Source organism: Anolis carolinensis, chromosome 2 (assembly GCF_035594765.1).
Source record: "Anolis carolinensis isolate JA03-04 chromosome 2, rAnoCar3.1.pri, whole genome shotgun sequence".
NCBI classification, from domain to species: domain Eukaryota; kingdom Metazoa; phylum Chordata; class Lepidosauria; order Squamata; family Dactyloidae; genus Anolis; species Anolis carolinensis.
The window spans coordinates 20,950,787-21,079,178 of record NC_085842.1 but is presented as its reverse complement, the minus strand read 5'-3'; the positions used below and the strand labels follow the sequence as shown (position 1 = coordinate 21,079,178).

General features: G+C 42.8%; 7 protein-coding genes across 10 annotated transcripts; 6 read left to right on the top strand and 1 right to left on the bottom strand.

The window, feature by feature from the left end:
* Window positions 1-6,243: 6,243 nt before the first annotated feature.
* LOC100564442 (zinc finger protein ZFP2) lies at window positions 6,244-21,015 on the top strand. 2 transcript variants are annotated; one of them, XM_016991818.2, is made up of 4 exons: window positions 6,244-6,359; window positions 12,103-12,906; window positions 14,707-14,833; window positions 16,905-21,015. In XM_016991818.2, exons 2-4 carry the CDS (start codon window positions 12,247-12,249, stop codon window positions 18,245-18,247), a joined length of 2,130 nt encoding a protein of 709 aa, XP_016847307.2. In that variant the 5' UTR covers window positions 6,244-6,359; window positions 12,103-12,246; the 3' UTR covers window positions 18,248-21,015. The 2 variants fall into 2 exon arrangements, with proteins under 2 accessions (XP_016847307.2, XP_003218086.3); XM_003218038.3 differs by lacking the exon at window positions 6,244-6,359 and having other exon boundaries at window positions 10,961-12,906.
* A 1,877-nt stretch (window positions 21,016-22,892) lies between these two features.
* LOC100564245 (zinc finger protein with KRAB and SCAN domains 8) lies at window positions 22,893-36,621 on the top strand. Of its 2 annotated transcripts, none has more exons than XM_008105772.3 (4): window positions 22,893-23,093; window positions 26,836-27,755; window positions 30,775-30,895; window positions 33,708-36,621. In XM_008105772.3, the coding sequence occupies exons 2-4, from the start codon at window positions 27,036-27,038 to the stop codon at window positions 34,625-34,627; spliced, it is 1,761 nt and encodes a 586-aa protein (XP_008103979.2). In that variant the 5' UTR covers window positions 22,893-23,093; window positions 26,836-27,035; the 3' UTR covers window positions 34,628-36,621. The 2 variants fall into 2 exon arrangements, with proteins under 2 accessions (XP_008103979.2, XP_008103978.2); XM_008105771.3 differs by having other exon boundaries at window positions 33,705-36,621.
* A 14,861-nt stretch (window positions 36,622-51,482) lies between these two features.
* On the top strand, window positions 51,483-55,048 carry tigd1 (tigger transposable element derived 1). Its single transcript, XM_008105768.3, has 2 exons — window positions 51,483-51,597; window positions 53,069-55,048. The coding sequence occupies exon 2, from the start codon at window positions 53,235-53,237 to the stop codon at window positions 54,942-54,944; it is 1,710 nt and encodes a 569-aa protein (XP_008103975.1). The 5' UTR covers window positions 51,483-51,597; window positions 53,069-53,234; the 3' UTR covers window positions 54,945-55,048.
* LOC103278084 (zinc finger protein OZF) lies at window positions 51,484-59,952 on the top strand. Its single transcript, XM_008105769.3, has 2 exons — window positions 51,484-51,597; window positions 55,870-59,952. Exons 1-2 carry the CDS (start codon window positions 51,564-51,566, stop codon window positions 57,531-57,533), a joined length of 1,698 nt encoding a protein of 565 aa, XP_008103976.2. The 5' UTR covers window positions 51,484-51,563; the 3' UTR covers window positions 57,534-59,952.
* Window positions 59,953-62,598: 2,646 nt separating this feature from the next.
* On the top strand, window positions 62,599-75,913 carry LOC103278082 (oocyte zinc finger protein XlCOF6). Of its 2 annotated transcripts, none has more exons than XM_062973350.1 (6): window positions 62,599-63,088; window positions 67,224-67,651; window positions 69,017-69,110; window positions 70,400-70,485; window positions 71,483-71,603; window positions 72,312-75,913. In XM_062973350.1, exons 2-6 carry the CDS (start codon window positions 67,244-67,246, stop codon window positions 74,093-74,095), a joined length of 2,493 nt encoding a protein of 830 aa, XP_062829420.1. In that variant the 5' UTR covers window positions 62,599-63,088; window positions 67,224-67,243; the 3' UTR covers window positions 74,096-75,913. The 2 variants fall into 2 exon arrangements, with proteins under 2 accessions (XP_062829420.1, XP_008103974.1); XM_008105767.3 differs by having other exon boundaries at window positions 67,135-67,651.
* Window positions 75,914-77,613: 1,700 nt separating this feature from the next.
* LOC103278081 (zinc finger and SCAN domain-containing protein 31) lies at window positions 77,614-92,964 on the top strand. The gene is made up of 6 exons (XM_062973473.1): window positions 77,614-77,787; window positions 82,370-82,819; window positions 84,786-84,879; window positions 86,585-86,670; window positions 87,134-87,254; window positions 89,978-92,964. The coding sequence occupies exons 2-6, from the start codon at window positions 82,406-82,408 to the stop codon at window positions 90,850-90,852; spliced, it is 1,590 nt and encodes a 529-aa protein (XP_062829543.1). The 5' UTR covers window positions 77,614-77,787; window positions 82,370-82,405; the 3' UTR covers window positions 90,853-92,964.
* Window positions 92,965-95,790: 2,826 nt separating this feature from the next.
* LOC100555042 (zinc finger protein 394) lies at window positions 95,791-116,913 on the bottom strand. The gene is made up of 4 exons (XM_003229626.3): window positions 116,758-116,913; window positions 109,162-110,446; window positions 103,117-103,243; window positions 95,791-100,189 (listed from the first exon to the last, which is right to left on the bottom strand). The coding sequence occupies exons 2-4, from the start codon at window positions 109,942-109,944 to the stop codon at window positions 99,222-99,224; spliced, it is 1,878 nt and encodes a 625-aa protein (XP_003229674.2). The 5' UTR covers window positions 109,945-110,446; window positions 116,758-116,913; the 3' UTR covers window positions 95,791-99,221.
* Window positions 116,914-128,392: the final 11,479 nt, after the last annotated feature.

The following is a 128,392-nucleotide window of genomic DNA, read 5'->3' as shown; positions in this document are numbered from 1 at the left end:
CTTGTGCCAAAAAGGTTAGCAACTTGCACCTGGTCCCATCAAAGCGTTCAGGAGTCAAAACATGCCCTTTCACAGCATGAGCAGCTTGGCTAGCGGTAAAAGCCGTTTGTAATTGGTCAAATTTGGCTCTTAACTCATCCATCGTCTTCCTGACGGGTTTATTGCTGCAATAAACTTTTGATGGCGTTGGGCAATCTGTCAAGGACAGAACGCCACAAGGTTCAAAATAACAGAGTTTATTTAATTACAGAACTCAAAAATGCCCGTAAAAACACAAGGGCCAGGCAATTTTAGCCTTTAGGAGCAAAAAAGGGACAAGGAAAAAACGTACAAAAGATAAACCGGATTAAACCGAAGTTTAATCCGGGTAAAAACAAACTGCTTGCTTCAGCCTGAGGGTAAACAAAACAAAAGCCAAGGAACAAAAGAATGCAACTAATTGGCAGCAGATTCCTCTCTGCTGCCAACACGGTGCTTAGAGGAACTTGCGTCGCTCCCACACACACAGCAGACAGGATTTCCAACACGAACAGATCAGCCAAGGATTGTAGCAGAAGAGTAGACCCAGTTCCTTTCCGTGGTTCAAAGCCAGAAGTAGACGTTTGTAGTTTCCAAGTCCAGAAGGGGGAAGACAAGCCGTGGTCAGTTCAATCCGAGTTTTCAAAGCAGGAGATGGCGTCCGTCAAGAAGACGACGGAAGGTCAAGCTAATAAGAGTAAGCACAGGTTTGCACAAACAAATGCCCACACAATTCCTCCCGCCGTCTGACCCTGAATTCCAAAAACAACTTACGTCTCAGCACAGGAAAACACACCAGTCTTCAGGAAAGCGTCCCACACAGATCCCAAGCGTTTGTCCAGATTACCTTGCCCAACGCAATTTGCAATTGCTCCCAAGCCCCATTTTATGCCAGTTACAAATCCTCATCACTGTCAGCTGTCCTCCTTAACCCGGGCGTTTCCTCATCACTTTCCTCATCAGAGCTGGAACACCTCTGACTACGCCCCACAGCATCTCCAGCTGTGGATCCCGTCCCATCCCTCCAGCTAAGCCATGGGTCTAGTCCTGAAAGTCCCCATTCATCTTCTATCCCATCATGACCAGTGGCACCCAATTCCTCCCTTACCCGAGTCCAATCCATCTCATCCTCCTCCGAGCTAACCAGCCCCTCCTCCATTCTCTCCGTAAACCCCTCAAAAGACTCTTCGTCAGATGGTGCTGCAAAAATGTCTCGCAGTCTTTTTCTTTCTCGCTCCTCGAGAGTATCTGACTCTCGAGGAGTCTTACGCCCACGTCTGTCAGTAACAGAGCCATGAGGCTCAATCATAACATTCAAACTGCGATGACAATTCCCCAAAGCCCTACAAAAATGCATGAAAGACAGCATTGGGGCTCTGTGGTTTGTGTAATCCCCATCCAAGTCTCCAACTTGTTCCAGGATTTCCTATCTAATCATCTGTACTATGAAACCGATTTTTTCAATACTGGGTTGAAATGGCATGAAATGGCCTGTGTAGATAGTGCCATGGAGATTCTTGGAGAGATGTTGCCTCTAGAAATCTCAAATACGACTGGAGGAAGAGGTAACAACTGAGTCACACTAAATGACCTATGTCAAACATGGACAAACTTTGGTCCTCCAGGTGTTTTGGACTTCAACTCCCGCAATTCCTAACAGCCATTTGACATCATTGCTGGCTAGTCTCTGCTGTTGCGGGAAACTTCAATAAACTGTCTTTGGGTTATTTTGAAAATGTTGTCCATTTATTGATTTGGACAAGAGGGACATGATGGAGAGAAATGGGGTGGGGCAAGGGATAATTTCCACCTAATGCCAAGGAAGGTGTCCCAATCCAAAATCAGTAATGGACTGGATGAGGGCAAACAAATTGAAACTTAATCCAGGTATAACAGAGGTGCTCCTGGTCAGTCGGAAGGCAGGTCAGAGAATAGGGATTGAGCCAGTGCTGGATGGGGTCACACTCCCCCTGAAGACATAGGTCCACTTCTATGATTCTGTGGCCCATTCTACACTGCCATATAATCCAGATTATCTGCTTTGAATTGGATTATATAAATTTACACTGCCATATAATCCAGTTCAAAGCAGATAATCTGGATTTTATATGGTCGTGTAGAAGGGGCCTATGATTTATGATTCCAAAACAATAATCTAAAGTTTTTCTGTTATTCCCCCCACCCATGTTGCAGTAGTGGCAACAACCCTCCTTTATGAAATGGGAAGTGGGGAGGGGGAAGTGGTTTTCCTCCTTCAACTCCCCTCCTGTAAAATGGACCATCCTTCACTCTCTAGTGCCCTCTTGTGCCCTCCGCCCAGATAATAGATCAGTAATATTATAGTAAAGGAGCCCCGGTGGCAAAGTGTGTTAAAGCATTGACCTGCTGAACTTGCAGACCGAAAGGTTCCAGGTTCAAACCCCGGAAGCACCATGTGCGGGTGCTGTTAGCTCCAGCTTCTGCCAACCTAGCAGTTCGAAAACAGGCCAATGTGAGTAGATCAATAGGTACCGCTCCAGCTGGAAGGTAACGGCGCTCCATGTAGTCATGCCAGTGGCCACATGACCTTGGAGGTGTCTATGGACAACGCTGGCTCTTCAGCTTAGAAATGAAGATGAGCACCAACCCTCAGAGTCAGACATGACTGGACTTAACGTCAGGGGAAACCTTTACCTTTTTAATGTTATAATAATTATTGGATCAGAGTAGCAAATTCTGTCTTAAGTTATGGTTCTAAGTAAGGAGCTTTCCATAGGGTGTTTTCAAAAAAATATACATCCTTAACAGCTGGCAACTGTAACAGCAACAATAATAAAATCTATACACCCTTAGGTAAAGGTTTTCCCCTGACATTAGGTCTAGTCTATTATATTTTGTTATATTGTATTGTTCTGGGCATGGCCCCATATAAACCGCCCCAAGTCCCCGTTGGGGAGATGGTGGCGGGGTATAAATAAAGTTTATTATTATTTATTATTAGTCATGTCCAACTCTGGTAGTTGGTGCTCATCTCCATTTCCAAGCCAAAGAGCTGGTGTTGTCCTTAGACAACTCCTAGGTCATGTCGTCAGCATGACTGCATGGAGCGCCGTTACCTTCCTGCCAAAGCAGTACCTATTGATCTACACACATTTGCATGTTTTCAAACTATTAGGTTGGCAGAAGCTGGGCCTAACAGCGGGAGCTCATCCTGCTCCACGGATGCAAACCACTGACCTTTTGGTCAGCAAGTTCAGCAGCTCTGTGGTTTAACCCACTGCACTATCGCAGATGCACTTAACCTCTTATAATTCTGTTTCACACACAGTAGAGTCTTGTTCAACCAACCTCCGCTCATCTGACCTTCTGTATTACCTGCCCAGATCCACTGCTGTTTCTCGCACAGTGGGCCTCTCCACGTGCCAAGTGCTCGCCAGGAAGGGCAAGACGCGGCCGAAGCAGACTTTTCCCATCGGGCACAGCATCTGGCCTGCACTGGCTGCATCTCCCCCCTCCGAGCAGTGTACAGTGCAATGTAAATTGGTAGAAATTTGGTAACCACAATTCCTAACAGTCTCAGGACCTTTCCTTTTCCCCCTAAGCTGCTTAAGCAGAAAGGGAAGAGGAAGAGGACTGAGGTTGTTAGGAATTGTGGAAGTTGAAGTCTAAAATACCTGGAGGGAGGGCCCAAGTTTGCCCATGACTGTTCTAACCTGTGACTCCATCCTGACACTTCACCCTTTGTAATTCCAATTCAGGAAGCAGCCAGGCTTTGAAGCTGTAAGGCCATTCAATGCTAATCAAGGTGTCCAATTGCAGGTGTTGTCCCATGCGTGGTGTATTCATATCCTAAGCACTCAAATACCCCAGGTATTGAGTATCCCACTTCCCAGGGCAGTGGGAAAGCAGATGAGATTAAAACTATGCTCTCAAAGTAGGACTTAACCTCAAGAAAAACTGTGAGTTAATCTGCTTTATTATAACACATCTCTCCATATCTGACTCCTGACAGTACCAGAGGCCCCAAAGGCGAATAGGGAAATGCCACCCTCCAGGAGAGTAATGTGAATATGACCAAATCGCTTTTATTTATATAATGACATGATGTTTTGATCCAACATAAATGGGCTGGCAGAACACTGGATAAGTGAAAATGTTGGATAATAAGAAGGGATTAAGGAAAAGCCTATTAAATGTCAAATTGCATTATGATTTTACAAATTAAGCACCAAAATATCATGTTTTGCAACAAATTGACAGAAAAAGCAGTTTAATACATGATAACATTATGTAGTAATTACTGTATTTACAAATTTAGCACCAAGTAATCGCAATGTATTGAAAACATTGACTACAAAAACATTGGCCTCTAACAAATTGACTACAAATAAAGATATAATTGCATAAAATGAACTTACAGTAACATTGTTGGAAGTTAAATCTGTAAAAAGTTCAGTCCTTGCTGCCTAGTGAAACAGCGGTGGATCGGGGCGGGAGGCAGACTGCGTTGGATAATCCAGAACGTTGGATAAATGAATGTTGGATAAGTGAGACTCTACTGTATTTGCGTAGACATCAATAATGCCATATCTTGGAGATGGGACCCAAGTCTAAACACGGCATTCATGTATGTTTCAAATATGCAGCCTAAAAGTACAGCAGACTTACTTATCCAACATAAACAGGCCGGCAGAACGTTGGATAAGCAAATATGTTGGATAATAAGGAGGGATTAAGGAAAAGCCTATTAAACATCAAATTAGGTTATGATTTTACAAATCAAGCATCAAAACATGTTATATAACAAGTTTGACAGAAAAAATAGTTCAATACGTAGTAATGCTATGTAGCAATTACTGTATTTACAAATTTAGCACCAAAATATCACGATGTATTGAAAACATTGACTACAAAAATGCGTTGGATAATCCAGAACGTTGGATAAGTGAGACTCTACTGTACGGGGCGTAGGCGGGAGAGCAAGCCAGCTGCAATTAACTGCAATGAATCACTCTAACCAGGAGGTCATGTGTTCGAGGCCCGCTCGGAGCCTATGTTTGTCTTGTCTTTGTTCTATGTTAAAAGGCATTGAATGTTTGCCTATATGTGTAATGTGATCCGCCCTGAGTCCCCTTCGGGATGAGAAGGGCGGAATATAAATGCTGTAAATAAATAAATAAATACTGTAACTTTATGTAGATACATCCATTGAACCATCAGAAAGCACAGGTATGGCATTTCAGGGTGTCAGATTGTGGAATTCCAGATAAGGAATGTGTATGCATCCTGTACATCAGGGGTCCTCAAACTTTTTAAGCCGAGGGCCGGTCCACAATCCTTCAGACTGTTGAGGGGCCGGATTATCATTTGAAAAAAAAAATACAAACAAATTCCGATGCACACTGCATATGTCTTATTTTTAGTGCAAAAACAACAAGAACAAGAACAATGAAAGAACAATACAATATTTAAAAATAAAAACAATGTTAACCAACATACATTTATCAGGATTTCAATGGGAAGTGTGGTCCTGCTTCTGGCCAATGAGATAGTCAAGTTAATTAGGGTTGTTGTTGTTGTTGTTGTTGTTGTGTTCCTTCAAGTCATTTCAGACTTTGGGTGAGCCTAAGTCTAAAATTTATTTATTTATTTATTATTTACTGCACTTATTTACTATATTTGTATCACACCCTTCTCACCCCAAAGGGGACTCAGAGTGGCTTACAAATTATATGTACATACAATATATTATATTATTAGCATAGCACAATATTAGCATTATATATTACTATATTGAACTATACCACTATGCTGTAACATTATTAGTAATATTATATGTAATATAGAATATATAATTAATATTATTATATGGTATTATTATTAGTTTTATATTGTATTACATTATAATATTATTATCAATATTATATGTATATACAATATATTATATTATAAAACTGAGGGCAGGGGCCAGGTAAATGACCTCGGAGGGCCGCATCCGGCCCCCGGGCCTTAGTTTGGGCACCCCTGCTGTACATTAAAAGCAGCTACAATATTGGGGGAAATAACGTTTTTTAAAACCTCAAATCTTTATTGGTGTGCTCATTGCAGATGCATGGTCTCTTGTGGCTCCATCCCTGGCAAGCTCGGCCTTTCTTTCATGAATAGTTGCCCCAGGCAAGGCAAAACAAAGCCCTTGAATGGGCAAAGCAAAAAGCCTTGGAGGACTGGGTTCCTAGAGAGGGGAGGACTAAATCTGGGCCAAGCAAGGAGAGGAGGAGAAGGAGGAAGGAGAGCAAGGAGAGGAGCCAAGCCTGCAGCTCCCTGGGAAGTGCCATGGCTCTGTGAGCTGATCTGACCCATTGGTGAGTTGCAAACATGGGGGGGCAGGGAGGGCATCTAAAGTGAATTGCAAAGCATGGAAGGAGATGGGGAGAGACTGCCACTCTCTGAGCAGAGGCTGAGGGTGATGGCTTACCTGTCTTAGAGGAAACTGGAGAGGGATCCTTGTCTTTTTATGGCTAGCATTTCAGCAGGTGTTGCTCCTCATGCAGTATGTTGAGAACTAGCAATACTATACCCAGCATTTTTGCAAACTGTTGCATCATTGGTATTTCCCTCTGGTGCATCTGCATCACTTTATCCTGCTATGGGTGACTCAATGCTGGGAGTTGTAATATGGGGAGGCACCAAAACCCTTTTGGCAGAGAAGGCTAAGGACCTTGGGAAAAAAAACTTTATTATCAATTTCACCTTTTGGTGCCTCAAATGTTAGCCCTGATTCCAAAAAGGGCACCAGTTGTATCCCATCAGCTCTAGTTTGTGAGATATGGAACTTATGCCATCTACCACTCTTCATTCTGCTTGCCCATAAAAATGGATATATTTTAAGCATATTAAAAAAAACTAAAGAAAAAATGTGCTACACGTAAATCTAAAAAAAGTACAGTAGAGTCTCATTAATCCAAGCCTCGCTTATCCAAGCTTCTGGATTATCCAAGCCATTTTTGTAGTCAATGTTTTCAATGTTTGATATTCTGGGATGTAGGGCTGTGTGGAAGAGTTTCACTTGTGGTGAAATTATTTTGCATGGATTTGTTTCATGTCAAGGGAGAGACCACATGGGCCATTTAGGGCCCTTCCACACAGCCATATAACCCAGAATATCAGGGCTAGAAATCCCACAATGTCTGCTTTGAACTGGAATATATGGCTGTGTGGAAGGGCCCTTAGTCTAACCCTCTGCCATGCAGGATACGCACAATCAAAACACCCCTGACAGATGGCCATCCAGCCTCTGTTTAAAAGCCTGTTTAAAAGGATGATAATATGTTTTGTTGAAGGTTTTCATGGTCGGAATCATTGGGTTGCTGTGAGTTTTCTGGGCTGTATGGCCATGTTCCAGAAGCATTCTCTCCTGACATTTTGCCCACATCTGTGGCAGGCATCCTCAGAGGTTGTGAGGTTTGTTGGAAACTAGCTAATCAAGCTGTGCAATTACAACATTCACACCTGCCTCAAGCAAACAAGAGTTCTTTCCCCCACCATGGGCAATCCACAGATATATACAGTAGAGTCTCACTTATCCAACGTTCTGGATTATCCCAACGCATTTTTGTAGTCAATGTTTTAAATACATCATGATATTTTGGTGCTAAATTCGTAAATACAGTAATTACTACATACGTAGCATTACTGTGTATTGAACTACTTTTTCTGTAAAAATGTGTTGTGTAACATGATGTTTTGGTCCTTAATTTGTAAAATCATAACCTAATTTGATGTTTAATAGGCTTTTCCTTAATCTCTCCTTATTATCCAACATATTCGCTTATCCAATGTTCTACCGGACCGTTTACGTTGGATAAGCGAGACTCTATTGTAAACCCCACTTGCCTAGTTTCCAACAGACCTCACAACCTCTGATGGTGCCTGCCATAGATGTGGGCAAAACATCAGGAGAGAATGCTTCTGCAACATGGCCATACAGCCCGGAAAACTCACAGCAACCCAGGATGATGATACAGTGTCAGGATTGTTTGCAAGAAAACAAGCATTTCTCTAGATTAATTCAAACTGTGCGGAATTTTTGAGTGGCAGGAACCTCTGTGTCATTTGAAATTTGGATAACCTGAAAAGGAGAAAGAACAATAATAGGTGATAGAAGATGGGATTGTAGCAATCACTGCTTGTTACTATTAGGGAAATTCCTCTAAATAGCAGAGTATTTAAAAATACAAAACAGAATACTTAACAGAGCAATTTAGCTCACAGCATGCAGAATTAGTAGTGGTGAGATTGTAAAGGGATTCTTGCTTAAGAGGGCAAAGATGCAGAGTTCAAGCCTTCTGAGACTTTTCCAGGCTGTCTGGCCATGTTCCAGAAGCATTCTCTCCTGACCTTTCGCCCACATCTATGGCAAGCATCCTCAGAGGTTGTGAGGTCTGTTGGAAACTAGGCAAATGGTGTTTATATATCTGTGGAATGTCCAGGGTGGGAGAAAGAACTCTTGTCGGTTGGAAACAAGTGTGGATATTGTAATTAATCCCACACAGCCATATAACCCAGAGTATCAAGACAGAAAATCCATGTTCCAGAGCATTCTCTCCTGACATTTCGCCCACATCTATGGCAAGCATCCTCAGAGGTTGTGAGGTCTGTTGGAAACTAAACAAGTGGTGTTTATATATCTGTGGAATGTCCAGCGTGGGAGAAATGACTCTTGTCTGTTGGAAACAAGTTTTTATTTTGTGTCAAAAACATTGCATAACAAATAAATTTAAAAGTGATAAAATAAAAGAATCACAAGCAGCTAAATAGTTTTAGAGGAAAAGCAGGCAACAACAACCGCATTTTCCATACATGAGGCAGGACATTGTGGGCAAGCATACAGATGCGGAGTTGTTTGTTCTTCTCCACAGCCACACAAGGTGGGCGATTCCTCCAGGTAGTGCCATCTTGCCAGGTTGTCTTTTGATCTGCCCACTCCGCTTCTCAGTCTGTTTAGGGACTTCCAAGTGGCCCATTCTTGGTTTGCCCCGGAAGGAAGACCCTCGTGGGGGGCCATCCAGTTGGAATTGCCAGGTTTTGGTACCCAGAGGGATACTCCTGCTGTTGCTGGAGGAACATCAAGAGGAGTGGTGGTTCTCATGAAGCTTTTCCTTGATTTGAGTCTACTGGGAGGGGGCTGATAGTCATGCAGTGGGTGGCTTTCACAATGTTCGACCTTTTTTCTCTCACCGTTGGCAGCAACTTCCCGTCACTCATCAGGAGGGGCAATGCCAGCTAACTTGTAGAGTTTATCAACAGGTGTAGGTTTAAGGCATCCTGTGATTATTCTGCATGTTTCATTCAGTGCTATGTCCACCTGCTTCGCATGGGCAGACTTGTGCCAGACAGGACAGGCGTACTCAGCAGTTGAGTAAGACAAGGCCAGGGCTGATGTTCTTATGAATGATGTACGTTGATGTTGGGAAAAAGTGTGAATATTGTAATCAATCCCACACAGCCAGACAACCCAGAATATCAAGACAGGAAATCCCATGATATCTGCTTTGAACTTTTTTTCACGTCAGGAGCGACCTGAGAAACTGCAAGTTGTTTCTGGTGTAAGAGGATTGGTCATCCGCAAGGATGTTGCCCAGGGGACACACGCATGTTTCGATGTTTTTACCATCCTTGTGGGAGGCTTTTCTGCATGGTGCTGGAGTTGATAGAGGGAGCTCATCCGCGCGCTCTCCAGGTTGGATTTGAACTGGCAACCTTCAGGTCAGCACAAGGGTTTAACCCACTGTGCCACTGGGGGCTTCTTTGAACTGGGTTATCTGAGTCCACGTTGCCATATATTCCAGTTCAAAGCAGATAATGTGGGATTTTATTCAGCTGTGTGGAAGGGGACTGGATGAAAAGAAGATGAAAAAAGGAATTAATGACCACAAGGTCTTAAAACAAAAAGAAACCTGCATCCTGTAGGCTTCCATTCGACATCATCAATTAGGATGGGAGGAGAAAGGTAGAGAGTGAGAGAAAACAACTACAGTAGAGTCTCACTTATCCAACACTCTCTTATCCAACGTTCTGGATTATCCATCGCATTTGTAGTCAATGTTTTCAATACATCGTGATATTTTGGTGCTAAATTCATAAATACAGTAATTACTACATAGCATTACTGCGTATTGAACTACTTTTTCTGTCATATTTGCTGTATAACATGATGTTTTGGTGCTTAATTTGTAAAATCATAACCTAATTTGATGTTTAATAGGCTTTTCCTTAATCCTTTCTTATTATCCAACATATTTGCTTATCCAACGTTCTGCCAGCCTGTTTATGTTGGATAAGTGAAATTCTACTGTACTACTACTACAACTACTACAGGCATTCAGGAATTGGGGAGTGGGGGATTCCCTCAGCATTGCTTAATGTTATCTAGCTGCTTCTCATTGAGGGCTGCAGACTTGAACAGTTTGAGGATGAATCCCAATTGTGTTGAATTGCGTGGTTGTGTGACACACAGTGCCTGGTGAAATTCCATTTTCTACTCAGCAATAAAAAGTAAAAAAACGCTCCCCATTTTCACTGGGCAACACACATTTCGGTGCCTCAAACTTTAGACCTGTTTCTGGGAATATTTGACGTGCTTATTCCAAAAACGGCACCAGTCTATGTCCCCTATCAGCTCTAGTTTTTGAGATCCTGAACAGGGCATCTACCAGCTGTCATTGGCTCCCCTATAGAAAACCATGATAACCATCTCTGAGAAACTAGAATTGATGCAGTCTGTCCAATGCAATTTTCTGGATCAGTGACCCAAAGAAACAGGTCCTGTATCCCTAACCTCCTCAAAAGCGGAGGGCCTGATGTATTTACATTCCCTGGAAATGTTCCTCAGTTCAATGTGTTGTCGAAGGCTTTCATGACCAGGATCACAGGATTGTTGTATGTTTTCCGGGCTGTATGGCCTTGTTCCAGAAGTATTCTATCCTGACGTTTCACCCACATCTATGGCAGGCATCCTCAGAGGTTGTGAGGTATGGAGAAACTAAGCAAGGAAGGTTTATATATATCTGTGGAAAGTCCAAGGTGAGAGATGCTCTTGTCAGTTGGAGGCCAGTGTGAATGTTGTAGTTAATCACCTTAATTAGCATTGAATAGTTTTATCTCTTGGCTTCTTCCTACCTGGGGGCATCCTTTGTTCAGAGTCGTTAGCTGCCCCTGGTTGATTCATGTCTGGAACTCCTCAGTTTTCAGGGTGTTGCTTCTTATTTACTGTTCTGATTTTTGAGTTTTTAAATACTGGTAGCCAGATTTTGTTCATATTCATTGTTTCCTCCTTTCTGATGAAGGTGTCCACATGCTTGTGGATTTCAATGGCTTCTCAGTGTGACCTGGCATGATAGTTGTTGGAGTGGTCAAGCATTTCTGTGTTCTCAGATAATACTGTGTCCAGGTTGGTTCATCAAGTGCTCTGCTATGGCTGATTTCTCTGGTTAAGTTAGTCTGCAGTGCCTTTCATGTTCTTTGACTCGTGCTTGGGCAATGCTGCGTTTGGTGGTCCCTAAGTAGACTTGTCCACAGCTGCATGGTATCCGGTAGACTCCTGCAGAGGAGAGAGGATCCCTCTTGTCTTTCGCTGATCGTAGCATTTGTTGGATTTTCTTTGTGGGTCTGTAGATAGTTTATAGGTTGTGTGTCTTCATCAGCTTCCCTATGTGGTCAGTGGTTCCCTTGATGTATGGTAAGAACACCTTTCCTCTGGGTGGATCTTTGTCTTTCCTCTCATGGCTTGTTCTTGGCCTTGCAGCTCTTCTGATGTCTGTGGTGGAGTCTCCATTGGCCTGGAGAGCCCAGTTTAGGTGGTTTAGTTCACCTTGGAGGAGGTGAGGTTCACAGATTCTTTGTGCACGGTCTGTCAGGGCTTTGATTGTGCTTCTTTTTTGACTTGAGTTTTTATGAAGGTATCTATCTGTGTGTGTAGATTTTCTGTAAACTGTGTGGCCCAATTGTTGATTGGGTTTGCGGATGACCAGAACATCTAGAAATGGCAGTTTTCCTTCCTTTTCATTCCTCAGTTCTTTAACTCCCCTTCCTATTTTTTTCTCTTAGGTGGGATCTGTTTTACCTTCATCCAATCATCACAAGGTTTGCTTTGTCCTTCTGGCCGTGCCTTGCAAACCCAAAGCCACCTTGCCGGTGCCATATTTGCGAAGCGGCTCAACAAAAGGGCTGGGCTGATTTTGGACCCTCTCCATGAGACGAGAGATGGCAGAAAATATGGAAGGAGAGTTTTCAGCTTCGGGTCCCCAGCTCCAGGCTTTGTTAGAGCAGGGATTGGTAGTGAAATTCGAAGAGGACATATTGGACCCCAAACCTGAGCAGGTGTGGGAAGCCCAGTGGCAAGCCTTTCTCAAGGCAATGGAGCCTTCTCCATCCCACACAAGCAAACCACAGGTGCCAGAAACAGCTGTGTCTGAGGATGATAAGTCCGAAAAGTCCTCTTCCATGGGACCCAAAGAGGCTAGAGACAGGTATCTCCGGAGCTTCAGTGAAAAGATTCAGCTTACACAAGGCTTGTTGCATCTGAGAGAGAAATCGATCGATGAGGAAACAGAACCCCCAAGCGCAGGGGTCTCTCGCCGCCGCTTCAGGCAGTTCAGCTATCCTGAAGCCATGGACCCGCTCCTTGTTTATGTCCAGCTCTGGAAGCTTTGCTGTCAATGGCTGAAGCCCGAGAAGCACACCAAGGTGGAGATCCTGGAGCTGGTGATCCTGGAGCAATTCATAGCCATCCTGCCCCAGGAGATACAAGACCGGATGAAGGAGCACAGCCCCGAGACCTGTGCCCAAGCGGTGGTTCTGGTGAAGGAATTTCTGCGAACGCAGCATGAACGTGGTAGTTCGGAAGAGCAGGTGAGTCTGGTTTCTAGTTCCTAGTGTATCCATGTCTGGAGGCAAGGAGTAAGATCCCAGGAAGCTGAGCTATCCTGTATGTTGTAGAGCAGTGGTCCATGAACTCTGGTTTATCATGTATTTTGTTCTTCAGCTCCCAGAATCATTAGTCAAGACAGTAGACTTCTGGGAATTTATGTCAAAACCATCTGGAGAACTAGACTTTGAGGAAAATTAAGCATTAATAATAATAATAATGCCCTACTGTCTCCTCCAAGATGGGGTTTCAAAGTAACTTATAAATTAAAAATGTTACTGTTTACAGTATGACTTCTCATTTACATTGGGAATTTGTTCCTGCACTTACTTTGGAAACAGGAAAACGTGGATAAGAGGGGCAGCTTCTCAGAATGCCCTCTCTCCTGTTGTCATTTGTGAAGATGTGGAAACTTTAAAAAACCTTTCCTATGAGGGTGTTCAGGGGGGGAATTAATAGATTTGATGGTTGAATTATAAATTTTATGGTAAATGAAATGATACTTGTTCAGGCCTTGGTGGTGGGGTGGTTGTAAAATGTTCACTGTTTTGTGTTCTGTTTCACTGTAAGTTAGTAATGCATATAAATATATATATGTACCTTTCCTGAAGATTTCAGTGTTCAGACTGTCTTGAACATGATGTGTTTTCCTTATCTGGAAAACTCAAAATGCTGGGGGGAAAAAACAGAGCTTTTTGCCACCTGGAGCCCAATTCCAATTTTGGGGAAAGGGGGCTAGTCACATATCCAGCAGCTGCTGACCTTTTTTTCTCAAGAAGCTCGGAAGAAAGCAAACTCAGAGAGGATTGCAAAAAGCAGATGTCCTGGACACTTCCATTTTCATCTTCCACTCAACCAATAATGGCATGCAGAGGGTGGAGGCCCTGGAAATGGCTATTTATTTATTTATTTATTTCCATCATTTATATGCCGCCCTTCTCACCCAAAGGGACTCAGGGCGGCTCACAATACAGTAGAAAAATAAAACATAGCAATTAAAACCATCAATTTAAAACAATCCAATAAATACATTTAAAACAGTATAATAAAATACTATGAAGACAAAGTGGGAGTGACTACAACTGTCTTCCAACTGTATCCAGTCCAGAGACAATGAAAAAATGCCCTTTTTCATGTACTTTGTTAAAAGAGTGCAATGTGTATTGATAACCCTTGAGGATCACTTATATGTTCATTAGATGCTGAACATGTAACTAGCCTCCTTTACCCCAATTCCCCATTCACTATGTACTTGTATATGCATATTCTGGTATACTAAAATCTGGAAAGAAAACCCAGAATACTTCCATCCCAAGTATTTCACATAAGGGGAATTCAACCTGTGATATCTTTGTCCTCTGTTTTCATTTTCTGTTGCCCAAACATTTGGGCAACAGAAAATATATTGAGATTTCAAACTCATAAAAAGGTAAAGGCTTCCCCTGACGTTAAGTCCAGTCATGTCTGACTCTGGGGGTTGGTGCTCATCTCCATTTCTAAGCCAAAGAGCCGGCGTTGTCCGTAGACACCTCCAAGGTCATGTGGCTGGCATGACTGCATGGAGCGCTGTTACCTTCCCGACAGAGCAGTACCTATTGATCTACTCACATTGGCATGTTTTCAAACTGCTAGGTTGGCAGAAGCTGGAGCTAACAGCGGGCGCTCACTCCGCTCCTGGGATTTGAGCCTGCGACCTTTCGGCCTGCAAGTTCAGCAGCTCAGTGCTTTAACACACTTTGCCACCGGGGCTCCATTTCAAACTCATATGATCCTTGTTTTTTCAGGGTCCTGGACTCTGCCAGGAGGTGGATGTGAGTTTCTCAAGTGGCAGGAAGAACATTTTGGAGAATCCGCAAACGAAGATCTGGAATATAGTGAAGGAAGGGGGTGAAGGAAGTGCCAGCTTGGTGGGTGAGTATTGACTTGGTTGGGTCCCCAGAGTACAATTTGCTACTTCACCTAAAGCAGTAAAGTACAATCGTCCCTCTATTTTTGGTGGGTCTAATATGTGCAGATTTGATTCTATGGTCATAGAATAATAGAATTAGAAAAGACAACAAGGGCCATCCAGTCCAACCTGCCAGTCCACTTAAAAGGCCCCAGTCCCTCCCATGATATCACTCCTCACACACCTGCTTTCCTCTCCTTATTTCTAAGCCACTGAGATAACTGAGTCTGAGTTTTACACTTTGCCTGTGTTATACTTTGCTTGCAAAGTTCAAGACACCTTGATCCGGAAAAGCATTCATCTCCCACATTCTTTTCAGACTGGAACTCCAGCAGATTCCCATGAGAACTGATATCGCTTTCTCCAGTCACCTGGGAACTGTCTGGAGATTCCATAACAACTCTCTTTAGCCGCTTCCATCTTCCTCAGACTCCATCCCAGCATCCCCTTCCTTATCCTCCGAGCACTCAGATTGTGACCAGGCTACAACACTAACCCAGATCTTGAGAGTCCTAATCCAACACTTTTGTACCTTGTAGAGCAGTGTGGTTTCAGCAAGTGAGGGTAGAATTCAAAGCTACACTTGCTGAAATTCCACAAAACTCATTGAAGGTACAAGAACATCGTGCTCTTAGGAGCCCCTGATGGCGTAGTGGACTAAAGCCTTGTGACTTGAAGGTTGGGTTGCTGACCTGAAAGCTGCCAGGTTCAAATCCCACCTGGGGAGAGTGTGGATGAGCTCCCTCTGACAGCTCCAGCTCCATGAGGGGACATGAGAGAAGCCTCCCACAAGGCCGCTCTATATGAGAGCCATGCCTGAGTTAGGGCCTTTTACCCTAGCACTCAAGACCTGGCTTTTGATCTGTGTTAATTTTATCAATATTTGTATGTATGTTTTTATCCCTTACAATTTTATCTTGTAAATCACCTAGAGCATCTTGGATGGAGGGTGATTAATAAGTAATTAAATGATGATGATGAGGAGGAGGATGGTAAAACATCAAAAAACATCCGGGCGTCCCCTGGGCAACGTCCTTGCAGATGGCCAATTCTCTCACTCCAGAAGCGACTCAAGTTGCTCCTGACACGAAAAAAAAAATCGTGCTCTTTTCTTTATGTGAATGTCCTAAAATACGTCAATATTATATATGTCATCCGTCAATACTATGGTATGACCCCTGTATCTGTGAGACCGGTAACTGCAGTTTCATTTATTCACATCCTACAAAAAAGTGCTCTCTAGGCATTTTTTAATTCCTCCAGTGTGACTCTATAATATTCATGGGCTGAAATATTATTTTATTTCAATGAAGTTTCCTATTATCCATGGTTTTATATATACACTAACTGTGCCCGGCCACGTGTTGCTGTGGCGAAGTATGGTGGTATGGGAAATAAAGTATCTTATATTATCTGCTTAGAACTGGATTATATGAGGCCCCTTCTACACAGCTGTATAAAATGCACACTGAAGTGGATTATATGGCAGTGTGGAATCAAGATAATTCAGTTCAAAGCAAATAATATAAGATTATAAATGAGTTATATAGCTGTGTGGAAGGGCCTTGAGTCTGCACTGTCATATAATCCAGTTAAAATCAGATAATTTGTATTTTATAGGCAGTGTGGAAGAGGCCTAAGTGAGGCCTAACTCTGCCTGTCCCCTGGGCTGAGTGGGTTGCTAGGAGACCAAGTGGGTGGAGCTTAGCCTTCTAACTGGCAGCAATTGGATAAAAACAATTATTCATCTCCCTCTAATTAGGACTTTATTTTTCTTTTCTTTTTGTTGTATGAACGTAGAGGCATGGATGAGGGGTTGTGCTGCCAAGTTTAGTGTTTCTGGGATGTGTAGTTTTGTTGTTTTGTCCTAGGCCGAAATTTCATTACCCTTTTATATATATAGATATGAAGTCCAAAAATGTTTTCCCCATAGATGATGATGATGATGATAATAATAATGTTTCCAGAAACTTAACATTTCCATCTCGCACAAGGTTTGTCGTATATGTTAGCAATTTTTTCTTCTTCCTCCAGGTCAACGCTGTTTGTTGAAGGAAAAAAGTCACATACAAGAAGGTCCCGAGCAAGAAGACTGTGAGATACTAGGAGAGAACATCATAGAGAAAGAAGTCATTTACTGCAAGCAAGCTAAAGCTGCTTATGGTTTATGTGGAGCAAGAGGGCACTCTGAAAGCAATCAGAAGGCAGGAGTTGATTTGTCTGTTCCTAGCAGAGTAAGCTATCGAGAATTAAATGAAATCCTAACCAAGGAAAAAATGGGGAGCCTGAGTAAAAACAAAGAAAGTTTGGTGATCCTCAATAGAACCCGTGCAGAAGAGAAACCATTCAAATGCTCAGACTGTGGCAAATCCTTCCGAATGAAGAGCAATCTTGTTAGGCACCGCCAATCCCAAACAGGGGAGAAACTGTACGGATGCTTAGATTGCGGCAAATCCTTCAGCTCCAAGAACTGCCTCTTTCGGCATCATAATATCCACCACGGAGAAAAACCACATGAGTACTCATACGACGGGAAACATTTCCAGATGAAGTACAACCTCAAACAACACAACCGGATCCACACTGAGGAGAAGCCATTTGAGTGCTCGGACTGTGGCATGTCGTTCACCAATAATTCAGACCTCGTGAAGCACAACTGTATCCACACCAGAAAGAAGCTGTTTGAGTGCTCAGATTGTGGAAAGTCGTTCACCAGGAACTCGGACCTGGTGAGGCATAACTGGATCCACACCGGGAAGAAGCCATATGAGTGCTCGGACTGCGGCAAGTCATTCACCAAGAACTGGGACCTGAAGAGGCATAAAAGGATCCACACCAGGAAGAAGTCATTTGAGTGCCCTCTGTGCAGCAAGTCGTTCACCAAGAACTGGGACCTGGTGAGGCACAAAAGGATGCACACCAGGAAGAAATCATTCAAGTGCACAGACTGCGGCAAGTCGTTCACCAAGAACTCGGACCTGGTGAGGCATAACTGGATCCACACCGGGAAGAAGCCATTTGAGTGCTCGGACTGCGGCAAGTCATTCACCAAGAACTCAGACCTCTTGAGGCACAACCTGATCCACACCAGGAAGAAGCCATTTGAGTGCTCCGATTGCGGCAAGTCATTCATCAAGAACTCAGACCTCTTGAGGCACAACCTGATCCACACCAGGAAGAAGCCATATGAGTGTTCGAACTGCAGCAAGTCATTCACCTATAACTCAGACCTGGTGCGGCACCAACGGACCCACACAGGACGGAAACGGTTTAAATGTTCAGAATGCGGAAAGACCTTCCGTGCGAAATGCGGCCTGTTATCCCATGTCAAGAGCCACAAGTTGCTTGAGAATTCCAGTTGTTTGAGTTCCAGTTAACTAAGAGTATGCTGTATCATCCTAAAACTACATGGCTGCATTCTAGCTACTCTTCCTCTTCTTCATTCACACAGTCGTTTCTGACTCTTCGTGACTTCATGGACCAGTCCATGCCAGAGCTCCCTGTCGGCCGTCGCCACCCCCAGTTCCTTCAAGTTCATGCCAGTCACTACAAGGATACCGTCCATCCACCTTGCCCTTGGTTGGCCTCTCCTCCTTTTTCCTTCCATTTTCCCCAGAATCATGATCTTTCCCAAGCTTTCCTGTCTTCTCATGATGTAGCCAAAATACTTCATCTTTGCCTCTAGTATCCTTCCCTCCAGGGAACGGTCGGGCACTATTTCCTGGAGGATGGACTGGTTGGATCTTCTTGCGGTCCAAGGCACTCTCAGGATTTTCCTCCAGCACCAGAGTTCGAAAGAGTCTCTCTTCCTTCACTCAGCCTTCCTTATGGTCCAGCTCTCGCATCCATAGGTTACTATGGGAAATACCATTGCTTTGACTATGCGGACCTTCGTTGCCAGTGTGATGTCTCTGCTCTTCACTATTTTGTCAAGGTTGACCATTGCTCTCCTCCCAAGAAGTAAACGTCTTCTGATTTCCTGGCTGCAGTCTGCATCTGCAGTGATCTTCGCGCCTAGAAATATAAAGTCTGTCACTGCCTCCACATTTTCTCCTTCTATTTGCCAGTTATCAATAAGTGTAGTTGCCATGATCTTGGTTTTCTTGACGTTTAACTACAACCCACCTTTTGCACTTCCTTCTTTCACCTTGGCGATAAGGCTCCTCAGCTCCTCCTCACGTTCGGCCATCAGAGTGGTACCGTCTGCATATCTAAGGTTGTTAATGTTTCTTCCAGCAATTTTAACTCCGACCTTGGATTCCTCAAGCCCCGCACGTCACATGATGTGTTCTGCATACAAGTTGAATAGGGAGGGTGAAAGTATGCAGCCCTGCCGCACTCCTTTCCCAATCTTGAACCATTCTGTTGTTCCGTGGTCTGTTCTGACTGTGGCCACTTGGTCTTTATACAGATTTCTCAGGAGACAGACAAGGTGACTTGGTATCCCCATACCACCAAGAACATGCTATAGTTTATTATGATCCACACAGTCGAAGGCTTTAGAATAGTCAATGAAGCAGAAGTAGATGTTTTTCTGAAACTCCCTGGCTTCCTCCATTATCCAGCAGATATTGGCAATTTGGTCTCTGGTTCCTCTGCCTTTTCTGAACCCAGCTTGGACATCTGGCAGCTCTCGCTCCATGTATTGCTTGAGTCTGCCTTGCAGGATCGTGAGCATTACCTTACTGGCATGGGAAATAAGTGCCACTGTATGGAAGTTTGAGCATTCTTTAGCGTTTCCCTTTTTGGGTATGGGGATATAAATTGATTTTTTCCAATCTGATGGTCATTCTTGTGTTTTCCATATTTGCTGGCATATGGCATGCATCACCTTGACAGCATCATCTTCCAAGATTTTAAACAACTCAGCTGGGATCCCGTCGTCTCCTGCTGCCTTGTTGTTAGCAATGCTTCTTAAGGCCCATTCAACCTCACTCCTCAGGATGTCTGGTTCTAGTTCACTCATCACACAATCAAAGCTATCCTCTATATTATTATCCTTCCTAGACAGATCTTCTGTATTTTCTCGCCACCTTTTCTTGATCTCTTCAGCTTCTGTTAGGTCTCTGCCATCTTTGTTTTTGATCATGCCCATTTTTGCCTGAAATTTGCCTCTGATGTTTCTGATTTTCTGGAAGAGGCTTCTTGTCTGTCCTATTCTATTGTCTTCCTCTATTTCCTTGCATTGCGTGTTTAAAAATAGTTCCTTGTCTCTCCTGGCTAACCTCTGGAATTGTGCATTTAATTGGGTATAGCTCCCGCTATCACTGTTTCCTTTCGCCTTCCTTCTTTCTTGGGCTACTTCCAGTGTCTCAGCAGACAACCATCTTGCCTTCTTGATTTTCTTTTTCTTTGGGATGTACTTTGTTGCCGCCTCCTGAACAATGTTGTGAACTTCTGTCCATAGTTCTTCTGGGACTCTATTTATCTAATATCTAATTGGTCTGTGTATTTTCCCCCATTCTCTTTAGTTTGATTCTAAATTGTGCAATAAGAAGTTCATGATCTGAACTACAGTCAGCTCCAGGTCTTGTTTTCACTGACTGGATAGATGTCCGTCACTTTTGGCTGCAAAGGATGTAGTCAATCTGATTTCGGTGTTGACCATCTGGTGAAGTCCATGTGTAAAGCCGTCTTTTAGGTTGTTGGAAGAGAGTATTTGTTATGCACAGTGAGTTTTCCTGGCAAAATTCTATCAGCCTACGTCCTGATTCATTTTGTTGTCCCAGACCATGCTTGCCTGTGATCCCGGTTGTCATTTGACTGCCCACTTTAGCATCCCAATCTCCTGTAATGAATTGCATAAAAGGAACGTTCAGTAACAACATTGTTGGAAATTAAATGCATAAAAAGTTCAGTCCTTGCTGCCTAGAGAAACAGCTGTGGATCCGGGCAGGAGGCAGACTGCATTGGATAATCCAGAACATTGAACAGCGAATGTTGGATAAGTGAGACTCTATTGTAGTTTCTGTTTGTGGATTTATTCCTATGTTTTGATTCCTGGTTTTTCGATATACCTTGTCACTTTCGGGCAGAACTTTGAAATTTGAAATATTGCTTTTTGAAAGCCCCTTTTCTATTGCTTTTTGAAGATTGCCTTTTACCTTTTTATAACTGCTTTCTTTAATAAACTGTTTAGTTAATACTACTGGACTCTTGTAGTGCTGGGTGCAAAGGTGATTTCAGGCCAGAGTGCAACAATTGTGTTGGCGCAGATGTGGAAAAATTGTTTTCTGTATGCATACGTGGTGGGAATGTGACAAAGTAGAAAAACAAAGAAGGAATGGGAAGCATTAATAGGGCATAAGGTAAAGGTAAAGGTTTTCCCCTGACGTTAAGTCCAGTCATGACCGACTCTGGGGGTTGGTGCTCATCTCCATTTCTAAGCCGAAGAGCCGGCGAAGAGCCGACGTTGTCCGTAGACACCTCCAAGATCATGTGGTCGGCATGACTGTTTATCTACTCACATTTGCATGTTTTCTAACTGCTAGGTTGGCAGGAGACTGCTAGGGTATAAACTGGTGTTGAATAAAAAAGAATTCTTCATACAGAAACTAGACAAGAATGAAAACATTAAGGATTGGGTGGAAATTATAAAATATATGGCAGTCACCACCCAAGCAACTGTGGCCTTGGGTTGGAAAGAGCATAGAAAGTGGGAAGTTAAAAAATGGTTTGAATTTAGAGTGGACTTCATGCTCCAAGATTACATCCTTGAAAGGAGAAACAAATACATATCAGTCTGACTTAAGAAGAACTGGGATCTGAAATGGGGAAGATTGATAGATAAGTCAAAGGAAAAGGAAAACATACAACAACCCTGTGATCCCGGCCATGAAAGCCTTCAACAACACATTGAAAAGGAAAATGTATAAAGAACTGAACCGTACTCTCTTCACAAATGATCAATTAAAATAATATTTGCATGAAGGAAATACTGTTCACTGAGGGGAAAAACATGTTAACGGCTCCAATATCACTTCTGTTCCAACTATTGTTCAAGTGTAATTATTGTCAGAGTAATTTACGCAGCAAAGCAGCAGTTGGATGGAGTCAGAGGAACGTAGCACAAAGAGACATCAGAGACGATGGTAAAACTATATACAAGTTTTACTGAAAGCAGTAATAAAGACAAACAGACTTGCAGACAAACACAGGACTTGACTTCTCAGCAGACAGCAGAACAGAACAGAACTGATGTAATCAGTAATGCACACACACTTGTGTCTGGACACTCCCCAGTTCCAGCCACACATCAAGGTCATCACAGCTTCTCAGCAATTAACTCTTTACAGATTATAGTACACTCTGGATGAAGCAATCAGTATGCAATACACACCAAGACACAAATTGTATTTAAACACTATCAATACACAAATCCCACATTAACAATTATTTCATTCTGCCGTAGTTCAGATATTCCTGCAGTTCTTTCCTCCGCATCCCTATTCCCAAGCAGAGTGGGGTTATTCCTCTTGTGGTATTTAGATAAAAAAAGGATTTCAAAGTATACAAGAACAAAGTTGTTTTTATTCTGTCCCTCAGTTTGTTTTTCCCCCTGTTTGGCCAGTGTGAATCAACCAGGGGCAGCTAACGACTCTGAACAAAGGATGCTCCCAGGCAGGAAGAAGCCAGGAGACGAAGCTATTCAATGCTAATTAAGGTGATTAACTACAACATTCGCACTGGCCTCCAACTGACAAAGAGTTCTTCTCTCACCCTGGACTTTCCACAGATAGATAGATAGATAGATAGATAGATAGATATAAATAAATAAAAAACCTTCCTTGCTTAGTTTCTCCATACCTCACAACCTCTGAGGATGCCTGCCATAGATGTGGGCGAAACGTCCTTTCTTCCTCTGTCTTCATTCTTCAAAAAAATGTTTAAAGACTCCTTGTAAGAGCCATCTACACTGTAGAATAAATGCAGTTTGACACAGCTTCCAACTCTGGGCTCGCCCAAAAGGGGTTAAGTCCAGTGAATGCAACTGAATTTGAGTCCTAGAAAGGGAGGAAGGAAGGCTGGGAAGAGGGAAGAGCCTCTTTCCAGGGAAGTAAGAAAGCAACGAAGAGGAGCAGAAATCTCTTCTACCTCCTCTTTTCTTCCTGGGAGAAAATCCGGATTTTTTAAAATTTCCTCTCCTCTCTTAGCCTTGGAGACCCCTCTGGGGTTTTGGAGTTTTTGATTTTTCGCAAGGGAGCAAAGCTGGTGCAAAGAAAGGTGAGCTCATAAAAGGGTTCCTGGGAGCATGTTTGGGGAAAGTAGGAAATGTCCATTGAGAGGCAGGCTGCCATGGCTCAAGGCTATGGAGCTGTGGGAGTTGTAGTTTGGCAAGATCTCGCCAAACTACAACTCCCAGGTTGGGAGAAATGCACTGAGCAAGAGAGAAAGGGTGCACCTACACTGCAGAATGAATGCAGTTTGACTCCCCCACTTTTAACTGCTAAGGTTCAGTACTAAAGCCTCCTGGGAGTTGTAGTTTTGGCAAGCTCTTGAGCAGTGGTTCTCTACCAGCTCAATTATACTGCCATATAATTCAGTTTGAACTGTATTGTAATGGTCAGTGTAGACTCATATAAGGAGCCCCGGTGGCCCAGCGGATTATTATTATTATTATTATTATTATTATTATTATGACACAGCAAACAAGATAGATATGCTGGATTTCATATCACAAAATCACAAGTCGAACACTTCCCAAGTGTCTAGGACTGTGTGATGTATTTTCGGATGATGCGCGCAGATCCCAGTAGGGTGGCCTTTTGCAGCTGGCAGATCATAATTTTGTCAATGTCTATTGTTTCCAAATGCCGGCTGAGATCTTTTGGCACGGCACCCAGTGTGCCCATCACCACCGGGACCACCTGTACTGGTGTCTGCCAGAGTCTTTGAAGTTCAGTCTTGAAGTCCTGATAGCGGCTGAGTTTTTCCTGTTGTTTTTCGTCAATGCGACTGTCACCTGGGATGGCAACATCAATGATCCAAATCTTTATCTTTTCCACAACTGTGATGTCTGGTAAGTTGTGTTCCAGAACTTTGTCAGTCTGGATTCGGAAGTCCCACAGTATCTTTGCGTGCTCATTTTCCAATACTTTTGCAGGTTTGTGATCCCACCAGTTCTTTACTGCAGGGAGGTGGTACTTGAGGCATAAGTTCCAATGAATCATTTGGGCCACATAGTTGTGCCTCTGTTTGTAGTCTGTCTGTGCGATTTTCTTACAGCAGCTGAGGAGATGATCAATGGTTTCGTCGGTTTCCTTGCACAGTCTGCATTTTGGGTCATCAGCTGATTTTTCGATCTTGGCCTTAATTGCATTTGTTCTGATGGCTTGCTCCTGGGCTGCAAGGATCAGGCCTTCTGTCTCCTTCTTCAGGGTCCCATTCGTGAGCCAGAGCCAGGTCTTCTCCTTATCAGCTTTTCCTTCAATTTTGTCAAGGAACTTTCCATGCAATGTTTCATTGTGCCAAGCTCTAGTTTGTAGTGCGGTTTTCTTGTACTGTTTTTTTGTCTGCTGTGCTTTGAGGAGTTTCTGATTTTTGACTTCAATCAAAGCAGGTTCTTCACTTTGCTTTACATATTCTGCCAGGGCATGTTCTTCTTCTTTGACTGCTTGTTTGACTTGCAAGAGTCCTCTGCCCCCTGATCTTCTAGGCAGATATAGCCGGTCAACATCACTGCGAGGGTGCAGTGAATGATGAATGGTCATGAGTTTTCTTGTTTTTCTGTCCAAATTGTGATGTATTTTCGGGATCTGTGTGCATCATCCAAAAATACATCACACTGTCCTAAACACTTGGGAAGTGTTTGACTTGTGATTTTGGGATACGAAATCCAGTGTGTGTGTGTGTATATACACACATATGTATATATATCTCGTTTGCTGTGTCGTGCTCTGTCTTTGTGTCAATAAAGTGTGGTTTCCAACATGAATATCAAAAACATTCAATTGTCAAAGATGACATACAACAAAGTTAAACATAGTAAACATGATAAACAACATCATAAGACAGAACCAAACAATTCTATAAAAACAGACACAAAATTACAAATCCAATTCAATATACTCCATCAAGGGAACAAGTACTGTGCCAGTAAACAGGACTTCAAGGTAGACATGTTCAATTATGTTCAATTTAAGGGGTAGTAAAAACTTGTGCATGAGAGTATCATAGGGCCAGGGAGTTGATAAAGTGCAGAGCAGAGTCTTAGTTTTTGGCCTACAACTCCCAGAAATCCCAGCCAGTTTGAAGTCGAGATCAAAGATTTGGGGGTCTCTCCTAGCAGAGGAAATGAATGGCAAGGGAAAGATTATAAAGCATAATGTTTTTCTTGGCTAACCTTTAGCCTATATATGTAAATGTTTCTCAGCTCAAAAAGGAGTCTCTTTTGTATGTGAGTCGTTAACTGAGATGGGAAACCATTAGGAAAGTCGTTAATTCTCTAGCCCAGGTGTGGCTCAGATGGAAAAAGTCAAATAACTTTGTGGCATGGTTTTCAGTAATAAATTTGTTACCTTCTGCTATAAATATATGAAATACAGGGTTGCTGTGAGTTTTCCAGGCTGTATGGCCATGTTCCAGAAGCATTCTTTCCTGATGTTTCGCCCACATCTATGGCAGGCATCCTCAGGTTGTGAGGTTTGTTGGAAACTAGGCAAGTTGGGTTTATATATCAGTGGAAGGTCCAGGGTGGGAGAAAGAACTCTTGTCTGCCTGAGGCATCTTGATTAACATCTTGATTGAATAGCCTTGCAGCTTCAGAGCTTGATTGCTTCCTGCCAAGCTTTGAACCATACTCAAAAGCGGGGGAATTCAGACAGCAAACAATCAGGACCACCTAATCACCTCCCACCACAGGATTCCTCTAGGCAGGAAGCACCCAAGCTTTGAAGCTGTAAGGCCATTCAGTGCTAATCAAAGTGACCAATTACAACATTCACACTTGCCTCAGGCAGACAAGAGTTCTTTCTCCCACCCTGGACATTATTCCACAGATCTATAAACTCCACTTGCCCAAACCTCACAACCTCTTGAGGATGCCTGCCATAGATGTGGGCGAAACAATCAGGAGAGAATGCTTCTAGAACATGGCCAGACAGCCCGGAAGACTCACAGCAATGGAGACTGATGATTGTTACATAAAATTCCAAAACCAAGATTTGTTTCTTGGATATATATTGTTGTGGATAAACTTGATTTGAACCATCTCTACATAGAGTCTTTGATAAGTCTTTCGCTGCTTTGAATCCTACCCGTGGGAGAAAAGCGGGATAGAAATGAATAGAATGAATTATTATTATTATTATTATTATTATTATTATTATTATTATTATTATTATTATTATTATTATGTACCACCTCCCAGCAGCAAAGAACTGGTGGGATCACAAATCTGCAAAAGTATTGGAAAATGAGCATGCAAAGATACTGTGGGACTTCCGAATCCAGACTGACAAAGTTCTGGAACACAAAACACCAGACATCACAGTTGTGGAAAAGAAAAAGGTTTGGATCATTGATGTTGCCATCCCAGGTGACAGTCGCATTGACGAAAAACAACAGGAAAAACTCAGCCGCTATCAGGACCTCAAGATTGAACTTCAAAGACTATGGCAGAAACCAGTGCAGGTGGTCCCGGTGGTGATCGGCGCATTGGGTGCCGTGCCAAAAGATCTCAGCCGGCATTTGGAAACAATAGACATTGACAAAATCACGATCTGCCAATGGCAAAAGGCCACCCTACTGGGATCTGCACGCATCATCCGAAAATACATCACACAGTCCAAGACACTTGGGAAGTGTTCGACTTGTGATTTTGTGATATGAAATCCAGCATGTCTATCTTGTTTGCTGTGTCATACAATAAAATAATAATAATAATAATAATAATAATAATAATAATAATAATAATAATAAGTTATTCAACTATTAACATGCCTCCTCTCTTATCTTTTACTTACAGGAGAATCCCCACTCTCTGATTCGGAAAGCATTGATATTTGGCTGTGGGATCAGTCCAGAAAACAGTCTTTCCAACAATTTGCCATCAACTTCAAAGGAAGCGCTCCCTTGAAAGGGTGCAAATTCTGCCAAACTTGAAGGACAGCTAGAAGGAGGAGAGAACCAGGAGAAGAAAGGAGCAGCCAGGCTCCAGTTTTTGCAATGGAGGAGCAAGACAACACAAGCTCTAAAGCTTGGGAAGGAAGGAACCAAGTAGCAAAAGACCCACGAGTTGGACCTATAGGGGGTTCACGGGAGTCCTTGGTGCAGGCATCTCCATGCCCCATAAAACGTGAGCCGGTGGAGGGGCTACAGGACCTCTGGGAAGCCCAGTGGCAGGAGTTCCTGAGGGCGCTGCAAGCTCCTGGCGTTTGGGTCTCTGCAGAGCCCGCACCGTGGGACGACGCAAAGACTTTCCTGGCCTCTTTCGAGCAGGTTGCGTCTGCTTGCCATTGGCCTCGGGACAAATGGGTGGCCTTCCTCCAGCCAGCCCTCAGCGGAGAGGCCGAGCAAGCCTTCAGCACCCTCAGTTCCCAAGACCGGGGGGACTATGGCAAGGTGAAGACTGTGATCTTGGAAGGAGAAGCCATGGCGCGGGAGAGGCAGCGCCGGCACTTCCGGCAGCTCCGCTATCGGGAGGCGGAGGGGCCCAGAGCGGTGTACGGGCAGCTCCGGGAGCTTTGCCGCCAGTGGCTGAAGGTCGAGAGGCACACCAAGGACGAGATCTTGGAGCTGCTGATCCTGGAGCAGTTCCTCAGCATCCTACCAACAGCCATGCAGAACTGGGTCAGGGATCGGAAACCGGAGTCCTGCACCCAGGCCGTTGCTTTGGCAGAGGACTTCCTGGTGACATGGCACGAGATTAAGAAACCAGAACAAAAGGTGAGAGAGTCTACATGTATGAATCATTCACCTCTTCAATTTATTTATGTAACTAGCTGTGCCCGGCCACGCGTTGCTGTGGCGAAGTCTGGTGGTATGGGAAATAAAGTATTGAGGAATTGGTGGTAGTTAAGGTAAAGGGTAAAGGTGTGGAGTCCAGATAATCCAGTTAGAGAAGATAATATAAGATTATATGGGTTATATAGCTGTGTGGAAGGGCCTTGGGTCTACACTGCCGTCTAATTCAGTTAAAATCCGATCATCTGTATTTTATAGGCAGTGTGGAAGAGGCCTAAGTGAGGCCTAACTCTGCCTGTCCCCTGGGTGAGTGGGTTGCTAGGAGACCAAGTGGGCAGAGCTTAGCCTTCTAACTGGCAGCAATTGGATAAAAACAATTATTCCTCTCCCTCTAATTAAAACTTTATTTTTCTTTTCTTTTTGTTGTATCAACCTAGAGGCATGGATGAGGGGTTGTGTTGTCAATTTTCGAGGTTGTGAGGTGTTTAGTTTTGTTGTTTTGGCAGTCACCAGGATTCCATCACTCTTTTATATATATAGACTAGCGTTTATACCTGGCATTGCCTGGTGTCGGAGGCACTAACCTGCCTTTTTATTTCCCTCTGTTCTGGGCCCCGAACAGGTGGTTCTTTTAGTCCAAACCCCTCTATTATTTTAAGCTAGATAATAAAGAATATGTGTGCCAATCTTGGCCCAAGCCCATCAAGCCATGGAGGACCTTCATGGTACAAACCAACCAACCACCTTACCGTACTCGAGAATAAGCCGACCTGAATATAAGCCGAGGCACCTAATTTACCACCAAAAAAACCCTGGGAAAAATTGACTCCAGTATAAGCCGAGATACCAATAAAATTACATTAATTGAGGCATCAGTAGTTTAAATGTTTTTGAATCTTTACATGAAACTGTAATTTAAGATATGACTGCTCAACTCTGATTAAATCATTATTTTCATCTTCTTCAATGTAAATGTGCTTATGTATCCTTTTAATAATAACAGTAAAATAATAAATGTATGAATAATAATAAAAATAGAGAAAAATAAGTGTAAAAGTAACAACAATAACAGAGTAAAATAATAAATGTAATAACAATTAATAGAGTAATATAGGTAACAATACCAATAACAATAGAGAAAAATAATAAATATACAATATATACTTGAGTATAAGCCGACCTGAATATAAGCCCACCAGGACCCTCACCTAAGCTGAGGAGGGTATTTTTCAGTCCTAAAAAAGGGCTGAAAAACTATGCTTATACTCAAGTATATACAGTATTTACAAACATACATATATACGGGTAGTTACTTTTACTTTTCTGTATAGTGTTCCCTAACTTATCGCAGGGGTTAGAGGTTCCAGGACCACCTGCAATAAGTGAAAATCCGTGAAGTAGGGACACTATATTTATTTTAATATTTATACATTATTTTGGAAGTTATACACTATTTTAAGTCTTCATCAACCAATTGTATGTTGATAAATCACCTCCTTCTCCTCTCATTGCCGCTTGGGCTCATTTTTTCTCCCTTTGGCTTCTCCTTCCTCCCTTCCTTAGGCTGTAAATTGTAATTTTTTATGATTTATAATAGTCTTTTAGAGTTTATTGAAAAACCCACGAAACAGCAAATCTGCGAAAAGCAAACCGCAAAGTAGTGAGGGAATACTGTACATGAATTTGCAGTTAGTTGGTCAGCCACATTGTGGATTTAACTTTTTCAGGTTTGATTATTTGCAGATTTGGTATTCTCTCTAGGATTTCCAAAGGTACAGCTACACTGTAGAATGAATGTAGTTTGACATTGGTTTGATACCACTTTAACTCCTATGTCACAATACTATGGATTCTTGGGAGGTGTAGTTTTTGTACCAGCACTCTTTGATTAATAATAATAATAATAATAATAATAATAATAACAACAACAACAACAACTTTATTTTTATACCCGCCTCTATCTCCCCAAAGGGGACTCAGGGCGGCTTACATGGGGCCAAGCCTGAATAAAAACAATAGCAATATAAAACACAACAATAGACAAGAGACATGCACAATTATAAAAGTTTAAACATTACCCAATAAAAATAAATGACAAAAACTAATAAAAACATGGATTAAAATGGAGAGGTTGTAAAAGTAGACTGGGTAAGGTACACCATATAAATATTGTAAACACGAGGTGACTGGTAAAGTGCTGCAAATTCTTGGAAGTGCAAATTGGGATGGGAGTAGACCCTGTGTCTATATCAAGTTATTAAAAATAGTTATTTTTTCCATGTATCTTTTATAAGGATGAGAAATTGAGACTAATTATATCTCCTCTACTTAAGTTCCCAGGTAGATTTCTAAACTATTAGCTGGGTGTATTTGCTAGGAGATTCTGACAAAGACATAACAGAAGCACTTGTGAAATTGTTCTTCCCTGCTGCCAAAACCTGGAAGCCTATGGGCGTATCTTACACTGTGGAATTAATGTAGTTTGGTGAGGCACCAGCAAGCGAAACATTTTATAGAACTACAACTTCCAGGATACCATAGCATTGAGCCATGGCAATTCAAAGTGATGCAAAACTGCATTAATTTTACAGTGTAGATGCACTCTCAGTCCTCTGGCACATCTGGCAGAAGTTGACCGTAGAATGGTACTGGAAGACCTGGAAATTACTTGCAGTGAAAGAAACTGTGTCACAATTGCTGTCCCATTCATTTCTTTGATGTCAGGACACACTGGAGCAGAATCTCTGTGTGCACTTCTTCATGTTGTCTGCATGATCTCCTTGCTGCTGTTTTGGGTTTTTTGTTGTTATGTGCCTCTAAGTCATTCCGACTTCTAGCAACCCTAAGCAACCCTCTCATGGGGTTTTCTTGGCAGGATTTGTTCAGAAGGGGATTGCTTTTGCCTCACTCTGAGGCTGAAGGAGTGTGACTTGCACAAGTGAGTTCAAAGGCTGAACAGAGTTGTAACGCAATACTCAGGTCACTTTTCTCACTGTTTCAGTTGTCGGACCCATTTCTGGAGATGAACATGGATTCTTCTGAGGCAAATCAGGTTCCGCTGTTGGAGTCTTTGACGGCACAACTCTCCAAAGAAACGCAGGATGAAGAGGCAAGACTGCTAGGTAAGGATTTGCAGCTCTCGGGGTATTCTCTGAAAGTTTCTTTTTCTCCCTTGTCTTCTTCAGCAAATACACAGTCATTTTATAATTATAATTAATATAATTATTCCTCTCCCCAAGACTGCAGATTGAAGTCCATGATATTGCCTTTTTTCATGGCCATGCTCTTTATTCTGTGAAGTTGTGTTGTAGAGTTGATATATTACTCTGCTGTGTATTTTATACCACTGTATTTTATTGTATGTTGTTTATTATTTATTTATTTATTTACAGTATTTATATTCCACCCTTCTCACCCCGAAGGGGACTCAGGGCGGAGCACATTGTACACATATAAGGCAAATATTCGATGCCATATAACATAGAACAGAGACAGAGACAGACGCAGAGGCAATTTAAACCATCTCCATCTTCCAGCTTCCTGAGGGTATGCTTGATACCGGCCACAGGGGGAGCAGCTGCTTCATCATCCACTGCAACAGCAACTTCCTCATTCCGACGGCGGCTAGATTATTTTTATGGTGTCGTAAATTAGCCTCCCCACATATAAGTGGTACCTAAATTCCTATTTGATAGATGCAACTATCTTTCAGGTTGCTTAGGTCAGCAATGATCAGGGGCTATATTTTATTTTTAATTGTCGGGTGCTCACCCCGACACGGGCTGGTCTAGAACTCATGATCTCATATAATAATAATAATAATAATAATAATAATAATAATAATAATAATAATAATAATACAACAACATTCCAAAATCCACGAAACAGTGGTACTTTCATTAGGCCAACCAAAAAGCACAAAATACATCATGCTAGCTTTTGAAACTGACTTCTTCATCAGGCAAGGGTATGATGTTGAGTTACGTGTCTACATTTTGTCTCAGACGTTGCTGGTTAAGATGGCCTTGACCCTTGGTCCCAACCTTTGGCCCCCTAAGTCAGGGCTTCTTAAACTCTTTCACTCGTGACCCCTTTCGGCCTGTGGAATGACCCCGAGTATATAGCTATATAAAATAGGTATAAAAATCAAACATTGATTGATAACAAATCAACATTTGCAAGGCTGATTTTCCTTTTTTTTATGAAGTACAGCTTCTTCAGAGCTGTAAACTGTAAACACTGCACAAAGAGATTCGTGTAAATGTCTAAAACAGGCATTAGGTGGTGTTCGGAAAACTCGCCCTGAGTCGCTTTTAAGATGAAAACATTATTTAAGCAGTGGTGGGTTTAAAGTTGACTTCATCAAGTCTACTAAGGATTATTTATTTATTTACAGTATTTATATTCCACCCTTCTCACCCTAAAGGAGACTCGGGGATCACAGAACACATATACGGCAAACATTCAATGCTGTTAGACAGGACAGACAACAGTACAGATAGCGGTATATAGGCATTTCCCACTTTTGCCATCCTGCAGGTTGTGTTCAGTTCCGGACACGGGGATGGGGGGCGGGGGTGCTGTCACTCCATCCTCCATATCGAAGAGCCCCTGTTCACAGACTTCCTCCTTTCTTTGATCTCCGGCATTTTTCTGGTCTTTCCTTGTGGTGTCATTAAAATACCTTCCTGGTTAAGCCGCACCTATTTATCTACTCACAGCTGTTTTCGATCTGCTAGGTGGGCAGTGAGCTGGGCTGAAGATTGGGTGATCACCCAACCCGGGCTTCGAACTGCCAACCTTTCAAATTGAAAAGATTTATTGCAGCTGGTGGTTAACCTGCTGTGCTAAAGCCCGGTCCTGACATTTTCCTGAAATGGGATTCAAGGCAGCTTATATAATAATAATAATAATAATAATAATAATAATAATAATAATAATAATAATAATGTGAATTTTAATACTGTTTGTATTTAATTCTGTTTTATTGTTTGCATATTTGTATATTTTAAATTGAATGCTATTGCTTTTATGTTAAGCCGCTTTGAGTCTCCTTTAGGAAAGATAAAGTGGGGTATAAATATTATAATACTATAGAGTCTCACTTATCCAAGCCAAACGGGCCAGCAGAAGATTGGATAAGCGAATATCTTGGATAATAAGGAGGGATTAAGGAAAAGCCTATTAAACATCAATTTAGGTTATGATTTTACAAGTTAAGCACCAAAACATCATGTTAGACAACAAATTTGACAGAAAAAGTAGTTCAATACACAGTAATGTTATGTTGTAATTACTGTATTTACGAATTTAGCACCAAAATATCACGATATATTGAAAACATTGACTACAAAGTGGCTTGGATAATCCAGAAGCTTGGATAAGAGAGGCTTGGATAAGTGAGACTCTACTGTATTACAGTAGAGTCTCACTTAGAATAATAATAATAATAATAATAATAATAATAATAATAATAATAATAATAATAATAGCTCTATAACTATGTCTGACTGAATGTAATGGATGTCTATTTTAACTGCACTGTTTTGCGTTGCTATGATGCTGTTTAGTATGCCTGTTTTGTTGTCGTATGTTGTTTTGACAATGTTCTGTTTTACACACATGATTGGAAACCACCCTGAGTCTTCTCAAGGAGATGGAGTGGTATATAAATAAAGTTTTTTTTTTATTATTATTATTATTATTATTATTTACTTTAAAAAATAAAATAAACAGAAACATAGTTTGCGTGTGCTTTCAAGTCCCCTGATAAGTTCTGGCCATTCCATGAATATCACAGATTCTTGTGAGTAAGGAATACTCAAAGGTGATTTTGCTTCTGAAATACAGTATAGCCTAAAGTATTCATTGACCTCCCATTATCCACTTGCTAACTAGGGCTGACCCTATATTTCTGGGTTTCCCCTCCAGCAGGTAACAACCAGGTGCAGGAGAATGAAATGAATACCGTTCACCAGGAAGATCAGGACCAAGAGAAAATACACGATGACTCTCTGACAAGAGATCAGGATCTCCAGTGCTTTAAGAAGGGAATAATGATTGGAAATGAACAAGAACTGATGAGCAATCAAGAGAGTAGCCATGAGAAAAGTATCAATGGAGACACTGTCTGTCCAGGAGAGAGCGACAAGGAGAGGAAACCCAAAGAACAGCAAAACGTCCCATATAATGAGGCAGCCAGTACATCCTTCCAACGTAGAAGAAACTTTGGGCCGGGCTCGGGCATTACGAAAGATCAAAACATTCACACTGGAGAGAATGCATGCAACTTCCTCCAGACGCAAGACTTTATGACCCTCGAGATAACCCACACGGGGGTGAGAAACCCCTATAAGTGTGGGAAAAGCTTTGGTTCTGGGTCAGGCCTCAAAGATCACCTGATAGTCCACTCTGGAGAAGCCCCGTGGCGATGCTCATACTGCGGCAGGAGCTTTGGCCGCTCTTCGGTCCTGCGAGAGCACGTCCGGACGCACACCGGGGAGCGGCCGTACAAGTGCCTGGACTGCGGGAAGAACTTCAACCGGAAGCGGTACCTGACCATCCATGAGCGCATGCACCGCGGGGAGAGCCCCCACAAGTGCATCCACTGTGGGAAAAGCTTCCCAAAGAGGTGCAAGCTCGTGATCCACGAGCGAATCCACACCGGGGAGAACCCCTTTGTTTGCCCCGAGTGCGGGAAGGGCTTCAACCAGAAGGGGAACCTCATGACCCACATGCGGCTGCACACCGGGGAGAAGCCCTACAAGTGCGGCTATTGCGGGAAGAGGTTCAGCCAAAAAGCAGGCGTCAGCAAACACGAGAAAACCCACGTGCGACTGAAAAGAACTATTTAATGCAGACTGGCGGACTTGTATCTCACACGGGGAAAACAGCAGCTCCGGTGACAAAGGGCCCATATTGCTGCACATTAGCTGGGATTAGCACCCACAAACGTTGGAAAATCATGAATTAAAAAAACTATGCTTTTTTTTAAAAAACCATCCCTCGCAACCTCTGAGGATACCTGCCATAGATGTGGGCAAAACGTCAGGAGAGAATACTTCTGGAACATGGCCACACAGCCCGAAAGACATATAACAACCCTGTGATCCCAGCCATGAAAGCCTTTGACAACACATATGTTTTTTTTTTCTCTTTATTTCTGTTCTTTGCTGTGTTACTTTATTATTGAAGACTTTTTTTCTTTTCTTCTTTACTTTATTTTAGGGAGAGAGAAAAAGTCAGAGCCTTGCTGGAATTATTCCCTTGTGTGCATTCAATTGTTCATCTATAAAGGAATTTCTTGTTGAAGACTTTCATGACCGGAATCACAGGGTTGTTGTGTTTTTTCCTGGCTGTATGGCCATGTTCCAGAAGCATTATCTCCTGACGTTTCGCCCACACCTATGGCAGGCATCCTCAGAGGTTGTGAGGTATACCATAGATGTGGGCGAAACATCAGGACAGAATAACATAGATGTGGGTGAAATGTCAGGAGAGAATACTTCTAGAACATGGCCATACAGCCTGGAAAACACACAACAACCTAAAGGAATTTCTGAATTGACTCAAATTGTCCACTAGATGCCACTGTTGTCAAACATAAGAAAAGCAGTCCAGAGGGAGACACAGGACAAACCTCACCCTTCAGCAAAACAAAACAAAAATGTTGATATTGGAGAAAACTTATTGTCTTGTTCTGTTGTTTTACAGGGCTTGTTTCCTTAGCTGTTCAAGGTCACCTGGTCTAAAGTCACTTTGTCTGGTAGAACTGTTTGCAGCTGGATACAGATTACAAATAGGGTATGCTATGCTAAACAGATTCCAAAACAATCCAGAGGCCGGGTTGCTGTGAGTTTTCCAGTCTGTATGGCCATGTTCCAGAAGCATTCTCTCCTGACGTTTCACCTGCATCTATGGCAGGCATCCTCAGAGGTTGTGAGGTCTGTTGGAAACTAGGCAAGTGGGGTTTATATATCTGTGGAAGGTCCAGGGTGGGAGAAAGAACTCTTGTCTGTTGGAGGCAAAGGTGAATGTTGCAATTGGCCACCTTTATTAGCATTGAATAGCCTTTCATATTCAATGCCTGGCTGGTTGCTGTCTGGGGGAATCCTTTGTTGGGATGTGTTAGCTGGCCCTGATTATTTCCTGTCTGCAATTCTCTTGTTTTCTGAGTGTTGTTCTTTATTCATTGTCTTGATTTTAGAGTTTTTAAATACTGGCAGCCAGATTTTGTTCATTTCCATGGTTTCCTCCTTTATGTTGAAATTGTCCACATGCTTGTGGGGATTTCAGTGGCTTCTCTTTGCAATCTAACATGGTAGTTGTTAGAGTGGTCCAGCATTTCTGTGTTCTCAAATAATATGCTGTGTCCAGGTTGGTTCAAGTGCTCTGCTATGGCTGACTTCTCTGGTCGAGTTAGTCTGCAGCGCCTTTCATGTTCCTTGATTCGTGCCTGGGCATTGCTGCGTTTATGATTCTATGAATTCAAGCTTTGTTTCCTCGGTGAGTTGATCTTGAAAAAGCAAAGTTATCCCATGCTTGTTTCTGTTCCTCATTTCTCCAGGCCTGTGTCAATATCTTGCAAACCTTTGTCCCCAGTTAATGATGGGCTTCAACTCCCAGAAGACTCCGCAATGAGAAATTCTGGGAGTTGTGGTACAAAAGTCTCTGGGATCAAGATTGGGACTCAACAGCCTCCTTCACATGTATCTTTACTATACCAAAACCCTGCTAAGTATTGTTATTCAAAGTCTTCACCAGATAGAATCAATAGCCAGTTGGAATAACTGGATTGTTCCCAAATCTTTGTTTGTTTCTTTCTTTTAATAAATTATTGAATATTTCATCCACTTCTTCATTTGTGTTGAGGGCACATATGCATGGGGGATGCATTCCTGAATGTACCATTCAAACAAAACTGGATAATAGCAAAGCATATTGAAATAGATGACTTCTGCTGGAGTTGTGCTGAAGGATATAGGATGGATCTACATCAGGCATGAGCAAACTTTGGCCCTCCAGGTATTTTGGGCTTCAACTCCCACAATTTCTAACAGCCAGTAAGATGTTAGGAATTGTGGAATCGAAGTCCAAAACACCTGGAGGACCAAAGTTTGCCCATGCCTGATCTACACTGTAGAATTAATGTGGTTTGTCACCGCTTTAACTGTCATGGCTCAGTGCTGACCCTTTCCACGATGAAATGCTACTTGTTCCTGTTTTAATAGCATATAATTGCCTTTATGTTATTTTAATTTTTTGGAAAGTATGTTTCTGTGAATAGTTAATTTTTGTAGGTACTTTTGTGTGCATAATGGCATATCAGATTACTTGTGTTCTGGCCCCAGCTAAAGTGAATGTGGGAAATGATTGTATGAGCACACCTCCATCTATCACAGGCATGGGCCAACTTAGGCTTTCCAGGTGTTTTGGATTTTAACTCCCACAATGCCTAACAGCCTACTGGCTGTTAGGAATTGTGGGAGTTAAAAGTCCAAAACACCAGGAAGGCCCAAATTTACTCATACCAGCATTGACATATTGGCTGCTTTGCTTCTTAGGATAGCCAAGGCCATATTGGGATAGATATATAGAATATGAGTATACATTTATTTGTATATTTGAGGGGGTGGAGCAGGAAATAGTGCAAAAAAAATCAGAAAAACTGGATTATATGGCAGTGTAGAAGCAAAACAACAGAGGAAAGGACCAGGATTTGCAGGAAAGGAGCCACATGAAGAAATTCAGGTCCCTTCTATACTGCTATATAAAACCCAGATTATCTGTTTTGAACTAGGTGGTTTGGCAGTATAGACCCATATATTTCGGTTCAAAGCAGATAATGTGGATTATCTGCTTTGATAATCCAGATTATATGGCAGTGTAGATCCAGCCACATACTACTGAAGGTCAGAATTATAAGCGTGGTTCTGTCTTTATATAAAGTATGCCAAATGGAGTCAGCTAATGGTGGAAGCCCCAGTGGCGAAGTGTTAAAGCACTGAGCTGCTGAACTTGCAGACCGAAAGGTCCCAGGTTCAAATCTCGGGAGCGGAGTGAGCACCCGCTGTTAGCTCCAGCTTCTGCCAACCTAGCAGTTCGAAAACATCCCAATGTGAGTACATCAATAGGTACCGCTCCGGTGGGAAGGTAACAGTGCTCCATGCAGTCATGCCGGCCACATGACCTTGGAGGTGTCTATGGACAACGCCGGCTCTTCGGTTTAAAAATGGAGATGAGCACCAACCCCCCAGAGTCAGACATGACTGGATTTAACGTCAGGGGAAACCTTTACCTTTACCTAATGGTGGAAGGTTAATGCTTCAGCAACACTAAAAGCCCCCAAAGAAGGAAATGGGGAATTTGGAGCAGTTTGGCATCACCATAGCAGTCATGAGTGAGGCTGGATTTACACTGCCATATAATCCAATTTAACTGGTTTGAACTGAATTATGCGTCTACACTGCCATATAATCCAGTTCAAAACAGATAATCTGGATTTTACATTCAGTGTAGATGGGGCCTCAATGCTAAGGAATCCTGGGAGTCGTAGTTTATGCCATATACCATCCAAACTCAATCTGTCAGGCAGGAAGATACAACCAAAGCACTTCCAACAGACGGCTATCCAGCCTCTGTTTAAAAACCCCATAGAAGGCAGCCTCATTCCCTGCCATTTGAACCCATTGCTCCATGTCCTAGTCTCTAGGCCAGCAGAAAACAAGTCTGCTCCCTCTTCCTAAGGACATTCCTTTCAAATATTTAAACATGATGGTCATGTCTCCTCTGAGTCTTCTTTTCTCCAGGCTAAACATACCCAGCTCCGTAAGCTGTTCCTCATAAGGTTTGACTTCCCGATTTTTTACCATTTTGGATATCTTATAGATAGGTTTCTGTTTATCCATATCTTTTTTTTAATTTGATGACAGAAATTGTGATTTGACCAATGCAGACTAGAGTTATATACTCCAGAAATATGTAAACTGAAGCAGGATAGCAAACAAGATCCCAAATAAGCAATTCAGAAATATTATTTATTTATTTATTTATTTATTACATGCATTTATACCCCGCCCTTCTCCCCGAGGGGACTCGGAGCGGCTTACATTCTGCCACGAGGGCCAGCAACAAATATACTATAAAAAACAAAACAATTAAAACATGATAAAAACATGATAAAAAGTATACAAAAATTAAAACGCTGCAAAGCAGCGATATTGCACCATCCTCAGTCATTCACTACTGCTACAATTACAAATTTGCGACCCGATTACAACAGCCAATGAGCTTATTCGCTGAATGCCTGGGCGCAGAGCCAAGTTTTTAGTTTTCTTCTAAATCCCAGGAGGGATGGGGTTTGCCGGATATCGCTGGGGAGGGAGTTCCACAGCCGAGGAGCCACCACCGAGAAGGCCCTGTCCCTCGTCCCCACCAGCCGCGCCTGCGAGGCAGGTGGGATCGAGAGCAGGGCCTCCCCGGAAGATCTTAAGGTTCTAACGGGCTCATAGGAGGAGATACGTTCGGATAGATAGGCAGGACCAGAACCGTTTAGGGCTTTGTAGGTCACAACCAGCACTTTGAATTGGGCTCGGTAGCATATCGGCAGCCAGTGGAGCTATATAACCAAACTCAGTGCATGGTCTGCCTGGGAGGCCAGACTGATTGATTTATTATCGTGTCAGAAGTGAACCTAGGTACAAGTTGTAATGTATTTGTAAACAAAAAGTTTAAAAAAACGCAACAGGTTAATAATTACACAACAGGCCAGGTTGATAATAACACAAAATAGGGATTTTTCATGATTCTTCATGCACAGAAAAGCTGACTGGGCTGGCAGTTGCCTCTTCCTTTGGTGATATTCAAAAGGTTAGGTCCAGTGGAAGAGAGCAGAACACGGCTTGAATCGTTCTTCTGTAGAGACAAACAGCTTTGAGGCTCAAAAGAAGAGGAGTAAGGGAGAAAAATGGCCAGCATCACATACATTTTGAGAGCTCCACCTTTCACCTTAGAGGTGGGAATTGCAGTCTTAAAAACGTTGCCAGACTTCCCACATTCCTCACCACATGGCTGTGCAATATAGACCTGCTGGGAATTGCAGTAGTCAACGTCTTATTTATTTATTTATTTATTTATTTACAGTATTTATATTCCGCCCTTTTCACCCCGAAGGGAACTCAGGGCAGAATACAATGAACACATATATGGCAAACATTCAATGCCAACAGACAAACAACATATATAGACAGACACAGAGGCATTTAACATTTTTTTTCCAGTTTCACGATTCCGGCCACAGGGGAGCTGTTGCTTCACTGTCCACTAGTGGCTGTACTTCCTCATTCCTTTCCTCGTGTTTTGCTGGCAGTTTTATGATGTTGTAAATTAGTTAAATTAGCCTCCCACATAAAACGTACCTAAATTACCCTACTTGACAGATGCAACTGTCTTCGGGGCTGCATAGGTCAACAGCAAGCCAGGCTATTTAATGGTCGGGGGCTTAACCTGACCCGGGCTTCGAACTCATGACCTCTCGGTCAGTAGTGATTTATTGCAGCTGGTTACTAGCCAGCTGCACCACAGCCCGGCCCTTATGTCTGTAGTTTGTTGATCCCTTCTCTGCCCATTGTTGATGGAAATTCTTTTACACTTTTCTCCTTTGCCATTGTCCCCAAGAACTTCCAGTGAACCCTCTGCATCCATGGGTTCCACATCCATGGATTAGGCCAACCACAACTCAATATGTTTTGTTTAAAACAAATGCTTAAAAAGCACATGTTGATTTTCCCTGCAAGCCGGGCACTACTCTGAGGTTAACACATACCCTGGTGTAAGCTTCAGTCATTTCACAGATCCTTGAGATTTCTAAACTAACAGGGAGGGAGGGATGGAATGGCAGACTTCTTGCACCTTCACAGCTGTTGTAGCATGCAGCATCCTATCCTTCACCTGTTCCACCATTGAGGACTTCCTTAGATCGATTTATGCAAGACACAATAGAACTGTGTTTTCACAGAATCATAGAATAATAGAGTTGGAAGAGACCTCACGGGCCATCCAGTCCAACCCTCTGTCAAGAAGCAGGAAATCGCATTCAAAGCACCCTCGACAGATGGCCATCCAGCCTCTGCTTAAAAGCCTCCCAAGAAGGAGCCTCCACCACAGTCCGAGGGAGAGAGTTCCACTGTCGAACAGCCCTCACAGTCAGAAAGTTCTTCCTAATGTTCAGGTGGAATTTCCTTTCCTGTAGTTTGAAGCCATTGTTCCGCGTCCTAGTCTCCAGGGCAGCACAGAACAAGCTTGCTCCCTCCTCCCTATGACTGCCTCCCTCCCACTCCGTGGCCAGCAGTGATGATAGTGTGAGAGACTCTCAACAGCTGCTGCAGAGGACAGTGTTGCTGTGCCTTGCTGGATAGCTGCCTCACCTTCATCTAGTGGCAAGCACTGGCAGGCACAGATAAACAGTGACAGGCAATTGGTGGTAAGTAGTAGAAGACAGACCGTAGCCGTGGAAGATGGAAAATGGCAAGAATTTGAGACAGGCAGTAGATGGCGGCAGGCAGTGGAAGGCAGATAGTGGTAAACAAGAGTAGCAGGCACAGGCAGGCAGTGGCAAGTAGTGTCGGGCAATGGCAAGCAGTTGCAGATAGCAGCAGGCAGTGGAAGTTAAGACAGTGACAGGCAAGCTTTGGATCACACAAAGAAGGATTAACAAGAATTGGTGAGAAAGCTTCAGTCGAGACACTTTTCCCCCAAGATGACTCTTTCGGGAGTGAATTTCCCTCCTGAGGGGTGGATTTCTCTCACTTCCTGTTGTGTCACCTCCGCTCTTAAATATGAGTCATTTCTAAGTCAGATGTTTGCAACTCGGGAGCTGCCTGTACACTGGAAGGCAGGGAGTGGAAGGCGACAACAGGCAGAAGGCATTTGAAGACAGCCAGTGGCCGTGGAAGGTAGGTACTGGCAGGCAGTGGAAAACAGTGGCAGGCAAACTGATCTAGATAGATAGATAGATAGATAGATAGATAGATAGATAGATAGATAGATAGATAGATGTATAGATGATAGATAGATAAGATAGACAAATATTCAGATAGATATTCAGATAGATATACTAACAGGTAGGTAGGTAGATATTCAGATAGCTTCACTGATATTCAGATATATAGATATTCAGTTAGATAGACAGACTGATATTCAGATAGATAGATAGATAGATAGATAGATATTCAGATAGATCAGCGTTTCTCAACCTTGGGGGGGTCACGAGGAGGCTTCAGAGGGGTCACCGAAGACCATCTGAAAACACATACTTCTGATGGTCTTAGGTGACCCGTTTGTCAGAGAAGGCCGAAGATCTCTCTCCCTGTCCTTTGGTGGGCTCAAGGGGCCCTTTGATTGTAGAAGAACTGTAAATCCCAGCAACTACAACTCCCAAATGTCAAAATCTATTTTCCCCAAACCCCACCAGCGTTCACATTTAAGCATATTGAGTATTCGTGCCAGGTTTGGTCTAGATCCATCATTGTTTGAGTTCACAGTGCTTTCTGGATGTAGGTGAACTACAACTCCCAAACTCAAGGTCAGTGCCCACCAAACCCTTCCAGTATTTTCTGTTGGTCATGGGAGTTCTGTGAGCCAAGTTTGGTTTAATTCTATCGTTGGTGAAGTTCAGAATGCTCTTTGATTGTAGGTGAACTATAAATCCCAGCAACTACAACTCCCAAATGACAAAATCAATCCCCCAACCCCACCAGTATTCAAATTTGGGACTATCGGGTATTTGTGCCAAATATGGTCCAGTGAATGAAAATACATCCTGTATATCAGATAGTTACATTATGATTCATAACAGTAGCAGTTATGAAGTAGTAATGAAAATAATTTTATGATTGAGGGTCACCACAACATGAGGAACTGTATTAAGGGGTCGCGGCATCAGGAAGGTCGAGAACCACTGAGATAGACAAATAGGCAGATATTAAGATAGCTAGATATTAAGATAGATAGACTGAGATATTCGGATAGACAGATATACAAATAGATAGATTGATATTCAGGTAGGTAAAGGTAAAGGTTTTCCCCTGACATTAAGTCTAGTCATGTCCAACTCTGGGGGTTGGTGCTCATCTCCATTTCTAAGCCAAAGAGCCAGTGTTGTCCGTAGACACCTCCAAGGTCATGTGGCCTTCCCGCTGGAGCAGTACCTATTGATCTACTCACATTTGCATGTTTTCAAATTGCTAGGTTGGCAGAAGCTGGGGCTAACAGGGGGAGGTCACCCCGCTCCCTGGATTCAAACAGCTGAGCTTTTAGTCCACAAGTTCAGCAGCCCAGCAGTTTAATCTGCTGCGCCACGGGGGGCTCCTGATATTCAGACAGATTCACTGATATTCAGATATATAGATATTCAGATAGAGAATTCAGATTGATTGATATTCAGATAGATAAGTTAGAAAGACTGATTGATATTCAGATAGATAGGTATTCAGATAAATTGACTGATACTCAGACAGATATTCAGATAGATAGATATTTAGATATTCAGATAGATAAATAGATATTCAGGTAGGTAGATAGGTATATAATTATGTAGGTAGATATTCAGTTGGATTGACTGATATTCAGATACATATTCAGATATATAATTGATATTCAGATACAGTAGATTCTCACTTATCCAACACTCACTTATCCAACATTCTGGATTATCCAATGCATTTTTGTAGTCAATATTTTCAATACATCGTGATATTTTTGTGCTAAATTCGTAAATACAATCATTACTACATAGCATTACTTCATATTGAACTACTTTTTCTGTCAAATTTGTTGTATAACATGATGTTTTGATGCTTAATTTGTAAAATCATAATGTAATTTGATGTTTAATAGGCTTTTCCTTAATCCTTCCTTATTATCCAACAAATTTGCTTATCCAACATTCTGCCGGCCCGTTTATGTTGGATAAGTGAGACTCTACTGTAGATAGATAGATAGATATTCAAATATATATCAAGATAGATATTTAGATAGATATTCAGATAGAGATGTTTAGGTATTCAAATAGAGACAGATATTCAGATGGATATTTAGATAGATAGATAGATAGATAGATAGATAGAGAGACAGATATTCAGATAGATAAGGTAAAGGTTTCCCCTGACATTAAGTCCAGTCATGTCTGACTCTGGGGGTTGGTGCTCATCTCCATTTCTAAGCCGAAGAGCCAGTGTTGTCTGTAGACACCTCCAAGGTCATGTGGCCATTGGCATGACTGCATGGAGCGCTGTTACCTTCCCGCCGGAGCAGTACCTATTGATCTACTCACATTGGCATGTTTTCGAACTGCTAGGTTGGCAGAAGCTGGAGCTAACATCGGGCGCTCACTCTGCTCCCAGGATTTGAACCTGCGACCTTTCGGTCTGCAAGTTCAGCAGCTCAGTGCTTTAACACACTTTGCCACCGGGGCTCCGATAGATAGATAGATAGATAGATAGATAGATAGATAGATAGATAGATAGATAGATAGATATTCAGATGGATATTCAGATAGATATTCAGATAGATAGATAGATAGATAAGATAGACAGACATATATTCAGGTAGATAGATATTCAGATAGATAGATAGATAGACAGATATTCAGATGAATATTCAGATGGATATTCAGATAGATAGATAGACAGATATTCAGATGGATATTCAGATAGATAGATAGATAAAGATAGACAGACAGACAGATATTCAGGTAGACAGATATTCAGATAGATAGATAGACAGACAGATATTCAGATGGATATTCAGATGGATATTCAGATAGATATATATATAGATAGATAGATATTCAGATAGACAGACAGACAGACAGATATTCAGATAGACAGACAGACAGATAGACAGATATTCAGATAGATAGATAGATAGATAGATAGATATTCAGATAGATAGATAGATAGATAGATATAGATAGATAGATATTCAGATAGACAGACAGACAGATATTCAGATAGACAGACAGACAGATAGACAGATATTCAGATAGATAGATATTCAGATAGACAGACAGACATTCAGATAGATAGACAGATATTCAGATAGATAGATAGATATTCAGATAGACAGACAGACAGACATTCAGATAGATAGACAGATAGATAGACAGATATTCAGATAGATAGATATTCAGATAGACAGACAGATCTTCAGATAGATAGATAGAAAGATAGATAGATAGATAGATAGATAGATAGATAGATAGATAGATAGATAGACATTCAGATAGATATTCAGATAGACAGACAGACAGATATTCAGATAGATAGACAGATATTCAGATAGACAGACAGACAGACAGATAGACATTCAGATAGATATTCAGAGACAGACAGACAGACAGATATTCAGATAGATAGACAGACAGATAGAAAGACAGACAGATATTCAGATAGACAGACAGACAGATATTCAGATAGATAGATAGACAGACAGACAGGTATTCAGATAGATAGAAAGACAGACAGACAGGTATTCAGATAGTGAGCTCTTCAGTCGCCGAACCGGCCGGATGCTTGAGGCTGAGTAGGAAGGCGTTGCCTGGGCCAGAGCGAGGCTGAGGCGCGAGCCCTGCAAGGGTTAAACCAGCCGCGCGCCAGTCCCTAGAAAGGCAGGAAGTGCTGCGAGACTTCCGGACAGGCCAGCATCCGGTCGGGCTCAGTGAGGAGGAGGAGGAAGAGGAAGCGCGGGCGGCGGGTGCCTGGGGAGGGGAGCACAAAGAGGTGAGGGCTGTCGGGGTGGGCGAGGGAGGCAGGCAGGCTTTGGGTTGTGGGGCTTCGGATGGGGCCCATCTCACACACTGCCCTCCACTTTACTCTGGCTTCCTGGGTGGGGTCTGTTTTAAGATGACCTATACAAAACATCTGTCAGGTTTTGTTTGCAGGATCCTTTTTGTTGCAGGCCCTTCCTTGTAACCCGCCCCCCTTTTTCTATTGAGAGATGGCTTTTATGCAGTTGGATTTGCATAAAGTTTTTATATATATATATGTAATGTTTTGACTTTTAAATAGGAAAATTGTGTTGTTGTTTACCTCTGATTGTTGTTTACCTCTCATGAGTATTGGGTTGCTGTGAGTTTTCCGGGCCATGTTCCAGAAGCATTCTCTCCTGACTTTTCACCCACATCTATATCAGGCATCCTCAGGGATTGTGAGGTCTGTTGGGAACTAGGCAAGTAGGGTTTATATATCTGTGGAATAATGTCCAGGGTGGGAGAAAGAGCTCTTGTCTGTTTGAGGCAAGTGTGAATGTTGCAGTTGGCTTCAAGACCTGGCTGCTTCCTGCCTGGGGGAATCCTTTGTTGGCAGGTATTAGCTGTTCCTGATTGTTTCCTGTTGAGAATTCCCCTGTTTTTGAGTGTTGTTCTTTATTTACTGTCCTGATTCTAGAGGTTTTTTTAAAAAAAAAAAATACTGGTAGCCAGATTTTTTTCATTTTCATGCTTTCCTCCTTTCTGTTGAAATTGTCCACATGCTTGTGCATTTCAGTGGCTTCTCTGTGTAGTCTCTTGTCTGCCTGAGGCAAAGGTGAATGTTGCAATTGAATAATAACAATGTATTAGATATCATTAAACATTGTATCATGTACAATAAATGAATATAAATATCAGATAAATGGTTACAAATCACAATCAAATTGTAACATTCACAGTATGAATATGGTAGTATGATAAAGGATCTTTTACAAAGACTCAAGAAAATAAACAAGGTTTACTACATTGTGAATGCAACTATCATTCATCATACTGTGAATGTAACTGTTTGATTGTGATTTGTAACCATTTATCTGATATTTATATTCATTTATTGTACATAATACAATGTTTAATGATATCTAATAATAATAATAATAATAATAGCTTTATTTTTATACCCCGCCCCATCTCCCCGAAGGGACTCGGGGCGGCTTACATGGGGCCAGGCCCGATAAAACAAACAAATCACAGTAACAAAGCAATAAAACAATACATTGTTATTATTTCATTAGTGGGTACTTGTCAGTTCAAACCCTTGGGAACCCATTTTTCTTTTAGAATGTTGCAATTGGCCAGCTTGATTAACATTGAATAGCATTGCAGCTTCAAAGCCTGACTGTTTCCTGACTGGGGAAATCCTTTGTTAGGATGAAACCAAGAAAATGAATAAAATCTGGCTACCAGTATTTAAAAAAACTCTAAAATCAGGACAGTAAATAAAGAACAATACTCAGAAAACTGGGGAAATCCAGGCAGGAAACAATCAGGGCCAGTTAACACCTCCCAACAATTTGGAGGGTTGAGTGCCATTCATTAATGCCGATGGGTGCTTCAGAAAGATACTTCACCAGATCCTTTCTGATAGCAAAGCCAGTTCGGTGTATTCTTTATTTTTGTTCAGACAGTTCTTCCCAGAAGAAGATATAGCCTCTTTTTTTCTCTTCCTTCAGCTGTCCATCTCCTGCTCTTCAGGTCTCTTAAAGTGCTGCTATATCGACGTTAAAGCACCTCAGCTCTCTTGTAGTACACATTGTCTATGTTGTCCAGCAGTTTCTGTGTGTTCCATGTTCCAAAATTCATTTGTCTTTTTTTTACTGCAGAGTGGTGCAACAGTCCAAGTAAGAGGCAGACTATGTTTAGGACATCTTTTTTAGCTCCCTCCCCATATGGGGTGACCCTAAATAGGGCTGCTCAGTCATTTGTGGTTTTTTATGTCTGTAATCTGCCAAAGACTGCTGGTGCCTTGCTAAACGACAACTCCCAGAATTCGTTCGCATTTCACCATGGCAGTGAAAGTAGTATCAAACTGCATTAATGCTACAGTATAGAATTCCCCTTGTGTTGTGATGGCAAAATTTGTCCCCATGGTTCCACTTATGGTTCTTGTGTCTCCCTCTACTAGAATCATAGAGTTGAAAGAGACCTCATGGGCCATCCAGTCCAACCCGCTGCCAAGACCTAATAAAGCTCCTCCCGTCTTTCCATTGGAAGTTAAAAGGCTGGCTTGAAGTTCACACAGGTGAGAGAGCAATTGCATGAAGGGAATATGGCGAAAGAGGAAGTAGAGGGAATGTTTTCCCTTTGGTTGTTGGGGAATAAAGTCATTCCTTTGAGATACATGATTTTGTGGCTCACACTGGTGACTTAAGTCTTAAACTATAGTCATCAATCCACATTTGTTGCAGTTAGGGGCACAGGACCTCCACAGAAATGGGGGGAAAATGCAAACAAAACACATCTCTGGGAATCTCCAGATCCTTCAGTACTACTTGATGGTCAACTTCCTCTTCTATAAGAGGAGTCAACACTTAGAACCTCTTGTTGGCAGACTCCAGTTACCAGCTGAGAATCTAGAGATTATTAATCAGGTATTCCCTAGTTCAGGGGTTCTCAAATGTTTTCAGCCATGGAGCTCTTTTTTGAAGCAAAAGTTTATCATGGAGTCCCAAGAAATGTTTATATATTATATATACTGTTTTATATAATATATCATGTATATATATCAGGCATGGGCCAGGCCAGTGGAAGATGGATGGCGTGTTTGTGTGAACAAATTCACTTTTAAAAAGTGAAAGAAATAACAATACAGTATTTAAAATCAAGAACAATTTTAACCAACATAAACTTAATAGTATTTCAGTGGAAGATCCCTGGAGCCATCCAGTTCAACCCCCTTCTGCCATGCAGGAAAAGCACAATGAAACCACCCCCAAAAGATGGCCACCCAACCTTTGTAATAATAATAATAGCAGAAACCCCAGAGGCCATGCAGGAAAAGCACAATCAAAGCATCTCCTGAGCAGTGGGAGGGAAATAGGGTTTTAGAAGCAAAGGAACCAAAGAGGGCGGAGGGGTTCTAGGCAGCAAGAAAAAGAGTCTGGGCAGCGAGAGAGACCGGGGAAAGGGTTTGTGCCCCAGGAGGACGCCACTGCTGCTGTTTTTGTGGCAGCTCAAAACTTTAATTTCCCTGAATTTCTTGAGAGAAGGTAGCAGGAAGCAGCATGGAAGGAGCACAGTTTGAGAACCCCTGCCCTAGATCCTCCAACATCCCAATTGGCGCAGATAATATGGATTCAGAAGCTGTATTATATGGCAGCATAGGTGAGGCTGGAGTCTTCCAAGCTTCTTTGCCCCCATAAATCTCTGAGCTAATTGTCTTTGGCAGATTGAGAAAACTGCTTCCTCCTCTTTTTTTCTTGGGAACACCAAGGGTCTTCTAGACTTAACCTATTTTATCAAACAGAAATATAAAATCACAGGACTATCACTACCACATATAACTTAGGTCTATTTTGAACTGGGAACAAATTTGTATGTGGGGGTAATTTCTTCACATCGAGAAATGGGCAACTGTCATTTTCTAGGTATTTTTGTTAAACTGCAACCTCACCAGCCTTGGAAAGCACAGATCAGTGTGAGGAACTGTAGATGTTGCAAGCCAACAACATGAGAAAGGCCCCAGTCTAGAAAAGTGGATTTATGAGTGCTCCTTAGGCCCATTCACAATGCACACGTGTAGCATATGATTGACTGAGTGGAAGCCATTGTCACAGCCTCCTTTGTCACTCATTTGATATAATAGATTCTGGATATCACAGGTGAATAAAGCTCCATAGAACCAACTTATAGGGTCAGCCATCCCTATCCTTGAAACTATTTCTAAGATTGCACCCCAAAACTCATGTACTAAGTCCACTATGCTCCATCAGGTCCCAGGTCTTAGCCATTGTGTATAGGAGAGAGCTAAATAGCATGATAGATACAGAGCTGCCCTTGGATGTAGAAAACTCAGTTTCAAATCTACACTGAGCCAGGACTTAATCATTGTACTTATGAGTTCATGTCACTCCCTTGAAACTGAATGTTAAGTCCAGTCCTTGGCAAATACCATAGAACATGCATGGGAAAACTTCGGCCTTCTGGATGTTTTGGACTCCAGCTCAGACAATTCCTAACAGCTGATAGGCTGTTGTGAATTGTTGGAGTTGAGGTCCAAGGCTCCTGGAGGGCTGAAGTTTGTCCATGCCTGCCATAGAGTAATGCCATAGAATCCTAGTGCTGGAAGGACCCTTCTGATATCAAATCAAAGTATGTATATGGCATTTAGATTCTTTACGAATATATATGAGGATCTTCCGATTCTTTATCAAGCACTTTACAACACTGGGATAGATTGCTGTTGTTTTTATTTGCAGTAGTCTCTGTGTTTTCCGGTTTTTAATCAGGAGGCATTGTAAAGTTGTGATGTTTATGTTGGCTGCTTATTATTTTATGTTATTGTTTTTTAACTTTTTGGATTTTGCATGTTGCACCTTGAGTGCTTTGTGAGCCACCCCAAGTCCCTCTGGGAGATGGTGTCAGGGTCTAAATAAAGTTTAACACTTATTACCATCAACATTATCATTACTATGGCATCTCAGCCATCAATCCAGTGGTTACCTGTGGTTTGTAGTTTGTTGATATTCTAGAACTCTCTGGCTGGTAATGTTAAGGGCTCCTCCTGAAAGTGCAAATCCATAGGACAAAACCATTTCAGTTAAAACACATCACAGGTTGAGAATGCTTTATTTGAAATGATTGCGAGCAGAAATCTTTTGGATTTTTTTCAGATTTTGGAATGCCTGTATTTGCATATATGTAGGCAATGAGATCTCTTGGAGATGGCACACACGTATACGTACACACATACCTTATGCATCTAGACAGAAGGTAATTTCATACAGTGTTTTAAAAATCATTTTGAGCATGAAATAAAGTTTGTGTACATTGAGCCATCAGAAACCACAGGTGTCACTTTATCAGCCACCCATCTGGACATTTTGGAATTCTAGAATTCTAGCTAAGGGATGTTCAATCTGTAATAGTGCTATAATTGTGTATTGTGAATTGCCCATTAATGTGGGAAAACAGCCATTATTTTTCTTTCCATTATGCTGGTGTATCGTATTGTCTGCCCATCAGCCCCAAAAGTTCCTTCCTTTACTGAAATGAACTTGCCAGAGACAAAAAGCTACTACTCTTCCTCTTAATCTTCCTCCATCAACAACAAGTGTATCCCTCTGGGCAGCTAAACCAGAAAATCCCAAATGGATTTCCTCCAGGGGCAAACCAAGAATGCGCAACTTAGAAGTCCCTGAAGAGACTCAGAAGCAGAGTGGGCAGATCACAAGACAACCTAGAGGAATCTTCCACCTTGTGCAATTGTGGAGCAGAACAATCAGCTCAGCATCTGTATGCTCCCCCACAATGTCCTGCCTCATGCACAGTTACAGACAATGTGGTAGCTGTTGACCTTTTTTGGTCTAAAATTATTTAGCTTATGTTCCCTCTAGTTTATCAGTTTTATACTTGTTTATCTATTTCATCACTTTTAAATTTATTATGCAATGCTTTTGACGCGAAATAAATTATGCAATGCTTTTGACACAAAATATTTATTTATTTACATCATTTTTACCCCGCCTTTCTCCCCGAGGGGACTCAGGGCGGCTTACAATAAATAGGCAAAAATGCAATGCCTTAAAACAATGTACAAAAACAGCAATTCATATAAGACAATGTACAAAACAACAATTCATATAAAAACGGGTACCATTAAAAAATAAAATCACTTTATATAAAATTTTAAGCATGTCCAAAATTAGAAATAAATAAATAATATATATTATTTTTCCTTTCAGGAGTCTTTGAAGAGGTGACTTTGTATTTCACCCAAGAAGATTGGAATCCCCTGGGTCGTAAAGGGCTTTCCATAAGGAGTCATGATGAAGAACTGTGGCAGTATGACACCTCTGGGTGAGAACATTCTTTCCTTAATCAATAGGCACCAAAGGGATCTGAGGATACATTTGCATTGTAGAATTAATGCAACTTGACACCACTTTGACTGCCGTGGCACAGTTCTATGGAACAATAGGAATCGTAGTCTTATTTAGCAGTTCTTAACCTTTTCTCCGCTGTGGACACCCTTTAAATATGCCTTTGGACTATCAAGGCTTTACTCAAGATTTAAAACCCCAAAGCACATCAAATGTGTATTTCAATTGTTCATCATGAAGCTTCAAATTCAAAGAGAAGGGGAAAATAAGCAAATGTACACAGTCCTGAGATAATATTTTTATTGGAATGATTTAGTACTAATTTAAAATAATAATAAGCTCATAGTATTGTAGGTGCCTGGGGGTCCATGGACTATAGATTAAGAACTGCTGGCATAAATTTAAAAAAATGAATTTGGAGAGAAGGGAAAAATAAGTTATAATGAATACTTACAATTAATAAGTTAGCACTGTACTGTAGGAAGAATGCTCTGGAGATGAGTGGCTAGGACTGGGCCTTGGCCATTTTCACACTACAGAACTGTAGTGTCATGATTCCACTTTAACTGCCATGGCATTATCCTGTGGAATCTTTGGATTTGTAGTTTGGAAAGGCACTAGAGCTCCCTAGCTGAGTTGGCTTTCGTGCCCCTTTTTAATCTTCTCTTCTCCAAGGCAAACAGCCCCAACTCCCTAAGCCACTCCTTGTGAAGATTCATGGTTTCTAGACTTTTGGTCATTTTGATCACCCTTCTTTGGACACTTTCAGCTTGTCCATATTCTTCTTGAATGGTAGCGTCCAGAACTGGACACAGAGTTATTCCAAATGAGTTCTGACCAAAGCAGAATAGAGTGGGACCATGACTTTCATTGCTCTGTTTCCCATCCTGTTATCCTAGTCATACCTTTCCCTGATATCATAATGATTGCTATGCAGTACAATCCCTGTCCCTGCAGATGGTTGCATTTTCATCTACCCAAAGTCAACAAAATACATACTTTCTAAGAATGCTATACCTCCTCTAGGCATTGAAATGATACGCTTCCACCAGAAGTTCCCTTAAAGTTGCCGTGGAGGACCTAGGAGAGTAGGGGGGGTGAGAAATAGAGGCTATATTCCACTGAGATCCACCAGTGCCCTCAACAAATCTTCCTGGATGGAGTCATCAGTTTGCGTCTGGGAAGGGGAAACAGCCAGACGCTTCTCTGATCTCTTCCATGAGCAACAGATTAGCCATTCTGGGAAGGGCTACCACAGTGCAACCAACAGTCCTGGAGCTTTAGACTTTGCTTTAGACTTTGCAGAAGGAGGAAGGAAAGAGATGTCAAAGTCCTCAATGACCAAGGGAGTTGGGGGAGACATACTGTATGTAAGTGCAATGTGGACTTACAGTTATGTATGTACTTAACAGGATGCTAGCCAAAGACAATTTTCTATTTCTCTGCAGGTGGAAATTGTTAGCACTGGCCTAGCACAGGCAGTCCCTGAGTTACGAACATCCGACTTGCGTGCGACTCGTACTTACGAACGGGCACCAGACCACATCCAAAGTGTACTGCATAGTGTTCCAGTAATTGTAACGCTGCCGCACTTGTTGTTTTCACCCTGCAACAATGCCTCCGAAATACAAATCTGATGGAACTGCTGGTACTCCAGCCAAGAAAAGAAAAACCATCACCATGGGACATAAAGTAGAAATAATAAAGAGAGCAGAGAGAGGCGAAACTCCGTCATCCATTGGCAAAGCATTTGGTTACAGTCGTTCAACGATTGCAACCATTTTAAAAGACAAAGCTAGAATAATGGAGCATGTGAAAAGCCATGCCCCAATGAATGCTACGATTATTACCAAGCAGCGCAGTGGTTTAATTATCGAGATGGAAAGGCTGTTGACAGTTTGGATAGAAGTCCAAAATCAGCGTAATCTGCCTATCAGTCTTCCTTTAGTGCAAGAAAAGGCTCGAAGCCTTTTCAATGAGTTAAAAGCTGCTCGAACAGCATGTGTAGGCAATTGCAATGAAGAATTTGCTGCAAGCAGGGGTTGGTTCTGTCGCTTTAAAGAAAGAGCAAATTTGCAGTATATTAAAGTTCAAGGCGAAGCAGCGAGTGTTGATGTAAATGCTGCAAGTGGTTTCACCAAGATATTGGAAGATGTTATTAAGGATGGAGGTTATTTGCCAGACCAAATTTTTAATGTAGCTGAAACTGGCTTGTTGTGGAAAAAAATGCTTGAGAGGATCTACATTTTGAAAGAGGAAAACAGTGCACCGGGTCATCAGGCATCAAAGGACAGGCTAACGTTATTACTTGGGAGTAATGCATCTGGAGATTTAAAGCTCAAGCCTTTGGTAGTGCATCACTCTCTAAATCCGAGGGCGCTTCTGAATGTCACTAAGACATCTCTTCCTGTTATTTGGAGGGCAAATCCAAAGGCTGGGGTTACTGCTGCGGTCTTTCAAGAATGGTTTTTAGACCATTTTGTCCCTGCTGTTGAACTTTATTGCTTGGGCAAAAGCATTCCTTTCAAAATTCTCCTTCTCCTTGACCATCATTCCCCAGGACATCGAAACATTTCAGGCGACGTTCATCCCAATGTAAAGGTGGCATTTCTACCCGCCAATACCACATCACTCCTGCAGCCAGTGGATCAGGGTATCATAGCCTCCTTTAAGGCCCATTATTTACAGAGGGCATTCTCCCAGGCTGTCAGAGCTGCCCAAAAGGGTGAGATGACTTTAAAGGAGTTGTGGAAGAACTATAGCATTCATGATGCCATCAAAAATATTGCTGGTGCTTGGGATGAAGTGAAAGAGACAACCATGAAAGGAGCTTGGGAGAAATTGTGCCCCCAATTCAAACAAGGATTTCTTGAGAGTATAGATGATGAAATTGCCGAAACCAGGCAAGCTGTGGTTGCAATTGGCAATGAATTGCAGCTGGGCATCAGTGAAGATGATATCATAGAGTTGCTCGACTCCCCGGGCAAAGAACGAACCAATGAAGTAAACCTTATGGACCTAGAGCAGCAGATGATACCATTTGCGGAAGAAACCCCGTACCTAGAAACTTCAACATTGAAAAAGTTTTCTACCAAAAAATTAGCTGATGCTTTTTGTCTCATTGAAGCAGGAATGGCAAAGTTAGAGGAGCAAGACCCTGATGCAGCGAGGTTTGCCAAAGCTTACTGTGCGGTTACTGACAGCCTGAAATGCTACAAAGCTATTTATGCCGAGAAAAAGAAAAGCTGTGTGCAAGCCCTCTTTCAAGCCCCCTGCAATATACAGACTCCGGCAGCAGACTCTGACTCTGACTCTGTAATATGAGTCCCATTCTCTACCAAGATAGTTTAAGGTTGTACTGTATCATATTTGAAAATGTCTAAGTATTTACATGCACAGGTAATAAATAAATATTATGTTAAGGCAAACATCTGTCCAAGTTGTATTTAAAGTAGAACTCCATGCAAATTTTATGGGGGATGTGTTAGTATGGTGTGGGGGTAGAGCCACTGTGCGGTTTTTCTTGCTGTTTGTATCCTCATTAGAAAGACTTAATCTCACCTTCTGTCCTTGAGACAACAGGAAATCTACCCCTAAGAAGGGAAATTTACTCCTGTAAGGGTTATCATGGGGAAAAGGTGTATCCACTGAAACTATCACCGTTCCTTGTTTCCGCAACAACCCGAAATATTCAAAATCCAACAGAAACTGAGGTGGAATGTTTTGAACAGGGGCAAAGACAGCAAAACAAATGTCACAGGGATGTTAACCCTTCCTTGTGCTTTCCAAAACATTTAAAAAGGTGGCTGGAGTTACACTTAAGAAATGTACATGTTCTGACTTTTACACAAATTCAACTTAAGAACAAACCAACCGAACTTGTTCGTAACCTGGAGACTGCCTGTACTATGTCAAGTGCCATCTTCTCTAATCCTAAGAAAGGGTTTACTGAAAAGAGCATCACGCTTTCTTTTTATTTATAATGGGCTATTTTTCTCATAACTTGAGAAGGGCTTCATCCACATAGGTATCATTTCCTCTTCTTAATTTCCCAGTTCCAAGTAGATTTGTCTGCTTTCAGAGAGAGAAAAAGGAGCCCTTCCTTTTCAGTTAATTAAATTATAGAAGTGATTTATAAAATCATATATTTACTTTCACCCTCATTCTTGTACGTTTTGGTCTCCCAGTGGGTGAAATCCAACGGCCTTATTTAACATCGGGATGTTTTGTTTCTGCTCCTCCCTTGCAGGTGATGGCAAAGACAATGGGAATTCTATGGTGTCATCAAATGCAGGGAAGCATGGAGTGAGAAAACAGACCTTACAGACTGAAATGGGACCAAAGAGGTATAAAGGAAACAAAGCACAGAAGACAGGGAAATCCCCTGACTCAAAATGTTTGGATGTTTATGAACTTGGGGTTTCAATTAATCACAAAAAGAGGAGGATTAGAAAGTGTCAGGTGTGTGGGAAAATATACAAATATCAATTAGCATTAAGTAAACATGAAAAAATCCACACAGAGGAGGCACTATATCAGTGCATGCAGTGTGGAAAGAGCTTCAGTAACCGTGGAAGTTTTCGCGTCCATCAAAGAACCCACACAGGGGAGAGACCTTATAAATGCGCAGAATGTGGGAAGAGCTTCAACGAGAGTGGAAATCTAACTGTACATCAGAGGATCCATACAGGGGAAAAACCGTACCATTGCATAGAATGTGGAAGGAGTTTCTCTTCGAAAGGATATCTTATTACACATCAAAGGATGCATACAGGGGAGAAACCATATCAATGTTTGGACTGTGGGAAAAGCTTCAGGATAAGCGGGAACCTTACTGTGCATCGGAGAACACACACAGGGGAGAAGCCATATAAGTGCCATGAATGTGGAAAGAGCTTCATCAACAGCGGAAACTTTAGTAAACACCTCAGATTTCACACTGGGGAAAAGCCGTATAAATGCATGCAATGTGGAAAGAACTTCAGTGGAAAAGGGAACCTGACTTCGCATCAAAGAACCCACAATGGGGAGAAGCCATATAAATGCCTGGAATGCGGGAAGAGCTTCATCGACAGCCAAAGTCTTACTTTACATCAGCGAATCCATACAGGAGAGAAACCATATAGGTGTATGGAGTGCGGAAAGTGCTTTATCAGTAGTGGACACCTTAATGTACATAAAAGAACCCATACAGGGAAGAAACCATATAAGTGTATAGAATGTGGGAAAAGCTTCAGTATGAGTGGAAACCTTAAAACACACAAAAGAATCCACAGCGGGGTGAGACCATATCATTGTGTGGAGTGTGGAAAAAGTTTCAGCCAGAAGTCGCATCTAAAATTACACAAAAGAATCCACACAGGGGAGAAACCCTATAAATGTACATGGTGTGAAATGAGCTTCAGCGATAATGCATGCCGCATTAGGCATGAAAGAAGTCACACTGGGGAAAGACCATATCAGTGTATGAAATGCGGAAAAGCCTTTGGTAGGACGGGAGTGCTTGCTTTACACTTAAAAACCCACACAGATGAAAAACCATATAAGTGCATGGAGTGCGGAAAAGATTTCAGAGAAAAAGGAAGCCTTGCAGTACATCAGAGAACCCACACAGGGGAGAAGCCCTATAAGTGCATGGAGTGTGGAAAGACCTTTAGTCGGAGTGAACACCTTAATATTCATGTGAGAACACACACAGGGGAGAAACCATATAAATGCAAGGAGTGTGGAAAGAACTTCAGTGTTAGTGGAAACCTTAAGAAACATCAAACAATGCACATGAGGGGAATGTCCACTGAATGTTTGGTGTGTGGGAAATGTTTCGGTACATATAAGAGTCTTGTTTTACATCAAAGAATGCACGTAGGCAGAAGTCAAGTAAATTCGAGGACTATGGGGAAACCTTTCATGTAGAATTGGCTTCACATCAAAGAAGCCATACTGCATAAATACATAGGCAATTGAAAGGGTTATTGAGATTCTGAAAAATCGTGCATCACATTGGAGAACCCATGTCATTTCTTCCAACCTATGATTCTATGAAATCTGGGAATGATTTGTTATCAATCCAAGCTTTCTTTCATTCCACCTTCAGGATAAGCCATAGTAATATATCCACCATTAATGTAGCTCCTTCTAATGAGAGTTCACACAATAATATGTCCTGAACATTATACAGGCAGCCCCCAAGGTATGAACAAAATAGTTATGTAGGTTTGTTCAATTTGTTTATATCAGTTCAACTCCAGCCATATATATGTATGTATGTGTGTATGCATGCATGCTTTGGATAGTGTAGGGAAGGGTTAACACCATTGTGATTTTTTTATTTTATTTTTTTTGCTTTCTGTGCCTCTGTTCAGGATATATCACCTCACTTTCTTCCCCTGTGGTAATTAGATTGTGAAAAATGTGGATTGGTAAAGCTTCAGTGGAGACAAACTTTCCCCATAACTTTCAGGAGTGAATTTCCCATCGTAGGGGTAAATTCCTCTCACTTCTTGCTGTCTCATCCCCTTCTTAACTATGAGTCGTTTGTAATTTGGGGATTGCCTGTCCTGTCAGCAGTGTGATGCGGCAGCTAAAAAACCCAATGCGATTGCAGGGTTCATCAACAGGAGTTGAGGGAAGTTATAATCGGACTCTTGTTTTATTTTGGTCAGGCTTCAGCTGGAATACTCCTTTGCCTTGTTCTGGGCTTCACAATTCAAGAAGAATATTGACAAGCTGGAATGTGTCCAGAGAAGGGAAAGCAAAATAATCCAAAGTCTGGAAGCCAAGCCCTATGAGGAGTGGCTTAAGGGGCTGGGCATGTTTTGTTTGGAGAAGAGACGGCTGAGAAGGAAATGATAGCCAATTGTAGCAAGGAGCAAGCTTGTTTTCCACTGTTCCAGAGACTACAACACATAGCAATTGACTCAAACTTCAAGAAAAGAAACTCCGCCTAAACATTAGGAAGGTTGACAGCTGTGAATTTCTTGGAAGCAAAGCCCTGTGATGAGTAACATAGGGAACTGGGTATGTTAGCTTGGAGAAGAGGGGACACGATAGCCGTGCTTTAACATTTGAAAGAACGTCACATTGAGGGAGAGAACCAGCTTGCTTTCTGCTGTTTTAGAAACTACAACGCAGCAACGTAACTCAAACTTCAGGAAAAGAGATTCCATCTAAACGTTAGTTAAAAACTTCCTGAAGACAAGAGCTGTTTGGCAATAGAATCTGTTGCTTCCAAATATTTTTCTCCATGCTTTTAAAAACAATCTTAACTAAGGATGGGATGTCTCCTCTGAATAAATACCTGAGGAGGTAATTAATGGGCTGGATGGGGCAAAACAAATTGAAACTGAATCCAGCTAAGACAGAAGTGCTTGTCTTTAAGGGTCCAAACCTGGGGGTGGAAGTGTGTCAACCTGTTCTGGACACTTCCCCAAAGACTGTGTTAGCAGCTTGGAAGTGCTAGTTTTCAGCTTTAGCTGATACACCAACTGAGCTCCTTCCTAAAATCAAAATACCTAAACATGGTAGTGCACACATTGGTCATTTCAAGATTGGGCTTCTGCAATGTGTTTTACATTGGGCTATCCCTGTACCAAGTTAGGAAACTCCAGTTCGGGACATGGCAGCAAGATTGATTACGGAAGCATCTAGGAATGAACATATTACACTTACACTAAAATTGCTCCACTGGTTACCAATTAGTTTCCAGGTAAAATACAAAGTGTTGGTTATCCTTTTAAAGCCCTACATGGTTTGGGTTCAGGTTACCTACAATTTCTTCTCCCATAAAAGACGGATCCTCTGTGGGACGTCCAACTAGCCAGAACACAATTGACAACCATGAGCTAGAGGACCTTTTCATCACCCAGCCCAAAACTGGAGTGACCTGCTGGAAGAGCTTTTACAGCTAAATGAGCTATCTGAATTTAAGGCCAAATTAAAGCTTCACCTCGTCTGGCAGGTCTACCCAATCAAGTTTAATCAATGAAGTTTAGATTTACATTGTATTTGTCAAGGCCACAACCCCCAAATACAGGCAGAGTATATGCAAATGGTCTCAGGTCTAGCCAAATAGTCCATAAAGTTGCTAAACACTCAAAGGTGCTATTCATTGCCTACTCCAGGTGTACTGCTGAGCCTTCTGTCAGCAATCCCTCATCCAAGTTCTTCACGCTGTCCATGATAATACCGGGAGTTTCATTTTTTGCTATGTTTTTAATATATTTATTGTATGGTCCTTTGTCAATGTATTTGAACTCTGTTGTACTACCTTGAGCCATGAAGTGGGTTGTTATTGTTCTTATCATCAGTAATATTATTATGCAGTGATCTGCTATTGAGTTGTTTGCTGACACTCCTCTTCAAGATCTCCGTTATCGGTCCTGGACTCTGCTACACAAACCAATACTGGCTTCATTACACCAATGTTTAGGTTGCTTTTCCACAGCGTAGGAGCCATCTTCTTTCCTTGTAATGAACTTGGACATGCATCTTTTGCCAGTAGATCCCCCTGGAAAGCCAACAGCAAATGGGGAGAATTGCTGTATCTGCTTTTCATGTATTCAGGGCACAGAGGTGTGGCAGGTGAGACAATGAGGTTTTAGCTAAATAAGCTGTCTCCCCTCAATCTGCCTTGCAAGGCACCTTCAGATCGCTCCTTCAGGTGACATTGGCTGGATCTAGTAAAGGTAAAGGTTTCCCCTTGACATTAATCTAGTCCGACTCTAGGAGTTGGTCCTCATCTCCATTTCTAAGCCGAAGAGCCGGCATTATCCGTAGATGCCTCCTAGGTCATATGGAGCGTCATTACCTTCTTGCTGGAGCAATACCTATTGATCTACTCATATTAGCATATTTTCAAACTGCTAGGTTGGCAGAAGCTGGGGAATAGCAGGAGCTCACCCCATCCCACAGATTCAAATTGCTGATCTTCTGATCAGCAAGTTCTGCATCTTAGTGGTTTAATCCGCTGTGCCACTGTGGCCCCTGGCTGGATCTACACCACCCTATAATCCAGTTTCAAAATGTGGATCAACTGCATTGAATTATATCAGTCTACACTGCTCTATAGCAGGGGCCCCTGGTGGCACAGTACATTAAAGCGCTGAGTTGCTGAACTTGCGCACCAAAAGGTGCCAGGTTCAAATCCCAGGAACAGAATGAGCGCCCGCTGTTAGCCCCAGCTCCTGCCAACCAAGCAGTTCGAAAACATGCAAATGTGAGTAGATCAATAGGTACCGCTCCGGCGGGAAGGTAACGGCGCTCCATGCAGTCATGCCGGCCACATGACCTGGAGATGTCTAAGGACAACGCCAGCTCTTCAGCTTAGAAATGGAGATGAGCACCAACCCCCAGAGTCGGTCACGACTGGACATAACATCAGGGGAAAACCTTTACCTTTACTTTACACTGCTCTATAATCCAGATCAATACAGTTAATCCACATTGAAACTGGATTATAGGGTAGTGTAGATCCAGTCATTGTTACAGTGTATCTACTACCTAAACTGTAGTTGAATTAATTGCTGTTGATCCCCTCTAATAACCTGGAAATGGCCATTGAGTTGTGTAGCTTATGAGCTGCATTAGGGTGTGTATGTTGCCCCATGATAGGAATAAAGGTAAAGTTTTCCCCTTGACATTAAGTCTAGTCGAGTCTGACTGGGGGTTGGTGCTCATCTCTATTTCTAAGCTGAAGAGCTGGCGTTGTCCGTAGACACCTCCAAGGTATTGTGACCGGCAGGACTGCATGGAGCGTCGTTTCCTTCCTGCCGGAGCAGTACCTATTGATGTACTCACATTTGCATGTTTTCGGACTGCTAGGTTGGCAGAAGCCGGAGCCAACAATGGGAACTTGCCCTGTCCTGTGGATTTGAACCGCAGACTTTCCGGTCAGCAAGTTTTGCAGCTTAGTGGTTTAGTCTGCTGCACCACCGTAGACCCATATGCTAGGAATACATTTCCAAAATACACAATGACCCCAAAAGGTTGAGATGGCATAGAACTGTGTAGTGTAATAGCAGGAAGACAGGATACAAATCCTTGCTCAGCCATGGAAACCCACTTGTTTTTATGCCTGTCTTTTTGCGTTATTACTTTAAATATTCGTTTAATTGTAGTCTTGCAGTTGTAGATACAGTAGAGTCTCAGTTATCCAACATAAACGGGCCGGCAGAACGTTGGATAAGCGTATATATTGGATAATAAGGAGAGATTAAGAAATAGCCTATTAAACATCAAAATAGGTTATGATTTTACAAATTAAGCACCAAAACATCATGTTATACAACAAATTTGACAGAAAAGGCAGTTCATTACACATTAATGCTATGTAGTAATTACTGTATTTATGAATTTAGCACCAAAATATCACAATGCATTGAAAACATTGACTACAAAAATGTGTTGGATAATCCAGAACATTGGATAAGTGAGTGTTGGATAAGCGAGACTCTACTGTAGTATTAAGAATAATAAAATATTGCTATTTTATTGTAATTTATTGCTAATATTAATGTAATTCTGTAGTTTTTAGTATTCTATGTCTAAAGAAATTGCATTTTAGGTTGTTTTTTGAAGTGAATAAAGTTATTGTAAAAAGGAAAGCATTGGATAACCTGTACAAGTCAAACTCTCTCAGCCTCAGGGGAGAGTAATCAGGCATGAGGGGGGAAAGGAAGGGGCCTGAGGCCAGGAATTGTGGGAGTTGAAGTCCAAAACGCCAAGTTGGCCCATGCCTGATCTACACTGTAGAATTAACGCAGTTTGGCACCACTTTAACTGCCCTGACCCAATGGGAGCCGTAGATTGGTAAGGCACCAATTGAAACCAAGTCTCTGAAATGCCCATTCCTCCTGAGATCCATGCTGTGTGCTTCCAGGACTTGGGACTTCAACTCCCAGAAGCCTCAGCCACCTTGGCCAATAGCTAAGAACTCTGGGAGCTGAAGTCCAGAGCTCTTCTCTAAGGAAGAGTGACATCCAAGCAGAGGCGGAAGGGGCGGGGCAGAAACCCAAGGCATGGCTGCCAGGAAGGTAGAGAGAGACATATAACGCAGAATATATAATGTGTGGATTATCTGAGTCCACACTGCCATATCATCCAGTTCAATGTGGCTTTTATACAGCTGTATGGAAGGGGCCAAGGAGAGAGAATAGGGCTTCTCCTTCCAAGGGGGTGGGGTGAACCTCCCATGGTTTTGGAGGGAAAAAAGGGACCCTCTTGTCTGGTGACAAGGCCAAGGAGGAGAGTTGGATGGATGGCTAGGCCCCTGCACAAAGGGGTCCCAGGGCTCAAAAGACCCTCCAAATCAAAGGAGAGACCCCCCAACAATGTCAGAACCCCATAGCTAAATAGAAGACCCCCCCAGAACAAAATAGACTGGGCTGTATGGTCATGTTCCAGCTGCATTCTCTCCTGACGTTTCACCTACACCTGTGGCCGGCATCTTCAGAGGTTCTGGTGGAAGTGAGGCAAGTGGAGTGTATATATCTATCAATCTTATCTGTGGAATAATGTCCAGGGTGGGAGAAAGAGCCCCTGTCTGTTTGAAGCAAATGTAAATGTTGCAATTTGGCAAGCTTGAATAGCATTGAGTAGCTATGAAGCTGCAAAGTCAATCAGTGAGGGTATCTGCATAGAGGTGGCCTGGCCTCTGTTGCCTGAAAGCATCCTCTGTTTGGGAGGTGTTAACTGACACTTGATTGGGTTACTGCAAGTTTTCTGGGCTGTATGACTATGTTCCAGAAGCATGCTCTCCTGATGTTTCATCCACATCTATGGCAGGCATCCTCAGAGATTATGAAGTCTGTTGGAAACTAGGCAAGTGGGGTTTATTTATTTTAACTGTAATTGTTTTTATATATTGTGTCTTATATTGGTTTGTTCAGTGTGTAATGATGCTAATTGTAAGACCACCCTGAGTCCCCCCTTGGGGTGAGAAGGGCAGAATATAAATGCTTGTAATAATAAATAAATATAGTAGAGTCTCACTTATCCAAGCTAAACGGGCCGGCAGAAGCTTGGATAAGTGAATATCTTGGATAATAAGGAAGGATTAAGGAAAAGCCTATTAAACATCAAATTAGGTTATGATTTTACAAATTAAGCACCAAAACATCATGTTATACCACAAATTTGAGAGAAAAAAGTAGTTCAATACACAGTAATGTTATGTTGTAATTACTGTATTTACGAATTTAGCACCAAAATATCACAATATATTGAAAACATTGACTACCAAAATGCATTGGATAATCCAGAACCTTGGATAAGCGAGTCTTGGATAAGGGAAACTCTACTGTAATTATAAAGCCGCCCTGAGTCCCCCCTCGGGGGTGAGGAGGGCGGAATATAAATGCTTGTAATAATAAATAATGTATGTATTTTTTATCATGTCAGAAGCGAATTGAGAATATACTGCAAGTCGTTTCTGGTGTGAGAGAATCAGCTGTCTACAGAGACGTTGCTCAGGACATGCCTGGATGTGTTACCATCCTGTGGGAGGCTTCTCTCATGTCCTCACATGGAAGCTGGGGCTGACAGTCAGGAGCTCAGCCCGTCTCACAGATTTGAACTGCCAACCTTCAGATCTTCAAGTGGGGTTTATATATCTGTGGAATAATGTTCACAGATTGCTTGACGCAAGTGTGAATGTTACAATTGGCAACCTTGATTAGCATTGAATAGCCTTGCAGCTTCAGGGCCTGGCTGCTTCCCCTACACACATAGGTGCAGACCATCATCTATAAAGCCCTAAACGGTTTGGGACCCACCTACCTTAGTGACCGTATCTCCTACCATAAACCTGCTCGTTCCCTTCGTTCATCCGGGGAGGCCTTCCTTTCGCCACTGCCTTTGTCCCAGGCCCGTCTTGTGGGAACGAGGGAGAGGGCCTTTTCTGCTGTGGCCCCCCGACTGTGGAATTCATTGCCCACTGAGATTAGGCAAGCCCCCACCTTGTTAGCCTTTAAGAAAGATCTAAAAACATGGCTTTTCCGATGTGCCTTTGGGGAGTAAATGTAATATATTACTCTGGTTATTCCCCTTGGATTTTATCCTTTAGACTGCTTCACCATTTTATATCCCTGTTCCCTTATTCCTATGTCTCTCTCTCCCGAGTTTTTAATTAAGTGTTCATGTGGCCTGCCCTGGTTTTTATTGTTTTCTCCAATTTGTGTTGTAATATATATATGATGATTTTGCACTGTTATATTGTGTTATGATTTGCTGTTTATTTTGTTATATTGTATGGTGTCTGGGCATGGCCCCATGTAAGCCGCCCCGAGTCCCCATTGGGGAGATGGTGGCGGGGTATAAATAAAGTTTTATTATTATTATTATTATTACCAGGGCTGATAGATTCCTAGAAGGAAACACTCCCAAGAACTCCTGGCCCCCAAGATCAAGGAGGAGACATTTTCCAGGCTTTCAGACCCCCCAGGAGGAAAGAGCAGACTCTCCTCTATTCTGCATAACCTCAAGACTCAGAAAGAGACCCCCTCCCTGGGGTTGCCGGACTTCCAAGGTCAAGATGAAGACTCCCCAAGACCTAAATGGGAGACCACAAGCCTTTCACAATACTGGGATTACGAGGGAGATTCTCACAGGGGTGACCAGATGAACCCCAGGACTATCAGTCCTCCAGAACAAACTGGATACCGCCTTCAGGGCTGCCAGACCCTCAGGACCAAGGAGAAGACCCCAGAGGCTGCCACTGAAAGAGGGTGGAAGTGGGGAAGGAGAGGGAGATACACAGCCATGGACTGAGGAAGGGCAAAAACCCCACAGACCTCCATCTTCAGCAATGTTTATTTATGGGTTTGCAGTGTTTCTCAAACTCTGCTCCTCCAGATGTTTTGGACTTCAGATCCCACAATTCCTAACAGCTGGTAAGCTGGCTGGGATTTCTGGGAGCTGGAGTTCAAAATGTGTGGAGGAGCAGAGTTTGAGAAACACTGGGTTAAGAGGAATTATTCCATCTTTCTTGAAAGGTGTTTCTCAAAGCGCTTTGAAGATGCAGTCCTACAAAGGTGAAGGTGGGGGTGGTGTGTGTGAAAAGAGATGAGTTTTGAAGTTGAGGATATGCATGTGGCTTGTTCTTGCGTTGCTCTGATGTCTTACAGTAACCTCTCAGTAACATCCACTTCAGAATGCCATGAGTTTTTAAAGGCTTGGAGGAACACTGCCACTCTTAGGCCAAGTGAAGCAATTGCCTCTGGCAGCAAAAAAACGATATAAAACTGGTAAAGCACCTGGCCTAGATAACTTAATGGTGAAGCAAATCAAACACTTGGGCCCCAAAGCTGAAAACTGGTTATGATAAATTGGATAAACTGCATATAAACAACTATATGTCCAAAATGTGAAAGATTGCAATTTATTCATGCCTTGAATATGTGATAGTTTATGCACAATTTTCAGCCCAAGTGTTTGATTTGCTCCATCATTAACTCATCTGGGCCAGGTGCTTTACCAGTTTTACATTGCTTAATAGCGTCTCTGGGTTCTTTCAGGTTTAAAGGAGATGACAACTGGTAGGTTTCAAGTTCTGGCACCCTGTTGATATTCATCTTTATTCTGCTCCACTTGGTTTTCCCATTCTGAATTAGCTTGTGTGCTATCTGGTCTGGTGTTAGGTTTGCATGTCCACAATTGACTAGAGGGTCACTATCCAAGCATCTCAGCAATTGCCTTGACTACTCGTGGACATATCTAGATTGTCAAGCACCTTTATCTAGTGGTCTTCCTTAGCATTAGTTATGGCTGTAGATAATTTTTGGCCTGCTGCTATAGTCTCATTGCTGTATGGATTATCTTGAAATATTCTGAGATATTCGTGTAGCTATGAATGATGGACCTGGCCCAATTTAGCACACATGACTCCTATGACCCACTTTACGTCCTGGTGCTGTTTGGGGAGAATGGACCACGGATAATGAGATCTGCAGTACTTTAAATCACTTTGGCTCCCACACACCACTGCAATGGCCACCAGTGATGGAACTGGATCAAATTTGGCACACAGAACCCCCATGACCCATTTTACACCCTGGTGCAGCTTGGGGGTGATTGTCCTGGGAATCTGGAAGTTGTAGTTCAGCACTGAACCCAGCCAACGACAGATCTGGACCAAACTTAAGTGATACTTCCTAACATCCCAACACAAATAGTGCCTTCTTCTAATAACCCGGGCACCGCCGGGTCCCCTGGCTAGTCTTTATCTATATCTATATCTGGTAGGTAGCTTGTGCAACAGCAACTAGGGATTGAGAGCCTCGAGGATCTTTTCACAGCTTCTACAAACTTGAGTCTCCTTGTTATTAAATAAACATGATAATAATAATAAATAATAATAATTCCCTCCCAGATTTCTCCCTCAGGTGTTAGTAATTGTGTTCAGTTTGATTGTGAAGCAACTCAATGTCACAAAAGGTTCTTCATAGAGTTAGATGATACTGCAAGGGCCATCCATTCAGAGCCACTTGTTTATCAAGCATCATTTTTTTTTCTTTTTTAGATCTTGATGCCTTCGTAATTTTGCTAATTTTACTTTTCTAAGTCAAATATCTGACAAAAAATACTGCTTCCTACCCATGTTGGAAACAGTGTGGAAAAACAGATCAAAGATGCAAGATCAAGACTTGGCTTGCCGCAGTGGCCTTCATGCTGTTCAGGTGAAATACAGAGAAGAATTCTTCAGAAGAACCATGAAGGAGAAGAGCATTCAGGACAGTGCACTCACTTCAGATACTTGGCGCCAGCACTTCCGACAGTTTGGCTACAGGGAGCCTTTGAAACCCCGAGACATTTGCAACCAGCTCCACTTTCTCTGCTGCCTGTGGCTGGACCCAGAATCACACACCAAGGCTCAGATGTTGGATTTAGTGATCCTGGAGCAGTTCCTGGCTATCCTTCCTCCAGAGATAGAGAGTTGGATCCGAGAGAGTGGAGCCGAAAACACGGCCCAGGCAGTGGCCCTGGCCGAGGGCTTCCTTCTGAGTTGTGCTGAGGTCACAAAATCGGAAGAGCAGCAGGTGAGAGGGTTTCATTCCATTCATTTCACAAGACAAGGAATGAAGACTTTTAGTTGGAAAGGACCTCAGGGCCACCCAGTATTTGCTTAGTTTTAGGATCTACTGAGTCATGGACTCTTTGGTGATTGTCTCAGTGTCTTTAGGACAGACAGATGCAAAAAGAAACGAGCTGTAAATTATTGTATAGTCCATACTAGGCATGGGCAAACTTGGGCCTTACCTGCTGTTAGGAATTTTGGGAGCTGAAATCCAAAACACTTGGAGGGCCCAAGCTGACCTAGAGGGATCCATAAACACTTCTGAGGGGGGGCGGGGTTGGAGCACGGAAAGGTGAAACTGGATATCTAATCTGGATAAGGAGCTTGTACTTTTAATGCAAATACAGGTACAATGTTCCCTCACTACTTCGTGGTTCACTTTTTGCGGATTCGCTGTTTTGTGGTTTTCAATAAACTCTAAAAGAATATTATGAATCATAAAAAATTACAATTTGCAGCCTAAGGGAGGGAGGAAGGAGAAGCCAAAGGGAGAGAAAAGGAGCCCAAGCGGCAACGGGAGAAGGAGGCGATTTATCAACACACGATTGGTTGATAAAGACTTTAAAAAGTGTATAACTACTAAAATAATGTATAAATATATAGTGTCCCTACTTTGTGGATTTTCACTTATTGCGGGTGGTCCTGGAACCTAACCGCAGATAAGTGAAGGAACACTGTATTCCAAAATCTGAAAAATCTCTGAAATCCCAAGATATTTCTGCTCCCAAATATTTCAGAAAAGGGATGCACAGACTGTAATACCATTGTAGGACTGCAGGCTAAGAAGACAGCATATTATATTGGCTTGAATGTTGGACAACATAGACTACAACTCTGGGAGAATGCCACAGAGTGATCTTGAAAAAGTCACACACCCATCCCCAGGGAAAGGGAATGCCAGGCTTCTGAATAATATCTTGCTAAATAAACAATAGATTATTATTATTATTATTATTATTATTATTATTGTTGTTATTAATTTCTTATACCCCGCCTCCATCTCCTCGAAGGGTTGCCATGAGCTAAATTGGACATAAGGACACGCAGCAACAATAAAACTCTAGACTAGTGTTTCTCAAATTGTGCTCCTCCAGATGTTTTGGACTTCAACTCCCAGAAATCCCTACCAGCTTTCCAGCTGTTATGAATTGTGGGAGCTGAAGTCTAAAACATCTAGAGAAGCACAGTTTGAAAAACACCTCTCTAGACCAATTTCCTTTTTTTCCCCCTGGGAACCATCCAGAGTGAAGATGGCACTTGTGGACCTTTGTCACCTTATGTCCTTTTACTAACTCTCCTCTATTTCTTCTCTCTCTTTCTGTTATAGGATTGTCTTGTTGATGAAATAGCTAAGGTGGAGAAGTCTCCTTCCAAGACCACGTGGATCAAGCAAGATAGGGACAGAGCACCCAATGCAGTGGGTAAGGGCTAAAGAAGGTTTTCAACTGGATGATTTTAAGCAGAGGCTGGATAGCCATCTGTCAGGAGTGCTTTGATTGTGTCTTCCTGTGTGGCAGAATGGGGTTGGGCCCTGGAGTTCTCTTATGACTTTATGGTTTAATGGCTCTAAAGAGGGGTTTTTTTGGCAGAGAAGGTTGAAGGCCTTGCAAAACTATAATTCTTGGAAAGGGTAAAGATTGGCTACTCTTGCTCTTTTTATACTTTTATCTCCCACCAAGAGCAACAAGAAGGGGTTCTGGGTGGTGTTACCATGAAATGAGCCCACACCTTGTATTTTGAAGTGTCCCAGTTATGAACCAGCCGGGCAGGAATAAGAAAGTTGTCGTCCACGTGACAGAAACTGCAATAGTACCATCCACTGTAGCTGCAGACTTTTGCCTTGCCATTGGACAGGCCCATGGCATGCTGACAACCTGGTAACAGAAAAATAAAGACTTCGTTGAAAGGCAGAGTTCTAACATGCACTCAAACTCAAGCTTCACTAACATATTAAAATGCATCTTAATAATGGAACATTTACACACCACTTGCAAGAAAAATAACTTACTACCAAAAGGAACACAACAATAGCTTCAGATTGGAGGGAAAGAATGAGGATTAGTTGCATGACACACTATGCTATTCATACACTTAAGTTTTAACACCATATTTACTCAAACCTAATCCCCACCCCTTTTTGGCTGAATCCCTTTACCAAAATTAGGGTGTGCATTAGATTCGCATAATACAGTAATCTTATTCTTGAGGCAAAGCAAAAGGGGAAGCTGCTTCAGGAACACCTAGAGCTCCTATTTGAAGGATGTCATCTCTAATTTAATAGCCAGGGCTCAATGCTATGTATAATTATGTATATTTTTAATGTATATTCTTAATTTTATTGTAATTTTTAATCTTGATGGATTTTTAAATTTGATGAAAACTGTTTTTTTAATGTGTATGTTTATATTGTAAGCCGCCCTGAGTCCCCTGATGGGTGAGAAGGGCGGGGTAGAAGTGATGTAATAAATAAATAATAAATAAAATAAATATTAACTCCAGAGAAGGAGACTCCACTAGAGTCCCATATTCCCTGGCCAAACAGCTCTTAACCTCAGGAGGTGCTTCCTAATATTTAGGTGGAATCTCTTTTCACAGTGTTTGAATCTGTTGCTCTGTGGTATCATCTCTGGAACAGCAGAAAAATATAAGCTTGTTCTCTTAAAATAAGAGAGAAAATGGTAAACAATGCTCCCCTTTTTGTTCCTCACAGGAGCTGGGACAAAGCTCTGGTCTTTAAGTACTCCTACATCTCTTCATTATGATGGATTCAGACCAGCTTCTTCAAAATTGGATCAGGTTCATGTTGCTTTGCTTTTCCCTCATCTTGATATCATTCCCATCTTTCTCTTTCTCCTTCTCTCTCTCTTAGAACCATGGTGTACAATTTTAGATCCTTGTCACATCCCCAAATTTCTAATTGGGGCTGGCACAGAGCTTCGCCTCCAGAAGAGAAAGTTCATGTTTAAATATTTGAAAGGCTGTTCATATTGCAATTGGAGTCAGACTTGTTTTCTGCTGCTCCCAAAAGTCAGAAATAGAGCAGTGGATCCAAACTGTAGGAAAAGAGTTTCTCACCTAAACATTAGGAAGACCTTCCTGGCAGTAAGTGCTATTCAACAATGGGATTGTTTATCTGGAGTGCGGTGTAGTCTCCTTCTCCAGCAGTTTTTAAGCAGAGGTTAATAGACATCTGTTGGGAGAGCTTTGATTGTGTGTTTCTGCCTAGCAGAATGGGGTTGGACTGGATGGTCGTTGGGGTCTCTTCTAGTTGGAACTGAAATCAACTCTAAAGCTGAAAGGAATACAGTGGAGTCTCACTTATCCAAGCTAAAAGGGGTTGGCAGAACCTTGGATAATAAGGAGGGGTTAAAGAAAAGCCTATTAAACATCAAATTAGGTTATGATTTTACAAATTAAGCACCAAAACATCATGTTATACAACATATTTGACAAAAAAAGTAGTTCAATACGCAGTAATGTTATGTTGTAATTACAGTATTTACTAATTTAGCACCAAAATATCACGATATATTGAAAACATTGACTACAAAAATGCCTTGGATAATCCAGAACCTTGGATAAGCGAGTCTTGGATAAGTGAGACTCTACTGTATATGCAAACAGTCTGGGGAAACAAAACAGTCACAGAATGTGAATTTAAGGAAAAGCATAAACATTGGTAGAGAAAGGAATGAAATGAAGTTGCTCCAGGAAGAAGATTAGGGAAGAAAATCATTAATTCATTCTATGATTTCCTGATTACATATGCGTAATATTTCTTCCTTTTTCAAAGGTGACCTTCAAAGAGGTGGCTGTGGATTTCACTGAGGAAGAATGGACCCTCCTGGGCCCGGGGCAGAGAGCCCTTCACTGGAATGTGATGATGGAGAATATGGGGATTGTGTCCTCGCTGCGTAAGTCCCTCTTTTATGTGGTTGGTCAAATCCATTTATGTACCTTTAAAAAAAAAAGATCTGACATTTTATTCATGTATTAAAGTGGGCTGAGTCATCATCATCCATGTACTTTTTAATATTGGAACCTTCTGGGGGGTTTTTGCTGTCGATGTGAGATCAAACTGCATTCATTCTACAATATAAAGCAGGCATGGGCAAACTTGGGCCCTCTAGGTATTTTGGACTCCAACTCCCACAATTCCTAACAACCTACCGACTGTTAGGAATTGTGAGAGTTGAAGTCCAAAACACCTGGGGGGCTGAACTTTGCCCATGCCTGGTATATACAGTACTTATAACAAATGTTAATATGTTTACCTTAAGAAGACCCAGGTGGTGCAGCGGATTAAACCGCTGAGCTGCTTAACTTGCTGACCAAGTTCAGGGAGCAAAGTGAGCTCCCGCTGTTAGCCCCAGCTTCTGCCAACCTAGCAGTTCAAAAACATGCAAATGTGAGTAGATCAATAGGTACCGCTCCGGTGGGAAGATAACAGCGCTCCATGCATTCATGCCAGCCACATGACCTTGGAGGTGTCTATGGACAACACCAGCTCTTCAGATTAGAAATGGAGATGAGCACCAACGCCCAGAGTCGGACACGACTAAACTTAATGTCACTTTACCTTTTACCTATATGTTTACCTTATTTGTTTCTCTCTTTTGAAGGTGGAGATGGAGAAGAGAATGAGAATGGAGAAGAAGCATGTGGGACTTCATTTCAAAGACCTAGAAGAGAAGAGATGAACAAACAAGGAAGAAAAAGTGAGCTGGAAGAGTTAAGTTGGAATCAAGCTCCTGATGTTCAAAGTGGTGATATTTGTGGACTCTTACTTCAGGAAGAGGCTGAGAGAGGCTTCCCGTGCATAGCCAACTTTGATCCTGACCTCATAACACAGACAAAGGAGGTGCCTTTAAAAGGTGATCATAGAAAGATTGCCAGTTTTACAAAGATTCACTCAAAAGCAAAACCACTTGGAAAGAGGTATAGTTGGAAGATAAACCTCACCAGTCACCAAGCAGCTCACACGGTGGAGAAGCCCTTTAAATGCTTGGAGTGTGGAAAGAGCTTTAGTCGGAAGGCGCACCTCACTTGTCATCAAGTCACTCACACGGAAGAAAGGCCATTTAAATGCTCCGAGTGTGCAAAGAGCTTTATTTGGAAAGTAAGCCTCTTGAGTCACCAAGCGACACATACAGGAAAGAAGCTGTATAAATGCTTGGATTGTGGGAAAAATTTCAGACAGAAAATAAACCTCATTCACCATCAAGCAGCACATGCAGGAAATAAACCGTTTGTGTGCTCGGAGTGTGGAAAGAGCTTCACCCGGAAGACACACCTCACTCGTCACCAAACAACTCACACGGGGGAGAAGCCGTTTCTGTGTTTGGAGTGCGGGAAGAGCTTCGGTCGGAAGATGCACCTCACCCGCCATCAAACAACACACACCGGGGACAGACCGTTTAAGTGCTCTGATTGCGACAAGAGTTTCAGTTGTAAGATAAGTCTGACGAGCCATCAAGCTACACACACGGGAGAGAAGCCGTTCAAATGCTCAGAGTGTGGGAAAAGCTTCATTTGGAAGATAAGCCTCACTAGTCACCAGGCCACGCACACCGGGGAGAAACTGTTTGAGTGTTTGGAGTGTGGGAAGAGCTTCAGCCGGAAGACGCACCTCACCCGCCACCAAGCCATTCACACCGGGGAGAGACCATTCAAATGCTTAGAGTGTGGAAAGAGCTTCATTTGGAAGACACACCTCACTCGTCATCAGGCGATGCACACAGGAGGGAAGCCATTTAAATGTTCAGAGTGTGACAAGAGCTTCTGTGAGAAGACGCAACTCATCTCCCACCAAGCCTCACACACAGGGGAGAAACCATTTAAATGCTCAGACTGTGGCAAGAGCTTCAGTTGGAAGGTCAGCCTTACTAATCACCAAGCAACGCACACCGGGGAGAGGCCGTTTCAGTGCGCCGAGTGCGGGAGAACCTTCGTTTGGAAGATAAGCCTAACTAATCATCAAGCGATGCACACGGGGGAGAAGCCGTTTAAGTGTTTGGAGTGTGGGAAGGGCTTCAGTTGGAAGACGCACCTCACTCGCCATGAACTCACTCACACGGGAGAGAGGCCCTTTAAATGTCTGGAGTGCGGGAAGTGCTACGTCTGGAAGACGGACCTGACTCGTCATCAAGCCACGCACACCGGCGAGAGACCGTTCAAATGCTTGGAGTGCGGAAAGAGCTTTGTTTGGAAAACAGACTTGACTCGTCATCGAGCCACTCACACCGGGGAGAGGCCCTTCACGTGCTTGGAGTGCGGAAAGCGCTTCGTTCGGAAGACGGACCTCACTCGTCACCGAGTAACGCACACTGGGGAGATGGGCATGGAAACCCTTTCGTTTGGCATTGACCCCTTACGTGACATCAAAGAATTAATACACACCATTTAAATGCTTGAAATGTAGAAAGTGTTGACATGCCACCTAACTTATGACTTAAACAGATGTTCCCATATATGTTCAGCCCTCCACTTTTGCGGTTGAAGGGGGAAAGGAAGGGCCTGAGGCCGTTAGGAATGGTGGGAGTTGAAGTCCAAGACACCCGAAGGGCAGAAGTTTGCATGTGGCTGTTGTGGCGTCTCCTTCTTTCGAGGCTTATAAGCAGAGGCTGGATGGACATCTGTCATGAGGGCTTTGATTGTGCATTCCTGCATGGCAGAGGGTTGACTGGATGGCCCTTGGGGTCTCTTCCAATTCTATGAATTGTTGCACCCCTAGACTGCAGAGATACCTCAAGACCACCCTGGAGCCCCAGATTATAAGCAAAGCAAGTTGTTTATTGAAGAATATATGTAAGCAATAGCCAATCATAGTTCAAAGTAAATGAAACAAGGTTTTAGTTCACCAGATACAAGTTACTTGGGAGTCTTGAAGCAAGAGTCCATAAAAATCAAACACAAGAATAAACTTTGACAACGTATCAAAATGAGTCCAAGGAACAGGAAGAAAACTGGAACAAAGAACAGGATCTTTGACTGGAACAAGCGATCCAAACTGCAAAACATTCAGGAACAACTGGGTAATCCAAAATTCTCCAAGAGCAAGAACAAGAACCAGAACAAAACTCAAGATATAAGGTTACATGAAATTGACATGAAAGTCCACAGGAACATGCAACAAGACTCTATGGCGCAAGGAACATAAGTCCATGAACAGGAACAACACTTTCAATGAGCAAACTTACCACCTCTGAAAATCTCTGTCAGAAGTGTTCCTCTTAAAGCTGAAATCAAGGCCTCTTTCCATGGGAAGTTTGCTCAAAACCTTTTCTCATTAGCAACCCTCTGCTCCTTCTCAGAACATCCCTTTCTTGTCACTTTTGACATATTGCTTTCTTTCTGTCAACCTCATTACTCTTATCACAACTGGAATGCCCATCTGCCAAAGGATAGTTTGACCTTGACTCTTCCAAGGAATGTGGTTCACGCTGCCTGCTTGAAACCATTGTATACTTGTTCCTAAAATCCTCAGGAACCAACTCTGGCTGTACAGGAACAGCAGCTTCATCCAACTCTGGCTATATGGGAATCCTAGGTCCCAACCCAGATTCATTCATCTGACAGGTCAGGTGCAGGCACAATCACAGGCTGAACATGCCCAACCTCAAGCTCACCTGACAGCTCAGGTGTGGTCTGGGATACAACACGAATCTATAAAACTAATGTTTCACAAACACCTTATTCCCAATTTTGTGAAGAACTAGGACCACGGATAAAAAGATCCGTGACTGGTAAGCGTATGCTGAACCCAGATAGGCCAGGACAGAGAAAACAACTCACCGATTTCAGGACAAGCCACAGAGGTTTATTCAATTTGGCCAAAAGGTATAGCAATGTGCTTCAAAGATATAAACATACAGAGAAATACAAGATATCTTATATAGTTCTGACAGCTATTCATACTTTCCACTCCTTCACCTGATTGGTCAGAAAAAAGGCTTGCTAGGATCCATGCCAGGATTGGCTGGGAGGGAGAATGACAGCCAGGGATTTGTCAGCGTGAAGGACCAATCAGCTGCAGAGAAGCCCTCTGGGATCTCACAGTCTGGGGAAAACAAATGGTAAAGACATATTGATGGGCTGTTGATTTGACTCAAATGTTCAGTTCTGTGTTAGGAGCTTTGGAAAAGAAAGGTGCAGTGCGCTTGGAAGAAAAGTAAATAATCTTGATCAGTCAAAGACTTGTCTGTTAATAAAGAGGTTTAACACATGTGCATACTCTGAGCTTCTGTTTCTGCCAGCAGCAATCTCAGCTTCAGGTGAACCATATAACCCGGTGATTCCCAACCTTTTTTTGACTAGGGACCACTCTCCAAAATTAGTACCAAAAGGATTACGAATTAGATTTTGGTCAACTTTAGATTTGATTTGGTTATTTGGGGTACCGATTCAGAAAATTGCACTGGATAGACCACATCAGCTCTAGTTTCTGATACAGAACATATGCCACCCAGTAGTTGCCATCTGCTGACCCACAGAAAACCATATTTAATAACCTAGAGCTGATGTGGTTTATCCAAGCAATTTTCTGAATCAGCACTGCAAATAACACCAGGAACATGCCTAAAAATGAAGACACCAAGGCGCCTCTACTTCTAGGGGCCACATGGAACGGCTCCGTTCGGGGGAGGATGGAGGAGAAGCAGCAGTCAGGAGGCTTGTTGTCATGCCTTTTGTGAGTAGTCAGCCTCTCCCCTCCTGACATCCCTGTTGCCTCATCACTATAAGAGGGTTTCGTGAGACCAGTTGCTCTCGTTGCAATGGTGTAATAATGGTGAGGGCGCAGACCAAATTTTAGTTCTTGGGGGCCACTGGTGTACGGACCACCGGTTGGGAACCACTGATATAACTAGATAGACTTGGGTTTATCTGGTCTGACTGGGAAGAAAATCACCGATCTCTGCATATACATGAACAGTGGATTTGAGTGATTATCTGTCTGGGAAACAGCCAGAGGGGCTTACTCAACTTTCCTGTTTTTAGGAAATTCCTCAGCAGAGTTTAGAAGAGTTGAATGTCTCAGAGCTTGTATGGTTACATTTTGATAAAGAAGTTTATACGATATTTTATAGTAAAGTTAAAGGTTTTCCCCTGACATTAAATCTCATCATGTTTTACTCTGGGGGTTGGTGCTCATCTTCATTTCTAAGCCAAAGAGCCAGCATTGTCCGTGGACACCTTCAAAGTCATGTGGCCGGCATGACTGCATGGAGCACCATTACCTTCTCACTGGAGCGGTACCTATTGGTCTACTCACATTTGCATGTTTTTGAACTGCTAGATTGGCAGAAGCTGGGGCTAACAGTGGGAGCTCAAACCACTCCCTGGATTTGAAACGCCAGCCTTTCTGTCCTCAAATTCAGCAGCTCAGTGGTTTAACCCGCTGCACCACCGGGGGACTCCCATATATTGTATATGAAATAGATACCAGCATGCAGAAAGATACAAGATATCTAGAAAGTCATGAAGAACAGATACAATTTATGAAAGGGTTAGATATAGAGTTAGAAGTTTCAGTCTCAATCTTCTGATGCTTTGAACTTGCGCAAGTCTGGAAAGGGTCTTTTAAACATAATGTATTTATTTATTAGCCCTTTCTGAATTATACATCTTTGGGGGGATTATTGTGGCTAGATAACACCATTGCTCGATAACACCATAGCCCGGAAGTAATTTTATACACACTATTTTTTAACAATTTAAAGCATGAAACACATGTGTGCACACCAAACTATGAGATAGCAAGGATGCCAAGCCCTTTTGTCTGCTCCATTTCATATCTCCTAGGGAAAGGAATCCTGGGAGTTGTAGTTTGGGGAAGTTCCAACACTTGTTAGCAGAGAAGGCCAAAGTCCTTGTCAACCCACACTTCCCAGGATTCCACAGCCACGAGCCACAGCAGTTAAAATAGTATCAAACTGCTTTCCTTCTACAGTGGAGATGCACCTTTGCGCAGGGGGGAAAATAGCAGCGGCCCCTTTAAGAGAAGGAGAGACCACGTTGCTGCAGTAGGGGTGCCTTCTTCCTCTCCCATTCACCCTTAGTTGGTTGGCTCCATCCCAGCCTTCGAATAGAGCCCAGGAGGTGAGGAATTTGCAAAAAAGAAAAAAAAAACAATTGTTTTCCCCATTGCAAGGGTTATTTAGGGGGAAAAGTGGGGGGCACAGAGTCTGAAGGGAAAAGAATAAAAGGGGGGGGGGGGGTTCCAGCTTCTGCTTGTTCCTTTTCCTCCTTGCAAGATGCAAAAGAAAATTGGGAAGAAAGAGAATATGGGGCCAAAAAGGAGCTGATTTCTTTGACCCACTCTTTTTCTTTACCCCCCACCCCTTTCCTCTCTTTTCTTCCTCTTTCCAATTGTTATTCTTGAGTCCACTCTGGGTTTTCTTGGCAAGGTTTGTTCAGAAGAAGGTTGGATTTATTTTCCTTTTGAGGCTGAGAGAGTGTGACTCTGCCCCAAGGATCAGCAAAAACGTCTCTGGGAATTCCATGCCACATATTAGTTGGGAAGCTAAGCAGGGGCAGCCCCGGTGAGTACTTGGGTGGGAGACCATCATCTAGTACCAAGTATTGTGTAGGCTGTGTTTCAGGGGAAAAGGCGAATAAAACTATTATTGGAGGAAGCAGCCTTCCCAAGCCTCCTCGATGTGAAGTTTGTGATACGTTGTTTAATAACCTGAAGTTTATATTTATTTGTAGTTTGCACTTACCTCATCTCTATATACCAAAAGCAGTGAGAGGGGATGCAGGTCACGTGACTGACTCAGTGACAGTTTAGAATGTTCAGCTTGAATCAGGATGACAGTTAGAGAAGTCAGTTGAGCCCTGAGTCTGTGAGAAGGAGGTTGAGCCTTGATCCTGTGAAAAGACGGTTGAGCCTTGAGCCTGTGAGAAGGCTGTTGAGCCTTGAGCCCGTGAGAAGGCTGTTGAGCCTTGAGCCCGTGAGAAGTTGGTTGAGCCTTGAGCCCGTGAGGAGGAGGTTGAGCCTTGAGCCCGTAAGGAGGCAGTTGAGCCTTGATCCTGTGAGAAGTCGGTTGAGCCTTGAGCCTGTGAGGAGGCAGTTGAGCCTTGAGCCTGTGAGAAGGCTGTTGAGCCTTGATCCCGTGAGGAGGAGGTTGAGCCTTGAGCTCATGAGGAGGAGGTTGAGCCTTGAGCCTGTGAGGAGGCGGTTGATCCTTGATCCTGTGAGAAGGCGGTTGCACCTTGATCCTTTGAGGAGGCGGTTGCACCTTGAGCCTGTGAAGAGGCGGTTGAGCCTTGATCCTGTGAGGAGGCGGTTGAGCCTTGAGCCTGTGAGGAGGCGGTTGAGCCTTGAGCCTGTGAAGAGGCGGTTGAGCCTTGATCCTGTGAAGAGGCAGTTGAGCCTTAAGCCTGTGAGGAGGAGGTTGAGCCTTGAGCCTGTGAGAAAGCTGTTGAGCCTTGAGTGCGCTCGAGTATAGAAATCTGTCAGTGCTGAAGCCAATGTTAAAGGTAAAGATTTCCCCTGACATTAAGTCTAATCTGGGGGTTGGTGCTCATCTCCATTTCTAATCCGAAGGGCCGGCGTTGTCCAAAGACACCCCCAAGGTCATGTGGCCGGCATGACTGCATGGAGCGCTGTTACCTTCCCGCTGGAGCAGTATCTAATGATCTACTCACATTTGCATGTTTTTGAACTGCTAGGACCTAACAGTCGGAGATCACTCTACTCCCCGAACTCGAACCACCAACCTTTCGGTCAGCAAGTTCAGCGGCTCAGTGGTTTAACCCGCTGCACCACCAGGGGGCCCTGACTGATAGAAGTCTGTCAGTGCTGAAGCCAATGTTAGGAAATTAGAAACTGTTGCGGCTTGTGTTTTCTTTGAAGCCTTCTGCCAGGTCCACCACCATCTCAGCTTTGCTCTGCCTTGCTGGCTTGAGCCACTGGCAGCAGACAAAGGGGAGCTGGTTGTAAAGCCCCCAGGTGCTCTCTGCTTCCTTGTAGTAGAATTGCCTCAGTTGTCGGCGCCGTAAATCTGAAGCGAACACATCATCCCGCAGGCTGTTTTCCTCCATAGTTCCTCTCTACTGAGTGAGAATAGAAGGAAAGCCTTTTTTCAAACTCACGTGAGCAAAGTCTTGTTTTTTTCCATCCCTGATCCGTTCTCCTGGCTGTTTTCCAACATGGTACACCGTTTGTTTTCCAACATGGTACATCATTTGCGGGATTCGGTTTCATAGTAAGATTATTAATACAGACGCAAAAGTCTACAAAGGCCCGTAGTGAAGTTCATGACTGATTGATGATTCAAATTTTCCCAAGCCTCATGGCATAGGCAAAATTTGGTCCTCCAGATGTTTTGGACTTCAACTCCCAACTTGAACTTTCATACAGTTTCATCCATACCCACACATATTAAATCCACATTTATCAAATGTGTACATCATATTAATGTGACAGCAGTGGGTTCAAATGATAGGAAGGGAGAGTGAACTTGAACATAAGGAATAACTTGCTGACTGTAAGAGCTGCTTAACAGTGGAACTCTCTGCCTCGGAGTCTGGTGGAAGCTCCTTCCTTGGAGGCTTATAAACAGAGGCTGGATGGCCATCTGTCAGGGGTGCTTTGATTGTGCTTTTCCTGCGTGTCAGGGGGGTTGGACTGGATGGCCCATGTGGTCTCTTCCAATTCTATGATTCTAAGTGTTGCTTGTTTCTGCAAAGCATGGTTCCAGGTTAACACCCCTTGCTTGCTTTTCATTTAGCATCGTGCTTGCCTTTATGTGCCTTCCTTTCTTTTTAAAAAAACATTTTTATTGACAATTCAAGTGATATATACAGCAAAAGAGTGAGAACAAATTATAGATAGGATAGGAGTGTGAAAGAAATAATAAGCATAAGAGAAGCGTATAATTTAAAAAAGTCTATTAAAAAAGGAAAAGATGATAATAATAATAATAATAATAATAATAATAATAATAATAATAATAATAATAAAAATCCAGCATATCTATCTTGTTTGCTATGTCATAATAAAATAATAATAATAATTAGTTGACTTCCATTCTTCTTCCTTTTCCCTTTATAGGAACTCTGGGTGAGAGTCCATGTTCCTATCTCTCTTTCCAAAAAAAGGGGGGGGAAATCACTTATTCTTTTCCTCAGTTTTTATACCTTATTATAATCATGTCTTATTTATCCTTTTTTAAATAGTCCTTGAAATTAGTTCAGTCTGTCATTTTCATTCCCTTTCCATTACTTTGTTTTAACAGAAAGGTCAATTTGTCCATATTATTTATTTCTCTTATTTTGTCTAACCACTGTATTTTTGTAGGGGTTAGATCTTGCTTCCAAAATTTCGCGAAGACCATTCTAGCTGCCGTTATGAAAAAAGTAAACAATTTATCTGTATTAGAATTCTTGAAAAACTCTGCATCAAACATTCCTAATAGATGTACTTCTGGATTCATTGGAAAGTCTACTTGTAGTATTATTATTTTTTTTACATTCACTGTGGATCATTTTCCAATATTTTTCTGTTTCCTCACATGACCACCACATGTGGTAATATGAGCCTTCTTGTTGGGTGTTAGCTGGCCCTGAAATCAGCTAAACTCTAAAATCAGGACAGTAAATAAAGAACTACACTCAGAAAACAGGGGAATTCCAGACAGGAAACAATCAGGGCCATCTAACACTTCTCAACAAACTATCCCCCAGGCAGGAAGCAGCCAGGCTTTGAAACTGCAAGGCCTTTCAATGCTAATTGAGGTGGCGAATTGCAACATTCATACCTGTCTCAGACACAGAAGAACTCTTTCTCCCACCCAGGACATTATTCCACAGATAGATAAAATCCACTTGTTCAGTTTCCAACAGATCTCACAACTCTGAGGATGCCTGCCATAGATGTGGGCAAAACGTCAGGAGAGAATGCTTCTGGAACATGGCCAGACAGCCCAGAAAACATACAACAACCCTGTGATCCCGGCCATGAAAGCCTTCGACAACACAGCCTTCTTGATGTTTACATTTCCAGCAGTTTTATAAAATGGATAAAAATGTATAAAATGTATACAGTAGAGTCTCACTTATCCAACACTTGCTTATCCAGCGTTCTGAATTATCAAACGCATTTTTGTAGTCAATGTTTTCAATACATCGTGATATTTTGGTGCTAAATTCGTACAGTAATTACTACATAGCATTACTGCGTATTGAGCTACTTTTTCTGCCAAATTTGTTGTATAACCTGATGTTTTGGTGCTTAATTTGTAAAATCATAACCTAATTTGATGTTTAATAGGCTTTTCCTTAATGCCTCCTTATTATCCAACATATTCGCTTATCCAACATTCTGCCGGCCCATTTATGTTGGATAAGTGAGACTCTACTGTATACGTATAAAATATATTGTACAAGATTTCCTTAGCCTAAAATGATACATTTTAATATATTGGGCTTATGGTTCCCGTCCCCTTGATCTGGTCATGTAAGTGTTAATAATTGCTATAATTGTATTATTTTACTTTGCTTAATAATGTGTTATGTTGTTATGTAATGTTTGTGTTGTTTTTATGACTGGAAACCGCCCTGAGTCCCATCCGGGAGATAGGGCGGTATATAAATAAAGTTTTATTATTATTATTATAAATGTATAAAAATGTAGATATTTTCCCTCCTTTCAAGTCCCAATGTGTTTGCCTTGCAGGGGAGCCTAGCCATAGAGGAAAACCTAGCTGGAAAGATGGAAGAGCAAGACTTTGTTGGGCCCAAGCTTGGAAAATGCCCTCCTCTCATTGAGACTCAGCCTAGTGGAACTTTTGAGGAAGAAAATACACAGAAGAACCTGGAAATGGATGCGTTCAGTTCAGATTTGCAGCGCCAGCACTTCAAGAGGTTCTGCTACAAGGAGACGGAGGGGCCCCGGAGGGTTTGCAGCCGGCTTTATTCCCTTTGTCGGCAATGGCTGCAGCCAGAAAGACACACCAAGGCGGAGATGCTGGACCTGGTGGTGCTGGAGCAATTTCTGGCCATCCTTCCTGCGGAAATGGAGAGCTGGGTCCGGGAATGTGGGGCAGAGAGCAGTGCCCAGGCCGTGGCCCTGGCAGAAGGATTCCTCCTCAGCCACGCAGCGGAGAAAAGGATGGGAGAGAGGCAGGTGAGAGCTTTGCAAGATCATCATTTCACAGAGTTAGGGATCTTTGTTGGCAAGAATGCTGAACAATGTAATGAGCTATACAAAACACAATGATGGTTCAAAACATAAGTAGTACACAATATGTATGTACACAATATATACATATTACATTCACAAAATCAGTGCTCACAAGGTCTATATAATTTATGTTTTATATCTTATAAAGAGCACAACATTAGACAAATGTCCTTTTATTTTGTATTTCCGTTAAGAATACCTGAAGCAGAGCCATCAATAAAGAAACTATAAAACATTTGTTGCTTACCAGAAGAAGGGTTATCGAAACTGGGATAAAACCCGGGAACCAGTTGTAAACGGTAGGCATGTCCAATCGATGAAAAAAATGTTTCAATTCTCGTTTTTAAAGTAGGGGGCGCTGGCGCTTCGATATAGAAAGTATTTCCGAATTTTTCACCCAAAAATTTCGGATATTTCCGAAAATTCTTAATGATTCTAAATGTTTCTAAAATGGCGGACACGCATGCGCAATCGCCAAAAATAGGAACCGGGGGGGGGGGCTTTTACAGGGCTCTCCCGCCCTCATTTCTTGAGTTATCCTCATCAAATTTGGTACAGTGGGAGAACACATTCAACACTCTTAGCTCAACAAATTGCAGAACGTTTCCTGTCTCCTATGATTTTTGGTGAATTTTCATAACTTTTTATAATACACTGGACCAGTGACCACGCCAAGCAATGCCCTGGCAAGGAGTGCATAGATACTTTGAAAACTATAAATTCCCTTGCTATATTTGTAAGCAAGAACTCTGGAAACCAATGGTGTTTCTGGCTATGTGATCCCACAAGCCTGAAAGGCAATGCCTTCTTAATGAAATAGACTACTGATTCTGCAAAGGTATGCTATGATCCAGCAATAACTATTCTTAACGAAATTGAAAGCTAGATCATTTTTTAATAATATGGAAAAAAATTAATGAAGCATTAAGAGACAATTAGAGAATGGGCCAACGATGGTTCAAATTACATTGCCGGTTGCGCTGTGAGACAACGTCTCGGAATGCGTCTCAAAAAGCGAGAATAATCTGATATAAATCCGATATAAATCCGATATAAGATTCAAAACGATTTTTTGGACATACCTATTAAACGGCTATATTACCACCTACTCCAGTCAATAACCAGCTACTCAGGATCTACATCAGCATTGATTCTGTCTCCTTGGCTTTACCATTGATTCTAAACCTGTGGAGTCCTGAGGAATCCTTCCAGAACTGCAGAGACTCTGAATCGGTTTGCCTTTAAGCCAATTACATCCTTTTAGGACTGCAGAGACTTATATCATCATGTTTGATTTACAATATTGAGTAAGATACTTTTGTGTTATATGCCATAGGACTGAGCATTGTATAGCTCATTACATTGTTTAGAATAGACATCTGTGTTTATCCAGTAGTAAGAATGCTAAGCAACCTTCAATTAAGAGAGACTTGTTCCAGATGGAAAAGAGATTATCCTGGTCTCTCTATAGAAGGAAATCTAAAGTCTGTCTGAGAACAACCACTGAAAAGGTCTTCTAGTAAAGGTAAAGGTTTCCCCTGACGTTAAGTCCAGTCGTGACCGACTCTGGGAGTTAGTGCTCATCTCCATTTCTAAGACAAAGAGCCGGCATTGTCCGTAGACACCTCCAAGGTCATGTGGCCGGCATGACTGCACGGAGCACCATTACCTTTCCACCTATTGATCTACTCACATTTGCATGTTTTCGAACTGCTACAGGTAGGTTGGCAGGAGCTAGGGCTAACAGAGGGTGCTCATTCCGCTCCCCGGATTTGAACCTGGGACCTTTTAGTCTGCAAGTTCAGCAGCTCAGCGCTTTAACACACTGTACCACCAGGGGCCCCAAAGATCTTCTATCCATTTCTAATTCTACTTTTCTCCCTTTATCTTCCTGTTTCTCTTGGAGCAGGAAAAGTTTGTGGAAGAGACGGCTGAGATGAAAAAATCTAATTCGGAGACCGAGTGCCTCGAACAAGATGGGGACAAAGCACCCAGCGCATTGGGTACGTTCTGGGAAGAAAGTGGGTCATCGTCATCATCATCATCAACTTTTCTGCTAGGATTGAAAAAAATATACCAGGCAATTTCAAATAGCTAAAGGAAAGGACAGGGGCCCCTGGTGGCACAGTGTGTTAAAGCGCTGAGCTGCTAAACTTGCGGACAAAAAGGTCCCAGGTTCAAATCCCGGGAGCGGAATGAGCACCCGCTGTTAGCCCCAGCTCCTGCCAATCTAGCAGTTTGAAAACATGCAAATGTGAGTAGATCAATAGGTACCACTCCGGCGGGAAGGTAACGGTGCTCCATGTAGTCATGCCTATGGCCACATGACCTTGGAGGTGTCTATGGACAACGCCGGCTCTTCGGCTTAGAAATGGAGATGAGCACCAACCCCCAGAGTCGGTCACGACTGGACTTAACGTCAGGGGAAACCTTTACCGAAAGAAAAGGAAAAATAATTTATTTTTCGAAGACTTTCATGGCCAGAATCCTTGGCCATGCACAACGACAGACTTTTCTGCTAGGACTAAAAATAATAACAAATACATTTGAAATATCTGAAGGCAAGAGAAAAAAAATCTAAAGTTTTCCTATGATCTAGAACTGATCTTTGTCAAATCGTTTTTCTGGGTTGCTGTGTGTTTTCCAGGCTGTCTGGCAGTGTTGCAAAAGCATTCTCTCCTGACATTTCACCCACATCTATGGCAGGCATCCTCAAAGGTTGTGACGTCAGTTGGAAACTATGCAAGTGAAAATGAATAAACTCTGACTACCAGTATGAAAACAAACTCTAAAATAAGGACAGTAAATAAAGAACAACATTCAGAAAACAAGGAAATTCCAGACAAGAAACAATCAGAGCCAGCTAACACCTCCCAACAAAGGATTCCCTCAGGCAGGAAGCAGGTAGACTTTGAAGCTGCAAGGCTATTAAATGCTAATCAAGGTAGCCAATAACAACATTCACACTCGCCTCAAACAGACATGAGTTCTTTCTCCCACCCTGGACATTATTCTACAGGTATATAAACCCCACTTGCCTAGTTTCCAGCAGACTTCTCAACCTCTGCTGATGCCTGCCATAGATGTGGGTGAAACGTCAGAAGAGAATGCTTCTGGAACATGGTCATACAGCTCGGAAAACTCACAGCAACCCAGAAAAGCAATTTGACAAAAGATCAATTTTAGATCACAGGAAAACGTTTTTTTTCTTCCCTTCATATATTTCTAATTTATTTGTTAATATTTTTAGCCCTATCAAAAAAGTCTGTTGTTGTTTTGTTGACTATGATGGGAAACGGGGATGTTCTGCCTTCTGTGACCTTTGAAAGACAAACAAGTCTTTTTAGATAGTTCAAAATATGTATCTGGTGTTATGACTACAGAAATCTTGCCAGGAATAAACAAACCTTTCATGGGGTTTCCTGGGGCTGAGAAGGTGTGACTCGCCCAAGGTCACCCAATGGGTTTCCAAGCTGAACAGGGAATTGAACCCTGGTCTCCAGAGCCATTGCCCAAGGCTCAAATATTCATTGCTCCCTTCCAGATGTGTGTGTGTGTGTGTGTGTGAGAGAGAGAGAGAGAGAGAGAGAGAAAGAGAGAAAGAGAGAAAGAGAGAGAGAGGCACAGACTAATTTATGTGTATGGGTTGAATCAGAGGCAGAGAGCACGATAAATAACTTTCCCATTTGGCTTTTCCATTCCTCACAGGAATTGCAATAAAGGCACAGCCATTAAATACAGACAAGTCTTTTTGGTGTGATGATCTCAGAACGGCTTCTTCAAAACCGGAGCAGGTACGATCCATGGTGGGCTGAGAAGGGTTGTCCTCTCAACTTTCCAAACAGAATGTGGTAGAAGCATCTTCTTTGGAGGCTTTTAAACAGAGGCTGGATGGCCATCTGTTGGGGGTGCTTTGATTGTGTTTTTTTCTTCATGACAGAAGAGGCTTGGAGTTATTATTTACAGTATTTACAGCATTACTATTCCGCCCTTCTCACCCCAAAGGAGACTCAGGACGGATCACTAGGCACACATACACAGCAAACATTTAATGCAGTTTTTAGACATACAAGACAGACAGATAGAGAGGTGCTTTGGTATCTTCCAACTTCGGTGCCTAGATGTTATGCTTGGACTGGATGACCCAAATGGTCTCTTTCAGCTCTGTATTCTATGGATTCTATAGGTACAGCATTTTTGCCTTTGAGACTTGCATGGGCACTTTCTGCTCACCTGTCCATTTCTTTCGTCATTCAGGTGTCCTTCGAAGAGCTGGCTGTGTATTTCACTGCAGAGGAGTGGGCCCTGCTGGATCCAAGCCAAAGGAGGCTTCACGAGGAAATCATGACGGAGAATTGGGGGACCGTGTCCTTTTTGGGTGAGCCTCCCCCTTTCCTTGGACTTGATCGATTCAATTCACGAAAGTCACCTTGGTTGAAAAGTGGAATCCAGGTTATTTGAACTTGCACATGCATTTGGGCTGCTGATAAATGTAAAGAATGGAAAATGTATTAATGTGGAACATGTGAAAGAGCTAAAGGAGTCTTTGTGTACATTCAAAAGTGATTCAAGGAGGGCCAGCTAACACCTCCCAACAAAGGATTCACCCAGGCAGGAATCAGCCAAGCTTTGAAGGTGCAAGGCCATTCAGTGCTAATCAAGGTGGCTAGTTGCAACATTCACACTTGCCTCAAGCAGACAAGAGTTTTTTCCCACCCTAGACATTATTCCACATATATATAGTAGAGTCTCACTTATCCAAGCTAAACGGGCCGGCAGAAGCTTAGATAAGCGAATATCTTGGATAATAAGGAAGGATTAAGGAAAAGCCTATTAAACATCAAATTAGGTTATGATTTTACAAATTAAGCATCAAAACATCATGTTATACAACAAATTTGACAGAAAAAGTAGTTCAATACACAGTAATGTTATGTTGTAATTACTGTATTTATGAATTTAGCACCAAAATATCACGATATATTGAAAACATTGACTACAAAAATGGCTTGGATAATCCAGAAACTTGGATAAGCAAGGCTTGGATAAGTGAGAATCTACTGTATATATAACCCCACTTGTTTAGTTTCCAACACCTCACAATCTCTGAGGATGTGTGCCATGGATGTGGGAGAAATGTCAGGAGAGAATGATTCTGTAACATGGCCATACAGCCTGGAAAACTCACAGCAACCCATTCAAGGAGAGGTCCGCACTTTTGCACAAGCAATCCCAAGTTAGCCTCATGAGTAAGAAAAACTGGTGGAAGAGCAGCCCCTTCATCACATTAATGGCACCTGCCTGTAATTTGCAAGCACTGACACAGCTTTTACTGTCAGACAGTTCTTATCATCTGGAAGTTCTTCCTAATGTTTAGGTGGAATCTGTTTTTTGGCCATTTGAATGCACTACTCTGTGTCCCAGTCTATGGAGCGGCAGAAAACCAGGTTTTATTTATCGTGTCAGAAGCAAATCAAGGGTATGGTTTTAATATATTTAAAAACACAAACAAAGTTAAAAATTTGGCATTATACTAAATGTCCTTTGACCAGTGGCTGGCCACCTGGAGTGCCTCTGCTGTTGATATAAAAAGGTCCTCCATTGTGCATGTGGCAGGGCTCAGGCTGCATTGTAATAGGTGGTCTGTGGTTTGTTTTTCTCCACACTTGCATATCGTGGACTCCACTTTATGGCCCCATTTCTTAAGGTTGGCTCTGCATCTCATGGTTCTGGAGTGCAGTCTGTTCAGTGCCTTCCAAGTTGCCCAGTCTTCTGTGTGCCCAGGAGGGAGTCTTTCATTCGTTATCAGCCATGGCTTAAGGTTCTGGGTTTTAGCCTGCCACTTTTGGACTCTCACTTGCTGAGGTGTTCCTGCGAGTATCTCTGTAGATCTTAGAAAACTATTTCTTGATTTAAGGCGTTGGCATGCTGACTGATATCCAAACAGGGGATGGGCTGGAGATGTCACTAACTTGGTTCTTTCATTACTGGCCACTACTTCCAGGTGGATGTCAGGTGGTACAATACTGACTAAACAGTATAATTTCTCCAGTGGTGTGGGGCGTAGATATCCTGTGATAAGGTGGCCTGTCTCATCAAGAGCCACATCCACTCTTTCAACATGGTGAGATGTGTTCCACACTGGGCATGTGTACTCAGTAGCAGAGTAGCAAAACGCAAGGGCAGACGTCTTCACTGTGTCTGGTTATGATCCCCAGATTGTGCCAGTCAGCATACGATATTATTTTTAGCGCCCGCTTTTTGCTTGATAGTCAAGCAGTGCTTCTTGTAAGTCAAAGCACAGTCCAGGGTGACTTCCAAGTATTTTAGTGTGCTGCAGTGCTCCAGTGGGATTCCTTCCTAGGTAATCCTAGGCTCAGGCTGTGGCGCAGGCTGGAGAGCAGCTGCAATGAATCACTGCAATGAATCACTGCAATGAATCACTCTGACCAGGAGGTCATGAGTTCGAGGCCCGCTCGGAGCCTATGTTTGCCTATATGTGTAATGTGATCCGCCCTGAGTCTCCTTCGGGGTGAGAAGCACACATCTGTGTTTTAGATGGATTGGGAATCAGCTGGTTTTCCCTGTAATAGGCAGTAAGAGCACCTAAAGCTTCAGAGAGCTTCTGTTCAACCATTTCAAAGCTCCCTGTTTGTGCAGTTATGGCACAATCATCAGCATAGATAAAACTCTCTGTTCCTTCTGGCAGTGGCTGAAGCGATTTGCAGAAAACAAGGTGGCTCCATCTTCAATTTAACATCATTTCAAGTATTTAAACATCGTTGTCATGTCCCCTGCTAACCTTGTCTTCTTGACAGTAAACATAACTCATCTCTTTCAGCCACTCCTCAAAGGGCTTGGCTTCCAGACCTTTAACTCTTTCAATTGCCTTCCTATGGATACATTCTGGCTTGTTGACATCATTCTTTAATTTTGTTGACCAGAACTGGACGTAGTATTACAGATGAGGACCGACCAAAGCATTTCTCTTCTCTGTTGCATCCTCATAATGATACAAACTAGCATCCATTAATAAATTCATAAACTAAAGTTTCTACTTCTTGTCTCAGGTGTGACTTTTTTAATTTTTCATATTTTCAGGTGAGGATGAACAAAAGAGTGAAGATGAAGGGAAACCATCTGAACCTTTGCTTCTGGGAGCAAAATATGATCAGATGAAAGGACAGAGAACAAAAACGGAAGAAACTAGAGAGGACGAAAGCCCTGCTTCTCAGGACGAGTGTGTCTGCAAACTCTCACTCCAAGACATAACCCAGGAAAGAAGCAAGTGCTTTTGTCTCCAATGCGAGGGAAGGTTCAGCTCTAAATCTAGTCTTAATCTTCATAGAAAAAGGCTCACGGTAGAAAAGGCTTTCAAAGTACACACTGCCCATTTGAGAAAGTGCCTGATTTCAGACGAAAGGACATCAACGAGAGAGACGCTGTTTCAGTGCTACGAGTGTGGAAAGGACTTTAAGTGGAGGTCATACCTTGTGAAACACCTCAGAATCCATACAGGAGAGAAACCATATAAATGCCCTGAATGTGGGAAGAGTTTCATCCAGAAAGGCAACATGAGGCACCACCTGGCGACGCACACAGGGGTGAAGCCGTACCAGTGCTTGGAGTGCGGGAGGAGGTTCATCCAGAAAGGAAACCTCTCGTACCACCTGGCCACTCACACCGGGGAGAAAACGTATACATGCTTGGAGTGTGGGAAGAGGTTCATCCAGAAAGGAAGCCTCACCCGTCATCAAGCGACCCACCGAAGGGAGAAGCTGTTCAGATGCCTGGAGTGTGGCAAGAGCTTCAAGCGGAAGTACCACCTCGGTCGACACCAAGCAACGCACGGCCAAGGAGAAAGCATTTCAACACCAAGAGACATGGAAAGAGCTCCAGTCGAAAGATGTACCTCCCTGGTCACAGGAGAGAAGCCATTTCAGGAGATTACGACACGCTTGCCACTAGAATCATAGAATCGTAGAGTTGGAAGAAACCTCATGGGCCATCCAGTCCAACCCCCTGCCAAGAAGCAGGAAAATCTCATTCAAAACACCCCCGACACATGGCCATCCAACCTCTGTTTAAAATCTTCCAAAGAAGGAGACCCCACCACATTCCAGGGCAGAGAGTTCCACTGCTGAACAGCTCTCACATTGAGGAAGTTCTTCCCAATGTTCAGGTGGGATCTCCTTTCCTGTAGTTTGAAGCCATTGTTCCACATCCTAGTCTCCAGGGCAGCAGAAAACAAGCTCGCTCCCTCCTCCCTATGACTTCCCCTCACATCTTGATACATGGCCCTCATCATGTCTCCTCTCAGCCTTCTCTTCTGTAGGCTAAACATGCCCAACTCTTTAAGACACTCCTCATAGGGCTTGTTCTCCAGACCCTGGATCATTTTAGTTGCCCTCCTCTGGACACATTCCAACTTATTACTTATTTATTTATTTACAGTATTTATATTCCGCCCTTCTCACCCCGAAGGGGACACAGGGCGGATCACATTATACAGATATAGGGCAAACATTCAATGCCCATATACACATAGAACCGAGACAGAGACAGACAGACGCAGAGGCAATTTAACCTTCTCCTGAGGGGATGTTCGATTCTGGCCACAGGGGGGAGCAGCTGCTTCATCATCCACTCTGAACGCACGTCCTCATTCCAACATCGTAAATTAGTTAAATTTGCCTCACCGCTTTTTATAAGTGGTACCTTATCTCCTACTTGATAGATGCAACTATCTTTCGGGTTGCTAGGTCAGCAACGAGCAGGGGCTATTTTTAATTTTTAATTGACGGGTGCTCACCCCGCCACGGGCTGGCCTCGAACTCATGGCCTCATTGTCAGAGTGATTTATTGCAGCAGGCTGCTCACCAGCCTGCGCCACAGCCCGGCCCCAACATCTCCTTTTGATTGTGGTGCCCAGAATTGGACACAGTGTTCCAGATGTGGTCTGACCAAGGCAGACTAGAGGAGTAGCATGACTTCCCTGGATCTAGGCACTATACTCCTATTTATGCAGGCCAAAATCCCATTGGCTTTTTTGCCACCACATCACATTGTTGGCCCATGTTCACTTTCCTGTCCATGAGGACTCCTATGATCTTTTTCACACGTGCTACAGTACTGCCTTATTTCACACATACTGCTTTATTGGTTACAAAGAGCCAAACAAGCTCAGTGTCAGGGCTGAGCTATTGACCACAGTTACAAGATTTATAAAAAGTCCTGTATACAAACTGCCTTTCAAATAAACATCCAACCTGTTAGTCATGCACTTCGATTATTTGGTCCCATGCCTATACTATACAACGTGGCCAAGTATGGTTGTTTTCCATCCAAAAATCATTAATCTTTTTTGATCCTCTGGATGTGGCAGTCCAGTCAGAGATCAATAAGAGAAGCAGACTATGTTGAGGGCACATTTTTTACCCCTTTGCCTGTATATGGGATGAGCAGAGTGGATACTAAATAGAGCTGCTCAGTTGTGGATAGTGCTCAACTCGGACCTTGAGTTAGAATAACCGAATATCCACCACCCATGTATCAGACTGTAGCTAGGGATTCCAGATATAGTCCTGATGTAGTTCCAGATATAGTTGCCGATCGCCATGGGACTCTTGTTGGTTGGTTTCCTTGGAAGGTACATGTGCGTGAATTGGTATGGATACCATGGTGATTGGTGACCTCTTATCTGTCCACCTTCATAGCCATTGTAACATGCACATATTATTATCTGCCTGCAATGCTGTTGAGTTCTTTGGATGGTTCTTCATCTGGCTCCTCCCCTGTAAACTTTAATAATATACTTTATATTCCACTCTGTCTCCCCGAGGGGACTCAGAACGAATTACAGAAACATACATGGCAAACATCCAATGCCGTTACACCACAACAAAGGCAGACAGTGCATAGACCAATGATGGGCAAGCTTTTTCACTTGGTGTGTCAAAATTCACCAAAAAACCTAGCATGACTTGGGTGAAAAAACCATAATTTCGCAATATGTATAGTTTAAATAACAAAAATGTATAATTGTAATATATAACTGTATTTAATAAATCAAAAACTATTTACTACCATTATTTCCATGTACAACAATCTATGGTACCTCTTGCAGTTTCCATGCTGATTTCTCTCTATTCTAGTTTCAATGTAGTCATGAATAATGAATACTATAATATTCATATTATATCATATTATTATAATAATTTAATAGTAATAATATGAGAATATACTACAATAATAATAGAATAATAATAGAATGATATACAGTAGAGTCTCACTTATCCAACACTCGCTTATCCAACGTTCTGGATTATCCAACGCATTTTTGTAGTCAATGTTTTCAATACATCGTGATATTTTGGCGCTAAATTCGTAAATACAGTAATTTCTATGCAGCATTACTGCATTTTGAACTACCTTTTCTGCCAAATTTGTTGTATAACATGATGTTTTGGTACTTAATTTGTAAAATCATAAACTAATTTGATGTTTAATAGGCTTCTCCTTAATCCCTCCTTATTATCCAACATATTCGCTTATCCAACGTTCTGCCGGCCCATTTATGTTGGATAAGTGAGACTCTACTGTATATATAAATGTAATGTGCATAATTCCCATGGAGTAAACAACAAAACCACTGGATGAAATCACATCAAATTTGGCCACAAAAGACGTAGTCATCCAATCAATCTGCATGCAGCAGCGTGTCAGCAAAAATGCCTAGGCGTGTCAGTGCTGACACACGTGTCATAGGTTGGCCATCACTGGCATAGACAGAGGCAAGGCTTCCCACTTTTTTTTCATCTCCGGCATCTGGAGGCTGTGCTTGACTCGGCCATGGGGAGGTGCTGTTGTCCATTTTCCACACCGAGGAGGCTGTTGTCCATGAATGCCTTCCTGATCAAATTTTTGCTAGCATGTTTTTCAGGGGCACTTTTTACCCCCCGCCAAAGCAGTACTTGTTTATCTACTCACGTTGTGGTTTTCGAACTGCTAGGTGAACAGAAGTTAGGGCTGATGACAGGAGCTCATCCCGACCTATGGCTCAAACTGCCGATCTTCTGGTTGGCAAGATTTTCAGTAGCTGGCGGCTTAATCCGCTGTGCTAGCTGTCGATCCTGGGAGTACGTGACTTCCACAACTTCGCTCATAGGTTCACTATGTTTATGATTACTTCAGTATTGTAATAGTGGATTACGGCTTTGTTGATTCAAGGGAATCAATTTTCTTTACATTTTTCTTATGGTGCCATTAAAATATCTCCCCGCTAAACGGTACCAATTTATCTATTCACAGCTTTTTATGATCTGCTAGGTCAATGATGGGCAACCTTTTGCACTTAGTGTGTCAAAATTCACCAAAAAACCTAGCATGACTTGGGTGGTGTGTCACTTTGAGAGAGAAAAAACATAATTTCACAATATATATAGTTTAAATAACAGAAATATATAATTGTAATATATAACTATTTAATAAATCAAAAACTATTTACTACCATTATTTCCATGTACAACGATCTATGGCAGGGGTCCCCAAACTTTTTAAACAGAGGGCCGGTCCACAATCTTTCAGACTGTTGAGGGGCCGAATTATCATTTGGAAAAAAATTACAAACAAATTCCTATGCATACTGCACATGTCTTATTTGTAGTGCAACAACAACAACAACAATGAAAGAACAATACAATATTTAAAAATGAAAACAATTTTAACCAACATAAACCTATTAGGATTTCAATGGAAAGTGTGGGCCTGCTACTGGCCAATGAGATAGTCAAGTTAATTAGGATTGTTGTTGTTGTTGTGTGCCTTCAAGTCATGTCAGACTATGGCCGAGCCTAAGTCTAAAATTAATTATTTATTTACTGCATTTATTTACTACATTTATATCCCACCCTTCTCACCCCGAAGGGGACTCTGAGCAGCTGTATGTACATAAAATGTATTATATTATTAGCATAGCACAATATTAGCATTATATATTACTATATTGAACTATACCACTATACTATTATATAATATGTAATATATAACATATAATTAATATTATTATATGGTATTACTATTAGTATTATATTGTATAACATAAGATTATTATCAATATTATATGTGTATACAATATATTATATTACTAAAACTGATATAAAAATATTATATTATAAAACTGAGGGCAGGGGCCAGGTAAATGACCTTGGAGGGCCGCATCCGGCCCCCGGGCCTTAGTTTGGGGACCCCTGATCTATGGTATCTCTTGCAGCTTCCACGCTGATTTCTCTCTATTGTAGTTCCAACGTAGTCATGAATAATAAATAATATAATAATAATATAATAGTAATAATATAATAATAATAGAATGATATTTTATATAAATATATATAAATGTAATGTGCATAATTCCCATGGAGTAAACAACAAAACCACTGGACGAAATCACATCAAATTTGGCCACAAAAGACGTAGTCACCCAATCAATCTGCATGCGGCAGCGTGTTAACAAAAATGCCTAGGCATGTCAGTGCTGACACGCGTGTCATAGGTGTGCTAGGTGGACAGTGAACTGGGCTGAAGGTCAGGTGCTCACCCCGACCTGGGATTCAAACTGCCAACCTTTCAATTGCAAGATTTATTGCAGCTGGTAGTCAACCTGCTGTGCTAAAGCCCAGCCCTAGATAACCCCTATCAACCCCACCCAGTGTAATAAGGCTTTTCTAAACCCAAGATAGCCATTAAAATACCTCCCCGCTAAGCAGTACCTATTTATCTACTCACAGCTGTTTTCGATCTGCTAGGTGGGCAATGAGCTGGGCTGAAGGTCTGGTGCTCACCCCGACCTGGGCTTCGAACTGCCAACCTTTCAATTGCAAGATCTATTGCCACGAAAAAACAAAAGTCTGGAAGACTTGTAAGATTGAAAGAATTTATTCCAGGAATACAGTACAAGTGGCACACACAACTGCCATACAAGACAATAACCATCAATATTTAAGAATTGTTAGCGAGCGCTGTCACCAGTCGGAAACTTGGGAGTGTCAATACCAGTTTCAAATCGGAAAGCCCAGGCTGGTCGCCTGGCATGCATGCATCTCACAGACAAATGGCCATCTTAAGAAACAAAGGATGGTATGAGTAGTTTTCTAAAACAGGCCTGAGCAAACTTTGGCCCTTAAGGTGTTTTGGACTCCAACTCCCACCATCCCTAACAGCCTCAGGCCTTTTCCTTTTCCCCCTCAGCCGCTTAAGCGGCTGAGGGGGAAAAGGAAAAGGCCTGAGGCTGTTAGGGATGGTGGGAGTTGGAGTCCAAAACACCTGGAGGGCCAAAGTTTGCCCATGCCTGCTCTAAAACAATTTCTTTTTCAATCTAAAGGAGCTTCCGCTAAGTAAGTGCCTGTGATGTCCCAACTTAACGTGGCTTAACATCCCAGTCATTTCCGTAGGTCGAATGGCTTCATGAAACATACATTACAGTACTTCCGAGGGGAAAGGATTATATCAAAGGTAGGTACGAATAGATGCAAAGTTCTGTCTTGAATCTGACCTGCCACAATGGGACAGGTGGTTTTAGTTTTAAGGCTTGGAGAACCAAATGATCAATTCTTACCCTATCAATCATCTCTTTCTCAAATGGAAATCAATACAGTAAGCCCTCCACGTTGGTTGGGGTGAGGAGCACGGGACCCACACACACAAAAAAGGGAGAAAAGCAGAAATATTTGCAACCTGAGAGAACACCTATCCAGGGATCTCGAGCTCCTTTAAGACAGAGCTTCCCAAACATTTCATGTTGTAGACATGCATAATTTTGCAACACAGTAATTCCGTTGTACTAGCCATCCGGAGGTTAAATCAAAGATATAAAAAATCCAGACACTCACAAATGGTAATGATGAAGCATATGGGGAAAGAACATATCTCATGAAAACATTTCATTGACGTTAAAATATAATAATAATAATAATAATAATAATAATAATAATAATAATAATAATAATAATAATGTTTATTTTTAAGCCGCCCTCTCTCCCTGAAATATATGATTTGTAAGATGATAATACATTTTCTTGTTACACACCTATACACTGCAGCCAACACACTAATGTGTTGCAACATACAGTTTGGAAAGCTGTCACCTTCTGTTGGCAGCTGACCATAAAATTATGTCGGAGAATTTCTCGATTGCAACCCTATGGCGGAAGCTGATCAAAAAGTCATGCTGATATTAATTACTCCAATGCACAAACAATCAAGTCTGCAAAAGTGAACCACAGAGAAGCGGAGGGCCAACTGTATCGACAAATGGGACACAATTAGGTCAAGAAGGCAACAGAATACAAGCATTAATATCAAAGCAAAGATAAGATCAGTTTCTTGACAATTTTGTCTTCCAGAAAAAAACCCAACCATCACAATGTTGATTGTGTTCCAATCTGCCATAACAGTGTATAAGAATGGGTTGCTGTAAAGAACTCAGGTTGAGGGGAATCTTTTTATCCCTGTGGCTCAAATGAGGAAATTTGAGTCAATTCTAAAATAAGTTTGGCGACTTATTTTAGGTAGTCTGTGCCCTGATAAGGTACAGGGATAAAAAGATTCCCCTCTGCCTGAGTTCTTTACAGTTGCTATGAGTTTTCTGGTCTGTATGACCATGTTCTAGAAGCATTCTCTCCTGACGTTTCACCCACATCTATGGCAGACATCCTCAGAGGTTGTGAGGTCTGTTTGAAACTAGGCAAGTGGGGCTTATATATCTGTGGAATAATGCCCAAGAGTTCTTTCTCCCACCCTGGACATTCCATATATATATATACGTCACTTGCCAAGTTTCCAGCAGACCCCACAACCTCTGAAGATGCCTACCATAGATGTGGGTGAAACGTCAGGAGAGAATGCTTCTGCAACATAGCCATACAGCCCGGAAAACTCACAGGAACCCAGTGATTCTGGCCATGACAGCCTTCGACAACACAGTGTATAAGAATATTCATGAAAGAGGAACAACAGGATACATACTTTATATTGACAAGTTGTCCAAAAATTACGAACACAAAAAAGGCCAATGGAAAAGAACACAGAGGATCTTAGGGAGGTATCCATGCTTTTTTTTTTTTTTTTTTGCTCATACAAGTCTTTCAGATGATAGGAGCGAATATAGTCATCTGCAGCTCCCAGTGTTTATATCCTAATAAAGTTCAGTAGCTTGCAAAATAAGGCAGGTTTTGAAATAAACATTTTCACAATCCTGTGAGGCAGTTCGACAGGGAAGTTGCTTGAAAATGATTTCAGTTCACAATCCTCCCCGGCCGGGCAGGTTCGTAGGGGCGACTTTTCTCTTTCTTGAGGACTAGTAGTTACTTTTGTGAGCCCATTGTGGAATGGCTGGAGTAAGGCAAAGAGAGGTCTTTGGCAAAGTCACACGGAGGGAGGGAGATAGAGAGAGGCGCAATGGGACGGAGGAGTGTCGCAGGAGGCAAAGCTTCCAGAGTTGCATAGCTGCGTCTTAAGCAACGCAGCAACCTGAATGTTGTTGTTGACAGAACATTACATAGATTCCATCAGTGGAAATGTGCAGAATATATACAGGCGTAAAAGCAAAGCATCCCGACCACAAAGACAACAATTCAAATGACCCATGCATATCCCCCCCCCCCCAATAAAAACCCCACAACACAGCACCTTCCTTGTATATTTCACACTGAGTGTTCAGATGGCCTGAAACAACCTGATGGCAACCAGAGCCCTGGGGCAACCAAAGTCCTACAATTTCCATTGGCAAACCAGTGTTCCACCAATTGCTAATTGATTTCCCCCCCATCACCTGCAACCGGATCCTTTTTAGCTGGAGATGCCTGGGACTGGGACAAACCTAAAACCAGGCACACTACCACGGATCTAAAGTCCCCTGAGTCCTCATATCAAAGGAGACAGAGAAAGGGATCTCTGGATCCACGTTCTCTCCTCGTTCCATTTTTATAAAACTTGGGCAACCCAGTGAAGTCTGTGCTTTTTACTTTTCAATCGGGCGAGCAGTTGGCAGGGCATCTCTTCCCAGCACAACCATATGCTTCGCCCTCTTTTTGACAAATCCAAAATGTTTTTGAAAATCCATTCTTCACCATCAGAAGTTGGCTTCTACTATTTCCAACCACAGGTAGGAAACTGAGAACTTTATTGTTGCTTTCGCCATCAAAATCTCCATGCACTTAGAAAACTAGCATCTCAGGGAAGTATGACAGATTAGTCTTCTAGGTGCAGGGATTTGTCTCCCGATATAAAATATGGAAGAACGTGGTGCTCAGTTTCCCAGCCATTGTTCACGCAGTCCTGATGCTCATTTTCAGGGAACCGGCAATGGTTCCTGGCCCAGGTGCATCCGCTGATGCTTCACGAAATAGGAGCTGGTGGTGAAGCTCTTCCCGCAGAAGTTGCACTTGTAGGGCTTCTCCCCGGTGTGGGTTCTCTTGTGGAGCACAAGGTGGGCCTTGCAGCTGAAGCCCTTCCCGCAGGCCGTGCAGGTGTAGGGCTTCTCCCCCGTGTGGGTCCGCTCGTGGTAGAGCAGGGCCGACCGCTGGCGGAAGCTCTTCTCGCAGGTGGAGCACTTGTAGGGCCGCTCCCCGGTGTGGATCCACTTGTGCTTGACCAGGTCCGAGCTCCGGTGGAAGCTGCCCCCGCACTCGGAGCACTTGTAGGGCTTCTCCCCGGTGTGGATGCGCTCGTGTTTCACCAGGTCCGACCGCTGGTGGAAGCAGCGCCCGCAGTAGGAGCAGGTGTGGGGCTTCTCCCCCGTGTGGAAGCGCTCGTGGACGACCAGCTTGGACCGCTGGCTGAAGCACTTCTCGCAGGTGGTGCACTTGAAGGGCTTCTCCCCCGTGTGGATCCGCTCGTGCCGGGAGACTTCCGAGCTCCGGTTGAAGCTCTTCCCGCAGAAGGAGCACTTGTAGGGCCAGTCGCCCGCGTGGAGCCGCTCGTGGGCAATCAGTTTGGCCACCTGCCCAAAGCTCTTGTCGCACACGGAGCATTTGAAGGGGTTGCGCTCCTCTGGGCCGAGGGGAGCCTGCGCCGGGTTGAAAGATTCCCCACAATTGGAGCACAGCGACTGCTTCCCCGCCGTTGCGTCTCCTTCGCTTCCTTCTGGGCCGTTTTCTTGTGGGTGCTTTGTTGTCTTCTGGCTCTCGTGGGACTCTCTCGCATTCAACGGCCCTCCAACCACATACATACTATCAAAGGATGACGACCCGGGGGGCTCCATTCCCAAGGAATTCTTCCATTTGTTAAGCTCTTCATGTCCGGTCACTGGGCCATTGACTGTGGATTAGAAAAAATAACCCAAAATTCATCAGTTTTTGTTATCAGGGAGAGAAAGCCAAGCCAAGCGGTATTGGAATTTTTTTTCGTGTCAGGAGCAACTTGAGTTGCTTCTGGAGTGAGAGAATTGGCCGTCTGCAAGGACGTTGCCCAGGGGACACCCGGATGTTTTGATGTTTTACCAACCTTATGGGAGGCTTCTCTCATGTCCCCGCATGGAGCTGGAGCTGATAGAGGGAGCTCATCTGCGCTCTCCCCAGGTTGGATTCAAACCTGGCAGCCTCTCAAGGAAATAGCAGCCTCTCAAGGCTTTCACTGTTCATTTGTTAATGTATATACAGTGGAGTCTCGCTTATCCAAGGTTCTGTATTATCCAACGCAGTTTGCCTTTTAGTAGTCAATATTTTTGGAGTCAATTTTTCAATAAATTGCGAATTTTTGGTGCTAAATTTATAAATACAGTAATTATTTATTTATTTATTGCAATACAGTAGAGTCTCACTTATCCAACATAAACGGGCTGGCAGAATGTTGGATAAGCAAATATGTTGGATAATAAGGAGGCATTAAGGAAAAGCCTATTAAACATCAAAATAGGTTATGATTTTACAAATTAAACACCAAAACATCATGTTATACAACAAAGTTGACAGAAAAAGTAGTTCAATACGCAGTAATGTTATGTTGTAATTACTGTATTTACGACTTTAGCACCAAAATATCACGATATATTGAAAACATTGACTACAAAAATGGCTTGGATAATCCAGAGGCTTGGATAAGCGAGGCTTGGATAAGTGAGACTCTACTGTAATTATTACATAACATTATTGTGTAGGTAAAGGAAAAGGTTTCCCCTGATATTAAGTCCATTCATGTCTGACTCTGGGGGTTGGTGCTCATCTCCATTTCTAAGCCAAAGAGCCAGCGTTGTCCGTAGACACCTCCAAGTTCATGTGGCTTGCATGACTGCATGGAGCACCGTTACCTTCCCGCCGGAGCAATACCTATTGATCTACTCACATTGGCATGTTTTCGAACTGCTAGGTGGGCTGAAGCTGGAGCTAACAGCGGGCGCTCACTCCGCTCCCCGGGACCTGGGACCTTTCAGTTTGCAACTTCAGCAGCTCAGCGCTTTAACACACTGAGCCACCGGAGGCTCCTTTTTCTATCCATTTGTTGTAAAGCATGATGTTTTGGTACTTAATTTGTAAAATCATAACATAATTTGATGTTTAATAGGCTTTTCCTTAATCCCTCCTTATCATCCAACATTTTCGCTTATCCAATGTTCTGCCTGCCCGTTTATGTTGGATAAGTGAGACTCTACTGTATTTGCTAACCTGTATTCTATAAGTATGTTGATTTGCCAATTTAACTGTACCTCTTTGGCTGGGAGGGGTTATAGAAATGTGATTGTACTAAGCATGTTCAGACTCAGGACTCCATTTTGTATTCAGTGTAGTTATGGACTTCAATGTGTTAAGTCTGCTTTTACACTTCATTGAATGTGGATGCGTGTTTCTGTTTGGACTTCAATACAAAAGTATGACTTATCGACTTCAGTGAGTACAATTATACCTAGAGAATATGGACTATTGATTAAGAATGATACCCTGTGTACTCAACACAGAGAGAACTACATCCTATCTATAACAGAAATGTGCCTGTATGGTGAATTAATGCAAGATATTTGTGAGTAAACAAGATTTTTTTTTCAAAGAAGACTTTGTTTTTGTTTTTTTTTATCTCTGAGTGCATATTTTAACTAAGAGGTTTCAAGGGAGTATGTATCTTTTGGGCAATTGCAGCTGCAATTTCAGCTTCAAAATAACAACCATCCTCAGTTAACCAAATATATTTTATAGTGGCATGTCTTTGTCCCTGGCCATTCAAAAACATGGTTCTTCAGTTTAACAGCTGAGTTACCTGTGTGCCATTACATGACTGCTTATAAATATGACTTGTTCAAAGTGTTGACTTCTAACAAGGTCATGCTTTTTTTGAATAGTGGTGTTCAAAAGATGGTCTCCACATATTCATATACACATTTGCCAACAGGATATGTGCCCAGGGTGCAGCTATTTTCCAATAGGTTGTGTCCAATAGTTTTGAAGTGCTTAGGTGGACAGTGAGCTGGGCTGAAGTTCATGCACTTACCCCAGACCCAGGCTTCAACCTGCCAACCTTTCAACTAGTAAGATTTATTGCAGCTGGTAATTAGCCAGCTGTGCTAAAGCCCAGCCCAAATTCATCAGTTTTTTTTAAATCAGGGAGAGAAAGCCAAGCCGAGTAGTCTTTTAACCAAGGCTGGCTGTGCTATCAGCAGGCAAATTCCATATTTCTTCACATCTAAGACACCATTGATTGTAAGGCGCACACTAGTTTCAATATCACCTACTGGAAAAAAATACCTTTATTTATATATTTAAAACCCCACCCGCAATTCTAAGATGCACCCTATTTTTTGAGATATGGGGAAAAAGCATATCTTAGGCCCCATCTACACAGCCATACAAAATTCAGATTAACCCGTTTGAGCTAGATTATATGCCACAGTATACTACTATATTCCAGTTCAAAGAATATAATCTGTTTTTAATATGGCAGTGTAGATGGTGCCTTAGAATCAAAGAAATACAACAATGAGTCCTGAGTTTAGTGTGAACTAAACCTATGTAGGGGGAAAAACTTTTTTTTTATCTTGTTAGCCAGATAATGTGGGAATCCAAAGAAACACGGTTGTGAGCCCTAGCATTGATTTTATATCTTGCTTTTGTACTGAAATGGCACCCAAAGTAGTCTTCAAGAAAATTAAAATAACTAGATGGCTTAAATATCCTGAAGGCACCAGATCCCATCTAATCTCTGCAGCACATCAGAGGAGGCCCCACAGACCGACATATAGATGTTTAAGGAGAACATACCCACAGAGTGGCCATCCTCAGTGACTTCTTCCTTGACCGGTCTGCCAAGTTGCCTTTGCGCACTATTCGAAGAGACGGGCTCCGTGTCAGGAAAATTCACAGTCACCACATGGAACATCCCTGGACCCTGAAAAGAATGGCAAGCATTTAACATATTCCTGTTTAGTCAAACCACAAATGTAGAAGGCTGGCTGTACTAGTATTTGCTTATATATACATGATGAGATGCATACAGTACAGCCACTGTACCTGCTGCACATACATTCCCAGACTTCACATGGATATCATCCAAAAATACATCACACAGACCTAAACACTTGGGAAGTGTTCGACTTGTGATTCTGTGATACGAAATCCAGCATTTACATCTTGTTTGCTGTGTCATAGTGTGTTTTTGTGTCAGTAAAATAATAATAATAATACTGTATATACTCGAGTATAAGCCTAGTTTTTCAGCCCTTTTTTTAAAAGACTAAAAAAGCCCCCCTTGGCTTATACTCGGGTGAGGGTCCTGGTTGGCTTATATTTGGGTCAGCTTATACTCGAGAATATATGGTACATGTCTTATTTTTCTCTATTAATATTGGTATATTACATTTAATATTTTTCTCTAATATTGTTGCTACTATTACATTTATTTTAATCTATTATTATTAATAATAATAATAATAATATACATTATTTCACTCTGACCTTATTATTATTATTGCATTTATTATTTTACTCTGTTTATTATTACATGCATTATTTTCCTGTATTTAATAGTATTATTACATGTATTATTTTACTCTATTATTATTAAAAGGATACATAAGCACATTTACCTTGAAGAAGATGAGAATAATGATTGGATCAGAGTTGGACAGTCTTATCTTAAATTTGAGCTTTATGTAAATATTCAAAAACATTTAACCTACCGATGCCTCAATTAATGTAATTTTATTGGTACAGTAGAGTCTCGCTTATCCAAGCCTCTGGATCATCCAAGCCATTTTTGTAGTCAATGTTTTCAATATATCGTGATATTTTGGTGCTAAATTCGTAAATACAGTAATTACAACATAACATTACTGCGTATTGAACTACTTTTTCTGTCAAATTTGTTGCATAACATGATGTGTTGGTGCTTAATTTGTAAAATCGTAACCTAATTTGCTGTTTAATAGGCTTTTCCTTAATCCCTCCTTATTATCCAAGATATTCGCTTATCCAAGCTTCTGCCGGCCTGTTTAGCTTGGATAAGTGAGACTCTACTGTATCTATTTTTATTTCTGAAATTTACCACCCTCGGCTTATACTGGAGTCAATGTTTTCCCAGTTTTTTTTTGTGATAAAATTAGGTGCCTCGGCTTATATTTGGGTCGGCTTATACTCGAGTATATACGGTAATAATAAAAACAACAACAACAACAATGCTCAGGGTCTGGCACAGTAGTAATAACATCTGATGTGGTGGCCCTAGACCCATGACATTACATTTACAGCATTAACAGGTGCAGGCATGGGCAAACTTCAGCCCTCCAGGTGTTTTTGTACCTTACCTCCCACAATTGTGAGAGTTGAAGTCCAAGACACCTGGAGGGAAGGCTGAAGTTTGTCCATGTCTGGGCTAGTGGGTGAGTAGGATGGGTGAAGGAAAATGGCCCTTGGCCCCTGTCCTTAACAAAAAGCATCCCTGATAGCATTAGTAAAAATAAAAATACTCCCGAGGATGGATTTCATACTTAGAATGCTGACACTCCAGATTACAGAAGAAGAGCTGAATAGATGGCAACAAATGATAAATCAATACTGTAATGCAGGGGTCCTCAAACTTTTTAAACCGAGGGCCAGTCCACTATCCTTCAGACTGTTGAGGGGCCGGATTATCATTTGAAAAAAAAAATACAAACAAATTCCGATGCACACTGCACATGTCTTATTTGTAGTGCAAAAACATCAACAATAACAAGAACAATGAAAGAACAATACAATATTTAAAAATAAAAACAATTTTAACAAACATACATTTATCAGGATTTCAATGGGAAGTGTGGCCCTGCTTCTGGCCAATGAGATAGTCAAGTTAATTAGGGTTGTTGTTGTTGTGTGCCTTCAAGTCACTTCAGACTTTGGGTGAGCCTAAGTCTAAAATTTATTTATTTATTATTTATTTATTTACTGCATTTATTTACTACATTTGTATCACACCCTTCTCACCCCAAAGGGGACTCAGAGTGGCTTACAAATTATATGTACATACAATATATTATATTATTAGCATAGCACAATATTAGCATTATATATTACTTTATTGAACTATACCACTATACTGTAATATTATGAGTAATATTATATGTAATATAGAATATATAATTAATATTATTATGTGGTATTATTATTAGTGTTATATTGTATTACATTATAATATTATTATCAATATTATATGTATATACAATATATTATATTATAAAACTGAAGGCGGGGGCCAGGTAAATGACCTCGGAGGGCCGCATCCGGCCCCCGGGCCTTAGTTTGGGGACCCCTGCTGTAATGGCAGTAAAAGAAATAGATTAAACGAGCAATTATGGTACAAATCTCAAAAAGAAGGAGGATTAGCACTTCCTAATATAAAAAATATAATGAAGCAAATAGTCTGAGATTGGAATGATAGAAGGAATGATTTTTTTCGTGTTAGGAGCAACTTGAGAAACTGCAAGTTGCTTCTGGTGTGAGAGAATTGGCCATCTGTAAGGACATTGCCCAGAGGATGCCCAGATATTTTGAAGGAATGATTAAAAAAAAAAAAAAGGAGGACAAAGAATTGCTAAAATGGAGTAAGAAATTTGGAATATTTTTTAAAAAGAATTTGCGAGAAAAGAAATCAGGGAAATTTGTAACCCAATGTTGAGTAATGTATTAGAAGTATGGAGCAAATGCAGGATGGTTCAACAATAACCCCAATTATAATGGAAAAGAAATTTCCAAAACAATTTAAGAATATAATGGATAAAAAGTTAAGGGAAAAAGTGAGAGAAAATAGGGGATTGGATAAAGGTTGGAATGAAAAAGGAAATGGTTATGGAAGGCCTTCCTTTTATTGCAGGCTTTGTGTTTGGCCCTACGCTGCGGCCAGTATCTCGGGAGGCCTCCGTTTGTTTCCAGGCCTCCTGATGGACTGTGAGCCCCTGCCAGTCTATTTGAAGGACTGCATTTGGTTCCATGAAGGCGGTAGGCCTTTCCCGGTGTATCTGGAGGCCTCCATTTTGTCTCAGGCTTCATGGTAGGTTTTACATCTCGCCAGCATATTGGGAAGCCTCCATTAGGCTTCGGGCCTCAGCAGGGCGGATTGCAGGCCTTTCCAGGCCAGGATCCCACGCTAGGCCTCATGCCGGGCCCTTCCTGGGAGAGGCTGCCTGCTTTGCGGCAACAGGGGGTGCCATTTCCCACAGTGGGAGCCCCAGGTGGCGCAATAGGTTAAACCCTTGTGCCGGCAGGACTGCTGACTTGAAGGTTGGGCTGCTGACCTGAAAGTTGCCAGTTCAAATCCAGCCCAGGGAGAGTGTGGATGAGCTCCCTCTACCAGCTCCAGCTCCATACAGGGACATGGGAGAAGCCGCCCACAAGGATGGTAAAAACATCAAAAACATCCGGGCGTCCCCTTGGCAACGTCCTTGCAGACAGCCAATTCTCTTGAAGTTTCTCAAGTCACTCCTGACACAAAAAAATTTCTTTTTTTAAAATATGTTTTTATTGTAAATACTAGGCATGTCCGATCGATGGAAAAAAATGTTTCAATTCTCGTTTCTAAAGTAGGGGGTACCGGTGCTTCGATATAGAAAGTATTTCCGAATTTTTCACCCAAAAATATCAGATATTTCTGAAAATTCGTAATGATTCTAAATGTTTCTAAAATGGCGGGTGCGCAATCACCCCCCCCCCCCAAAAAAGGAAACGGGGGGGGGGGACTCCCGCCCTCATTTCTTGAGCTATCCTCATCAAATTTGGTACAGTGGGAGATCACATTCAACACTCTTTGCTCAACAAATTGCAGAACGTTTCCTGTCTCCTGTGATTTTTGGCGAATTTTCATAACTTTTTATAATTTAGAGGAATAAAACAGACACGGTTCCATCGCATACAATTAGAATAATGGTTCAAAAATTGGGTAAAAATTATTATTATTATTATTATTATTATTATTGTACCCCGCCTCCATCTCCCCAAAGGGACTCGGGGTGGCTAACATGGGGCCAAGCCCGGATAATTACAATAGAACAAAATAAAATACATACATAACACACATCATCTGCAGGTAAAAGTGCAACAAGGTAAAAACACAATTACACACAGTGACTTGGCAAAACTGTAAAATAGTAACAATAGCATAGTAAAACATAGTTTAAAAGCAAAACAGGAATTAAACGAGAGCAAGCTGGGCCAAAGTACAAGGAGTGTATATTGTAAACCCGATGGGTGAGGTAGATAAATAAAGTGCTGCATTTAATGGAAGGCTTGGGGTGGGGTAAACAAAGAAGTTATTTTCAACTGATGGAACCAAATAAAATACATCAAATATAATGATTGTCACTAAGACGGGACCTGCAATGGGGATTAAATTATTCATTCTTCAAAAGCACACTGAAAAAACCAAGTTTTTAAACTTTTCCTAAAGGCTGACAGGATGGGTGTCAGCTTAATCAATTTGAGCAAATAATACAAAATGGAAGGGATATACAGAGGAGCATAAGAATTTGAAAGGAATAACTAGTGAAGTATATAAGATAATAATTGAAATAAACCAAGGGGAATAAAATAACACTCTCAAGGAGATCTGGAAGATTTAGGGATGAAAATAAATGAAACAGAGTGGCCACAATTATGGAGACAAAGGCATTTGAAAAATGTATCAATATGGTTAAAGAAAATTACTATAATTAATATGGAAATGGTATCTACCACTAATAAGAATAGCAAATATAAATAAAACTATTCAAAAATTGCTGGAGAGGATGCTAAGAATCAGGTTGTAATGTAAATATGTAAGTAATTTTTGGGGAAAGGTATTTAGAGAAATAGAGAATATAATGAACATTAAAATAGAAAGAAGTCCTAGTATAGCTTTATTATCATTATATAATAATAAACAGCTGAAAAACAAGGATAAAGATGCGATAACAAACTTAGTAACAACTAGCTGTGCCCGGCCACGCATTGCTGTGGCTTATGGGAATCCTTTGTTGGCCAGGTGGAATAGCAGTGAATAGCCTTGCAGCCTCAAAGCCTGGCCGTTTTCTTCTTATGGGACTCCTTGTTTGGTGAGCTGGAATACAATGGAATAAGCTTGCTGCTTGGAAGGCTGGATACTTGCATTCTAGGGGAATGGTTTTTTGGGCTGCTAGAATTGCAATGAATAGCCTCACTACTTCAAAGCCTGGCTGCTTGCTACCTATGGGAATCATTGGTTGGTCAGCTTCAATAGTACAGAGAAGTATCGCTGCTTCAAAGCCTGGCCACCTTCTACCAAGGTTAACCCTGGTTAACCTTGGTAGGTTGAATAGCACTGAATAGCCTTGCAACTTCAATGCCTGGCTGTGTTATACCTAGGGGAAACCTTGTTTGGTGAGCTGGAGCAGCATCCTCAATCAAAGAGCTGCTTTGAAGCCTGGCTACTTCCTTTGTAGGGGAATCTTTGTTTGGCCAGCTTGAATTGCATTGAATAGTCTTGCAGTTTAAAAGCCTGGCCGTTTTCTACATAGGGGCAACCTTCGTTGGCCAGGTTGAATGGGACAGAGTAGCCTCCTGGCTTCAAAGCCTGGGGGTCTTCTATCTATGGGAAATCTTGGTTGGCCAGGATGAACAGCACTGAATGGCCTTGCAAGTTCAGCAGCTCAGTGCTTTAACACACCGTGCCACCGGAGTCCCCAGAAAAGGGAAATAAATATACAACTAGAAGAGTGGTAAAAGGAAGTATGGAAATTGCCAATAAATGGTAAGCATCAGTAGGTGCCAAAAGTTAATGTATGGTAGATGGTTTTGAATATTAACAAGAAGTATCCCTCTCACCTTCTGCTCTTGCCTGCCATCCTCCGGGTGCCTCAGCAGGAAATCCTCTGCCAGAGCCACGGCCTGGGCACAGGTGTGGGGATGGCACTCCCGCACCCAGCTCTCCATGCCTTGGGGCAGGACGGCCAGGAACTGCTCCAGGATCACCAGCTCCAGGATCTCTTCCTTCGAGTGCCTCTCCGGCTTCAGCCACCGGTGGCAAAGTTCCCAGAGGCGCCCACAAGCCTCCCGGGGCCCCTCGGCCTCCCGGTAGAGGAACTGCCGGAAGCGTCGACAGGGTGGCTCCGTGTCGACGGCCTCCTCGTTGTCCACCTCCTCCTTGACCTTCCTCTGCTCCGGATCAGGCTGAGCCTCTCGGTCAATATTCGGCAGCGGAGTCTGGAGAAACTGCCTTTCCCGCATCTGCTGGCTGGTGGAGGCCATTCCCTCAAAATGAGGCATGGGGACCTTGGTGTCCCCCCACGATCGGACCCCGGGGGGCAGTCTGGCCCCCCACGGTGACAGAGGGGACTGAACGCCCCCCAAAAATTGCTGCCATTGGGCTTCCCAGTGCTGGGATGGCGACATCCCGTCCTCTGGTTCTTGTTTTATGTGTTGGATCCCACTCCACCCCAGACCCGGTCCGTCAGTCCCCCGTTGGACAGTTTCGTGGCCGGGCTTCGGACCCTCGTACCCCATTGCTGGCTCCACGTCTTCCATTTTCATTGCTGGATGGCCCCCTCGACTGAGCCCACTGCGCAACTGGAGATCCAGAGCCGACTCGTCATTCTGATCCACGGACATTATGTGGCACGCAGTGGACAAACAAATGGGTCCTGGAACAAAACAGGCCTGAGCTCTTCCTAGAAGCTGAGACTACTAATCTGAGGTTGTCATACTTTGGCTGTCCATGATTTGCTGGAAAAGGTGATAATTCTTGGTAAGGTAGAAGGCAGCAGAAGTGGAATACCACATTACAAGGTGAATGGGTTCAAACAAGGAAGACACGGCCCTGAGTTTGCAAGACTTGATGGCTCGGAGCGGTCTCTCAGTCACAGAGTCGCCGTAAGTCAAAGTCAACTTGACAACAAATAACAACAATGGTCCCTCAGCTCTTGGCTGCACTAGAAGAAAATATGCCCAATGCACTGGGTGTGGGGTCTTGTATTTACATCACTACTAAATGAAGCATTCCACAATATGGGGAGAGGAAGGCGCCTCAATGGTTGCTTTTAATTCCTGGTGAAATTCAGATCAAACACAAATGGATGGCTCTCCTTGCTTGTCCAGGCACAGCTTTTTCTCCCTGAGGAAAGAGACATAAGACAAGTAAATGGAAGCAAGAGAGTCAGTGTGTTACAGTAGTTTTGACTGCTGGAGACCAGGGTTCAAATCCTCGCTGAAAACGTGGTATGCCCAAGGTCATCCAATGGGTTTCCAGGGCTAAAGGTAAAGGTGAAAACCTTTGACAACAGATTGAAGCTTCATTCAGACAAAACAGAAGTACTGTACACTAGAGTCTCGCTTATCCAACCGTCACTCATGCAATGTTCTGTATTATCCTATGCAGCCTGCCTCCTGCCCGGATCCACAACTATTTCTCTAGGCAGGCATGGATCACAGATTTTTTTAAAAAAATCTTTGAAAAATTTAAAATTTTCACAGGACTAAACATTTTACAGATTTAACTTCCGACAACGTTGTTACTGTAACTTCATTTTATGCAATTCTATCTTTATTTGTAGCCAAAGTTTTTGTTGTCAGTGTTTTCAATACATTGAGATGTTTTGGTGATAAATTCCTAAATACAGTAATTACTACATAACATTACTGTATATTGAACTGCTTTTTCTGTTGATTTCCTGTAAAACATAGTGATGTTTTGGTGCTTAATTTGTAAAATCATAACGTAATTTGACGTTTAATAGGCTTTTCCTTAATCCCTCCTTATTATGCTTGCCATTATTACATTGCACTTTATTGTCCATTTTAGCTGTGAAACTACCTCTCCCCATTTTGGAATATTCTGCACTTTGGCCTAGATCTGTGTATTAGTCTCCTGTTTTTTTAACATTTTATGCTGCATGTTGATTTTAATGACTGTTTTATTGATGCTGATGTTTTTATTGTTGGGATAATTGTTTTATTGTTTTGTTGTTTTTATTATATTGTTGTATCGGGCAAGGCCCCATGTAAGCCGCCCCGAGTCCCTTCGGGGAGATGGGCCGGGGTATAAAAATAAAGTTGTTGTTGTTGTTGTTATTATTATTATTATTATTATTATTATTATTATTATTATTATTATTATTATTATATTATCCAACATTTTCACTTATCCAACGTTCTGCCGGCCCGTTTATGTTGGATAAGAGACTCTACTGTGCTGCAGGTCTCACATAAGATCGATCCGGAGATAGGGTTATAACTTGAGCTGGACGAGGTTACACCTGGAGACCAGGTGAATCTGAAATCTCAGTCTGGAAGCACCGATGGCGGCAGTGACCAGGGCTGCCTTTGCACAAGTAAAACCTGTGTGCCAACTGTCCCCGTTTCTGGTGAAATCTGACTTGGCCACGGCAGTGCACGCACTGATTACATCCTGGTTGGACTACTGCAACGCACTCTACATGGGACAGCCCTTGAAAAGTGTCTGGAAATTGGTTCTAACCTCTAAAGTCCTACATGGTTTCGATCCAGGATATTTGAGACATTGTGTCCTACTATATAAACCGGGTAGATTATTAAGCTCCAGTAGTGAAGCGCTCCTACCCTGTTTCCCCGAAAATAAGACATCCCCGAAAAATAAGACCTAGTAGAAGTTTTGCTGAATTGCTAAATATAAGGCCTCCCCCGAAAGTAAGACCTAGCAGTTTTTGTTTGGAAGCATGCCAAGCACTTGCCAAACAGAACACCAGAGCATTCAGGATTGGTAAATGTACATACTAGTTGTACATGGAAATAATGGTAGTAACAAGAAATTCTTGATAGGATTCACAGTTTGTCTGGTTATGCTGGTTTGTGATGACAACTACTGTACAGTATAATAAATGTTCATTTTTTTGTTCAACAATAAATGTGAATTCTTCTTCATGGAAAAATAAGACATCCTCTGAAAATAAGACCTAGCACATCTTTGGGAGCAAAAATTAATATAAGACACTGTCTTATTTTCGGGGAAACACGGTATTGACTCTGCTTAGGCACAGGCGTCATTTAACATCAGCTAGACATGGCACATTCTTGGGCGCAGCAGCAAAACTGTGGAGTCATCATCATCATCATAATAAACTTTATTTATATTCCGCCCTCTCTCCCCGAGGGAACTCAGGGCGGATGTGGAGCACTTTGCCAGAAGCAATAAGACCTGTCCCACCCCCTTGGCTTCTAGGAAAAACTTGCAAAACTTTCCTATGTGCAATACAGTAGAGTCTCACTTATCCAACATAAACAGGCTGGCAGAACGTTGGATAAGTGAAAATTGTTGGATAATAAGGAGGGATAAAGGAAAAGCCTATTAAACATCAAATTACATTATGATTTTACTACTACTACTACTACTACTAATAATAATAATAACAACAACAACAACAACAACAACAACAACAACAACAGGAAAAACTCAGCCATTACCAGGACCTCAAGATTGAACTGCAAAGACTGGCAGAAACCAGTACAGGTGGTCCCGGTGGTGATGGGCACATTGGGTGTCATGCCAAAAGATCTCAGCCGGCATTTGGAAACAATAGGCATTGACAAAATTACGATCTGCCAACTGCAAAAGGCCACCCTACTGGGATCTGCGCACATCATCCGAAAATACATCACACAGTCCTAGACACTTGGGAAGTGTTCAACTTGTGATTTTGTGATACGAAATCCAGCATATCTATTTTGTTTGCTGTGACATAATAAAATAATAATAATAATACTTTATTTATACCCCGCCTAAGCACCAAAACATCATGTTTTACAACAAATCAACAGAAAAAGTAGTTCAATACACAGTAATGCTATGTAGTAATTACTGTATTTACAAATTTAGCACCAAAACATCGCCATGTATTGAAAACATTTGACTACAAAAACATTGGCTACTAACAAACTGAATACAAATAAAGGCAGAATTGCATAAAATGAACTTACAATAACAACATTGTCGAAAATTAAATCCATAAAAAGTTCAGTCCTTGCTGCCTAGAGAAACAACTGTGGATTCGGGTGGGAGGCAGACTGCATTGGATAATCCAGAACGAATGTTGGATAAGTGAGACTCTACTGTAGCTTTTAACTAAGGTGACAGAAGCCTAGGACTTGCACTCTGTTATTATATGTTACCTTCCTGGGCACTTAGCGTGCTTTAAATCCTTTTTTTATCATGTTTATGTCCAACAAGGACTGATTTGGGATTATGCTAATACTTGTTAGCCTTGGCCCCATTTCTAAATTATTTATTCCATTTTTGGCAGTTTAAAAATTAAAGCTGAATTTAGAAGCCTATGAGCAGCCTGATCCTATCGGGTTTCAGAACCCGATTCTGTGCCCTTTTAAACAAGAGTAAAACACCTTGTTAGGTCCCCCAATGGTGCAGTGGGTTAAAGTCCTGAGCTGCTGAACTTGTGGACCAAAAGGTTTGAATCCGGGGAGTGGAGTGAGCACCTGCTGTTAGCCCTAGCTTCTGCCAACCTAGCAGTTCGAAAACATACAAATGTGAGTAGATCAATAGGTACCGCTCTGGCGGGAAGGTAAAAGCACTCCATGCAGTCATGCCGGCGACATGACCTTGGAGGTGTCTACGGACGACATCGGCTCTTTGGTTTAGAAATGGAGATGAGCACCAACCCCCAGAGTCGGACGCGACTAATCATTTATTTATTTCAATTATTTATACCCCGCTCTTCTCACCCGAGGGGACTCAGGGCCGCTTACAAGTGGCAATTGATGCTGTTACACCATTATACAATGAACTAGAACATTAAAACAGAGTAGACTTAATGTCAGGGGAAAACCTTTACCTTTACCTTAAAACGCCTTAAAGGCACCAGATCCCAGCTGGGCTTGGAAGCGAAGCAGGGCCAGTCCTGGTTAGCGTTTGGATGGGAGACTGCCAATGAATTTCAGGCGCTATGGACTATCTTTTCAAAGGAAACAATTAAAATCTTATCTGAATATAACCCATATAACCCAGAATATCAAGGCAGACAATCCACAATATCTGCTTTGAACTGGGTTATCTGAGTCCACGCAGTCATACATTCCAGTTCAATGTGGATTTTATACAGCTGTGTGGAAGGAGCCTCAGAAGACCCTTTGAAATGCACTGAGTTGCCTGAAGTTGGGTAAACCTGGGGTGCATCTCCACTGTAGAAGAGTGTCTCCATTGGGTTGCTGTGAGTTTTCTGGGGTGGATGACCATGTTCCAGAAGCATTCTCTCCTGACGTTTCAACTACATGTATGGAAGGCATTCACAGAGGTTGGCAGCTCTGTTGAAATGTAAGAAAGTGGGGTTTATATATCTGTGGAATAATGTCCAGGGTGGGAGAAAGAACTCTTGTCTGTTTGAGGCAAGTGCGAATGTTGCAGTTGGCCACCTTGTTTAGCATTGAATGGCCTTGCAGCTTCGAAGCCTGGCTGGGAAATCCTTTGTTGGGAGGTGTTATCTAGCCCTGATTGTTTCCTGTCTGGAATTCCCCTGTTTTCAGAGAGTTGTTCTTTATTTACTGTCCTGATTTTAGAGGTTTTTAATTATTGGTAGCCAGATTTTGTTCATTTTCATGGTTTCCTCCTTTCTGTTGAAATTGTCCACATGTTTGTGGCTTTCAACGGCTTCTCTATGTAGTCTTACACTAATCAAGGAACATGAAAGGCACTACAAACTAAACCAACCAGAGAAGCCAGCCATAGCAGAGCACTTGAGGGACCAACCTGGACACAGCATGTTATTTGAGAACACAGATATGCAGGACCACGCTCACAACCACCATGTCAGACTACACAGAGAAGCCACGAAAATCCACAAGCATGTGGGCAATTTCAACAGAAAGGAGAAAATCATGAAAATGAACAAAATGAACAAAATCTGGTTACTAGTGTTTAAAAACTCTAAAATCAGGACAGTAAATAAAGAACACCACTAAAAAATAGGGGAATTCCAGACAAGAATCAATCAGGGCCAGCTAATACCTCCCAACACCTCCCAACAAAGGATCCCCCAAAGCAGGAATCAACTTTGCTTTGAAGATGCAAGGCTACTCAATGCTAATCAAGGTAGCCAATTGCAACATTTACACTTGCCTCCCACCCTGGTTTTTTTTCTCCCACCCTGGACATTATCAGATATATAAACCCCACTTGCCTAGTTTCCAACAGACTTCTCAACCTCTGTTGATGCCTGCCATAGATGTGGGTGAAACGTCAGAAGAGAATGCTTCTGGAACATGGCCATACAGCTCAGAAAACTCACAACAACCCAATGAAGACACTCTTCTACAGTGGAGATGCACCCCAGGTTTACCCAAATATATATTGTGTCTAATCAAATTAGTAGAAAGGCTATTCAATGCTAATCAGGGTAGCCAATTGCAACATTCACACTTGCTTCCAATGAACAAGAGTTCTTTCTCCCACCCTGGACATTATTCCACAGATATATACACCCCACTTGCCTAGTTTCCAACAGACCTCACAGCCTCTGAGTATGCCTGCCATAGACGTGGGAGAAACGTCAGGAGAGAATGCTTCTGGAACATGGCCATACAGCCTAGAAAACTCACAGCATCCCAACAAATTCAAACTCTATTTTTTCTCCTCTTAATGACAGTCAACTCTATGCATATCTTAAAAGTTAATTTTATTTGTTCATAGACTAGTAATATGAATGTAAATATTTATTATAATTATCATTTACATAAGGTCTACACGTAGTATGTTTTGATGTTTAGTCCACACAAAACAGATCATAGGATGGATGCTATATGCTCAGCAGTATCACATGCAAAAAGGGATTTTTTTTTCTTCGACAATACAGTGTCTCCACTGTTTCCTATACAAAAAAAAGGTTATTTAAACTGCTATGTTTTATCTATTGTGTTAAACTGCCCTGAGTCCTTGGAGAAAGGCGAGATAGTAATGCCCAAATAAATACATAAACATAAATATATTTGGGAATCGTGCAATCACACTTCTTTGGGAAATATGAAATAAGATTACTTGTTTGCAAAAACTGCAATGGCCTCTTTGGGGTTTTCCTGCAACCCTTTCCTTGGAAGCAAGCAGAGCCTGCCAGAGATGGAAAGAGAAATAACTTACCCCTATGTTTTTATGTCTCCTCGGACCTCAGTCGTTGTGGTTCTGAGTCAAAATCATAATTAACAAGGAGTTCTTGTATGGGAAAACAATGGAGACACTCTTCTCCTTCCCCCCGCCTCCCTTAGTTGGTTTCTCCTGCTCTATAAAGACTCAAGCGGGAAGGACTGAACCATTTGGGGAAAAAGGGGGAGGCCAGAGTTTACTGCCAAGCTTCCCCAGCCTTTGCACAGGCACTCCCTTCCCGGAGGGAATTTGCCGGCAAACTCCAAATCATAGCACTGAAAATGGGGAAAAAATAATTTTGCACTCACCTTTTTGAGCCACCTGAGGACTGCATGCAAATATATAGATAGTTGAAAGCAATTTTTATATATAGATATCTATATCTCAACCCCTCTCCTGTTGGCGAAGGAAAAGGCAGCTGGTTTGTAGCAAAGAAGAACAGGAAGGGGCCTGGACTATTTACAACCTTCCTTTCATATATTCTGCACCGCCTCCTCTGCCTTGCTCTATGGTTTTAACTCTTGGGTGGCACTTCTCTCATAGGTTGCAATGGGGAGGCTGGGAGATTGCCTCTTGCAGGACTGGAGTTGCAGGTTGGCACAGCCAAAGTGCAGCCGCACTAGGCAATGGTTGCAATTTGATACCGCTTTAAGTGTAGTGTTGCCCATACCTGGTGTAAACGCACCTTCCAAGCATCTTATCAAACTGCAAACTTTAGCATTCCCTGGAATGGACCCAGCGGGTCCATTCCAGGGAATGCTAAAGTTTGCAGTTTGATAAGATGCTTGGAAGGTGCGTTTACACCAGGTATGGGCAACACTCGGTGAACATGTCCAGGCCCGTCCAATGTGTCTGCTATGTGTTGTTCTCCACACCTCTCATCTCCCTCCTTGCCATCCTTTGAACTTGCTCCAGCTTGTTTTATATCCCTCTCTTGCACCCCTAGACTGCAGAGGTGCCTCAAAACCACATCGGAGCCCCAGACTATAAGCAAAGCAAGTTGTTTATTGAAGATTATATGCGAGCGTTAGCAAATCAGAGTTCAAAGTCAATAATATGAGGGTTGGTTGAAACGTAATGCCTCCACCTTCGTAACTCCTCAACAGGTGACACTCCTGGTCTGCGGCAGGGACTGGCTTGTTCAGTAGACTCTCCTCTACAGTTCCATTTGGCGGGAAGCCTTAGCATTGAACGGTTGTATTGTTAAAGTGCGAAGTATGGAACCCTGTGCAGACGAGGAAGCCTTAGCATTGAATGGTTGTGTTGTTAAAGTGTGAAGTATGGAACCCTGCGCAGACGGTGAAACAGCAATGAACGGTTGTGTTGTTAAAGTGCAACGTATGGAACCCTGTGCAGACGAGGAAGCCTTAGCATTGAATGGTTGTGTTGTTAAAGTGCGAAGTATGGAACCCTCCGCAGACGGGGAAGCCTTAGCATTGAACGGTTGTGTTGTTCAAGTGCGAAATATGGAACCCTGCGCAGATGGGGAAGCCTTAGCATTGAACGGTTGTGTTGTTAAAGTGAGAAGTATGGAACCCTGCGCAGACAAGGAAGCCTTAGCATTGAACGGTTGTGTTGTTAAAGTGCAAAGTATGGAACCCTGCACAAAGTATGGAATCCCTGCGACTTAAGCAACGTGCAGTCATTGAATACTTGACAGCAGAAGATGTCTATTGTTTATATTGTTTATAAACAATGTTCCCACTCTTGTTGTGTAATCTTTGAAAATATATATACCTCACAACCTCTGAGGATGCCTGCCATAGATGTGGGTGAAACGTCAGGAGAGAATACTTCTGGAATATGGCCATACTGCCCGGAAAACACACAACAATCCTGTGATCCTGGTCATTAAAGCCTTAGACGACTCAAAGTGGCCTCAAACAGACAGCAATTTGATGCCATACACACATGTATCAAATAAACAATTACAATGAAAACCAATAATTAAAAGATGAATGATTAAAACATAAATTAAAATCACGCCATCCAAGCATACTCCAGGGCCATGCCATTTGTCAATCATATTGATTCGTAGTCACATATTGCACTGCTCTAATTACTTCTTAAAAGCTTGGTTCCAAAGCTACATCAGGAAGGTCAGGAGAGAAAAGGCTGGTCTGATCTCACTGGGGAGGGAGCTCCATAGTCGAGGGGCCACCACTGAGAAGGCCCTGCCATGAGATAAGAGAGAGATTGAGATTAATTTTATCCTTTGTCTGCAATGACTTTGGAGATGACATTGAACATATGGATGGGATGGGAATCACACTATTCTATGTTCCAATTTGTCATCGTTGTGTGTCCAAATCTCAGACCTGGATGTGCATTTGAACACAGAGCTTTTCCAATTTAAAAAAGCCCAGGGTGCATCCATACTAAGCAAGCACAAACTTCAGGTGTTTTGGACTTCAACTCCCACAATTCCTGGTTTATATATCTGTGGAATAATGCCCAGGTGGGAGAAAGAACTCTTGTCTGTTTGAGGAGAGTATGAATGTTGAAATTGGTCACTTTGATTAGCATTGGATGGCCTTGCAGCTTCAAAGACTGGCTGCTTCCAGCTAACACCATGAAGCCAGAAGCTGGAATGCTAAATAACTTCTGTGTCTGTCTATATATGTCATATGTCTAATGGCATTGAATGTTTGCCATGTATATGTGCATTGTGATCCACCCTGAGTCCCCTTCAGGGTAGAGTTTCACTTATCCAAAATTCACTTATCCAACGTTCTGGATTATCCAACACAATTTGCCTCCCGCCCCGATCCACAGCTATTTCTCTAGGCAGCAAGGATTTAACTTTTTATGGATTTGATTTCCGACAATGTTGCTACTAAATGTTCATTTTATGCAATTCTATCTTTATTTGTGATGACCGTCACCCCAGCTTTCAAATTGATTTAAAAAACGCAGCGGAGAGTTCCGTAGATCGCTCTCAAAAGGAACGGAACGGGACCGCAGCAGACTATTATTAAGAGATCTTTTTTATTTCACTTTCCCCTTCCCTGAACTATGTAACAAAATCCCCCAATAAAAGTAGCATTTATTTTAATAATAGCACTCTCTATCTGGTTATTTTGTATCTTTTCTCTGACTCCTTTCCTTTGCATGCAATTTCTCTCTCTCTCTCTCTCCCGTCCCTTTAACTCCGGTTGAGGTTTCTCTGCCATAGATTAATATGGCGGTCGATATAAATCGGCTCATATCTCTATCAAAATTGCCCCTAGAACGCTCCTCTTTTAGTCCTAACCCTTTCTAAGGCTCCTGACTCGAAGACAACCAGCAGACCCGGAATCGGTCCAGTTTTCGGCACCTCAACAGCTGACTGTCAAACGGGACCGACGGCTCCTTTCAAGCTAAACTGCTGCCTTATCCCGGACTTTCCTCTCCCCGCGGAAAGGGTTTAAGAGATCCCTAGCCCCTTTCTGTGAATTGGGGATGGGGGGGATCGCTCTCTCGCTGGGGAGACATAGTTCTCCAAGGACCCTCGCCCTCTGCAGCTGCCAGGGGGTGCCCGGACGGGTGCCCTCCACGTTTCATTCATACTTTTCATGATTTTATGAAGGAGAAGAACACTCTTCCCCAGACCTACCCCTGGACTTATGAAATCCTATACTTCCAAAGACTGCAACCCACATGTGCCCCTTCCCCATGCCATCTCTACGAATTCCTCCCATCACAGATGAACTCTTTTTCCTCATGTATTTGTGAATTTTCATATTCTATGTACTTGGACACTCTCATGACTCACTGCTGTATGAATTTCTAATCGTTGGGCTAACTTCATGGATTGTGAAATTATGCTGCTAGAACTCCACTCTTATGAAATTCCATATCGGGTTCCCCAGATGTTGTGAACTTCGTCCTTATCAAATGTTTTCTATTGCTTATATCATTCATGATTCCCCTTTATGCAATGTCACCCACCTTTATGGATTCTCCTTTATTTCCTTGAAACCTATCTATCTGCCTATATGTATTTGTACTCTTTGGGATCCCCGGAAAATATGTATTCTTCCCAGCAGGGTTTATGTTCCAACTTTATTTTAATTTTCATTCTATCCCATATAATTGCCAAATCATGAAATCAAATGGGAAATATTATGACCCCAACCTGAACTCTAGCCCTATGACCCAGACCTCCCTTCCCAAAAACAAAAGGATAATCTGCCACAGTTTAATCCAATCTCATTCCGATCGCATGGACAATATTGGGCGAGTCACCAAATTCCTAAAGGTGACTCACCCCCAAGGCAAACATTGTCATATCCCAGGCCAGGACGCCGCAGGAAGGCACCCTGTGGGGCCGTCAATGACGGCTCATCACCACCCATCACCACTTCCCGTCTGACACCCCAAGGCATATCTAAAATCTGTGAACGTGACAGGACCCCGGACACCCTTGATGGGTGCCATTAATTCCTTTAGAAATCGGCCGGGTCAGGATTAATCTATCCGGTCACCTCATTGTTTCAATAGCTCCCGCCTCCTCCTCTCTGATTGGCCCGAGGGGGGACAAAAAGCGGCTCCCCATTGGGCCAGCAGAGCAAGGCGGGAAACGAAAGCCCGCCTCGTTCAACCTCTCAGCCTATCCGCGATCAGATGGGCGGGGGAGCAGGGCGGGAAATTCAAAGGGCTGTCAGACCGAAACATTGTATAAATATGGCTTTATTTGAAACATATGTTACGCTAGTAGATTGAATGATCGCTATTAGCGTCCTTTTCAGCTGAATTGCTCAATAAAAACTCCTTGGCGGATTTTCCTTCACCCTTGGCGGACCTTCTTCATTTCAGGCTTCAGGTTGTATTGCGGCTTATATTCTCCTTTTGGCTTCGCCAAGGTCCATTCCCTCAGGACCGGGTCGGGTCTCTCCTAAAGGGCCCGATCCCCTAAAGTGCGGTCGACAACATAATTTGGCTTTACCACGAAGGGACTTGCTTGGAAGTTCCAAAAATCAATTTTTTAGGCTAAAATTCCAAGCGGCGACCTTGGTCCAGATATTCTGGGACAGGTTGGGGAGAGAAACGGCTGCAAGGAGGGCCCTCCGACCAACAATTTGACCTCATTTCACATCTAAATTTCTCTGGCAGTCCCTTTCTCTCTCTAGATCTGATTCAGGGTACTGAACAAAGGAGCCAGATAGGAGGAAGCAGATTTTTAGCTCCTCGAAGGAAAGGCGCCAACGTGAAACAGGGGACGCCCTGTAAAAAATAAAAGGGAACCGGCCCCGTTGTTGAGACCCAGGTGGGCGGAGCCCTGGAGGTATTGCACTTTGGATCAGGGCTCGGTAACAAATTCCTGGTGAAACGCGGGAAAATCTGGCACCCGGGGGGCGTGTGAGAACAGTCTGGCTTGTAAGATTACAGGTTCAAGAATCGCGGGGTAGGGGAACGGTTGTGTTCCCGGGGCACCTGCGGATTCCACGGACGCCAGCCATTCAGTCTTGGTGGAAGGAACTCTCGGTAGGACGAGCGGCACCTAGCCGGTTGGGTGAGTCGTTACTCCGTTAACTGTCAGGTACTGGGCAGGGGCTGAGCCAAGAATGGGTGTTTGTTCAGCACGTCTAGGGTGTCCCACCCCAGTAGACATCCCCAGGGAGTCTCCATTGGGTAAGATCCTGGCCAATTGGGGTGAGCTTTGCATCGAAAAACATGGTGCAGGCCAGGTTGGGCTAACTCAGAGCACATAAGTGGCCCCTTGTGGCCCTTGAAGGGGGAACAGCTTGCCCCCCCCCCTTGCTCGAGTCGCCGAATTCGGAGTGTTGACCTAAGGTGACTCGCCAGGGGAAGGGCAAGTGGTCCCAACTTGCTTATGCTGCGATGTTCATGGCCTTAAGCCAGAGGGAGAGTGGAAGGGGGGAGGGGGTCCAAGTCTTCCCATGCAGGGACGTGGGCTCCAAACCTACCCTCAGAAGCTCCTCTCTAGACCTACTTCCCCTCCCGCCTCCACCAGAAGAGGAACTTCTGGAGACATTTGCTTACCCCCCACCTTACCAAACCCGACCCCCATCCCTTGCCTCACCTCATCCCCCGTTTTCCCCCTTGTTCTGAGTCTTGCACCGACCCAGAACCCCCAAATCGACCCTTCAAGGGAACCTCTGCTTCCCGGGATCCCACTCTCCCAGACTCACTCTCCCAACTCCCTGCCATTTACCCCCGTCTCCCCTCCGTTTCCCAGCCCTCTGTTTTCTCTCAGCCCCATCTCCCCTCCATTTCCCAACCTCCTATTCCCTCTCCACCCCTCCCCAACCGAATCCCTCTAAGCCTTTTTCCCTTCCACCCCAAAGACTTCTTCCCCCTTGCAGCCCCCCTCCCTTAATCTCTCCCTCTCTTCCTCTCGCTCGTCCTTTTTGACCAGAGGAACAGGGGGAAAGAAGGGGCCGGGGGGGGGGGATGAGGACCCTCAGAGGAAAGAGGAATTGACTGTTCAGAGACCATAAAACATCCATTGCCATCCTCTGTTTTATCTGAAGCCTGAATATTGGGTCAATGGTTCTCCAAAGAATTATTTTCCCCTCTCCCCCTCCTTTTCAAAGCAATCTGCTTCTGAATTTTTGAGTCACAGTTCAATCCCCTTTTTCCTTCTTCTTTTCTGTTTGCTTTCAAAACTTTACCCAAGATATGCTAGAAACTCCCCAAAGATCCCAGAGGAACATAAATTTTTAGACTGCATTTTTTGGTTACAATTTGTAAGTGGGACCTTTGATCTGGCATTCTTTCCAAATCGCCAGGTCACACCTTGAAATTTGCTCAAACTAAAGGATCCTGTGTCCTCAAAGACTCCTTTCCCTTTTTCTTTTTTCTTCACCTAATCTCTTTGGGCAACCCTGCAAAACCCCTCCCCTTTTTGAATCTCCCTCTCAGCCTCCCCCTTCTCTCTGGGGGATATTGTGTATCTTTGGAAAACCTTCCATCTTCAGAGACTGGCTGAGTCCTGCCTGGGGCTTCCCTGTTCTCTGAGTAGTATTCTTCGTTTGTTGCCTTGACTTTGGAGCCTTTGTCTGTCCTTTAAATGTGGGGAACCAAGCTTTGTTCCTCTTCCTCATGGTTTTCTTCCTTGAGCTATCCTTTCTGTCTCTCTCTCTCCCTCTTGTTTGCTATTTCTTGAATGACTGTGTATACAATGGGTTAGGGATTTTACTAACACTCTCTCAGTATAAAAGGGACCGTTGGGAGTTGTAGAATGGGGATCCTGGCACCCCACATGGAAGGCACTCCACTCCGACCTGGACTACCAGGACCATCATCCGCTCCTGTGGCTATAAAGGGACTCTGAGAAACCCAGCTCAGATAAGGCGAGAGCAACCAGTGGGGTGCCATCACGGTGATGAGGCCCCCACCCACAAGCTGGCTCCAACCCCTGGCAGGGGTCGTAAGGCTGACCCTGAGCAGAAGAACATCCCCCTTCTAATGCAGGGAGGAAAGGGCGCCCCCACGAGACCAGGAGAAGGCTGGCAGGTAAGGGCGACCCCCCCTCACCTGAGAAGAGGCGGTAGAGGCTGAAGGTGCGTCCCCATGGAGCCACAAACAGGACCCCCGCTGTTGGTCGCTGAGTCAGGCGCGAGTGGGGAGCCCTAACATGGCTGCAAGGGTGCCAGAGGAACCTTCAGTATTGAAAACGTCCCAAAAGGTATGAATGACTTATTTCCATTTTTTTTCTTTCCTCCTTTTATTCCTCCTTATAAAACTAACCCTCCACACTTAGGGTCTTGGGGGAAGGGGAGTGGGGATGGGACACGTGACCTCTTTTCTTTGCTGTCTTGAGGCATTCTCTATCCCTTGGACCTCCTCCCGGGTGGAGGTGCTGGACCTGGCTGTGGACACTAGGAGGCGCCTGGTGAAGATGGCATCCCGACCTCCTCGAAGTCCTCCTGACCTCCTACACCGCTTGCAAGGTGCTGGAATCCGTGCCAGGATCCATCAAGAGTGCCCCTGAACCAGAACCAGCCCCCACCAGCGGTGAGGAAGACAAAGACCTGTGGACTGCTGAGCTGGGAGACAACCTGAAGGTGTTGTTCCGGAAAACACCTCCTCAGGGCCCGCCGCCCGCAAGCTGTCCTGACCCACACCCTCCCGAGGTCCGGAGAAAGACCAAACGCCAGAGACGGGAGCACAAGACCCCCTCCGAGGACCCCTCCAAATCCCATCCCTCTAGCACCACGGGAACACCCCCATTTGGACCTACAAACATTTGACAGCTCACTTTGACAGCTGTCAAATCGGCCCTCACTTCAACCCCCCCCCCCCCCCGCTCGGAAGAACTGATACCGCGGTTCCCCGCTGGGGAGCTGTCCAGCATGCTGAATCAGGAGCCGTGAGTTCTAATTTTCTCTCTATTTTTCTCCTTGGGAGCTGTCCAGGGTACTAACCCTAACCCTAATCCTCATTTCTTCTCTAACCCTCCCTGTCAATTCTAGCCCGGTTTTGCAAAGGTTTTCTCCTCTTTCTAGCTGTAATCCTTTTCCTTCTAATAATAAGCTGCTGCTGGTCGCATTTGCCCGCTCTGTTCCAAATTTGTCGCAAAAAGAACCATTCGAACCCCTCTCAGCAGATGGCCATGCTGCCGCTGAGAGGTTATAATGTTTATGCGGTAGGGCAGGGGCGAAATGGGCTCCTCCCACTTCGCCCCGCCCTTACCGAGTGGGGAATATGATGACCGTCACCCCAGCTTTCAAATTGATTTAAAAAACGCAGCGGAGAGTTCCGTAGATCGCTCTCAAAAGGAACGGAACGGGACCGCAGCAGACTATTATTAAGAGATCTTTTTTATTTCACTTTCCCCTTCCCTGAACTATGTAACAAAATCCCCCAATAAAAGTAGCATTTATTTTAACAATAGCACTCTCTATCTGGTTATTTTGTATCTTTTCTCTGACTCCTTTCCTTTGCATGCAATTTCTCTCTCTCTCTCTCTCCCGTCCCTTTAACTCCGGTTGAGGTTTCTCTGCCATAGATTAATATGGCGGTCGATATAAATCGGCTCATATCTCTATCAAAATTGCCCCTAGAACGCTCCTCTTTTAGTCCTAACCCTTTCTAAGGCTCCTGACTCGAAGACAACCAGCAGACCCGGAATCGGTCCAGTTTTCGGCACCTCAACAGCTGACTGTCAAACGGGACCGACGGCTCCTTTCAAGCTAAACTGCTGCCTTATCCCGGACTTTCCTCTCCCCGCGGAAAGGGTTTAAGAGATCCCTAGCCCCTTTCTGTGAATTGGGGATGGGGGGGATCGCTCTCTCGCTGGGGAGACATAGTTCTCCAAGGACCCTCGCCCTCTGCAGCTGCCAGGGGGTGCCCGGACGGGTGCCCTCCACGTTTCATTCATACTTTTCATGATTTTATGAAGGAGAAGAACACTCTTCCCCAGACCTACCCCTGGACTTATGAAATCCTATACTTCCAAAGACTGCAACCCACATGTGCCTCTTCCCCATGCCATCTCTACGAATTCCTCCCATCACAGATGAACTCTTTTTCCTCATGTATTTGTGAATTTTCATATTCTATGTACTTGGACACTCTCATGACTCACTGCTGTATGAATTTCTAATCGTTGGGCTAACTTCATGGATTGTGAAATTATGCTGCTAGAACTCCACTCTTATGAAATTCCATATCGGGTTCCCCAGATGTTGTGAACTTCGTCCTTATCAAATGTTTTCTATTGCTTATATCATTCATGATTCCCCTTTATGCAATGTCACCCACCTTTATGGATTCTCCTTTATTTCCTTGAAATCTATCTATCTGCCTATATGTATTTGTACTCTTTGGGATCCCCGGAAAATATGTATTCTTCCCAGCAGGGTTTATGTTCCAACTTTATTTTAATTTTCATTCTATCCCATATAATTGCCAAATCATGAAATCAAATGGGAAATATTATGACCCCAACCTGAACTCTAGCCCTATGACCCAGACCTCCCTTCCCAAAAACAAAAGGATAATCTGCCACAGTTTAATCCAATCTCATTCCGATCGCATGGACAATATTGGGCGAGTCACCAAATTCCTAAAGGTGACTCACCCCCAAGGCAAACATTGTCATATCCCAGGCCAGGACGCCGCAGGAAGGCACCCTGTGGGGCCGTCAATGACGGCTCATCACCACCCATCACCACTTCCCGTCTGACACCCCAAGGCATATCTAAAATCTGTGAACGTGACAGGACCCCGGACACCCTTGATGGGTGCCATTAATTCCTTTAGAAATCGGCCGGGTCAGGATTAATCTATCCGGTCACCTCATTGTTTCAATAGCTCCCGCCTCCTCCTCTCTGATTGGCCCGAGGGGGGACAAAAAGCGGCTCCCCATTGGGCCAGCAGAGCAAGGCGGGAAACGAAAGCCCGCCTCGTTCAACCTCTCAGCCTATCCGCGATCAGATGGGCGGGGGAGCAGGGCGGGAAATTCAAAGGGCTGTCAGACCGAAACATTGTATAAATATGGCTTTATTTGAAACATATGTTACGCTAGTAGATTGAATGATCGCTATTAGCGTCCTTTTCAGCTGAATTGCTCAATAAAAACTCCTTGGCGGATTTTCCTTCACCCTTGGCGGACCTTCTTCATTTCAGGCTTCAGGTTGTATTGCGGCTTATATTCTCCTTTTGGCTTCGCCAAGGTCCGTTCCCTCAGGACCGGGTCGGGTCTCTCCTAAAGGGCCCGATCCCCTAAAGTGCGGTCGACAACATTTGTTAGTAGCCAATTTTTTTGGACAATGTTTTCAAGACATTGTGATGTTTTGGTGCTAAATACAGTAATTACTACATAACATTACCATGCTTTGGACTGTTTTTTCTGTCGATTTGTTGTAAAACATGATGTTTTTGGTGCTTAATTTGTAAAACCATAAAGTAATTTGATGTTTAATAGGCTTTTCCTTAATCCCTTCTTATTATCCAACATCTTTGCTTATCCAATGTTCTGCCGGCCCGTTTATGTTGGATAAGTGAGACTCTACTGTACTGCAAATAAATAAATAAATAACACCACCCAACAAATATTTCCCCTAGCAGGAAGCAGCCAGGCTTTGAAGCTGCAAGGCTATTTTGATGCTCATCAAGGTGGCTAATTGCAACATTCACACTTCTCTCAGTCAGACAAGAGTTCTTTCTCCCACCCTGACATTATTCCACATGTTGAACATGTGAAAGAGCTAAAGGAGCCTTTGTGCACATTCAAAAGTGATTCAAGGAGGGCCAGCTAACACCTCCCAACAAAGGATTCCCCCAGGCAGGAAGCAGCCAGGCTTTGAAGGTGCAAGGCCATTCAATGCTAATCAAGGTGGCTAATTGCGACATTCACACTTGCCTCAAACAGACAAGAATTTTTCTCCCACCTTAGACATTTGGATTATGACTATGGATGGCGTGATTTGAATGGTAATGTCTTTAAATGTTTAATCATGTTGGGTTTTAATGTCATTTAATTTTAACATCTGTATTATATGTTTAAGGCATTGAATAATTGCCTCCATGTCAGCCGCCTTGAGTCCCCTTTGGGGTAGAGAAAGGTGGAGTAGAAATAGAGCAAATAAATAAAAGGTAAAGGTTTCCCCTGACGTTAAGTCCAGTCATGTCTGACTCTGGGGGTTGGTGCTCATCTCCATTTTTAAGCCAAAGAGCCGGCGTTGTCCGTAGACACCTCCAAGGTCATGTGGCCAGCATGACTGCATGGAGCGCCATTACCTTCCTGCCGGAGCGGTACCTATTGATCTACTCATATTGGCATGTTTTCGAACTGCTAGGTTGGCAGAAGCTGGAGCTAACAGTGGGCACTCACTCCGCTCCCAGGATTTGAACCTGGGACCTTTCGGTTTGCAAGTTCAGAAGCTCAGTGCTTTAACACACTTTGCTACCAAGGCTCCAGCAAATAAATAGACATTGTAATGTAATATGAACTTTTATTATGGTCAATGACCAGCTCATATCAAGGGCACC

Bases quoted from the DNA above. Each gene is read 5' to 3' on its own strand.
- LOC100564442 (XM_016991818.2), top strand. From the start codon at position 12,247: ATGAGACGAGAGATGGCAGAAAATATGGAAGGAGAGTTTTCAGCTTCG. The intron at 12,907-14,706 runs GTGAGTCTGGTT...TTGTTTTTTCAG, and splicing joins GTGGTAGTTCGGAAGAGCAG to GGTCCTGGACTCTGCCAGGA. The intron at 14,834-16,904 runs GTGAGTATTGAC...TTCTTCCTCCAG, and splicing joins AGGAAGTGCCAGCTTGGTGG to GTCAACGCTGTTTGTTGAAG.
- LOC103278082 (XM_008105767.3), top strand. From the start codon at position 67,211: ATGTTGGAAACAGTGTGGAAAAACAGATCAAAGATGCAAGATCAAGAC. The intron at 67,652-69,016 runs GTGAGAGGGTTT...TTTCTGTTATAG, and splicing joins CAAAATCGGAAGAGCAGCAG to GATTGTCTTGTTGATGAAAT. The intron at 71,604-72,311 runs GTAAGTCCCTCT...TCTCTTTTGAAG, and splicing joins GGGGATTGTGTCCTCGCTGC to GTGGAGATGGAGAAGAGAAT.
- LOC103278081 (XM_062973473.1), top strand. From the start codon at position 82,406: ATGGAAGAGCAAGACTTTGTTGGGCCCAAGCTTGGAAAATGCCCTCCT. The intron at 82,820-84,785 runs GTGAGAGCTTTG...CTCTTGGAGCAG, and splicing joins AAAGGATGGGAGAGAGGCAG to GAAAAGTTTGTGGAAGAGAC. The intron at 84,880-86,584 runs GTACGTTCTGGG...CATTCCTCACAG, and splicing joins CAAAGCACCCAGCGCATTGG to GAATTGCAATAAAGGCACAG.
- tigd1 (XM_008105768.3), top strand. From the start codon at position 53,235: ATGCCTCCGAAATACAAATCTGATGGAACTGCTGGTACTCCAGCCAAG.
- LOC100564245 (XM_008105771.3), top strand. From the start codon at position 27,036: ATGGAGGAGCAAGACAACACAAGCTCTAAAGCTTGGGAAGGAAGGAAC. The intron at 27,756-30,774 runs GTGAGAGAGTCT...TCACTGTTTCAG, and splicing joins TTAAGAAACCAGAACAAAAG to TTGTCGGACCCATTTCTGGA. The intron at 30,896-33,704 runs GTAAGGATTTGC...TTTCCCCTCCAG, and splicing joins TGAAGAGGCAAGACTGCTAG to CAGGTAACAACCAGGTGCAG.
- LOC100555042 (XM_003229626.3), bottom strand. From the start codon at position 109,944: ATGTCCGTGGATCAGAATGACGAGTCGGCTCTGGATCTCCAGTTGCGC. The intron at 103,244-109,161 runs GTGAGAGGGATA...CATTCTTTTCAG, and splicing joins ATGGCAGGCAAGAGCAGAAG to GGTCCAGGGATGTTCCATGT. The intron at 100,190-103,116 runs GTATGTTCTCCT...TCTAATCCACAG, and splicing joins TGAGGATGGCCACTCTGTGG to TCAATGGCCCAGTGACCGGA.
- LOC103278084 (XM_008105769.3), top strand. From the start codon at position 51,564: ATGATGAAGAACTGTGGCAGTATGACACCTCTGG. The intron at 51,598-55,869 runs GTGAGAACATTC...CCTCCCTTGCAG, and splicing joins TGGCAGTATGACACCTCTGG to GTGATGGCAAAGACAATGGG.